At 40.4% G+C, this 138,124-nt stretch overlaps 17 protein-coding genes across 31 annotated transcripts in view; 6 read left to right on the top strand and 11 right to left on the bottom strand.

Annotated features, from left to right (window-relative positions):
- The window catches only part of LOC137788514 (neuronal acetylcholine receptor subunit beta-2-like), an 11,912-nt gene extending 66 nt beyond the window's left edge, over positions 1-11,846 (bottom strand). Inside the window, exons 1-6 of the mRNA XM_068581361.1 lie at positions 11,795-11,846; positions 4,992-5,137; positions 4,811-4,855; positions 4,419-4,528; positions 1,075-2,053; positions 1-699 (exon numbers count right to left, since the gene is read on the bottom strand). The exon at positions 1-699 is cut by the window's left edge and continues 66 nt beyond it. Coding sequence (XP_068437462.1) covers positions 559-699; positions 1,075-2,053; positions 4,419-4,528; positions 4,811-4,855; positions 4,992-5,137; positions 11,795-11,846 — 1,473 coding nt within the window. The 3' untranslated portion in view covers positions 1-558. The remainder of the gene's footprint in view (positions 700-1,074; positions 2,054-4,418; positions 4,529-4,810; positions 4,856-4,991; positions 5,138-11,794) is intronic.
- Positions 11,847-23,221: 11,375 nt separating this feature from the next.
- Positions 23,222-36,547, bottom strand: LOC137796322 (E3 ubiquitin-protein ligase RNF38-like). 2 transcript variants are annotated; one of them, XM_068594206.1, is made up of 13 exons: positions 36,429-36,547; positions 35,213-35,627; positions 30,782-30,834; positions 30,437-30,618; positions 28,860-29,361; positions 27,887-28,027; positions 27,565-27,753; positions 26,744-26,905; positions 26,546-26,649; positions 25,459-25,540; positions 25,240-25,361; positions 24,895-24,994; positions 23,222-24,345 (listed from the first exon to the last, which is right to left on the bottom strand). In XM_068594206.1, the coding sequence occupies exons 2-13, from the start codon at positions 35,496-35,498 to the stop codon at positions 24,283-24,285; spliced, it is 1,986 nt and encodes a 661-aa protein (XP_068450307.1). In that variant the 5' UTR covers positions 35,499-35,627; positions 36,429-36,547; the 3' UTR covers positions 23,222-24,282. The 2 variants fall into 2 exon arrangements, with proteins under 2 accessions (XP_068450307.1, XP_068450298.1); XM_068594197.1 differs by having other exon boundaries at positions 35,213-36,531.
- Positions 36,548-37,036: 489 nt separating this feature from the next.
- On the bottom strand, positions 37,037-42,260 carry LOC137791860 (zinc finger CCHC domain-containing protein 7-like). Of its 2 annotated transcripts, none has more exons than XM_068587056.1 (8): positions 41,333-42,260; positions 40,188-40,240; positions 39,956-40,054; positions 39,287-39,457; positions 39,040-39,075; positions 38,748-38,852; positions 38,360-38,477; positions 37,037-37,849 (listed from the first exon to the last, which is right to left on the bottom strand). In XM_068587056.1, exons 1-8 carry the CDS (start codon positions 41,742-41,744, stop codon positions 37,449-37,451), a joined length of 1,395 nt encoding a protein of 464 aa, XP_068443157.1. In that variant the 5' UTR covers positions 41,745-42,260; the 3' UTR covers positions 37,037-37,448. The 2 variants fall into 2 exon arrangements, with proteins under 2 accessions (XP_068443157.1, XP_068443166.1); XM_068587065.1 differs by having other exon boundaries at positions 39,287-39,454.
- A 982-nt stretch (positions 42,261-43,242) lies between these two features.
- Positions 43,243-45,764, top strand: LOC137794490 (paired box protein Pax-5-like). Its single transcript, XM_068591305.1, has 7 exons — positions 43,243-43,368; positions 43,481-43,646; positions 44,185-44,382; positions 44,478-44,518; positions 44,602-44,706; positions 45,514-45,657; positions 45,742-45,764. The coding sequence occupies exons 1-7, from the start codon at positions 43,326-43,328 to the stop codon at positions 45,762-45,764; spliced, it is 720 nt and encodes a 239-aa protein (XP_068447406.1). The 5' UTR covers positions 43,243-43,325.
- A 4,044-nt stretch (positions 45,765-49,808) lies between these two features.
- Positions 49,809-53,031, top strand: LOC137794485 (signal-transducing adaptor protein 1-like). Its single transcript, XM_068591291.1, has 10 exons — positions 49,809-49,910; positions 50,098-50,169; positions 50,599-50,715; positions 50,840-50,896; positions 51,309-51,499; positions 51,722-51,853; positions 52,259-52,328; positions 52,405-52,507; positions 52,584-52,772; positions 52,874-53,031. The coding sequence occupies exons 1-10, from the start codon at positions 49,809-49,811 to the stop codon at positions 53,029-53,031; spliced, it is 1,191 nt and encodes a 396-aa protein (XP_068447392.1).
- A 1,154-nt stretch (positions 53,032-54,185) lies between these two features.
- On the bottom strand, positions 54,186-61,325 carry ankrd13d (ankyrin repeat domain 13 family, member D). Its single transcript, XM_068595436.1, has 16 exons — positions 60,489-61,325; positions 60,236-60,371; positions 60,023-60,147; positions 59,709-59,754; positions 58,880-59,023; positions 58,555-58,744; positions 58,285-58,351; positions 57,951-58,032; positions 57,625-57,686; positions 57,396-57,526; positions 57,123-57,280; positions 56,707-56,820; positions 56,220-56,392; positions 56,029-56,108; positions 55,187-55,420; positions 54,186-54,694 (listed from the first exon to the last, which is right to left on the bottom strand). The coding sequence occupies exons 1-16, from the start codon at positions 60,573-60,575 to the stop codon at positions 54,631-54,633; spliced, it is 1,893 nt and encodes a 630-aa protein (XP_068451537.1). The 5' UTR covers positions 60,576-61,325; the 3' UTR covers positions 54,186-54,630.
- A 213-nt stretch (positions 61,326-61,538) lies between these two features.
- Positions 61,539-73,874, bottom strand: kdm2ab (lysine (K)-specific demethylase 2Ab). Of its 2 annotated transcripts, none has more exons than XM_068588213.1 (23): positions 73,675-73,874; positions 73,206-73,246; positions 71,639-71,777; positions 71,294-71,372; positions 71,089-71,135; positions 70,467-70,645; positions 70,065-70,171; positions 69,820-69,913; positions 69,440-69,593; positions 69,231-69,346; positions 68,772-68,898; positions 68,403-68,674; positions 68,199-68,276; positions 67,158-67,418; positions 66,685-66,813; positions 66,461-66,541; positions 66,060-66,284; positions 65,574-65,603; positions 64,356-65,419; positions 63,949-64,112; positions 63,594-63,740; positions 63,220-63,435; positions 61,539-63,111 (listed from the first exon to the last, which is right to left on the bottom strand). In XM_068588213.1, exons 2-23 carry the CDS (start codon positions 73,239-73,241, stop codon positions 62,930-62,932), a joined length of 3,927 nt encoding a protein of 1,308 aa, XP_068444314.1. In that variant the 5' UTR covers positions 73,242-73,246; positions 73,675-73,874; the 3' UTR covers positions 61,539-62,929. The 2 variants fall into 2 exon arrangements, with proteins under 2 accessions (XP_068444314.1, XP_068444322.1); XM_068588221.1 differs by lacking the exon at positions 73,675-73,874 and adding an exon at positions 73,363-73,605.
- Positions 73,875-75,355: 1,481 nt separating this feature from the next.
- stx3b (syntaxin 3b) lies at positions 75,356-91,216 on the bottom strand. Of its 5 annotated transcripts, none has more exons than XM_068588186.1 (11): positions 90,840-91,216; positions 84,136-84,210; positions 83,941-84,040; positions 83,445-83,519; positions 83,199-83,269; positions 82,544-82,652; positions 82,395-82,468; positions 81,554-81,688; positions 80,646-80,756; positions 78,816-78,935; positions 78,333-78,438 (listed from the first exon to the last, which is right to left on the bottom strand). In XM_068588186.1, the coding sequence occupies exons 1-10, from the start codon at positions 90,867-90,869 to the stop codon at positions 78,846-78,848; spliced, it is 870 nt and encodes a 289-aa protein (XP_068444287.1). In that variant the 5' UTR covers positions 90,870-91,216; the 3' UTR covers positions 78,333-78,438; positions 78,816-78,845. The 5 variants fall into 5 exon arrangements, 3 of the variants coding, with proteins under 3 accessions (XP_068444297.1, XP_068444287.1, XP_068444278.1); XM_068588177.1 differs by having other exon boundaries at positions 78,385-78,507; XR_011078107.1 differs by lacking the exons at positions 78,816-78,935; positions 80,646-80,756 and adding an exon at positions 75,356-75,959 and having other exon boundaries at positions 76,048-78,438.
- Positions 91,217-93,416: 2,200 nt separating this feature from the next.
- On the bottom strand, positions 93,417-96,445 carry ran (RAN, member RAS oncogene family). Of its 4 annotated transcripts, none has more exons than XM_068583531.1 (7): positions 96,303-96,445; positions 95,376-95,433; positions 95,162-95,246; positions 94,476-94,601; positions 94,161-94,348; positions 93,893-94,063; positions 93,417-93,792 (listed from the first exon to the last, which is right to left on the bottom strand). In XM_068583531.1, the coding sequence occupies exons 2-7, from the start codon at positions 95,418-95,420 to the stop codon at positions 93,748-93,750; spliced, it is 660 nt and encodes a 219-aa protein (XP_068439632.1). In that variant the 5' UTR covers positions 95,421-95,433; positions 96,303-96,445; the 3' UTR covers positions 93,417-93,747. The 4 variants fall into 4 exon arrangements, with proteins under 4 accessions (XP_068439632.1, XP_068439639.1, XP_068439648.1 ...); XM_068583538.1 differs by lacking the exon at positions 96,303-96,445 and adding an exon at positions 95,833-95,932; XM_068583547.1 differs by lacking the exon at positions 96,303-96,445 and adding an exon at positions 95,802-95,820.
- A 401-nt stretch (positions 96,446-96,846) lies between these two features.
- ndufs8b (NADH:ubiquinone oxidoreductase core subunit S8b) lies at positions 96,847-101,359 on the bottom strand. 2 transcript variants are annotated; one of them, XM_068586422.1, is made up of 7 exons: positions 101,281-101,359; positions 100,322-100,370; positions 100,164-100,229; positions 99,966-100,055; positions 99,167-99,339; positions 97,631-97,759; positions 96,847-97,354 (listed from the first exon to the last, which is right to left on the bottom strand). In XM_068586422.1, exons 1-7 carry the CDS (start codon positions 101,350-101,352, stop codon positions 97,223-97,225), a joined length of 711 nt encoding a protein of 236 aa, XP_068442523.1. In that variant the 5' UTR covers positions 101,353-101,359; the 3' UTR covers positions 96,847-97,222. The 2 variants fall into 2 exon arrangements, with proteins under 2 accessions (XP_068442523.1, XP_068442533.1); XM_068586432.1 differs by lacking the exon at positions 101,281-101,359 and adding an exon at positions 100,464-100,697.
- A 485-nt stretch (positions 101,360-101,844) lies between these two features.
- On the top strand, positions 101,845-107,397 carry LOC137794476 (carabin-like). Its single transcript, XM_068591261.1, has 11 exons — positions 101,845-101,909; positions 102,327-102,467; positions 103,781-103,880; positions 104,279-104,386; positions 104,750-104,856; positions 105,082-105,196; positions 105,466-105,531; positions 105,755-105,944; positions 106,649-106,806; positions 107,150-107,305; positions 107,371-107,397. The coding sequence occupies exons 2-11, from the start codon at positions 102,331-102,333 to the stop codon at positions 107,395-107,397; spliced, it is 1,164 nt and encodes a 387-aa protein (XP_068447362.1). The 5' UTR covers positions 101,845-101,909; positions 102,327-102,330.
- Positions 107,398-107,410: 13 nt separating this feature from the next.
- Positions 107,411-109,921, top strand: LOC137795956 (enolase-phosphatase E1-like). Its single transcript, XM_068593561.1, has one exon. The coding sequence runs from the start codon at positions 107,477-107,479 to the stop codon at positions 109,655-109,657; it is 2,181 nt and encodes a 726-aa protein (XP_068449662.1). The 5' UTR covers positions 107,411-107,476; the 3' UTR covers positions 109,658-109,921.
- Positions 109,829-114,838, bottom strand: rad9a (RAD9 checkpoint clamp component A). The gene is made up of 12 exons (XM_068593572.1): positions 114,573-114,838; positions 114,396-114,466; positions 114,192-114,265; positions 113,996-114,044; positions 113,259-113,373; positions 112,977-113,076; positions 112,714-112,820; positions 111,608-111,714; positions 111,312-111,376; positions 111,105-111,203; positions 110,674-110,917; positions 109,829-110,247 (listed from the first exon to the last, which is right to left on the bottom strand). The coding sequence occupies exons 1-12, from the start codon at positions 114,604-114,606 to the stop codon at positions 110,137-110,139; spliced, it is 1,176 nt and encodes a 391-aa protein (XP_068449673.1). The 5' UTR covers positions 114,607-114,838; the 3' UTR covers positions 109,829-110,136.
- Positions 114,231-118,294, top strand: LOC137794452 (uncharacterized). Its single transcript, XM_068591221.1, has 6 exons — positions 114,231-114,473; positions 115,609-115,910; positions 116,199-117,086; positions 117,177-117,325; positions 118,064-118,144; positions 118,258-118,294. Exons 3-6 carry the CDS (start codon positions 116,211-116,213, stop codon positions 118,292-118,294), a joined length of 1,143 nt encoding a protein of 380 aa, XP_068447322.1. The 5' UTR covers positions 114,231-114,473; positions 115,609-115,910; positions 116,199-116,210.
- On the top strand, positions 118,168-120,012 carry zgc:113229 (uncharacterized protein LOC550612 homolog). Its single transcript, XM_068593548.1, has 4 exons — positions 118,168-118,469; positions 118,600-118,732; positions 118,835-119,034; positions 119,766-120,012. Exons 1-4 carry the CDS (start codon positions 118,359-118,361, stop codon positions 120,009-120,011), a joined length of 690 nt encoding a protein of 229 aa, XP_068449649.1. The 5' UTR covers positions 118,168-118,358; the 3' UTR covers position 120,012.
- A 1,435-nt stretch (positions 120,013-121,447) lies between these two features.
- Positions 121,448-127,349, bottom strand: p2rx3a (purinergic receptor P2X, ligand-gated ion channel, 3a). The gene is made up of 12 exons (XM_068588451.1): positions 127,005-127,349; positions 125,937-126,072; positions 125,670-125,741; positions 125,043-125,112; positions 124,163-124,259; positions 123,993-124,070; positions 123,715-123,856; positions 123,317-123,453; positions 123,133-123,226; positions 122,506-122,571; positions 122,343-122,420; positions 121,448-122,193 (listed from the first exon to the last, which is right to left on the bottom strand). The coding sequence occupies exons 1-12, from the start codon at positions 127,136-127,138 to the stop codon at positions 122,062-122,064; spliced, it is 1,236 nt and encodes a 411-aa protein (XP_068444552.1). The 5' UTR covers positions 127,139-127,349; the 3' UTR covers positions 121,448-122,061.
- A 2,842-nt stretch (positions 127,350-130,191) lies between these two features.
- Positions 130,192-138,124, bottom strand: part of ssrp1a (structure specific recognition protein 1a) — a 12,925-nt gene continuing 4,992 nt past the window's right edge. For 3 of the 4 annotated variants that reach the window (XM_068592640.1, XM_068592648.1, XM_068592656.1), the window contains exons 5-18: positions 138,054-138,124; positions 137,841-137,941; positions 137,503-137,632; positions 137,281-137,384; positions 136,836-136,964; positions 136,533-136,754; positions 135,949-136,021; positions 134,442-134,574; positions 134,304-134,349; positions 134,073-134,208; positions 133,746-133,907; positions 133,364-133,491; positions 132,158-132,332; positions 130,192-130,744 (exon numbers count right to left, since the gene is read on the bottom strand). The exon at positions 138,054-138,124 is cut by the window's right edge and continues 123 nt beyond it. In XM_068592640.1, the coding sequence (XP_068448741.1) occupies positions 130,661-130,744; positions 132,158-132,332; positions 133,364-133,491; positions 133,746-133,907; positions 134,073-134,208; positions 134,304-134,349; positions 134,442-134,574; positions 135,949-136,021; positions 136,533-136,754; positions 136,836-136,964; positions 137,281-137,384; positions 137,503-137,632; positions 137,841-137,941; positions 138,054-138,124 (1,694 nt within the window). In that variant the 3' untranslated portion in view covers positions 130,192-130,660. The remainder of the gene's footprint in view (positions 130,745-132,157; positions 132,333-133,363; positions 133,492-133,745; positions 133,908-134,072; positions 134,209-134,303; positions 134,350-134,441; positions 134,575-135,948; positions 136,022-136,532; positions 136,755-136,835; positions 136,965-137,280; positions 137,385-137,502; positions 137,633-137,840; positions 137,942-138,053) is intronic. The other variant, XM_068592665.1, reaches the window with a different exon arrangement.

Raw genomic sequence — 138,124 nt, 5'->3', positions numbered from 1 at the left:
AATAACCTATTAAACCTATTATTGGGTCTGGTTTTCATAGTTTTTCATTGATTCTTTTGTTTGTGATGTTATTGAACACAAGTGTAAACTGGGTGAGTTTCACTATGAAATCAATCTGTAAACTCTGATAGATGTTACAAGAGACAGTTCAGGTTATCAGTGTACTGTTTGCCTTAGTTTTGTCATCCAAACATGAGTGATAACTGTGTTGCTTCAGTGTCTCCAGATCTACAGTAAAAGTATGATCTCCACCATCAGTCCACAGAATGATGGCCACACTGTGAAACTACGTTGTCCATTAATTAACAAAAATAATTAGATCCCAGTTGGTGACAGATGAGTGGAGCAGAGGATGGCAAGACACATCGAGGAAAAAGGGGACAACAGGTTGAAGTAAGGAAGGGAGCAGGTGGAGGAAGAGGGATAAAGTGCTTTATAATTTCCCAATGAGTGTTTGGTGCAAAGCGAACATGTAAGTACATATGTTAAAATCAGAGCTCTGTTTTTGGGGGTTAATCAAAGTTCATTATGACGTTTCAGCTTTTGGTTGCAGTCCATCTAATCAATAATGGGAGTGTTGTAACTCTGGAACAGCGGCTGCATGAAGAGGCCCAGCGTCCCGACCACACACACAAACACAAAGATCCACAGGAAGAGACGGTCTATCACCATGGCCACGTACTTCCAGTCTTCAATGATCTGTAGAGAGAGGTTCGACTTTTAATGTTTCACACCAACATGTAGCAAATCTAATGTCAAACCATTCAATAGTTAAACATTTAGACATTTCACACATAATCAAAAATGTCAGCCCTATGGTGGCATCAGAAGGATAGGGTATCACCAAAGGATTTATCATCTAGGTACCATGAATATATTTCCAAATGTCCATGGCAATTCATATTTGCTCAGATCAAAATTTCTATAAGTGTTGTATACAAGTACCCTCGCTGTAAGTATAGGATGTTGTGTTGTTAAGGATCTTTAAGTTTGTGGCTATCCTGCCACATGTGAAAATCTATAAATAGTGCAAAAAAATGTAGACTTGACACATGCACATGCAGATACACCTACCCCTTCATCATCATCCTCGCTCTTCATCTTCTCAGCGATGTAGCGTACTCCATCCACCGCATCCTCTGTGTCAATGTTGCACTTGAGCGTCATCCTCTTCCTGAACTCTGTGTTCTCTGACAGGTCGCTAAACTTCCAGCCGTAGCGTTTGGCCGACTCCTCGTTCATATAGAAGGAAGAAGAGGAATCTGCCATTCCTGTTCCTCCGTCCGCTCCATGCATCTTTTGGTCCGAGTATGATCGCTGCTGGTGTTTTTTGCGGAACTTCTCACGGATGTTCGAGCTACCGGGTCTCCGCATGAAGAGGTAAGAGGGGAGCCGGTACAGGAAGATACGTTTGACCCAAGGAGGCATGGTGTGCGTACTGGGGGACCGATGGTGCACGTTGAGCACGCAAACGCTGGTGACAATGGAGAAGGTGACCAGCACCATTGAAAACATCAGGTACTTTCCAATTAGAGGCACTGCTAAAGATGTGGGTGGCACAATCTTTGAAATAAGGAGTAAAAACACAGTCAGGGCCAAGAGGACAGAGATACAGAGAGTCATCTTCTCACCACAGTCTGATGGGAGGTAGAACACTAGAATAGCCAGCGACGTTATCAGGATGCAGGGAATGATCAGGTTGATGGTATAGAAGAGCGGTTTTCTCTTGATAATGAAGTCATAAGTGATATCCAGGTACCTGATGTCATTAGGGTCTTCGTTCTTGCGTCCAGGCAGTGAGACAATATCCCACTCACCGCTCGGTTTGAAGTCGTCGCGTGAGGCGAAATCACTGAGGAGGATGAGATCAATTTCAGTGTGGTCATAGGTCCAGGAGCGAAACTTGAGGGTACAGTTCTGCTGGTCGAAAGGGAAATCACGGACTTCGATTTTGCAGGCTGACTTGTAGATAGCTGGTGGGAGCCAGGCCACCTCGCCGTTATTGGAGACCACGGCATTGGAGTAGAAAGAGACTTCATATGTTCCATCAGCGCTGAAAGAAGAAAAACGGCAGGAGGTAAGCAAAAAAAGGAGAAAGACACATTCAAAGCACTTAATGACAAAGTGATTAAGGAATTATGGCAAATTGTATCTCTCAATCAAACATACATCTCTACCATCTTCACATGTCATATCACAGATACAAACACTTAAAGCAACAGGGGGGTTGAAGTTGGATCTTGTGTTCCTTTGCATTGAAAAGAGGCTGATTAACTGTGTTAAGGATGCTCCCTGGACAGGCCAACCCAGAACACACTGGAGGGATTATATATCCCATTTGGCCTTGTAACACTTTGGGTTTTCTTACCTACCCCTTTGCAAACACAGGCATGAGTCTCTTCCACACTGTCAACCTTATTTAAACTCTACGGTGCATCTCAGGTTGAAATATCCCATTTGTAGAATCCACTACAATTTTGAGCGAGCTCATTGTATTAGCGCAACTGATTTCAGCATAACAACATAATCAGTGTTGTAGCAATGTCATCAAGAGCCAAAGAGTTTACTTGAGTAAAATAATGTAGTGTGCTGACAAATGGCATGTTGAGAAAAACATTTTTTTTACACATGCAACAATTATGTTATTTGAAAGTTAAAGGATTTGTGATGATCATCTCAAGGGAGGAGTGCAACCTGCAACACATCCCAGCAACATGGCAACAACTACCCCCCATCACCTCAAATCTGCTGAGACTGACTTTTTTTTCTAAGGCTGAAGGTAATGCATTATGGAGAAGCGGCCCATCAATTATAAAGTAGGTCAGGAATCTAACCATCACACTCAGTCTCTAATGCTTTGGGCCTTGCTGTGAATATGCAGACAGATTAAAAATGCAGAGGCCCCACCTGCTTACTGCAACCTCTGGTCCACTACACTTGGCCAGAGACCTCCACCTGAAGCCATAAGGTAGTGCTGACCATCTCCTATCGTTTTGCCTATTTTATGCTCTTTATGTGGTCTTGAGCTGACCAGCAATCTGTGCCTATAAAAGTTTAATGCCTACCACTTCTTTATAAACTGTTGTACACTGCTGACCAAAACACAACGCTAGCTATGAGCGTGTGAAACTATCTCTTTCTTGACCTTGGATACAGTGGTTGAGAAAACCAACAAACCACCAGGTTCATTTAGTATATGTTCTGGTACTTTTGATCACATCACATGACCTTCAGTTATTCTGAGCACAGGAATATTTGCTGCTAAATATACTTAAAGTATCAAGGTACTCATCTCCCAGAAAAGCGGCTTGACGAATGACACAATTTTCTGTAGCAGGTCGAGATAGAGCTCATTTTAACTGCTATGATGTGTATAGATCTAGGGATCTGGCCGCTCAAAAGGGTCACAAGATAATCCTGACAAGTCAAGACCTAATTTGCGACTTGAGACACAAAACAGCACAAGGACTCTTTAATAACTACATTTTCATAATAGAAATGCATCATATTTAAATGATGTACAAGAAACTTGCAGATGGACTAGAAAGACGCAGGTGTTGACATTCATGGGTGACAGATGAGGTGAAGCTCAAAAGCCTTCGTGTTTGCCAGCTAACACCTTTCAGTGGATAAAATCAGTTGGGCTAATTTCTCCTTGAATTATCTGATTACAGCCTTAACATGTATTGATTTTCCATTGCAGCTCTTTCAATAAGCTGCAAGATGATGCAAACAAAGTGAAAACATTCTCACATCAATGCTTTGTGCATTCCTACTTAATGTGCAAAAACACACGATAAGGTACAGGGATGTTGTCTTTTTTCCAGAGTAGTTTGAATGTGCAGTAAGGTTGATTTGATTTCTAAGTACACTTTGAGTTTAAAGGCTATAGTTTGATTGCATCCATCCAGTCAATCATAATTTATATTGTGAAATGCAGCTGAAACATTTGAAATTTGTCTTGTTGCTGCAGGCCAGTTGCTGTCAATAATACATGTGTTTTTATGTAAATGTTAGATGTGATCACTTAATGTGGGCATCGGTTATAAAAGGTGTGACTAAATGTTCCGCTTCGCTGCAGATTTCATAACTTCAGTATGTCCCTGTCTTGTTTTCTACATAAATCCTATAATCTCTCAGCCCTTAAAAGATCACTCATCATCATGAGACTGTCAGGAGACGGTGTAGACAGTGTTAACAACACATTTTGGTCGCATTCATTATCCTAAAAGAAGTAAAAAGCGGGATAAAAAAAACAAGATATAAGAGGATAGCAGCAATAAGAGGATATGAGAAAACATTTTAGGAAAATTGGGCTTTTAAATTAAGTTGCTCATTGTTTTGTGTTTATTCCTCTTTTAATCACTTAGTTTTCTACAAAGACACACACCCTTTTGTGTTTCACGAAGCGGACATACTTGTTGTAGAGGACGATGTCCGGCAGCCAGATGTGTTGTGATGGGAGACGAATTTTCTTGATTCCCTCGTACTCCTCAGGCTCCCACATTAATCTGTAGTCATGCCATACCTGATGAAGAAATGCACACACGTGCACACTTAAGGAAATACATTAATTCATCTCACTCAACTCTATAGCCACCAGTCCACACTCAATACTTGGTCCAAGCCAAGTCTCCATGGACTGAGCGACTGCTGCCATAAACATACCAGTTTGGTTGGATAACAGTTTATACAGACACATTCACACACTTGTTTAGTTTACCATTTTTGCCAAGACAATGCTTTTTTTTACCAGATGGACACAAACACACAAAGAAAAGAGAACAAGAGTACGAGTAGGGACACAAACCTGACTGAGCCAGCAGTTGGTGGTCATGATCTGCTCCCTCTCATTCTGAAACAGACAGGAAGAGCGAACTCATCCAAACAGAACAGTCTCCACCATGTGTGTTCGTGAATGATCTAAAATTAGAAGGATATGTCTCAATAATAACAGCGTATGTGGATTTGGATAGTGTGTGTTCCCTCACCACGTTGATCAGCTGGGCCAGAGACACCTGGATGTAAATGGTGACCTGCTGGCTGTTGTTAACAGCTGGTCTGATCAGCTTGTTGTAGCGATCTGGTGACAACAAGCGACTCACCAGTCGTTCCTCAACGTCCGCACACAAGGCAGCTGTACACACACATACACAGGAAAAATTTAGCCGGAAAGCAACTACAGGACATGTATTACATACTAGTCCACTGTTCCTACACAGAAGGGACCAACCACATATCATGAGAGTCAACAATCGGCAGGCTGGAAATCACGACACGCAGACTGTTGGTTCTCCATCTTTTGGCTGGCCTTAGTCCACCTTCTGTCCGATGACATAGTCCCACATAAATGTTGTATAGACTTGTACGTATCTGAAGTCCACACCATTACAAACAACATGAAAATAATGAACCTGCCGGATGGCATTGTGGTTCAGAGGTATTGTAAATTTCTGACAGCTATGATCTCTGCATCAGCAGCTGTATTTGATGGTAAACTCTGAAATCCTCTGGTTGTTATGTAATCTCATTATGTCGGACACCTTGCCAAAGATGTCAAACTACAGCTCTGCACAGCTACATTACACGACTTCCCTGATGTTATCATCTCAGTGGAGTGAGTATTGAGACGAAACACTCATATCAGGATGACAGGATGTGTTGAGGGTGCCTCTCATTGAATAATGTGTGTGTGTCTTACACAATCATTTATGGTGACTAGGCACATGTAGAGGGTGATCTCAGTCGCTGACTCAGTTTTATATTACAGATGTGCGTAGGTAGAAGTCAGAGTGTCTGTTTCTAAACCTTGAACTTGATGCAACCTTGAGTTCAACTTTCCATGCTGTGATGAAACATCTGAAAGAGGTGTGTTCATCTGTTCTCTTGTTGATCCTAACGACCTCAACCCTCTTATGAGAATAAATAAAAATCATTAAAGAAATTCCCTTGATAAATGAAACAAGCGTCCTGATCATTGCTGTCTATTGCTTATTATTATTTAGTTTAAAGAGATTATAATGACAAAACCCACAACAACAGAAGTAAGCACACATCCACATATATGCCCAGAGCAGTAGTTTGTAAAGCGATGTTTAAATCGTGTGCAATGAGGTCTTCAGATGTAATGAGTGTGTAATGGGATTGAAGAGTGTGAGTGTGTGTGTGTGTGTGTGTGTGTGTGTGTGTGTGTGTGTGTGTGTGTGTGTGTGTGTGTGTGTGTGTGTGTGTGTGTGTCTGATCTGTTTGAGATCACAGACATGATGTAATGGTGTATTTAGTGACCAACACACCAACTCGTGTAAACAACAAAAACAAAAATATACAGTATATATACTGTCTATTGTATGTTAACAATGCATGCAATCTGCAGTAATATGACAATAATGAGTCAATTTAAACACACACACACACACACACACACACACACACACACACACAAACACAGAGCGCTGATTTCACTCATTTAAACCACAAAGAACAACGCCTGAATCGGCCATAGAGCTTCATAGAGCTTCATAGAGCTTCATAGAGCTTTGGTGATAGTGGGTGGTTTGAAACATGGATCTTGCAAGACTTTCATACATTGTAACTTGTGAAAAACAATCCCTTGAGTTGAGTCCCTTGTTTTGGGCTTGTTAATTAAGAAAAGCTTTTTATGTCTCCAATATCTGCATAGTTGAAATCCCGCTATTGAAAATAGAAATACCAACCTGGTTGTCTCCAGTACAAGCCAAAAGGTACTTTCTGTCATGGTTGCTTTTATTTCAAAACCTTTTCTCTAGTGTTTTGTCTTGTACCTGTTCTTTCATGTTTATTTGTCCTTTGTTTTTTTGGATTTGGTGACCACCTTGTTTGTGCTCCACGAATAAACTTTGACTGTTGGCTCTGGTTTCTCTGCTTACAGGGAAACATAAACTGGAGGGTGACAACATATAAAAGAGAGAGAGAGGTGGATTACATAACAGGTCAATTATGTGTATATGACAGCCCAAATAACTATAAAACCGCATCTTTAAAAAGTTGTTAAAGTACATGAGCTTAATCTTAATCTTGAGGAGTCAGCGAGTGTCCAGTCAGTTGTCGGAAGAGTTTGTGTTGATGTTGGAAAAGAAATGTCAGTTGTTTATTATGTAGCCTGATTAAAGTGATGTACGTTGTACATTGTAGTGATGTACGTTGAATTTGCAAAAGCAAATTCACCTTAAATCAATACAAAAACAAAAAAGTATCAGTGATCTGATTCTAAGACCTTTGGCAGTCTCAAAACCAGCACTTGTCAGCTTTTGTATGAATATCATTATTTCAGCATTTTCCTTCCACTGGTTTTCAGCTTTTCTGCCAACTGTTATATTAATATATTAATATATATATATATATATATATATATATATATATATATATATATATATCCAAGATAAAAATGTTTTCTGAAACATGTCAGACCCAACTGGAAATTAGAGGCACTGAGCTATACAGGCAGGTGCAGGAAAGAGAGATATTCTACACTTGGTCAGCTCACATTAACCTCCAGAAGGCCTCCACTTGAAGAGGAGACTGGAGAAGTGTCCGACATCTGAGCAACTATGACATGACACTAAACCTCAAGGGTGAATGTCTTAGAGAGCGCTGACACCCAGAGCCGTGTCTGTCAGGATACGACAGAGAGAAAAAATGGAGATACATGACTGGAGAAGAGAGGAATAGACACACATACAACACACAAAAACAACAGCAAGGAGCGAGGGACGAGACAATTTCCAGATTAATATAACCATCTGATCAACTGAAAAAGGATCCTGCCGTAGTATGGAGACGATTCTGTGAAATCATAGTCATTTATGCATTTGTTGAATGAAATTAAAGCCAATATATGAAACTGAAGCGTAAGTTCAGTCAGAAGAACATACTCTTGCATGCCTGAGCCCGTCATTTATTTCTCATACATCTGCCAATCACTTCTCATGCGTTCTCACTCATTATTTACCTGCTGTCATTTCTCAGGGCTGTCAATCATGACACCAACTGTTTGAATCAGCTGGTCTCCTCTGTCCAATAAGTACAACGAAACAATTACATGGTTAGTCTATCAACTTACTGCTCTCTCTCTCTCCTTAAACATGACTGTCTCTCTACCTTCAGTTCATTCATGTTGCTGTTTGCAACCCTCCACCTCCCCATCACTGACGAATCTTTGCAGATCCATCAGCTTCATCGACTCATCATTCTATCAGCCTCATCATCATCATCATCATCATCATCATCACCACCACCAGGTCTAGATTCCACTGGGGATTTATCTTGTTGCTGACGGGGCAAATGCTCCTTAATTACAATCTTCCTGGAGAGTCCAAGCGACAAAGACTCTGTCAAGACTTCATCATCACATATCATCTGTTAATAATAAACGTATATTTTCTTTATCCGAATGGTCTCCCATGATTGAAAAGCAGTAAAGATGCAAACTGCTGCGTACTGGCACACCGGTTTCTTGTATTAATCAAAAGCAACTGGTGTGAGGCACTGGGAGTTGAGACCACAGTCTCTTTAAATCCTATTAGTCGGCTCATTGTTTCATCTTTAGTTAATTAAATTATAGCCTCAATAAAAAGCTCGAGCAGCTAAACCATTAAGCAGCGACAAACACACAGCTGCTCACAAAATGTAGGTAATTGTCAGGAATCTGTTATCTACATGTTATTTAATCATTATCTGTGAAAACTAAATAAAACAAGTAAATCATGGGAAACTTACTCCCAGGCTCTCTGCTGATTGCACGCTTGAAGTTAATTTTACTCTACATGAGGAGTGCCCAGACTTAAACATCATTTGTATACTATCTCCATTTATGAACTCCAAAAAAGTAACGCAGGTGACATTCATGGCTTGCAGAAAGCTGCATTAACATCAAGTTTGAAGGACGTGGGCATTTACCAGGCAGGGAGCTCATGAACGCATGCAAAATGTAGGATTCTGTGTTTTTGACCCATATGGACTAAAAGTCAGGATATCTTGGCCTCTGCTATAACAATGTTGACCATTATTTTATCGTCCCCTCACTTTATAAACATTAAATCATACCCAACCCGTATCGGATCAGCACATAAGAGGTACTGTAGTTCATAATCAGAATGGATTAAATCCTTAACCAAACCATAAATGCCAGCAATTTTTTACTGTTATAGCTTCGGCCCTTTCTCTGGCTGCACACTTCCTTCTGCAAGAGACAGATAGGAGGGGTAGTTTTGTAAAGAGGGTGGCATTATTAGATGAAAGCCAGCACACACTTCATGTGACTAGTGGAAAGGACTGAGGCAGAGATGCAGTATGGGCTGCATGGAGTAACGTATGAGTTTGACATTAAATGCTAAAACAGTAGGTGAGGCTAAAATGAGATGTGTAAGGTCAATGTAAATAGAGACGGAGCATTAGGGAGACCACCATCACACACGTATGCACACACACATGTACACTCACACACTTTTCTCCGCCTTTCTGCGCTCTCCAAGCCTCAATTATTTATCGCCGCTAAAATAAAAATGCCATCATCTCACGAGCAGAAACTCGAACACAATCAAAGACTATTCTCCAAGTCTTTCAAAACCATATCATATCAACACAGTCTCCATCACAATATATAGACTTTATAAATTGTGACAAAAAACATTCGAACACAATGCTATATCGCTGCTGTGTTTGGCGGATGCTGACGGATGGACAGGCCGTGTTATCGGTTCAGTGTACAAAGAGAAAAGCACCCAGATTCTGCATTCTGACGGTTATTTTTTTAGGATGATTAATTATTCAATACCTTGTCATCTGGGGTGGCCTTCCTGAGGCAGAACAGTTCAGGATTCAGCTGTCTTTGGTTTTGCTCAGTGCACGGCCTGTGTCATCTTGAAAGACAACCACGTGCCACTCACAAGCATCCGTAGCCAAGTGGTCAGGTTCCAGTAGACATTTAGCATTGCTCAGAGTTTTATTGTTGTTTTTTTGTTAGTACAATAGTCTGGCGACATGTCCAGGGTGTACTCTGCCTTCAACCAATGTCATTTCCCCCCGTGACTGTGAACAGATAAGAGGTTAAAGATGATAGATAGATGGAAGTAGCTAATGGAATTTTGGTTGGTTGTTTGCCCTCAAACTTTTTATCATCGCAGACAATTTGTATTTATTCTGTGAGTAAAACAGAAACTGTTCTTTTACTACAGTTGTTTTCTTTGTTGTCCTCTCCCTCGTGTCTTTTTGTTCTGCTTTGCTCTTTTCCTTTTGACAGCGACAGGAACAGAAGAGAGACAAGGACAGCAGGAAAAGTGTCTTTTTCCTATCCTCAACTCCCTTAGATCTCACGTGTAACCGCTGATCAAATGTAGTGTAAAATCAACTGATGCATCTCTGGCTTATTTTACTATTGAAATTAGTCATGAAAAACCACAGTGGGACAAAACTTAGAGCTGCATATTTCTGCCCAGCCACATGTAAAGATTCACCTGAGGGCTTCAAAGAAGCGGAGTCAGGGTTGTCACACACGGATAGCGTGTGTTTCCCCCTCATGAACTCGTGGGCATTTTGCAAGCTTTTAATGTGCAAAACATCAAATCAGGTGTAGCCCTAACACACTTTGTTACAATTACTGCACAGAGAGTCGCACAGAGAGTGACAGGAGACAGAACGATGCTGAAATATGTCCCAACTAAGAGGCTACATGGATTTAGTTGTTTCACTGTGGCTGCAAGGATAAAGTCATCAATGCTTGTAGACAGAGCACAGGTGATGAGACAAGAGAAAATGATAGCTATTTTAAACAAAAAAGGGAATTAAAGAGGTTAAAAAAGGGGAATGGGAGAGGGTTTGAACAATAACAACTCGCTAAATGTGGCAAATGCACAAATTGTGAAAGGCTTGTTCTTGATAACTTGATCTGAGATCAAATGTACTCTCTTAATTAAGACTCACATTGAATAAACTGAAGTTTTAGTGCATTTAGAGCATTTTACATTCATAATTAAGTTGCCCAAATAAGGTGCTGTACTTCTCAGGATGCAATGGAGAGTTAAAAAGTCATAAGGGCATGCTATCTAAACACACTCAATGAATTTGAGTCGACACAATGGCTGCTGGGGTTTGCCCTGTTGAGTGCTGCAGCAGATCATTCACTGACACGTCCAGCACCACGGACAGCTCCTCAGACACTGCTTCGTTTGATAGAATCAAAAGAGAAAATATTTCTACTGCACATAATCTGAGAGAGGGACACTAAGTTAAAAGTCAAGATACTCTGTAAAGAGGGTCCATTAAAACAAATCAGAGGACATTAAAACACTGTCAAGGCAGTGAGGGCCACAGAATATTCTACTACGTGATATTATTAAGTAGATGTGTGTCCGCAATAACAGCCAAACCATCAATCTGGGAAAGGGCATGTGTGCAGCAGTGCACCCTTCTCCAGCAACCATCCCACCCATGCATACAGTATAAAGCCGTTTCATTATGACTCCATGGGGGGGTTATGTAAAACAGGAGTTAGTTAATTGAGGCGCGCTTTAAAATCACGTGTTAAACATAACTAAAAAAAAATCACAGAGAGCATTAGTCTATTTTTAAGCTATTGGAGTGGAGCTATTGTGTTTAGCTACAAAGCACATGTGTTGATAAATTAAATTCATACCATTCCTAACACTTATATATAGTAAGTGTCATGCACAGAGCCCAGAGAGAGAGTGTGACCCCGTGAGTCCCATACGCAAAGAAGCCACCCTGTCCCGTTCCGGAAGGATTTCAAAGGATTACTCACTTGCCACGGTGAGAACCAGGAGAGCCAGCGCTGCTTTCACCGGGGCTGCCATCGCTTCCTCCCCTCCAGTGCGACAAACACACAAAACTTACAGACGGAGAGCGTCTCTCGCGTGTTTTTCTTCTTTTCTACTTCCGATGTGAAATAAGTAAAGAGTGAAACAAAACAAAAAGAGAAGGCAGGCTGGACTATAGCGGTTTCATTGTGAGGGCTTTCGCTAGTGACAGCCGATAGCTGAGGCTTGGAGGCATGGAGAGTCGCACTGACTGCTGTCTAAGCCCACAGAAGGGCTGGATGCTTTCTGCCAGAGCGCACCGACTCCAGCGCTGGTCCTGGAGCTGTGATTGCGCGCAGCGGAAAACCGGCTGTGGATAACAGAGCCCCCTTTAATTCTTCTTGAGCGATGCAAATAACGTTTTCTTATGGAATATGGGTCAGGAGCTAGTGGGGATACGCCAATCCTGTTATCACCGAAGCGGCCATTCTTCAGATAAAAGATTTAAGTGCCCCGGTGCTCACATCAACCTGCCCGCCCAGTGCACTCCCCCGTCCGGCGTCAGTTTCACTTTCTGCGGTCTTGTTTGACACAGTTTGACATGACAACAAACAGGAAGTGATAAAGACTTAGAAATCCCCCTGAGGAGGGAATAAATGTAATACCCGGCAGACATTGAAACCAATCTTATCATCTCCAATCAAAGGAGAAATCCCCTCATCGAAAATGCACTTCAAGTTAATTAAAACACACTTTTAAGCTCAACAGCTTCATGAAGCCAGAACGGGGGTTTTGTAATAAACTAGTGGCTTAAACTACAAAAAAAACGTTATCTCTTTAAATTCTGCACTCTGTTACCTAATGATAAAAAAAAAGTAATCAAGTCCAGAGACTGAATTTATGCAGAAGCAGGTCTTTGCAAGTCATTTATCCGCATTAAGCACACTGTGATTCAGTTGTAGAAAGCATGAAAACGCGTAATTTGAAATAGAAACAATCCATGTGATGTTTTATTGATCCTGATGGGGCAATTGTCAACTGTGTTTGTCACCACAAGGAGGTCAAAGGTGAGGGTCATGCACAGACTACCAATAGAGCAGGGATGATGTATTTTTGTAGGCCAACCCAGAAGATAGCCTCGAACTGTTCCCTAACAAAAGCCAATGGGGTTTCTTTTCATTGGATATTGTAAGAATGCAGAAAATAAACTTTGCGACAAACAAACATTCATGATACTTTTACGTTTTGTTCAGCAAGATAATATTCACAAATGGACACCACAATTTGTACTGTAGACAAACTACACCCGGGTCAGGCAGGTTAGAGTGTTTTGCATGATGAAGTAGTCTCATTTAATCTTTTTAAAACACATGCAACTTCTAAATTCAGTGGTTATTTACTGGTGGATTTTATGGTAAGAAAGAAACAGAAAAAGAAAAAACAAACACTTTTATTAATCCCATGGGGGAAATTCTTCTCTGCATTTGACCCATCCTTGATTAAGGAGCAGTGAGCTGCCCTGAGAGGCGCCTGAAGAGCAGAAAGGGGTTAAGTGTTGTCATCAGTTTTGTCATGACATCATTCACCCATTCACACACTGATGGGAGGAGCCATCATGCAAGGTGCCACATCAGCATCATTAACCATTCATAGACCGTATAGGCGCAGCTACGGGAGCAATTTGTTCAAGAACACATCGATAAGGACTAGCGGAGTCAAGCATCGAACCACCGATCCTTTGATTGAAGGACAACCCTGCTCACCGCTGAGCCACCGTCGCCCTTTATGTCAAAAAAGAAAACGTTCAAATCTCTTGAGCTTCTATCAACCACAGACCATAGTTCAGGCACTTTAATTCCTACCTCCTTTCTGGGTTACAGGACTCCTTCCTTCAGATCAAAAGGTCACCAAAATCTGACAGCAACCCCAGTTATGAATCAAATTAGTTGTTTCAATTAATCAAAACATAAAGATAAGCGTGGTAATGACAATAATAAGAGCAAAACAATAACTGTTAATCCAATCTACCTTTCGGCAGCAAGCCAATTTCAGTTTACCGCTCATCTCCCCTTTCGCTTCATGTCAGGTGTGAAAGTCGAGGAACCGTGACACGCAATACTTTCTGCTGCGCTCTCATGATGTGAAGCAGTCTCAGCTGATGGGCCATAGGTCCTCAGAGAAAAAATGTGTGTGTGTGTGCGTGCGTGCAGACCGTGTTCCTGAACGTTGGAAAGAGAAGCAAAGCAAAGAGTATTATTTGCAGTCAAGAGAAGATGAAGGAACACAGAGCGCTACTCTCACCTAAACTTTAGCCTTACTCCTTCCCCTCTACCTGAGAGGCCTTTTGTTCATTCATTCATTAATTCATTCAAACACACACACACACACACACACACACACACACACACACACACACACACACACACACACACACACACACACTACATAAAATGAACCTCTAGTCACAGCTCCAAATGCAACCAAATTGTATTATCCCCCATCACTCCCCATTACCGACACATGCGAGCATCCGCCTCCCAAAGTCCCCGCCCGTCTCTCCTAATGAACATTTTCTCTGCATCCTAAAAGCAATGGCGAGGAGCAAAGGGAGGCCAGATTTAATCAGAGCTACTTAGAGCTCGCTGTGGGGTCTGCTGGGGCTTTGAACCAGCCAGCAAGCATGCACACACACACACACACACACACACACACACACACACACACACACATTCAAAAGATATATTCTATGAACCATGTTTTGCAAATACTATAACTAATAGCTGAAAGATTGGTAATATTACATGCATTGCAAGCCCTCAAACACAGTAACAGACACATGCATAAACATGCTTTTATTAAAGCACTTATGAGGATTTTAAATTTAACACTTGTCCTAATGTAAACATTCCTAATTTATTCAGCCTGATTAGTCTTAACTTTCATTATGCTACTAGTTTAGCATTTACGTATACTAAAAGTACAACTTTATCAATCTGAGAATGTCACATTCATGTCATATGGAAGTTATTTTTGATTGTCAGTTTAAAACTTGTAAAAAGTGTGAAGGCCTTTGAGTCAAGCAATTCATGCAGCCCAATATCACAGATTTGCCTGGAGGGTAATTGCTCAGCTTATGATACCCTCTATCTATAGGGCCAAGTTTCAAGTCTCTACAAATAGATACTAAAGCCTCCTGAAAGGAAAAAATAATATCCAGATAAAAACTTTAAATGATTACAAAATTAATAACATTCTCATTTAGTAGACGACAATCATTTAACCCACAATCCACACTTTAAAAAAATGTGTGATACATAAAAATGTTTTCATTCAGTCACGTTTGCAGACCGTTGGTTTAGTCTGTTAGTCAAACTGTGAAAGTGTTGCACATTTGCAAAATAATTCATCAATTCCTTTCCTCCAGCAACAATAATCCTATATCAACCAGAGCCAAAGCGGTCTGTCTGCATAAACAAATTAACTACATATTGTACACTGCTCTATATGTATGTGTAATATATGCTTACATACAAATACATGTTACATTATGTGTCTTCTCCTCCCCAATGCTCCTCCGAGTAAAACACACAAACACAGCAAATTCCCAACATCCGCATCTATTTCCCCAACAGATGCATCATAATATTGTATTTCATTTCAGTGGATTAAGTTTGTTTAGCTTGCTCCTCTCCAAGGAGCCGACACACCAGCATCCCTGTCATCAAGCACGGTTGAGACATTGTGCCCTGGTGAAGTGGCCTACGCCATCACTGCATTAATATTATCATAAATTTATATCACTCGGGGACATTTGTGTCCTGGACCGACAGTATGAGATTAAGCTTTCGAAATCCCAGACTGGTAGCCTGTCACAGCTGGTCATTGTCCTGCTGCTTTGAGGCAAAATCAGTATGATGGGACCTCTGGGATGTGTGATGATTCATCATATATCTTTGTGTCTTTCTAATACTTTTGTTGCTTCATTGTTGCTTGGTTTCAGTGTTTCTCGCCTTTATTTTCACTCTTGCTCCACTTTTGTTCCTTTGTTCCACTTATGTGCTTGCTCCCGTTTCCACCTTCCCTGATCTCCTCCCTGTGTTCCTCTCCCTACTAACACTTTTGAGAGTTAAGAATGTGTGTGTGTGTGTGTGTGTGTGTGTGTGTGTGTGTGTGTGTGTGTGTGTGTGTGTGTGTGTGTGTGTGTGTGTGTGTGTGTGTGTTTGTGTGAGTAAGTGAGTCTATATTCTCGTAGTTGGGTTGAAAGGCAGGTGTGGCTTTACATTTCATATTTCTAGGTGCACTTACATGAACATGAACACTTATGAATAATGAAGTGTTCCATACTGTCACTCTTCCCCTGGAAAGACTCAGTTTCAATAGCAGTGAACCAAAGCATACTATATGTGGATCCGTCTCCAATGGTGGCGTGGTTACTCACTTGTTGCTAATTGAATTAAATGGAAGATGACAGGATTCAAATGCCTAAAATACTATTTTCGTATCTTCCAAAAGGCATCCATGAAGGTTAAAAAAGTATTAATTAGCATTTTCCTTTGCAGATTTAAAACATGGTAACAATGTGCAGTGAATTTGAATGTGTACCTGGCGAGTGTCATTCATTTTTAAATGGGGAACGCTATCTGCCACTGAAGATTATAGTGTCATATTTTCTTTTTCATAAAAATAAGTGATTTAATTGACTGCACTTCACTCAACTCTGTCATCAGTTTGAATTAAGGTTACACATTGTATTTTGTATGATTCATAGGTCTATCCAAACTGATTGAACAGAAGGGGAATAAAAAACAAGTCTTGAAGCAAAGAACTGGCCTAGTTAAAACCTCCAACCTCTTGTTTCCTGAGCCGTACATTCAAACAGATCAGTACAGCTCCTGTAGGTTAAACTCAGCTTGCATCACAGCGTGAAGAACAAGATGTGAAGTAATTATCTGGGGCAGAACATGGGCCTTCAGTGTGATGCTAAACACATGAGGCTCATGGAATAGGTCGGATATAGAGCATGAAAAGGTTAATGCTGCTATTGCTGAGAGACTTATGGCACTTCACTTTGAGGGTTTTATGATACCAGAAATGTTGAAGATCCAGAGAGAGCTTATCCCCTTGTATGATCTCATATTTACCGTATAGTATCAGCTGACTGTTGCCCCTGTTGGACTTTTTTGAGTTGTGACAGAGAGCCTTGAATAAAATACTCAGACTGAACAGCATAACTGTTCAGTCTTTGGGATCCAGCAGAAAGTATACCTTGCAGCATGTTGGCAACATTTTGCAGTGAAATCAATTAATTTCAATGGAATCCATGGATTAACTAGCAGGTCTAACTAAGTCCCGCAAATTCATTCAGTTCACCAATAGCAAGCAGTGTGGACAGTTGAGTACTAAATGGAGGAAGCTGATGTAGCAACATCCACTTTTATTTAGCCCTTTTCTGTATGAGTAAAAACTGCTCTATGAGGCAGAAGTTAATAATTTAAATATCTTAGGACTTATTGTTCCGTTAGCAACAAAGCTATAAGCTTTCTATCTCAGTTGGCAAGAAGTTAGATTTTCATCTCGAGAGATTGGGGAGATTAGTTCAAGGATTTGCCGGCTCGATGCTGCTTGTCGGGCCTAACAATACCCTTGAACAGTACATTATTGACCATACAGTACTGCCTCTCGTCCCTTATTGCTTAAATATAATGCTACTATAAGAACATCAGTCACATTCAGTGCAGCACGAGCTTAGGATGTTTGCACTTCCATTTCTCATATGTCCATTTATATATATCAAAATATCGGAAAAAAAAAATATTTTTACTTTTGGAGTCAGGACAGTTTTGCAGAGTAAGGTGATTCTTATTAATCCTCCAAAATAAAAAGGTTCTTCGTCAGGATTGAGGTACAGTACTGGAAAAATCAGTAAAAACACAGATTCAATCAAGTTAAATTAACAGAGTTTGTATGGCATACTATACAGTGGCAATTCAATGTAGTTTTTTATGATATACTATACAATTAGTTTTTATAACATACTATATTATGAATTTCGTTTGACTTTTTATGACATTCATATACTATGATGTTTATTTGACTTATGATAATACTATGACTTTTTGTATGACCTTTTATGATATACTATTTTTATGATTTTTTTAATGACAAACTCTGCTATGACATTTTTATTGACATGCTATTTTTTATGGCATACTATAGTATGAATGTTTTATGAGTAGCCATCCTCATGACGTTTTGATGACATACTTTACTATGACAATTTGTATTTCATGGCATACTATAAACATTACAGGACACTATACTATTATGTTTTTCAATGGCATTCCTTACTACTTACTTTTTGATTACATTCATGTAAGAACAATTGTTATTTTATGACACAAGTCTATTATTGTTTTTATTTCATACTAAAATATGACATTTTCTATGTTTTTCTGGCATATTTTATCATAATTCTTTCTATGACTTACTATAAAATTACATTTGTATTACTTATGAGATACTTGACCTATACTATTACTTCTGTATGAACACAATGTGATTACATTTAGATTGTTTATGACTTTTGAGACATTAATTTAAACACAAAAAAAAATTAAATTTTAAATACTATACATTTTGTGAACACACTATTACAATGTTTTTTTATCGCATACTAGGATTTGTTTGACATTTTTATGAAAAACTGGAATGTCATTTCCGATGACTCACAGGTCCATTACTCTTGTATGTCATGAAAACTGCTATTTCTACAAAAGCTTCTACATAACATGTTTATTGTGTTTTTGGGGAATACTATACTTTGACATTTTATCGTAGACCATTCTATGACTTTTTATGGCATATTTTAATTATATTATAGCATAATACACTGAAACCATAATCAAAGTATTAAGATAATGTTTGTCTTCTCTCATCCAGAGCTGGTGCAGCATTCTCTGCTCGTCTCAGATCTGGTCTCGCTTGAGGCGGAGCTGCTTCTGATGAGCCTCCCTGTGGCTCTCAAACTGCTCCCCCAGCGTTTACTGGAGGATGGAGACAAAAACACCCATTCATTGAAATATAAAAAACACTATCAGTCATTTGATTTTTGCCGTTTCCAGCTCTGTGTACCTCTCCTCACCCAACACTTTGTGTTTTTTCTCAGAAACAAAAAAAAAAAGACAAACGGGCTGTAGATGTAGCTGCAGGTTTTCTGTTGTTCTGGTCATCAGAGGTATCCTTGAGATGTTGAATCAGACTGAAAGAAGTCTCAACGTCCATTACTGACCATATAATATAGTTTCATGAATACCCCAGAGGTTTTAGCTTACAGTATTCAACAACATTAATTCAAATTTAAACTAAATCCAAGCAAAAGGTGAAACATTACTATTCTGTACTTGTCCACCTGGTCTGAGTTAATCTTTTTTTCTCGTTTTGGACTGAAAATCTTATTAGAATATTTTGTAAAGCATTTACGCCAACTGACAATAATGAAAGCATTCATACTGTGAACTTTCCTAACCACAGCTCTCTGGAGAGGGAATCATACAGCAGATTAAGAAGACGACCAGAGGGTCTTGTTCAGACGGAATACACACACACGCAAGCATGCGCATGCACATGCACGGTGCCTCCAAGCAAGCCTGTCCTCACCGACTAAAGATGTCAAGTAGAAAGCCTTAGTCCTGATCCTGACCCTCCCAGTGAGCCACTAGTATAGCACTATTTCCACTCAACCACACACATACACACCTCCCTGTCCTGTCTGACTCCCTCTTTCTGTCTCGTCAATACATCCATGGTCTCGTCCCTTTTCCCTTTCCCTCTCTGTCTCTTGATCGACAGCGATGGTAGCAGGTGACAGCTCAGAACATGACGACATGGCAAGATGCCATCCAGCATGCTGAGAGGGAAATCCCTATGAAATAAATATTACACAGACGCACACACACGCACACACACGCACACGCACACACACACAAACACGCTTCACTCAGAGAGATGGTCAGGAAACAGCCTGCCCTGCTGATGCGTCCACATTTAACCATTACCGCATCCTCTGTGGAGAGTGAAAGATACACAAGAGACAAAATGGGAGAAAGAAAGACGGTGCGTGCAAGTCTGTATACGTGTGTGTGTGTGTGTGTGTGTGTGTGTGTGTGCGCGCAGGTGTGTGTAAGTGAAGCAGGCAGAGCTTGGTGCCCTCGCTTTCTTTTTATATGCAAGCAGGATGGAGAATCTATGTACCCTGTCAGCTTGGGACAGTGTGCACAACACACTCTTGCATTTGCACACTAAAAGTGTGGGATGGCATGCAGGAGAGAAGGTGGAAATCACAGCGGTGTAAAAGCCTTTTTTTTTCTTTGTTCAGATGTCCGCCTGAATAAATAAAATGACAGAAAGATGCCTAATCTTTTTTTTTTCTACAAAATATCTTCAGCGACGCCCTTTACACCCATAACATTTGTTGCATTCATTCTTCCATTTTCACATTGTATATACTTATATTTGTACTGCTAATTAATCAGTATGTGGCTTTTAAATGTATGTTTTGCTTTGTGTTTGCAAGGACCAACGCATACAAGAGCAGAAAGTCATTCAGGCTCACTCTGAGGTCACAGGGGATGTGATGGGACGTGATTTAACACTGTGATTCTTACAGTCACATCTCGTTCACATCAAACTCTCCTGCTTGAAATATAATTGAGTCCCAAATGCACACTCACATGCAAACATGTATTGTAAACAGATATAATGAGCCATATACGAGCAAAGCACAGCGACATAGCTCATTGACTCGGAAGTCGGAACTGAATACATTCCGGAAAATGGAGTTCATTTGGAACATTTACAATTCTAAAATGGTCGATTCAAATTTATGTGGAAAGACAAAATGATCCTCATCCACACTTCTAAAATATAAACAGTTTGCAGTATAAAAAAATATAAAAACTTCAGAGTATTCTTTATCTTGTTGCAAGTTGTGTTCTTCCTCCCCTCTCTTTGACCTGCAACTGACTCTTCTTCACAGTCAGTCTGGAGGACAAAGCAACCTAAAAGATGTCACCAGTCCGGTCACAGCCTGGAGGACCACCAGTCACACATGAGTGACCGGAGTGCAGCTAACTGGCCAAAGATGAAGACATTCAAGCAAACATGTTTTACCACAAGAACTCCTTTTGAGCGATGACAATAATACTGAGAAAATACTTAGTTAAGTTTATGCAAAAATGGCCTACTTGTGGCCCACGTATAACCCTGGTTATGAAATTGAAGATGGGCGAGGGGGGAAAGAAAAAGCGAGACGAGACAAATACAATTTGTTCCATTTTCAGTTAAGTAACTGGGCCGAGAGTTTTAGGCAGAACTTCACAATTCTGCAGCGGAAGCTGGTTAAAGGAGTGGGTGGTGATCACAGCAGAAGTAAAGAAGGAGAGGGGGGTGATAGAATATGCAGAAGTAAAAATACAGGAGGAGAGGAAGAACAGAGTGGTGAGGCAGAGGAGGGCAGGAGGAAGAAAGGGAGCATATGGACATAAGTCGTAGAAGACAAAAGAGAAGAAAACAAAAAGGAGAGATGATAGAGAGGAACATATGGAAATGAGGTGCATAACAGAAGAGGGGCTGAAGCAGAGAAATTGTAGGGATGAAGAACAAAAAAAGAAATTAATGGAAGCAAGCAGATGGACAGAGTGAAAGACCAGGATGGGAGGACAGTGAGTCATCAGGCCTCCGCCATGAGGTTTGTCGTTGAATTAAACATGATCTCAGAAGCAAAAAAAAATAAATCAGACTTTATTTATAGTTTGATGTAGATAGCGTGAACCTACGTTTACAACCACAACAACACAACACAGATGGTGATACAAAATAGTATCTGAGTGCAGTTTTTATTAAACATTTGAAATTCTGTCTGAAAACTTGGTTCAAGGACACTGGATGTGGCCAACATCAGTACTGAGCGTCGAGTTGGAAAGGTTGTGTACTGATGAATTGTCTCTTGTTCGTCATATTGGGATCGCCGACAACGTGCTCCCAAGTTTCAGTATTGTTCTTCTGTTTTGCGGTGGTTGCCGTATTTTTAGAGTTTTGATTGGTGTGGTATTGTATCTGCTTTTTATAAAGGGGAAGGTTTTTGATCTTTTAACTCCGTCACCAGACAATCAAAATGCATTTTAAGTGAGTTCTCCTTGTCTTTCTAACAGTTTATACTTCTTTGGCATATTGCCACTGATCAATCTATCCAATCAACCCACCCACCAAACCACATACGTGCAGTTTCATGTCAAGAGCATATTTTAGTTATTTATTGGAGTAAAAAAAAAGACCGATGACAGAATTAAAAAAAAAAATACAGGATGAGAACAAACAATAAAAAGAAACCGAAGGGAATAAAGTATACAGGTTCAGCAAGTTCAAGCTTTTGCTTTCATCTCGGTGTATTGTGTTCTCGTGGTCTCCCTCAAACACAGAGTGAATCAAGACTGCACATAAGCTCTTCCTTCTAGAACCACAAAACACTATCTTTAGACAGGTGTCTCAATAAATTATTTTGGAAACAGAATTCACTGCAAATCAGTCGGACCGAACCAACGTAAAGAACACAAAAACTGTTCCCAGGTGCTTGCGGCCTCTCACTCACACTCTTTGATAACTAGCAGTGTGAATGGTCTCCAGTGGAGAAAACAATGACATGTCTGTCGTCAAGCGGCTCCATGCAAGTTGCTTGCAGAAATGTGGCCATTTATCTGGCAAAACCAAGAGTTGGCGTCTGCCTTTGGGACTTTATCTGTAGATGCTGTATATAGTATGTACAGTAACAAAAGGCAACTGATTACAGGTGCGCGCTGCTAGGGAGACAGCTGTGTGCAGTCAAGAAAACAGACGTGAACGTCGACAATGGGGAGACGGAGGAGCGCTGCGAGGGGAGCCCGTCTGTGCACCAACTGTCTGTTAGACTCCATTTCCGCTTCAATATTGACCGACTACACTTTAAGTTCATAAGCTGTCCACTACGGTCTTTATTATAGTTCCACTGCATTGTTTTGTTATCATACCTCTAATAATATGCCATTTACAGGATGATAACATATATATTTGTCAGCAGAGTAACAGGTGTAACAGATGAGCTGAGAGTATGATGGGAACGCCGAGAGCGGGATGTGTAACTTCTTCCCATGTTGGCATTGATTCAAAGAAGTCTCTTTGTGCATGTTCTGTTTAACATGCAAAACAATCTGCAGTAAAATTGTGATAATTATACAGTCAACCTGCAAACCAAACAGTATTTATCAGGGGAACAAAAACATAACACAAGGGCACAACCTGGGCAGATGTGGGGTGGTGGTAGTTAGAAGAACAGTAACGCCGCCTAGTGGCAGCCTGAAGTCACTGCACCTCTAGACCAAAATCTGAAAAGATGGAGTCACCCAGGGCAGCAATCTGCAGTCAGTGTCATTTTTAATATTACCACCACTTCAACTCTAACAGACAAATTTTGCACGATTATACCCAACTTATTTCTCTAGCTCCTAATATGCAGCTTTAAAAAGAAAAAATATATACAAAATGCTTAAGTTTAAAAAGTTCATATCAAGCATTTTATTTGGTATACAGATATTCATAGATTTATACAGTATATATAGATATATGTATATATGTAACACATGTGCCACCGCAAATTCACAGACAAAATTATTTTTACTAAGAAAAGAAAGGGAAAGTAAAATATATAATGTGCTTAATTTCAAAGTAGTACTGTGAAGCGTTTGTAATGAAAGATGATCAAAACCGGAATGATGAGGTAACTGCCTGGCAGGAAAACAATCACTTATAATGGTTGAGTAATAATAATAATAATAATAATAATAATAATAATAACAACAATAATCATCTACTGGAACAAACGGATCAAATAGGCAACCGAGAAATATAGTGGCAGCATGGACCCTTATTGTCAAACTAGAAAAAAGGATTTAAGTCTATAACATACATACACACAGAGTATGCATACAGACAGACAGTGCATAAACGTACAAACAGGAAGTAAAGTCAGTCACTCATGAGAGAAAAAACACTCCCATGTCGTTACCCTTGTCTGATACAACAGAAACTCACGCATGCTCCAGCACATCTAAAACTCTCCCTCTCTCTTACTGACACGCACACGCACACGCACACACACGCACACACACACACACACAAATAGTGGTCAGGCAGGGTGAAATTCACTAAAAAGATGTGACAGCTTGCATTAATGTGAACAGACAATACAATAAAATAACTGCTGAAGAGGGAATCTGATCAGATCAAAAATAAGGGAGAAGGGATAAAGATAGAAAGGATAACAAACGAGCAGAAAGTGACGCACAAAAACACAGGGAAGTGCCATGTGTGTGTGTAAGCACATACATGTGTATCAATATATCAGGACCAGGTAGTGCTGAATGTGTTTGACAGACAATTAGGAGGATCTGGCTCTCTCGTGTGGTCACTCTGAGTCTCTCTGGACCTCTGAGGCGTCTGCGCGACAAATGGGACACGTCCTGTTAGCCTGAGGACAGAGAGAGGAAACAAAAATGATCCACTTAGATTTTATGTTATTGATCACACAACATGCCCCTGACTAAAACTGCACATTTGGACAGTAGCTAAACTTACAACTACACACTACACCACACACTGCCATCATGCCTCTAAAACATAAGACTGTGTTATCACCAACACAAGAACTTAGTGTTCAAGAGCCTTTTTTTTGGTTGGTAATCAAGTGTTGAAGTATTCAGCTTCTTCTTCAGACGTTCCAGGGTTAATGTGTGGTTGGACTCCAAGTTCAGGAACATGTAGACACAAGTTTGATGTTGGTTTCCATTACGCAAAAGTTATTTTGCTGAGTGAGATTCTCACCACACTTCTATAATTAAGAGGAGCCTTGTTCACATAATTAATGTGTACTTTGGACAGAGTGATTGAGTCTTTCAACAAAAGAAAATGTTTTCTCTCAGTAAGTTACTGGTGAGCTATTAGGCGACACCAATACAAAACCGTGTAATTAGCCTTAGATGAACTCATATTTATACGAGTTCCACGCGGTGGTACTTACCCTGAGCCACTTGTCGACACATTTCCCGTGGAACTCGTGGCTGCAGGGCAGGACTCGCAGCAGTTGGCGGGACTCAAAATCACTCATACACACCACACACCTGCAACACAACGGGTATGGACATGTGAAGTACGGCAACACAAGAAACCTGTTCAACACTATTTACATGAAACACTGGGCTTTAAGGCAGATGTAGGTCGATTGGTGATAAGGTTAGACCACAAGACACAGATTGTTTTCTCACAAACTCTGCAACTGAAAAATTAACCTAAAATAAATTAGGTGAAACATAAATAATTCAGCAAATCAACCGGCGATGACCTGGTGTAACAGGGCAGCACTCACAGTGTTTGTTCAGACTGATGGTTATTTGGATTGAACCGATAGGAAGGAAGCTGTTCGATGTCTCCCTTTGTCAGTCCTCGGAGTTTGGCCTCTCCAAGACGTTCAGCGAGGTTCAGAAGGGCCTGCGGGGAAGAAACATCAACAACAATGGAAGAATAAGAGTCTGCATCCAGCAAACATGCACGCAAAATCATTTTAAAATGGCAGATGAAAACTAACCTCGTAATTTTCCACTTCTCCATCGTCTACATCCAGCTCTAGACTGATTGCAGGTCCCGTGGGCTGGACTGGCAGCATTGAACTACAGAAGGAGAAAAAATTAAATTCATGAAAGACGCAATTTAAGCAACTAAATTTAATCAATAAATCATTATTGTAGTTTCAACAAAATAATGTGATCTGACCATACTTTTTCCTCAGTATAGAACTAAAAATAATTGTTAAATAATCTGTTTTAAGGGCCGGCTCTTGCCCGTTCTAAGCATAACTAATCAAAATGCCAGGTACATACATTTTTATTAGAATTTCCTTTTCTGTCTGCAGTTTTTTAAGTCGCCTAACATAATCATCGACGCCCTGCATATTTCATAAAATAAATGCTACTTTATATTTTGCCAATACAAGTAATATTTTGTAACCTTTTTTTTGCCCTTTTAACGGTCGCATCTCAGGAAATTTTTGGATGTGAAAGGTGGAGCATGAAGGCACATATGTGCATTTAATGTGGCTCTGTCCCGAAATTCATACATTTTGGGTTGAAACTGGTAACGGTTCATAATACGTTGTTCTGGTGCGCTTAATCCTCGACAATATAAAACTTACGCTTCCATGCTGCCTCACCTGAATTAAACAGATGTCAGAGCATCCTTAGTATTCTATGGTACTGTGCACGGTGAACACTCTTACAGCTCTGGCTGGAGTCCAGACGATGTCAAACCATCTGCTTCAAGTTGGCTTTATAATGTTCTCCAACTTTTCCAAGGAGAAATGAGTCTTTGGAGACCTGTTTTAGATTTTATTGGAGAGAACGATGCTGAAATCATATTCAAATATTTTGCAGCTTTGAGATAAAAGTGTTCACTAAAGGTTTAAGTCCACTTGATTATTAACATTCATCGCCATTGTAGATATAATATGGAGGATGAAGATCTACGTTTGTTTTCCTCGTCCGTTAATCTGATTGTTTAGCCGCTGTTGGGTCTTCACGTACCATTCTTTTTGAGGGTAACATTAAGTGTGCGACCTGTTGAGATAAAGTGAAACTAGAACGATGAAAATAAGGAAGTTAATGTACTTATCTACTTACAGGAAGTAAGGCAGGAGGCTGGGGTGGTAAGGCGAAGGTGGCAGTGGCTGTTGTGATCGGTACCGTCGCCCCGGGAGACGCCGAGGAATAAAGTTTGGATAGGACTGACGAGCAATTGACGACACATACATGAGAAATCATTCACATGGATTTTCTGCAAAGGAAAACGAACGCCTTTGTATTATTCTTAGTGCTCACCACTCCGAAGAATTCTTGTGGCAGGGGATCGTGGGAGAGAAAGTGAAGCTGGGTGGAGTGAGGTGTGAGGGCCGGGTGGGTGGCAGGAGGATAGTGGAGCCCAGCACCCAGAGACAGGTGTTCTCCAAGAAGCTCAACATCATTCTCTATCCTCTGTAACGGCTGGCGGCGTCGAGAAGAAAATACACACCGTTACCATCCGAGATCCGTTCATACGATCACAACAACACGAGCAATGAAAAACTATTTAAACATTAAATGACAGATAAAGTTGGGAGGTGTAGGAGGAGCATCAACCCTTAACAAATTCTACAAATGAGATGGGGATTAGGACGTTTTATTGAAAAATATGATCATACATATTCAACCTAACCTTTATACTTCTGCTTTTTCTTTTGCATTTGTAAACATTGACACACTAATTAATTTAACACTTTTGAACATTTTAGCCCAGACATTCTTTAACTGCCATACCACTGTGCAGCCATACATGTTAAAAACACCCTATTTCAGTAGACATCGTGATTCATTACTAAACACTGCACTATTTCCTGGTTCTTGTAAACACTCAAGGAGAGCGGCATAAATTGTTCAACTCAAATGTATAAAACATGCATCATTCATTTTGCTTTAATTATAAAAACACCTTCGTTTGCTGCATTTTCTTTTGATACAGCAGGCAAAATATTTAAAGCTTTGCTCAAAAGATGCTGACAGTCACACTAGCTCCTCAATTATATGCCATATTTTACAATATTCACAAAAGCTGCCTCGGCTACCAAATAAGAGGTTGAACAAAGCATAACGAAATGACAACTCACCGATCGAGCCTGCTGCGTCGGATAGGGTCCAAACTGACCCGGCTGTGACAGGTGAGGTGGATGGTGGGAAAGGTGTGCTGGGGGGTGGGAGAGGTGAGGAGGGGGAAGCAGGAAGGCTGGGTCACTGGACAGCAATGATGGGAAGGGGTAGGGCATGGGTAAGTGCTGCACAGAGCAAGTCTGAAGGACCTGGCAGAGACGAAGAAAAATGGGAGCAGTATTTCCCTGAATGAGCAAAACCGTTTTAAAAAAAATATCAAATAATAATTTCATCAGTAGAAGAAAAAATGCAACTGTAATATAAATAAACAAACAGACTCACAGGAGGAGGAACACTGCACACGGGATAGTGCTGTCCACTGAAGACTACCGAGCATGCTGGGATCTGCTGAGGAGTGGAGCGAGGCGGCAGGCCCGGTGGTGCTCCCGGAGGAGACACGGAATACGATACTGGAGCTGAAACCTAAATATGGAGATCAACGGGTAAAGGTCAACTCGACCAACACAGACTGTGATTTAAAGCTGAGCAGCTGGGGTTACTAGATTGTGTCCACACGATGCAGGTAGCAAATACAGAAAGACCTCGTGCATCAGTGCCGAAACTGTCTACTGATAATCTTTGGTGTTGAGCACAAGTGAAGCATGATTTCCCAAACACAGGATTGTTCTGAGGTAATGAAATTAACATTTCATGATAAACAGACCTATTTGGATTTGTGATGGTATACTGATACTTACGAGAGGATGTCTTGCAGTTACAGGAGTATTTTGACCAAAAGTCTCTCCATGTTGTTACTTGCATATATTTGTAGTTATGAATTTCGATGTGAACTTTTATTACAATTATTATATAAATTATTTTTAAATGACTGAAGTCAAACATCTCAATTTACTCTTTCACCTGCAAATGAATCATGTGACCGACTTAACAGTGTATCTAGTAATGCAAACGGTTCCCATCAAAATCCAATTACTAGTCTAGAGTTTCACTGTATTTCTAGAGATGGCTTAAAAGTGCACACTGTAACTCCAGCAATAAGTGATTGTCAAACAATTAGTTAAACATTGGATTTATTTTTTTTTTTTTAAAAAGGTACAAATATTTCCTGCTTGTATCTTTCTGAAAAGATCCTACTCTGATGTTAAAACAGGCACACAAGCCAGACATAGACACGCCCAGATTAACCAACTGAATCTTTCACCGACATGGTTACAGAAGAAGTAGTTTTTTTATCAAACAGACCACAGTAATAAACTCATAAATTCACCCCATCAACATTATCTCAAGACATCACCTGCTCATGGAGGTCCAGCACCATGCTGCTCTGCTGGGATGGGTGGACATGTGGGTGCTGTGGATGGGCCACAGGGTGCAGCAGCCTGGGAGACAGGTTCGGTGATTGGTGGAGGGGCCTTGGTGAGGGATTTGGGGGATGGTGACCCGGGCGGTCTTCAAGCCCGGACCCCAGCCCACGGGGAGGTTGCTGGGTGAAAGGTGGGTAGCCCTGAGGGGGAGCCGGGTGACGGTAGTTTTCATCCTGGTGGCCTGGCGACAGGCCGTGGTGGGAGTGCAGGTGGTGGTGGTGATGATGCTGCTGCTGCTGCTGCTGTTGCTGGTGGTGGTGGGCGTTGGGGTGGTGATGGTGATGGTGGTGGTGGTTGTTGTTGTTGTTGTTGCTGTTGTTGTTGTTGTTGTTGTAGTGGTGGTGGTTGTTGTTGTTGTTGTGGGCGTGGTGGTGGTGGTGGTGGTGGCGGGTCAGACGGTCTCTCCGGCCACGCTGGCGTCTAATTGGAGGGCTATGAAGGAAAAAAAGAGGGAAAACATAAGAAAAAGGCCAAAGGAATTATGTTGTTGTTTGGATCATTATAAATGCAGTACCAGTGCAGTCACCTCCTTCAAGTAACTTCACTTACTTAACTTACTCCACTAGTAGATATGCAGGGTTAATATAGCAGCAAACAGCCATTTGCTCTGTAAAGATATTGTGTGTATTAGCTACCTTTTCTCTTGAGAATCAGACCTTGTCTCAATGAAATTACCTGTATAAATAAAGGTTAAATAAAATGCAAAACCTGAGCATAGAATTAAGTCACTCTCCCTCTGTGTGTGTTGTCGTCTGAGCTTCTCCTTTCTTTATTTACATATGCTCATGCTTGTCATGCGAGCGAGCGTGCCCCACTGGCTAGCTCACAGCCGTCGCTCTGCACTGCTCTTGTACTGTTTAACCTTTAAGAGTCAATATAAATGCACCAAATCTCATATATATATATATATATATATATATATATATATATATATATATATATATATATATATATATATTTATTTATTTATTTATTTAAAAAAATACAAAGAACTTTAAGCAATGTGCAATGATAACATTGTCAAAAACATTATCGAAAATGACCGCAATCATCTTTTTTTATTCCACATATTCTTCGTACTTTTCAAAACCTGGTGCCTACATTCAAACAAATATTGTAAATTGGAATTACAATGATAACACGCAGAGAAGAATTAAATGATTATCAGAAAATAATTATTTCACCAGTTCATTACTGGCATTAACAGTAAAAAAAAATATAAATAAAAAAATCTGATCCATTCTAATGGTAATCCATTGCGTACAAAGATTTAGAAAAGATAAGACACTTTTGCGTGACGTTTCTTGAATCCTTGTTTTGGTTTGTTCAATATAACTGTGACTGAACATTTTTAAGTCTTGTGACTGTTTGTCAGACAGAATAAGCAATTTCAATGTATACGTTTGACTTTTTTTTTTTACCTTTATGGGTTTAACAATTACCAGATTGATAATGAATATGGCATTATGTATTTGTGTCACAGACACACAGACACACACAAACACACCTGCGTCGATTGCGAACAGGCGTGTGGCATCTCTCTGGCATGTAGTGGGGGTGTGGTCTGCGACTGGGAGGCAACTCCCATGGGCGAATGGGAGAGGAAGGAGTTGAAGGAGGGGCGGAGTTTAGATCCAACATGGCCTGCTGGGAAAGACGCTGCCTTTTCGGGCTTGGGCTGTCTTCCATCTGCACACAGATGTAAAGAAGGGGGGCGACCATGGGGACGAGTGGTCAGGGAGAAACATAAACAAGGACAGACAAAAGGAGAGAATGTATAAGAAACAAAAAAATGACATACAAATCCTACTCAAAGTAGAGGCAACAGGCAGAGCTCATGTTTCATACTTACTTTGTCCCGATCCTCGGTGCACACATTATCTGGATGAAAATGTAGCACTCCTCCTGCAGGCCACGGAGGAAAAAAACAGAATCAGATAAGACAGAGCTGAGAAAAACATCAACATCACAAGACACACGGACACATGCTTGCGACGCTAACTGAAATACAACACATAAAAGCTGGCTGCCTTTGATTTGACTTCCCATGGATCATCATGAAGCCTGAACAGATCTGCAACATCTTGCTTCACAAACAGAGTTACAGTCCTCATCGAGGGTCTGTTCGCCTAACAGCCGTTTGAATTCCCTGCTTAAAACAAGCAGACAAAGGAGGAAGCCATCTCTGGAAGATGTCACACTGGGCTCATCCTCTCTGGTTCTCAGACAAATCACTCCCTCTGATCCACCATGACAAGTCAGTGCAGACTCACGGATTGTGTTCAACACACCAGAGCACCCTGTGGCTTTCGCACATGTGGAGGACCGTCTGAACGACGGCTCACCTTCACCATTACTTTTATCGAAGTTACCATAGTGCACTATCAAAAGGTTATCGAATTGATTCGTCGATAGATGGAAATTGTATTACATTTATAACGCAAAGATGGCCAACAATTACCTGGCAGTTTAAGCTTCTAAAATGTGCTTCTCCAATTTTCATAACTTTGTTGATTCAATATATTTTGCTTTTGGATTGTTGGTCAGACAATGCCAGCAATTTAAAGACAAGATCTTGATAGCATTTTCATTTATTGCGTTTTATTTATCAATTCATCAATCCCTTTTTAAAAAAAGGCAATAAACTGAAACAACACTGTAGTGTAGACCCTGGATTGCATTATGGAATTAAGGATGCACAACAACAAAAATCAATTTTTGTTTGACTTAACATGATTATCAGATCTGTAATTCTGAGAAGAACAAAAAATGTTTCTTTGGTCTAACAAGATTATTATTATTATCCCTAAATCCGAGAGATTTTCACAGAAAAGAGTGCATAAGCATGGAATATACTTGCTGCTAAGCAGCCGAGTTTTAACTGTGTTATAAAGTTGTGGAAGTAATCTAAGGTTTGATTTCAGATGTATCTTTTACTACCGTGAAGCATGCCATATGTTAACTGATCCTGGAGAAACATTGCGATGTCCATCCAATCAGAAGCTTCACGTCTGATCAACTGCCTACAAACTAACATCCATGTCTCCATATTAAAGACATAATGCTTTCCCCCAATGTCTCAAATGTAAATAAAACTGAATTGAACTAAGCAGGCAAGACATATTTTCTTCCATTAAATCCAACTCAAGTAAATGAGAGCTTCTCTTTAGTTATTGAGTTATATTGTGAAATTCTGGGAATTTATTTTCACATGAGAACTTTACTGAGAATTTCTGAGATAAATATTGTTAATTCATAAGAACATTTTTTTTCTCAAATTAATGCATTATGCTTTCAAACTGAATAAAGATCCCATAAACATAATCTCAGAAGAACAAAATGCTCTTCCAGCTGTTTATCCGACAGTCCACATGTGCAATCTGGATGCAGCATGTGCACACAGTCATTTCAGCAGCTTAAGAAGGATGTCCTTGAACTCAGCTGACAAGAGTTTCCTCTAAGCAGTCCCCCAAAAACCTTTAATCACCAGAAAGAAGGGGAAGAAGACCCCCCACCCCCCTCATCTCTTTCCATTTTCTTCTATGCCTCCGTCACACAAACAGCCCCTTCTGTCTCTCAAGAGACAACGGATCTGAAAGCAACCCCCCACCCGTTTCTTGTCTTTGCGACGCCACGCCAGAGCCATGTGAAGGCTGCCGATAGTGACAGCTCAAAGACGCCCTGCTAGTGGCTGCGGAGAACAGAGGGCCAGTCAGTTGACGAACTAGCCAACAGTAGGCCAACATGCTGGCTTACATCTTTATTTATGTAACGTGCCTTTTTCTTCAGCATTCATAGGGTCCTGGGTAGAGCTGGGTATCGTTTGTATTAACGTGAAGAACGATTGAGGCGACTGTCTGTGAGCAAAAACCATTTAAAATTGTGAATCTTTTTCTAGATCTGTGCAGAATTTTTCGACTTGAGGAAGTTCTGATACTACTTGGTACTGGGTTAATTCGGCCAATACCTTAAAGACTCAATAAACACATGGGTGGCTGGGGCCCAGGACTTGAGAGTACTGGGCCTCAGCCACCCATGTGTTTTTGGAGAACGAGGTCTGTTAATGCTGATTCACCCCGAAGGCCATAGGAGAGGAGCTGCTGAGCCAGAATAGACGGGTTCTGTTGGCGAGCAGACACAACCTTGTTTCCTCCGAGCATGGCTGCTGGGGAAGAATGACACCATTTATTTTACGACAGACCATCAAGTCAGGCAGGCATGATAGTGAACTTAAGAGTATCAGCTGTGATCAAGTAGCAATGTGCTCTTGTTCTTTGACAAAGACATAAACCATTATTTAGAAGCAACATGCCAAAAATAGAGAGACACTCTCTATAACCCACATAATTATCAGAAAAACCAGGTGATGTATTATAATAGTATTAATGAAGATCTGTAAAAACTGGTTGCTATTAAGTTGTAATAGTGGCAGGTTGTGGGATGCAACACTCGCTGTTAAAGCAAAACTGGGGATAAAAAGCTTGACACTGGGGGAGAGAAAGAGGAGCAATAGAGGTGAAAAACAGAGATAAGACAGAGGGACACATTTTTATAAAAATCCCAAATAAAACCCTGACGCGTTATACATAAAGTGATGCCTCGAGGCATAAAACAGTAACATGTACAAAACGGACACGAACAGAAAATCTGTATTGTGCACTTAAACATACACACTCTTACTTATGAGCAACACACACACACAGTCTCTCAATTTTAGAAGCATGTGTTTTTGTGTGTCCCCCCCCAGAGTGGGATATTTTGTATTTTTGGCAAAACCGCAGCCATTACGACAGACACCCATCAAAAGCCCTGCTTTCATTCATTCAAAGCAGTGTTTTGCCTTTGAGAGAATCCAATCTGGTATTACAGAAGGTTTCTCCAATCACTTTTCCAAAAGGTCAGCGATAGACACCTGCTTAACACTAACATGGTTGTAAATGTTGAATAGAATGAAAAAAGGCTGTGTTGCAGTCTCACTTTAAATTTCCTCTCTCACAGTTTTATTTGTGTCTACCTCTATTTTCTCAAAAGTTTTAGGGAGTTTTTCTTTTTCTCCTAGTGAGTTTGAGTTGGATAAGGAGCCATTACTGTTCTGGGCATGAAAAGCCTATTGAATAACAGTTTAAGTTTTACCAGGCAATGTCAATAAATTATACTTCACAAAATGGATAAACTAACAAGCCAACACAACTCTATTGTTTCTTTGTGTTTGGACAGTTCTTTGAAACTATAACACCATAACAATCTGTAATGTACACCTTTAGATAAGAGATATGTTGGACTATTTTGGGACAATATACAGCTTTGCACAAGCTTAACTATAACATGTATTACGGCTTATGGATGAAAGCGATTGTTGCGAAATAGAAGGGTTTTATATGCCAGCCTGCGTCACAACAAAGAGCAATCTAAAACAAAAAGATAAAATCACTAAAGATAGAGAGATTTAATTTCAAACTATCTCTCCAAACGTGTTTTTTTTAAATTTATTAAATTGGACTCCTCTTATACATGCTGAAAGTTGTGTGACTACAAAAGTAGCGTATGTAGGCTGTCTAGACCGCTGGGCAAGTGCATTCGTTCCTGATTTGATCTGTGAAAATATACAATATTGCAGTTTGAATGTACACAATTTCCACTGACCATCGAGACTGGTTTTCAAATTTGTATAGAATATATCTCAACATGTCATTGTAATTCTAATAAAAGTGTATATGCACTACATAAATGACTCAATATAGTGTTTTTCCCTCGCATCTTGACAACAGGGGGTAAGATTATATGTCCTGCGGGCCTTCAGCATCATTATGCCAAGACTACAGGACAATTCTGCAGTGTTTAATTCCTAATGGAGGTCCAGTAGATGTTTCACTGAACCAGGAAATGACATACATTATATGTATTCAGATAACTGTTCAATAAAAAACTACCTCCACTGAGTACAACTGAAATATTGCAAGAACTTGAGAGTACATCAAGTTCATCAAATGTGCTGAAATAATGAAAGTGCAACATACAAGACAAAGTTCAGGTGGTTCACCGTCCTCACATGAGTAAATGCTACTCAAACGTCTTTTGCAGAGCCGCCACTACAACCCCTGACATAGTGTATAGCCGACTGTTCACGCAACAGCTGGCAGTGAAGGCACCAAGCCTTCCAGTTAAATGTCTCAAAGCCTGTTAAGCTGCTAGTGGTCCGCCTGCATCCCCCAGGGGGTGTATCCTGCGTGTGTAATGATGCATCTAGCCGGGCTGCAGGCCCTGTTTACTGACGCTTGCTTACCGGCCCCGGGGTGTCTGTGAGCTCCGTGCGGAGGGTGGCGCTGCGCCCCCGCGGACAGGTAGCTCCCCTGGGTGTGCTGCTGCTGACTCTCCGGGTAGCTGCGGCCACCGTGGTGCGGCGCCCAACCGGGGTTGCTCTGCTGCGCGTAGCTCACCCCTCCTCCGCTGGCGGTCATCATGCTCCCGTTGCCCACCGCGTTGCCGCTACCGTTGCTTCCAACGTTGCCGCTCATGCCGAAATGATAGAAGCCGGACCGAGACCGCGACCGAGTCCTCGGGGGGTCCATGGCAGTGGAGGGCGGTGGATGGACGTGCGCTGGAGAGAAGCGGGCAGGAGCCTCCCTGTTCGGCCGCTTCTACGCGTCTCTCCGTCCACCGAGTTACCTCTGATGACGCCCGGCTGCTGGGAGTGTTTTCTGAGGCATTTAAAGCTGTTGTTTTAGTAATGTAATGAGAGGAGACACCTGAAAACAGCGTGTTCAGGGAAGCGCAGCCGTCATATGTCGCACAAGCACCATCAGCACCATCAGCAGCCCTCGAGCGAAGCAACTTCACGGTTACGTTATCTTACCGCTTACGGACATAAATAAGTATTTAATGAAAAAAATACTGTCCTGGTAAGATAGAGAAAGATTAATCAAAACACAATTTTCTCGGAAGTTTTTGTCGTTACCAGAACATCAGCTGTGCAAGTCTCGGGCTCTCTATTGTCTTTTCACAGAGGAACACTGGCAGGCTTTGCACAGGAAAATAAAGTATGTTTAAGTCATTAGTCCTGTCGGGATGATCCCACTGCTGATGCACATATTAACGTGCAACTGAAGTTAATATCGCTCGCTCTCTGCCACCGAGTGCTTGTGAAGTTAAATACTTAAATCCCTCAATACAAGCAAGATGGCTTGCTGTCGTAGGTTAGCAAACTAAAGGAAACCAGCAGCCTTCATAGCTGGCTAATAAACTAACTTAACAGCATGTATTTGTGAATAAACTCCAACTAAATGACGACAGGTAGTCTGTTATATATAGTAAAGTTACACCCCTTCGCGTTGGCTAACTATACCTGCCCGGTCATTTGCATAATTTCGATTTTTCCCAGCTAGCCCACAGCTAACAGGAAGCGGGGTCTGGAGGGGAAAACAAGTCCAACAGTGCCGACATTACAAGCTCGCTAACGACGACGTTAGGCTGGTCGTTAAACAACGGGAGGAGCAGGTTACCTCGGACAGCACGGGAAAACGGACAGCTACCTTTCCCGTCAAGTAACGAGGGCGATATTTGTCACATTTAAATCCCCTCTCGCATTCGCTATCGAGTGTTTTCTCTGGTCAGCGGGGAGTGTGTGGAGATCAATCAATGGGAGTTTCACATCTCTGCCAAGTCACTACCAATGGATCACAGAGAAACACGTCGCTCGTCACAAGCTTGACCCGCGACGGGCTTGTTGGTAAATAGCACAAACCCACAAACAAGGAGATGGGAACAGTCTCACAACCGGTGTCAAAGTGATATTTGTTTAATCAACGACGGTCAAAGTGGATTTGTACGTAGTCGATCATTATGGGAGTGGACTACTTTAGTCTGGCCAACCGCAGGCAGCTGCTCAGGTCATTAATAATTCAGCAGCTTCATACCAGAAATACTATAAGACAACGCTTTGAAAGCCGAAAGCCACTTGCGTTATACAGCTTTTCAGGTTGAACAAAGTGTGCGGTTGCTTAAAGCCTTCTCCGATATACTATATAAACCTAACCCCCGATGATTATATGCTTATACGTATCAGTCACACAATAATCCTCTATCTTTAAGAATAAATTATACACGAGGCTATCCGGAATCCATGTTTATTGTCGTTGTCTTTACAATACAAACATACAAAGCTCGATCACGTTTCAGTTTGACCCTATTCAAATTATTTTAATGACTATAAACTGCCATTATTTTATGGGTCGGATAATAAATCACACTTTCAACTGTATAATAACATACTCAACTACTGTATGTTGGAAACTGCACCTGCATGAAACAAAAGCAGTACAAAAGCACAGTAATATAAGCTACACTGTATGATATACAGTTTTTGTATTTGACAGTAAATAAATTAAACAAGCTAAAAAAACAACAAAAAAATGTAATCATCCAGTTACATTTGATACTTCTTAAAAAAAAAAATCAATAATTTGTGTCTGTGGCGTGCTTTTTGTTTTGGGGAAAGAAGGCTTACACTACTGATGTCTACATCACCATAAATTCCCACGTTTTATCCCTCCTCTCTTCTTCGACTTCGATCTCTCAGCCTTTTTGTTCTTCCTGCTTTTGCCACCTGCCCCATCCTTCCTCTTCTGTGGAGGGGGTGTGTACTTCTTGTGACCGTAGAAGTCTGCAGGGCAAACTTCTTGAACAAAGTACCTACATTTTGTTAGTCCTCCTTGTTTGGCTTGAGCATCTCTCTTAAGCCTCTTCACCTCTTGTCTCTCTTTGCGCCTTTCTGGCCACTTCTTCCTCTTGCCAGCCTGGCCGAATGTCTCCTGCTTTGTCCTGCGTCTTCCCTGGACTGGCTGATTCTCCTCACCACTCCCGCCTGTCCCTTCAGAGAAGTGCTGCTGGTCTGACAGAGGCAGGAATCTAGAACTTAAAAACTCTGAATACACAGAGTGGATGGAGAAAATGTCCTCAATAATTAGTGAGCCTCTATAGCTAAACAATAAGTTGAAAGCAGTTGTTCTTTATAACGGCACTAACTCATAATTTGATATAAACAAAAAGGTCAATGTAGAGTGAAAGGGGCTGCCACAGCGAATTATCAACCAATTCTATAGTTCTCTGCAGCTCCACAAAGTGCCTTTCAACATGTTGTGTTGGTCTTCACAGCCCAAACCTTTACTGTTTTGATGCACCCTCGCTGCTCTTATATGTTTTTAGCCACAACAGGCAAACTACACAAACTAGCACAGTCTATTACAACAGTCTTGCAAGAAAAATTCTGCCTTCATGAAATTTATGATAATAAAGTTAAAAATGTTGGTGTTGACTCCATAATACAGGGTTTTGAGGGCTGTGATTTGTTGTGCTTTTAAACTGAATTCTGTTATTTTCTCCACATATATTGCATAACGTATTACTGTGTATACTATAATATACATTTTGTCACCTTTGGCTTTTTTCTGCTTCCAGGGGCGACATTGGAGGACATCCTCAATGGTGTCATAGTGGCAAACGTATGGCAGTAAGGGAAAAGTCCCACTGATCATCCTTCTTTGAGTGCACTCCTAATAACGACAGAGTAGATCAAATTGAAAGTGAGTGAGCAAGACGACAACTACAGTTAAGTCCAATCCGAAAGAAGATTAAGAAAAAAAGAGAGATAATATGTTGTACAGAAGTATACAGAGGAGGAAGGCAGTGAGAGACCTGAGACATTGTAGACAGACAGAGAAAGTGGGATTACATATAGGTTAAGGCAAAGTTCAAGTCAAGAAGGAGAGGCTGTAAAAGTTAAAAAGAAAGAAAAAAAAGGATTCCTTTCATTGGCCACTTACATAGCCATGATGTCCCCTCTGAGAGCAGTTGCAACAATGAGAGGGGTATTTCTTTTTTTTGAGGATGTGGACTGTCGGTGGCCTGACTGGAAGCTCTAACCGTATCTGAAAAAAAAAGGTCAAAAAGTTACATTAAGATGGTCCTTCTTAACATCTGATTATTTATATTCTCTAATTTTGATCGGTGGTGTTAATACAGCCAGAAAGGCCTTTTAAGATCTAGAATCGTTGTGCATCATACTTTCGTAAGGTGGAATAATAAAAGTGCAGTAAAGTAAAAACACCAACTCACTGTGCAATGGTATTGTCTCCACGTATCAGGGCAGGTCTGAGGAAAACCCAGAAGACAAAAGGAGAAAATTACTCTTGAGCAGGACTAATGTAAAGAGCATTGTGCAGATGAGGAACTGTCAAAGTAGAGTAACACTTCATAAAAAGGCCCAACATGCCTGAGGCTACAGAATATGTCAACACACAACTGACAAATCCTTTCAAAGTTTCCTTCAACACAGAAACCCAACATCCCAACCTCAACTCACGTCAGAGAGGTGCCCTGACACCCCGCAGCGCTGACAGTGTTGGTTCCACACCTGGGGCCTTTCGCAGGGCTTGAGGCCATGTGACAGGCCACAGCTGGGACAGGGGCGGCCCGGACAGTATTTCTGGATGTGGCCCTGTATCCCACAAAGAACACAGGTGGGACATTTCTGCTGACAGAAACAAAAAAAATTCTTGTTAACATTAATGTTTCGTCATCTACTTTTTTTTTCAATTTGACAGCATAAACTTCACAACAGCACAGCAATATATTATTTGTTTAAACTGCTGAAAATATGAAGGATGCTTTTCAAAAAAGAGAGCATAAACTATTTTTTTAAGCATTTTGCAATTATTGAATAGCTTAGTGTATAGCTGTATAGCTGCAGGAAACACAGCAAAGAACAGGGGGATATCAGCTGAACTCCAATAAGAGATCAAAGGTAAATTCAGGAAGCCCCGTCAAAGTGATTTTAGATAGAAATCTCACCAGCTTTGTAAGTATTCAAACCTGAATCAGGGTTATTAATCAATAACTGTATTAAACTCCCACAAAGGTTATTCCTTCCTCAAGACATTGATATCGGCTGTATACCTACCTACTAATGACAGTATGAAAATATGTTATGTATACGTAAAAGAAAAAGGGGTAGATGCACGCGTTCCTTTACCTTAGGGTTGTTGCAGCTTTTGGCAATGTGTCCCATCTTTTTGCAAATTTTACAGATCAGAGAAAAATAGCGTCTGGGCAGAGACCGATCAGCACCACGCTAGATAATGTGAGAGAACAAAGACATGGACATTATTTAAAATGGAGTATTGTAAGTTCACAATACTGAAAAATCACACGAGAGTCAGCCAAAAGTATTTCTGAAAATGAATAAAAAATGAATCACACGCTACCTTGTCTTTCTCAGATACAGCCCACGTATCATTCACCGATTTCACAGTCTGATCTATGAAAGCGACAAAAAACAAGTAGAAAATTAGGTTTTGTAGAGGTAAATGTATTGAACAATTAAAGTTATATTTATGTTGTTGTCAGACAGAATACGTATTGAAACATAATTCAAACAAAATAAAGAATTGTAGATTAAGTGAAACAAATGTTAATTGTTTTACTTCAGCAATAACCAAGGCACACTTTAAAGCTGAGTTCTTCCCATTTAAAAAAAATCACAAGTTAAATTAAATTACTAAATAAGAACTTGTCAAGTACTAACCAACAAAACCAACCAGCACCTTGTGTGTGAATGTGATAAATTACAATAGTTTGTAAATAAAGCTTAAACCTTACAGATAGAGTGATGTTATTTTACAACCCACACATATGACTGTGGATCAGAGGTAGAACAGGTTGCCCTTTGGCGGCTCGATCCCCGGATCATGACTCATTAGTCATGATGGGCAGGTGGCACCTTGCATCCACTGTCAAAGTGTATGAATGGGTGTGAAAGGATGAATGATGACATGTAGTGTGAAAGCACTTTGAGTGGTCGGAAGACTAGAAAAGCGCTAAACAAGTACAAGTCAAATTGCTGTTAACAAAGCCTACCCATCAATTTCAGAGGTGAAGCCATATAGTCATAACATATTTAGTCCAACCCACATGGCTGAGCCTAAATACCGGTTACAGACAGGCTGTATAATTTCATTGGTTCATGTTTGAGTTCTTGTATAGTTATTTTTCTTAATATCACATATATAACATTCAGTTTATGTAAATGTCTGTTTCATATGGCATTTTCTGGTGATGTCTGTTCCTTTGTAATGCATTTCTTGTCTGCTGGGCACTGTGAACTTTGTCTGTTGTCTGTATGACTTTGTGACAAATGAGTTTTCCCACTGGTGATTAATAGAGTTTTCTAATCTAATATTGCTTGTACGTTATTCAGTTTCAATTGTTTTTCCTTCAGATAAACATTTCAGAATCCCAAATTGTGAAATGTAACAACAATGAAACATATTTCTTGCATTAGTAGGCTTTGAAATAAGATAGTAGATGGCAACAGAAGGTTAACCCAGAGTGAGATCAACTGCAAACTAACCTTCATCTCCAGAGGCATCCTCACAGCTATCCCTGTAGCTCAGGTTGAGCTGGATGCTTGAGTCTCCCACCTGCTCCTCTCCTCCAAGGAGCATCCACTCCTCGATGGGTTGGTCACTGTCGTCGTCGTCGTCCTCCTCCTCCTCCTCCTCCTCCTCCTCCACCTCCTCCAACTCTGAACTGGAAGTAGGACTCAGGCTGCTGAGCTGCACCGCCTGTCCAGAGGTGATGTTGAATGCCAGGAGAAGCGGAGGAGAGCTTTCCCTGATGAGTCGTGAAGCCCGTTTACAGCTGCTGTGATGTTCCTGGTGACTAAACTTAATCTCTTCTTCTCCTTCTGAACTATTTAAGTCACCAACAAAGAAGACGTCGTCCTTGCTACTTTGCTCATCATCACCATTTTCATTTTCCATCGTATAATCAATAGTACAACCTCAAAACAGAAGCTGAACAGCACCACCCAGTGGCGGCTCACTGCATTACTATCAACCAGCTGTGGCTAATTCAAGTTACTACTACTTTTAAGTGGTTCGCACCGTGTAATAAAATCGTCTGGTTGTGTCTTTTTTTCTTTGAACGTGAAATTATGAGGTGTATATGTAGACAGTTAAAATATACTGACACGTGGGCTAACATCAGGCCAACCGACGGTGCTATGCTAACGTCAACTAACGTAGCGAGCTAATATAGCTTAGCTAGCTTAGCTAGTTAAATTATTAATTATTAAGTGAAATTGAGTCTATAATGGCACTTTACGAGTGCTTACCGTGTTGGGTTCATTATAATTGGGTTGCCACTGCACACAATGCACTATACAAATAGTCTCTCCATACAACTGAAAGCGCTGTGACTTCCACTGTTTATATTATGTATAAAGCGGAAGCTTGAAGAACTTTACCGGCGTTTCCCCTGCGGTCAAGTCAGCCCTTATCCACCAAGTGAGCGGCACTTAGTGGAAAATAAATGACCGTCTATTTCAGGTGTTACGGTATGGTGGTCTACGGTGGCTTAGATAGCACAAAAAGCGTTCAAACGTAATTCCCCAATATCCCAATTTTCAAACTGCTATAAAATAAATAAATAAATCCTTAAACTTGTAAAGTAAAATTACAATGCAGCCTTGTTCATGCTTACCTCTGCCATGCATATATGTAAGGCCTTGGGATTTTAGTGTACAGTTTTGGAGAAAAGTTACTTCAAAGTCAGCTTCAATAAAATAATTATCTTCATAATGTCACAATTTCCAATATTCAAACTGCTATAAAAACAGATCCTTAAATTTGTAAAGTAAACTCACATGGCGGCCTTGTTGAGGCTGACCTCTGCCATGCACATGTACATGGTCATGAGATTTTACTGTACAGTTTTGGAGAAAAGTAACATCAAAGTCAGCTTCAATGACATAATGATATTTATAATGTCACAATTTCAAATATACAAACTCCTATAAAAACAGATCCTTAAACGTGTAAAGTAAAAATACAATACAGTCTTGTTCAAGCTGACCTCCTCTATGTCCATGTGTATGGCCTTGGGATTTTACTTTACAGTTTTGGAGAAAAGTGACTTCAAAGTCAGCTTCAATGACATAATGATATTCATATTGTCACAATTTCCAATATTCAAACTGCTATAAAAACAGATCCTTAAATTTGTAAAGTAAAATTACAATGCAGTCTTGTTCAAATAATACGTCTACGTGGGCCGCGTATGATTTATGTACTGTATTTCCAAAAAAAAATCTTTGCTTTAAAGATAATGCATGTGCGCATGTGCGCCCAATCAAAGGCTCGTGCAGCTCCACCGCTCAGGTGCACAATGCTGTCCCTCCGCACCACAAACAAAAATATAGGGACAAACTGTGAATAGTGCTCTCTTAAAGCCTCTTTTTGAATGAGTAAATGTTTCGTCCTTGAAACCAGATAGGCTCAACTTTATACCAAACAACGAGAAGTTCAGATTAAGCTCGAGACTTTGTTTAGAGTCGGTCGGCGATGGACGCGCGCTTTGGACCGGTGCCACTCACCGTTACGCACAGTAAGTAACGCTGTTTAAATAAAGTTATGAGGTGCCGCCTCAGAATACGTAGAGTAACCGAAGTTACATCCGACCCCCTCACGGAATCATGTTGATCCGCTCCGGTCCTCAGGGTACGGCGGCGTGAACCAGCTCGGCGGTGTTTTCATTAACGGGCGTCCGTTGCCGCACGTGACGAGGCAGCGCATCGTGGAGCTCGCGCATCGGGGTGTGCGTCCCTGCGAGATCTCCCGCCACCTGCGCGTCAGTCACGGCTGTGTCAGCAAGCTACTGGCCAGGTAAAATTACATTACCTTTTTAAAGGTTTATTTTGCCTATTTATTAATATTTTACTCATTGCGTCATATACAGTTGATTAGATTTGTTTGAACAATATTATTGCCTATAATAATTATTATTCTAATATTTGTAAAACATTGTAAAAAAAAAACAAAAAAACAATGTAATGCACAAGATATTTTATATTGTAATTTTGATCACATTAGTAGTATTAGGTGGTACACATTAATGTGTACCACCACGTTTTTAAAAGTGAATAAGTAATTTGGAAATATATATAAATATCTTTCATTTCTAAATGCATAATATTTGGAGACATATGTTGGATCATTTAAAATAAGTGTTGTCATCGGTGAATGCATTATTCAGAAATTAAAACATCTTTGATAGTTATTGATCTTAAAACTAAGTGGTCATGTTCTTTGAATCCACAGTGTGGTGTTTCTCACTATATTCAATAGCATATTGATCAAACTTTCTCCACAGCCGAAAGTAATATGTTAACCCTGCTGACATGCATCAATATTATAAATGCAGGTACAATGACACAGGAAGCATCAGACCCGGGGTGATCGGAGGCTCTAAACCCAAAGTGGCCATTCCCCGTGTTGTGCAAATGATCCTGCAACTGAAACACACTAATCCCACCATGTTCGCCTGGGAGATCCGAGACAGGCTGCTGCTAGAGCGAGTGTGCAATCATGATGGCGTGCCCAGCATCAGCTCGATCAACAGGTACAGATGAGTTCACGCATGTGTAAGTTTGTGTGCTTGACAACACAGATCAAGGGAGAGTAGAAAGGACAGCTGAGATCCCTCTCTCTTTACAGGATCATCAGAAACAAAGTCCAGTCCGAGTCTTGTGAAGTTGGTAAGTTTTTCTGTCCTTTCTACTCTCTTTTGATCCATCTACGTGTTTCTAATGTTTCCGGACACTGACCTCTGACCCTGCAGTATCATCTGCACCATCTGTTGCCATGGGAACCGCCTATTCCTCTGAGTCCACCCGTTCCATCAGTGGAATTCTGGGAATCAGGAAATGCAGCAAACACAAAGAAGGTAAAATACCATTATTCTTATCTATGTATTTCTGTGTGTTTGAAAGTTTTTATATATATATATGTATGTGTATATTTGTTTCTATTGTTTTGGTAGGAATGATACAAGATGGATAATGGATGATAGTATAACTGCAACTTTACCACTTCTATTAGTTTCACAATTGGAAACCTGACAACTACAAATCTAAATGTTTTTGTGTTGTTTGTTTTTTTCAGAGAGTTAGTTTTAAACGGGTTTCAGAGCTATAATCCCCATTGTCCACAATTTGGTCAGCCTGCATTTTTCTGTCTGTCAGCAATTCCCCATTTTTGTCATTAAGTGCATGTTCTTCAACAATGAAATAAATCATGCAAGACCATCTCTAAAACAAGTGGTTTTGAATGTTCATCTTCACACTAGATTAGACATGTTGTGTAGATGGATGGATTTGCAGAGCAGACACAACAGAGCACACAGCAGGCCAATGAGTAAAGCCGGTGGTCCTGTGTTCACATCACTCTGGCTGTGACAACCTCCACAGCAAGAGATCCACCTCATGGCCCCGGGCTTCTGTCCTCTCTGCTCTCTGCTTCTCCTTTTCTCCTCCTCACCTCAGCCTCTCATTACAGGCCTTCCACCTCCACTCCTCAATCACTAAAGCCATTAGAGTATGAGATTGTGTGGATTGATGTGCATCCTTACAGCTAGAAACACGCGTGTGCATGCCAACTACTGTCAACTACTAATTAGAACAAGTCGATTGCAGGAGAGGGATGGAGGTAGGGAAAGAAATGAAAGTGATCTTGAAGCTGTTTTGTTTTCTAGGAGGGGACATCTCCTGCTGCGTCTACCACAACCGGCCATGTTCCTATAATGAAGCCTGGAGAAGGTCCAACCCCTGCCTGACCTCTATTTCCAGTCTGACCCTTTACCCTGGTCTGCCAACTTATCATAATCCAGACTTCTTAGGTCAGTCTGCATCAAAGCGTGATCACTTATGTATGATAAGAGTTGAACCTTCATGTGTTTTTTCTCATCTGTTCTCTTGTTTAGGGCGTCCGTGTCATTACAACTAAACAGGGCTGCAAAACACCTCCTGATTATTAAAACCTGCCTGACATCAATTTAGAAAACACAATTACAAACATGTTGAAATAAAACTGAGATGATATACTTAAGATGTTATGTTTTATTTACATAATTTGGAGTCAAATAACAATATGCATGCTGTGTTTCAAACTTAACAGAGCTTGATCAGGCCAACATATTATCCCCCATCCCGGCTGCCACCCATGTGGCCATTTTCTCCTCAGCCAGTGGTTGAGGGGGAGCATCATTAGGGGTCCCGTGATGAAGAACAATGACTGTTTTCTCTCCTTCGTGTGTGTCTCCCTGTGGCCTCGCCTCCAGCATGAGGGATTAAAAGAGATGGGAGATGCCAGAGGGACCCGCGGGGTCAAAGAACACCACTGAGAAATTTATCTGTGGCCAGGAACGGGCATCAGTCTATAACAGGCACATAGAGAGCAGTGACACATGTTTTGTGTACATCTACATATTTGTATGTGAGGGTTTTGTTACAGATGTTCAAACTTCTGCAGTTTACCAAAATATGTGTGCATTTGCAATTTAAAGGAGTAAGCAAAACATGATTCCACATCTTTTGACAGTGTAAAAATGTCAGGCATCACACAAAAGTGAAGTCAAATCAACCAAATCTATTTATTTTACTCATTACAGTCTGTAGAACATCCTAAAAATAACAGAGCTGTCATTACAGCAACACCATTAGTAGAAGCTTTTATCAGCAGGGGGCGGTAGTTGACTGATTTGCTTGGTTGTGAGCAACCATATCAACAAGTTTGACACTTTTAAGCTGCAGCTTGTTAAGACAAGATAAGAAACAACTTCTTACAAACTGAACTGAATGTTCACCCTCCAGCAGCATCCTAGTAATGAGTTGTTTTTAGACATTACTTGTGCAGCCAATTCTCCAGCAAGCATTTTGAGGCAAGCCACAGTTGCGAGAACAGTGACACAAATGCACAGGCAACCTGTTCAACAGGTCACAGCTGCCTTTTTCCTCTATATCCGTAATCATATAGAATGTCCTATACTGTAGCTTTCGATACTTAAATACAGTGCATGTATTATTCTAAAATATGGATTATACTAACACTTTCCCTGACTCTGCTTTCACATTCTGTCACTAAGGTTGACAGACAGTGCCACCCACACACCCACACACACACACACACACACACACACACACACACACACACAACATTATGAAAAAAATACAGAATAACCATAAGCTCAGCAAAAATACAAGGATTCTTCAGTAAAGAATAAATTACAGTTAAGTAGTATTAAAAAAGAATCAAGTACAAAAATACAATAGTATTCATTTTGCATTATAAAGAGTTTCTACAGATGAATAAATGATTAACCTAATGCTTCAATGTTATTTTTACAGCTGCTCCAGAAAGTATTTGATGTGAACCAAAATAATTCTTCCTTGTTGGCTGACAATATAGACTTTGAAGGCCACAATACAAATGGTGAGGAATGCAGCATAATTTTTTTTACTGAGTAAATATTTATTGTGTTGATGAGTCCTCCACAAAGGTGCTAATGAAGATATATATATATATATATATATATATATATATATATATATACATATATATATATATATATATATATATATATATATATATATATATATACACACACACACACACACACACACACACACACACACACACATATACCTAAATACTATCCATGTTGCAACTCATAGCGATGAGTTTGTACCAGTTTGGAGGCATAGCTCTGCCCTAGCCTCCATCAGGTTTGTTTCACTGACACACCCTGTTGGCACACAGACACACACACACACAAACAAACACACAGGGTAACTTGCAGTCCTCCAGTCCCCACTGGATAGTCCACAGCAGAAACAATGTGCAGCCGCTGTCTCAACGACCTGGGGAGCTCGGATGATGGTTATGATGATGATAATTGTCCACAGTGTCAGTCACTCAGCAGCTGTGGTGAGTTCAAAGACCATGGCTCTCTGGCTCATAGCAGAATGTCTACCTGCTCATTGTCCTGTATGAGCAGGCAGCAGTAGGCGATTTATTTTCATAGGTATGATGATGTAGTATGTCCTCTTAATGCTGCTGCTATTATATCTATTTATCCATCAACTATTGCTGACGCTGTTGCAACTAATAGACTATAGACTCCAACTGAGGGAACAGACATGAATATTGATGATACTAATAATGGTGACAGACTTTTCTAAGTAAAAACTAAAACAGATCTCAGAAAATCTTTAATTTTTAATGCTCTGGTTGGTTTCTAAAAGATATATTTGGTTGTAAAATCAGCAGCTAGTTTGGCATCTTTAAAGTTATACAAAATGTATATTAATAGGATTTCATTTATATTGTTTTTTGGGGTCATAATTAGGATGCCATATAGAAGCTATCTGTTTTACAAAATTATGTTGCTGTTACCTTTATTACACTTTGTTGTATGTTTACAGTAAAACAAAATACAATACAATACAAATGAACATTTCTTGTGGTATAAATACAATGTTAGGTTGAAGCACAAAGGAACAGGTGAAGAGAGAAATGGCTGTGGATGACGTGTGTGCTATGTTTCTCCTGGCACTCTGTAAGTGACAACCTGTTTATCATGAATGCACTGAATGAAAGAAGTTCACAGATTAAATCCCTAACTGCTTTTCTTAAGGTCTTGCAGAGTAATAATATAAAAGAGCAATACTGGTCCAGCACAACACAAATGATTTTTTTTTTTTTTTTTTTGCATCAAAGTGGCCTTTTATCACATTTAGGAAGAGTATATGTCGCCAGTGTTCTCTCTCGATCCCAGTGATTTCTTTTGTCTCTTTCTTTTTAAAGTGGAAACAGTTGGCAAAGAAGACATTGATGCACAAGACCATGTAAGGCCATATTAACTTAAACTCGCCATATTAACTTAAACTCTCATTCACAACAAGACCAGACAAAAAGAGTCTCTCTTTCTCTTTCTCTCAGGATGCTGATATCGTTCTTCCGTCCAAAGCGTTGTGGTTGTTTGGAAGTCTGCTTTTCTGGACAGTTTGGTCGCTGCTGCATCTCCTCCAGATGTTCCTCTGGTTGATCAAACTCTTGCTGTGGTTCATCTCTATTTCTGCATCCCCTCTGTGTTGCTGTGCATCGTTTCTTCTGACCTGCGTTATGCTGCTGCCACATTATACAGTTAATGCTATGTTTTTTGCAACCACCAGTCCATTGTACGTTTATGGCATGTTTATCTGTTTTTTCATTTTATTGCTTATTTACGCCTGGTGAAAGTCAAATATACAACTATATATAAATTACAATATGTACCCACATATCTTTCTTTCCTTTTGGAGAACATTTCTTTGTTATCATGAATTTCATCATTTATCCAGCAACTGATGTCTAAACCCAAGCCGGTCCAGTGTGTGTGTGTTACAGCTAACGCAGTGTGTATCTGAGTATTTCTTTTCATTTAATGATATACACTGAAGCCAATTTAAAAAGTCTAAACTGTGAATGAATGTTGAACAAATCTCCCAGAAGAAATCCCTCAGAATGCAATGTCACCACGCCAATATTGAGCTTGCTCACAGCATGTTATAAAATGGAAATAATTAATCATTGACACCGAGTTTCAACCTGTAATCTGTGCGTGAGTGCACATACAGATATGCTTCCTTGCCTCCGAGACTGTGGTGTAAAGCCCCGGTTGAAAGTCCAAAAGTGATTTTTATTTGGGAACTCTTATTCCAACTACTTCCTTCTTCATAAATCACTGCAGTGTTTCCTCGTTCTCATTTAAAACTGCACAAGGACTGAAGGTAAAGGGCTGGAGGAGCTTATCAGTGCAGGTTTATAGAGCAATAATCATCTCAGATATAAAAGTCAACACTGCATTAAGAGCTTCACGAGGAATCAACAAGAAACACAACTTTCTCAGGACCCAACTACAATGTTTACTCAACGCTAATTAAAATAGAAGAGAAGTGAGCCAAAGCTGAAACAAGCCAAGCCAGTTGAGGCACTTGATTTGGCTGGACCATGTCTCTGCCAGCCAGAGTTGTTCACAAGAGGAGAGCCACCATCACAGCTCTGCCTCTCTACTACTCTGGACACCTGCTGAAGAAACTCACCAAAGACAAGGTGAGGATAAAGATGGAAAAGTCATGCAGACACACGTGTATTAAAAAAATAATAGAAGAACTGCACGGGTAACAAATAGTAATCTTTGTGATATTTCAATATGAGTTTTTATGACTGTTAAATTCTGTTAAATTTGGGAATGTTATGTCAAAAACAGAACTCTAAAATGGCAGTTTGTCATTTTTAGGATTACATAAAGTACTATGGAGAGCTTCGTGGAGCCACACTCTTTCTGTACAACGATAACTCACAAGATACGGTAAGCAAACTGTTTACTTTGCCCTTTTTCTTAAGCTTTGCAAGTAACGATACAGGCTCATTACAACGTATTCCTTACATTAGTAATTCTTAATATTCTCATTTTGAATTATGCCTTTAATTTCATTGTGTTTATTAAGGTGGTCCAAGTACAAATCCATGTATTTGCAAATATACCTAACAATGAACCGTTTATGATTCTGATACTAACAGCAGCATTGGGATTTACAGAATAACAAATAAATAAATCGTAAATTAGTGTTAAACCTTTTAAACAACGACACTGTTAAAGAGCTATAAGAAAGTAGGTGATAAAAAAGGTGCAGAAACAATATAAGCCACTACTATTTTAGATAAATAAATACACGTTTCATTGATCGAGCATGTTTTCTGATAGAAAGTGATCATTCTTGTTTGTTAACTCTGTCAGTACACAGAGAAGCTGGACCTGGAGCAGCTGAAGTCATTGAAGTTAGAGTCTCCATATCAAAAAAAGGACCCAACTATCTTCATTCTCACCATGCACACAGAGGTGGTGCAGCTAAAGGTGAGCTTGATCACTCTGTTTCAAGATGATCAGTCTAGGATGTATACATCTACAACAACATGTCATGTAGTGTATATTTTATGGAATGTGGCACACCCACATGTGTGCTGCTTGTGCGATGCAGATGGAAAACTCTGACACAGGAGAAGAGTGGAGGGGTTACATCCTGACTGTGGTCAAAGTAAGCGCACAACTTTTATACTGTCTTTATGCACTCATTTGAAAATAATTATTTTCTGTGTGTAACTTTGTGCCTATTTCATACACAAAGCCAAGCTCAACAAACAGAAAACAAGTATTTTCTGTTTTCTATTGCATATTTAACAGAGAAACGTTATCGGTACATATTTTAGAGTGGGTGGATCCAGGTGTTGTCTGTTTTATATTCAATTTAATAAATGCTGCCCCTGAACTAAAAGTGGATCGTGTCAACACAGAGTTTATATATTTGATTTCTCAGAGGGAGTCAAGAATTTACAACCACATACGAGGATTTGTTTTCTAACTTTTTACAAATCTGAAATTGAAGATTAGTAGATTATATAAGTAATAACAATAAGTAAAATAAGATGACAAGCGACATTTCCCCACAGAAAGAGATTCCCAGTAAGCTACAGCTGCTGCCCGGCCAGATGTTGCAGCTGCAGGACGCTCTGGATCAGGAGAGGAGAAGAAGCACCCCAAAGGAAGGGCCACCCCTCCCACCCCGACCACCCTTCCTCCTCTCAACCTCTCTGGCAACGCCTGAAGACGAGCTTGATCAATGTACCCCTGACCTGCCTGCGTAAGTGAAGCAAGTCGCTGTCCAGAAACCAATACAGGGACAGTCGACAGATGTTCAACACATAGAGGGGGATTTTTTTACTTCACTGACAGTTAATCTCTTCCCGTTATACTAAATTCATTGACATGTTTTTGTCCCCTGCCCTTTGAAACTACAACCTGCAGCTTTATCACCTGCACTGGTAATGAGGAAGTGCTTCTTGTTTTTCTTTGGTTCCCACAGCTGTTTCTTAAGTGTGAGTCGGCAGGAGGCTGAGCGAATGTTGGAGGCAAACCCCGAGTGCGGAAGCATTATCCTCCGGCCTTCCACTTTGGCCAACAATTACGCCCTAACCGTCCGACAACTGATGCCCAGGTCTGTCTGAAATGTACCACAATGCAGGAATATATTTATTTAGGTTATTACACTTTAAGTTAAATATCAGGTTCTTTCCTCAGACAAATGCATGTACAAGAGCAGCGTCCACGAGCAAAGAATTAACTAGTATTTAAAATGATACGTTGTTTTGTGAGACGTTTAAATAAACAATTACAAATCTTCTTAACCCAAATATAACAAGTGTTACTGTCATATTAGGAAAGTTCCTCACTAGCATATGGATAATTTGAATGCCAGTGTAATGTAATTTATGAGATGCTGCAGCTGATGCGACAGCTGGTGGATAAACATGTAAAGGTGGATGTTGTTTAAATTCAAATAACATATAAATAATTTGTCATCAGCAGTAGGCAAATAACCCCCCTCTGGTTTGTGTTTCAGTGGGCCAGTCATAAAGAACTTCAGAGTGACCACCACAAACTCTGGGTTTGTCATCGAACTGGACACACCAGTAAGCCCCTCAGCGCTATACACCTAAATTCCTTTTCTTTCTCTTTGCTTGTTTTCATGCGTCTTCTTCCCTGTAGGCGATGGTCTCCTCCTTGAATGACGTACTTAAATATATCCTTGAAAAGACAGAGTACCGTCTTCATCCCTATGTGGCATCCCAGCCTTACGACACTTGCATCGGTGAGAAGAACGCTGCCGTTACAGTCTCAGCGGCAAGTGCACAACTCCTAACAGTGTGTATGTGTGTCTTCAATAGATGTGTCACCTGCTCCAAAGCATGTCAACATGACCCTACCTACACCTAAAACAGTACCCAAGGCACAAGTGGCACCTATGCTGCGTTCACAGACCAAAGAAGAGCCTCTGCCGCCTCAAACAAAATCAGTGGAGAGTGAATATGTGTTCCCTGACGATCAGCATCCTGATGTTCCCAATCTAAAGCTTGGTAAGTATGAGAGAATATAAGAGCTATGAAAAGTGTGAATAAGAGTCATGCGAGTGAAATCAGTCTGAATGAGTAAATGTGTATGTTTTTCTCCCAATTAGTTCAGTTGGATGGAGAACTTCATGAAGTGTTAAAGCCACGGATGGAAAACGTGTACACTGAACATGACACAGTGGAAGAAGTCACCACAGAGAAGAATGAAACCACTGAAAAATCCCACTCAGGAACAGCACAGTGGACCACAGAGAGTGAAATTTAAATTCAAATGACATTAAAAAGTCTAATCTCTTAAAGCAGATGTCTCAAACTAGGTAGGTGCAATCAGTAGAGTGCAGATCAAACGAGGAATGCATTGACTAGTGCTGTATTGTGTGAGTAAATGAACCCCACAACCTCCGACTAATGAGCTGCAACACATTCACAAAAAAACGGCCATGTATGCAGACAATCAGCTCAAAGCCGCCATATAAGACACTGCATCTTGCCAAAATCAAGATTAAACTTTTATCGGGGTCAGACGGGGGTCGGAGATGCACTCAGTTGTGTCATCACCAACGTTCCCTACCGGCCAGAAGTCGGTTACCAGTGGTGAGTGAGGAGTCAGCAGGCAGTAAACGGCAGTATAAAACAGGCAATAACATGTGATTCGCGCATGCAGCCATGCCTGGGCACCCACAATAATATGCAGTTTGCTTCAGCAGAACGCAAGAATAACTGTGGACTCCTTGCTGAGGAGGACAATAATAATAATAATTTGAATTGATCCATCTTCTGTTCATGTTTTGGTTTGACATGCTATGCATGGCATTAGCACTAAACACAAAGTACAGATGAGGATTAGGTTGACTTATATTTAGTCATAATAAAATGAATAATGAATGTGTATGCCTTCCACCCTGACATTCTGAATCTGAACCCCGAGCCGTTAGTTTTACACCACTTTCATTTGAATATACACAATTTTACAAAACAAAATAACAGCATATTGAGGCATATTATTATTTTCTTGATGAAATATTAACAAATCACTGTGACTGTTAAGTGTAGTAAAGTTGCTTTTGTGTATAAATGACAAGATATACAGCTCAATACAGACAACTATATGACCCAGATTTGAATAGAGTAGAATATGATTTAACGTGGGCTAACGATTATTTACATATTCACCATTAATGACACAAAGTGCATCAAATACATGGGATATGGATGTGTTTTTGTTTCGGTAATCATGTTTTGGTTTTTTGTTCTCTTGTCTGTGGTTTAAAAGTGTGAAATAGAAAGCCTGTCAATTCCGTTGAATTCATACATTGTCCTTTTTGATATGAAAGAATGACGCACCTGTAAACTACACATCATCTTATGTCTGCTTCTTCCTTCAAAATCATTGAATAAAAAAATATACATGATCCAGAATGATCGTTATTCTTTATTTTTCACACAGTAAGCCAACATAAATGTTTCAAATGGTATAATCATAATTTTTTCAGAAGTTATTCCATTAAGATTGTATCTTCTTATTTTTATAATTATCATGGAACAGGTTATAGGATTAGCAAGTTTAAAGATCATTCGTCACTCAATAAAGACAGCAAAACTGTGAAAAATAGTCAATAAAAAAAAGAAAAACAAAGACTCTCTATATTGTCTCCTGTCACTGTCGTGAGTTTAGAGTACCTCTTCTTAGTTACCCTTCCCACTTCTTATATTCTGGTCCTTTACAATCTGTTGTAGCAGCCTTCGTGTGAGAAAAACAAATAAAATATCTGTAATAACTTAACATTTCAGGATTTAAAAAACTAAAAACACAATAAATTAAGAAGATTGTTCCCAATGAAGACACGCCTCCATTGTTGTGACATTACTTTTCAGTGAGTGACAGCTGCAGGATCCTCACCAGCTCATCCTCTTCCTCCTTCTGCTTCCTGTAACAAGGAAGGAACACACACACTTTTCTGATCTTATTCTTTATATTTGTTAGTTCATGTGACATTTTTTTTGTAAAAAAAAAAAAGATTTAAAATTAAACATCCCTAATCCAAGGACTACTGCATGGCCTCGTCTGAACCATGTATTTATTGCACCATCTTGGTACAATAACTGGTAGTACTCCCTATATGGGCACCCTTTGTTGAAATTAGAGGGAGACAAATAAAAATGTCTTTATTCTAGTTTTCCATTTCTAAAGCCAGGCAGCAGGTGATGCCGGTGTGTGGGCGTTCTGGGTGCTCTGACTTCCTCCCACAGTCCAAAGATATGCAGTTCAGTTTGTGAATGGCTGTCTGTCAACATCTGTATTAGCCCTGGGCTAGACTGGCGAGCTGTCCTGTTGAAGGGATGGGGGGTTTATTTTGTCTTCGGTAAGCTAAAGCGCGTCAGATTGTTCCCAACCATCTCTGTGTATTCCCCCGCCTCACCTGTCCGTCTCCTCCTGCTCCAGGCACGACATCTCCATGGCGATACGCAGCTGCTCGTCGAAGCTTGACGCCACACCGAAGTGTCCCGACAACCGCGGATTGGACACTGAGCTGTAGGAGAGCGGGGAGTTGGCGGTGGGGTCAGGCAGGGAGACCGCAGCAGGCTGGTTAGGGGCGGCAGTGTCCTCTCCTTCTCTGCTGGCCAGTGAGATGGTGAGAGACTCCTGGATTGCCCTGAGAGAAGAAATAAATTAAGATTGAGCCTGAAGTCTTATTAAACAAAGAGCGATATCTTAACAGGGAAGTTTCAGTGCTGGGCTCAATTACAGGATGTCTGGGAGTTGCTGCTCCCAAGAGAAGGTGGAAAGAAAAAGCTAATCACTGAACTCTATTTAGAGACGTTTAATTAAATTACTTCACAAGCCAGAGGTTTCCCTGAATAAGAAGGAATATGAACAGACATGAGTAAAACTACATGATGGTTCTACAAATGTCCTAATATAGAACAAACCCAAACCAACTTCTGTAAAGGGTGAACTGAATTGAGTTGATAAAGTAGGCTGCCTGGATGTCAGCTGCAAGCTCTGCTAAATTTAGTTGACTTTTCATCCTTATTTTTGATAATCATAGTTTATAAAGTATAACATCTAGGGCAGAAAAACAATCCAAGAAATATCACAAAAAAAATATTGACATAATAAATTCATGGATTCAATATTACTGAATGTTTAGAAAATGACTAATATACTCTGTTACCAGGAGAGTTCACTGAGAGCATTCTCACCAGTTTGAGGAGCATGGACCAGATTGTGAAGGAAACAAGAGTCTGAAGATCAACTCACCTCTCAAGCTGTGAGTCTTCCTCGAACAACGGAGACGGGGGCACCGGGCGAGTGTTGGTGAGGGCCTCCCAGATGGTCACCTAAAATCCACACAGGTGTTAAACCACTGGCTTCATATGTAAAAATAAAAGAATCAATTCTCACAACTGATGCGTAACTCTGAGATTAATTAGGAGTTTTTTGACTCTGACTTGGTCACTTTCTGTGCCGGCATCCAGCAGGCTCTGCTGGATGGCGAACTGTAGTAGGTTGTCATCCTCGTCCCTCATTGGCTCGCTGCGGCCCGGACCGAGGGTGGTGTAGTCAGCGGGGGGCTCAAACACAGAGGGGTCCACCTCACAGTGGAAGGGAGGTGCAGCTTGACCTGGGTAAAAACGAGTCACAAAATGACTCTACGTGCAAGCAAAAGGTATATCGTTTGCCTATGATCTATACTAGAAACAACCCGTCTTACATTTTGAAAAGGTGCAATTTCAATAATAAAAAGAATGAATGACATACTATAATATAATTACATTATACCGCCTTATAATTGATAATTTGCAAGGTAATTCTTACTCTCCTGTAAAAAAAAAAGAGATCTGACTTTCAGAACAAGCTCATAATTTTATTTTCAATTGTATGTTGTTGAAATATATTAGGCATTAATGAATTAAAGCACAATTAGCTTATATTTACCAGCTTCTTCGGAGCCCTCCGGTGTGTGAACTGTCACAGAGCTGACCGGCTCGTCGCAGCCACACAGGTTACTGAAAGTCACTCTGGCGTTCAACACGTGAAAAAGGGGAATCTCTGAGAGAGTGAGAGAGATATAAATGGCTGATTATTCCAGTAAAACCAGTGGGCAATGGGAATGAAAACACACCGCAATAATCCAGAATGGCGAGTTGGGTGATGACAAAAAAAAAGCCTGAACCACGCATAGAAATGACTTCAAAATAAAGCTTTTAGTGTCACTATATTGAGCGACAGCTGAAGTCCAGAAAAGCGGTAGAGAATCGACGTGTCGGCTTGTCCCAAGGTTTAATAAAATCATGACACCCATCTAGCTCCACACAGGCCGTGACCCACACTGTGTGACCTCTCATACCCACCTATCTTGACAGGGAAACCTGGCGGCAGGCGCAGGGTGATGAAGTCACGCAGCTTGGCAAAGTGGGCGTTGGAGATGGCCATGAGGTCGATGATGGGCGTCACCTGCTCGGCCAGGGACAGAGGGTGACTCTCACTCAACCACAGTGTCGCTTTAAACCTGGAGAGGAGACAGAGCTTTCTGAGCAATCTAGTCAACAATAAAAGCGCTGCTACTGCTGCTTCTGCTGCTTCTTTTGGTGATGAACTTTAATGTTTCCACGACTGCATCATACCTCTGGACTTTGCTGGTAAGCTCACCGGGACGTCCGATGTCCCGGCTGTTCAGGTTGAACTCTGGGTTGAAGTACTCGTCAGCTGTGATGGCTGTGGGGTTGTGAGGACTGGCACACTGGGACACATTATTCTAACAGAAACCCAGAGAGAGTTGTAAGTGACGGTGTTCATCAAAGAAAGCAGCAGGTGGTGTACATGTGGATGCACAGGTAATGTGGAAACTCTTACCCCGTTGGGAGCTGTATGTTGTTCAGCAATCCCCAGGAAGGACTGCAGAGGAGTCTTTGAGCCTGAGTGAGAATATTATGGGGAGATGATCATCAATCTGCTCTATTTTTTGCTCCACAAAAGGCAACGGATAAACCTGGAGCAAAAGTAGCACCATAATACATGTACGACTAAACAATGTTTACAACTTAATCTTTTAAATTTAGTCTCAGGTTTCTCTGCGCTTATCTTCTGGCCCAATGACACTCATTTTGACACAATTGTCTTTCCCCATTCCTACACTAAAACAAGGACTTACTGTGTGGGTGTAGTTTGTGTGTAATCACCTTTGCTCCTTGACTTATCCTGGTCCGATAGATGCTCTGTCCTTGACCGAGTCACCAGCTCCACATTAGTAGCACTGTAAACCTGGTCGCACAAAAAGAAAATCCAGACATAATGTCTTGTGTAAATCTAACATTTTATTAAAAAAAATGTTTTTTAATATTATACATTTTAGAAAATAATACTGAAATTGTTGATATGATCTGAATATATTTACTCTGAGTATGCGTTACTCTGCATATATTTGTGTCCCCAAACTGTACTAAACTCACTTCCAAATGGTCTGAACTATGCGTTTCAGCCAAAGTACAGTAGGTTGGCTCAACGATCACTTACCTTCGCTTCGTACCCGCTGACCACTTCACTTTTCTCAGAACGCCAGCCCCAGATTCCCGACTTGTTTCTAAACAAGGAAAGAGATATAGTAAGGGCTCACGGCACAGAGGATATCAGCATTGGTTTAGTGTTGATTGTAAAAACAAAAAGAATGCATGTGTACTGATAAAACAATGTCACTGCAGATAACTGCATGACATTAACAAATCAAGCGGGACCTTGATGAAATGCTTTTAGTTTGTGGATCTTTACGCTGCATGCGCTTATTACCGTTCAAAGGCAATGTTGCGTGTGTTGAGGTGCGTAGAGACGATGGGCGATGTGAGTCTCTGGGCTGTGTTCTCCTGCGATGGCTGCATGGCTGCTAGGAGGGAGGGCGCGTCCCGGGGAGACAACACCAGTGGCTCAGTGTACACTACCTGCTTCTCATGGTCCACCTCCATCACCACAGCACCTTCATCTAAAGAGGAGCGCACAAAAGACACATTTAGCCAGGGTAGGCTAAGTCAATTTTTTATGACAAAATCCTCCCTCCATCAACCTCGGCTGTTCACTCATTTGCAAGTATGTAATGCTGTTAAAGGAGCACACACACCTCCGCCCTTGAAAATATAGCTGCGTCGTCCTTTTAGCCAGGTCATGTGTTCGAAGCCCAGAAGGGTGGTGTCCACACGGAGGCACGAGCCACTCTTCCACACCCTGTAGACGTCACTGGGACACACCTTTGACACCAAGGGCACTGAGACGGGGACAGACAAAGAGGAAAAGCAGTTTAGAAACAAGAGGCAAAAAGAACGAGGAAACCAAACGGGGAACGAGCAAAGTAGAGTTAAGAAAAGCAGATTTACATAGTAAGTTGCAATGTTTTCTGAAAAGTCAATGATTACATACTTCATAAAAAAGGTCAACAAACAAATGAAATTTCATAAATTCGAAGTTGTGCTGTGTGTATTCTCACTAACATCTCATATGTTTGTGTATGTATAAGTTTACCATGACAAATGAAAAATAGTCGGAGGTGAACATTAAGTTTGGCCATTTAGTTCTCTACGAGTAATGAATGAGTTGAACTAAGGTTTACATATAAATCAGACAATGCATAAGCAGTTTAGTCACATACATTAATGATATTAAAGTATTAAGAAGCAAAATAGAATTAACTGTTTGTATGATCATCTTCTGCAGATTAAATACAAGAGACCATGTTACATTATTGAGTCCTGTTAAATACGTTACAGAAAACACTTTCGAAAGGCGATCAATCATTTGTAGCAGGTTACAGTTTGAAAGGAACCTGCCCAGTCTGGAGTTCAGGCCAAGGTTTCATTTCAAACTGACTGAGCGACAGCTACTGCCAAGGGAGCTGTCCAACCACTGTGGTGCTGAATCTGACCTCTGTGAAAACCCATTAAAGAAACACTCACCCCAACTGGTGAACTCCCACTTCATCTCCACATAGAAGTCTTGCGCCTGGAGAAGTCCAAGAAAATGTTTTTTGTACATGTCATCTGACATGTGTGTTACCTGTGTGCAGTCAAGCTTGAAACTTGTTGGGAACAAACAGTGATTGTAATTTTTTTTTAAAAGGGATGCACCATAACAGCATTCTGCATGAACTATTAAAGTAATTGTAGTAGTTAATTAATTGATTAATTAATTAAGGCGTGGCTGATGTGTTGCCTTGTGCAACAGGTTGAGTCCTGGAGGCTTGTATTCATTTTCTGTGATGCAAACATACCTGTCTTAGTTTGCTGAGCAGCTCTGGGATGCCCGCCAATCTCTCAGTGGCTCGTTTATAGTCTCTGTATTGAAGCACCAACTGCACCAGCTCGGGGTCCCCGGTGCTCACCGCCTCCTGCAAGACTGAAACATACATTCACAATGAAATGCCTGCAAGTGCTTCTCAGCATTGAGGGCATTACAACCGGGAGCCCCACAGCAGAGCACTTACTGGTCCAGCCCTGTGCGTTATTGTGCGTCGGGTCTGCAGAGTGGCGGAGCAGCACCCGGGTCGACTCCAGGTGGCCCAGACACACAGCCAGCTCCAGCGGGGTGCGCCCTCTCGGATCGAGGCGCTCCACATCCTGCTGCAGAAGCAAACGCACAAGGGGAGCATCGGCGCAATGCAGTGCGACCTGACATATGCAAGCTGTGAAACACATCCAAACGCCAGTTGCAAAAATAAAATAACCTCGTTGACTCACCACGTCCTCCTTCTGCAGCTCGAGCTCCAGCTCCAGGTACTGGTTGTTCCACACCAGAACATGCAGAGGAAACGCTTCTTGGGCCATGTCTGTCGTCCGCTTGACGGTTTCACGGCAGCAAAGCTATGTTTGCAGGATGACTTCTGCAGCCAGCAGATTGCAGTTACACCAGAGCGGACTGAGCAACGAGTTCAGCTGATAGGCACAACTGTTTAGCTGGCGAGCTAGCTTCTCTAGTTAACTGCAGAAAAATGGTTAAACGTTGAATGTGTTTCCCTGGAAAACTCCTGTCGCTAAACAAATGTACCCAATAAGCTCAGATGGAACAGCAAAAAAGTATAATAATGTATATTCCTGTTTAAATTAGTGGGCTGAGTTAGCTCGAGCTAACTCAGCCCACTAATTTGATCTAGTGAACTAACAGCTAGCTAAGCTAACGTTAGCTAACTGGCTAATAACAACAGTGTTTCCTGCCCCTCTTGGCTCCGGTTTTCCATCATTCACGAAGTCAAAAACAACTATTCCAAATGGCCAGAAATGCACCTCCAAAGTCCGTTCATTGTCCCTAACAATGGATTACGTCCTAAAATTAAAAAAATAAATAAAACGGGGTGAAATCGCCAGCTGATAAAGTTAGCTGTAGCCACCCCGCTGTGACTGCAGCCGCCCCCGTTTGTATCGCAGGGTTTGTTGCGGTATAAATAATAGCGAGATCGGCCTTTATTCCAGTTTCACATCCAGGTCACTCGAGCTGAGCGCATCCGAGATGTTGGGAGGTGACAGATAACCCTGCCCGGCTCATGATCCTCACACCGGACCACATCTGCCAAAGTCGGTCGTGCCACTGCTCTGAACGCAGCTCCGCTCCAACGAGCGCAAGTGCAGCTGCTGGAGTGTCATTTATTGATTTAGGCGTTATTTCCATGTTACGGTGGAGCTGATATTTGATCAGATCATACATTGCAATTGACATGTACTTTATGCATCTCGCTCACGTTCAGTGACAATACGACAGTTAACCTTTGTTTATCTTTTTTTTTTATTGAAAAATAACACAAATAACATAAAGTGAAAAATGCTTTTGAAAATAATTACAATGCTACAAGACTCCTGTTTTGATAATCGAAAAGAGGAAAACACATTTACACAAAAGTATATATTTATATACTTATATTCATTTGAAGGTATATGGCCAGGAGGGCAGTCTGGAAGGAGACCTTTGATACAGAACTACTACACTTTAAGGGAACAAAGAAATGAACAACCCTGACCCCCAAACTAAATTGAACATCTCTACATTGAATTGTACAAGGTCATGGAATTCAGTGAAAAATAGATACTCACATTTTTCATCCATGAAAAGAAGAAAGTGTATCAAAGAGGGGTGGGTAAAATTTCATCTAGAATATTAACATTTTGGCTCTAAATGTTGTCTCTGTACAAAAACAAAGCAATACGAGTTTGGAAATAATAGCACCTGAAGTCTAACGGTTGTTTGAAAATGCACCATTTACCTGACACATGACCCTTGGCTTACACAGAACAATCCATACAACCTGCCCTTTGTTGCTTTGTCGATTGCCTTCTCACACTGTCTTTCTACCCTTTTATACAACTACATCTATTCAATGTCCATGTACACTTATCAGATATACCACTTGACTACTGTTGCATCCAAAATGCCTTATTAAGCTGAACATACAAATGGTAAACATTCCATACCCTCACTTTTTAAGCGATGATGTCAAAGATTTGTAGATTTGACCTTTTAGTCGTCTTCAAAAAAATAAATCTCAGCGCATAGTTGTTGTGCATAAAGCAGACGTCGACCTTTAGACGTGTGCTCTTTTGAATCTGACAAAATATAACCATCTATTTAGAGCACCCTCAAGTAGCCGATATTAAAGGAGTTAAAATTATAAATCACAAGATAAATAAGACTTTATGAAAATCAGCCAAACAAAACAATGCAGTTACACCCCAAAGATGAAACTCAAAAGTGTAGCTCAAGGCAGGAATTTGTGATGAGTCAAGATCGGTGTCATTTCAAAGAGTTGAGCACTTTGTTATCCAAAGGAAGTGCAGTCTAATACAGATAATTGATTGCCCATGTTCTCCAACTCCTGGCAAAAAAAAAAAAAGACACTCTGCTTTTCCCAATCCACATTATTTCCCAAATGAACTGAAAAGAAAAATGAGTCATTTTACGGTACAGAGAAATGTACATTATGTTAAAAAAAATATATATATTGTTTTAGCTGTGACACCCCTTTCACCAACACCAGCTAAGTGAGTAAGCACTCCCAGTTTAGACCCCACTCTTTCTTTAACGTAACACAGTTGAACGTGAACTTCCCTTGCTGCCTGTGTCCTTTGTGTGACACAGGTTCACTGTTGCCTTTGCACCTCAAATCCCCTCCGCTGTCAGAAGAGGCAGATGCTTAGGAAATCCTCTGGATCAGTTTTTCATCTGACAGACAGTAGAGTGTGTTGACTGACAGCTCGGAGATGAAGGCCTCACAAGACCTACGGGAGACCCCTTTACAGCCTCGCAGGTCGAGCAGTGAGATGCAAGAGAGGCGGCGGAGATACTTAAGACTAGCGTCCGTCAATTTACTGCAACCTAGAAACAAAAAAAGAGACAAAAACAAACAGACACATAAATACTTGTGAAATTAAACTAACGCAACATGTGTGCATGTTAAAAGTGCGATCCCCATCAGTCTCTCACCTCCCAGGTTGAGTTCTGTGAGCGTGTTCCGTGTGGACGAGCCCACTGCAGTCAGCAGGTTGATGGAGTTGTCGGTGAGGCTGTTGCAGTGGGAGAGGTCCAGTTTTGTTAAATGGGGCATGTGGCGAATCACCAGGCGCAGAGTGGAGTCGCTGATGTCCAGGCCTGCTAGTCGCAAACACTGCATGGTCCGAAAATGACTGCGATTGTCACAACCTAGAACAGAGGCGTTATTTGGGAGGAAGACAAGAAAGAAAAAGCTGAGTATTTGCAAGAGTTTGATGAGGAAACGAGCAAAATGGGAGTATAATGATAAGAAAGTCAGGACTTATAAAGTAGGGAAACATAAGATCCTGAGGCTGCTCTTTCCTCACCTGGAGGGGTGACTAGATCCCTGATCTGAGAGTCTTTGACGCCATCGGCATACCGCAGGTCCAGAGAACGAAGGAGAGGGCAACCAGAGGAGCAGAGAGCTGAAATAGTTAACCAGGAACAACCTGACACCATCAGATCCTTGAGCCCTGCAAAATCAAATAAGAGATTTAAATTTAGTTTTAATGTATGTAGGTAGAGCATGAAACTGATTGGTGGATACATGCCTTATTCAGAATTAATTTGCAAACCCTGGGATTTATAAAACTCCAAATATTGGCCATGCACATATATTGACCAAATTATATTTAAAAACAAATTAAGTGAAGGCGAGAGAGTGAAAGTGTGTTTATGTACCTGGCAGACGGCCAACAAGCCAGTTGAGCTGTTTTTTAGAGATGTTGGTCCATGACAGATCCAGCGTGACAGGCTGTCTCTTTATGATGCCCGTTAAAGCCTGAGGAGTAACGGTGCGTTTGATGCTCAGGTCAATCCGAGCCCAAAGCCTCTTGTCTAAACACCTGCAAACAAGCACATACTGATGAAGGACACATTAATTTATAGCTATCCATTTGCAGAGCGATATGGCCTACTGACCCCACGTCACTATTTAGTTTGCAATAGAAAATATATACAAATTTGGGATGGAGTTTGATTGTGTTTTATAAAATTAAAATCCCCTCATCAATTCGAAATCCTTTTGAATCCCTTTCCCCTTTCAACTTCTGCAAGAAACCAAAGACTATTAAAATTTAAGCTCTTACCATTTGTACCAGTTCTTGCAGACAGCCATGCAGACGCAGAGATCGGCTCGACTTAAGTAAAAGAAGACAGATACCCACACCTCCCTCTCACAGCCTGGCCCGCTGTCACTGTTCTCCCTGTCTGCCTCACTTCCTCCTTCTTGCAGGGCGGACAGAGGGATGCGGAGATAGGGAAGCTCTGAGGTTGAAGAGGAGGAGGCGCCATTGCTCAATTTAGCAGGTCTGCTGAGCCTCGTCTTTTTAGAGTCCTCCAGCCTCTCTGGGTGGGAGGTGCGAGAGTCTGTGTGTCCACTACGAGTGTAAGAAGGTGTGTGCCTACTGGAGTGTTGGTCGGGACAGGGGACACGGTTTCTAATGGGGGGTCTGACGAGGACTCTAGTCTGGTTGTGTATTGTGGAAGTGGCAGTTTGAGAGGCGATGGCTTCCAACTTGGGGACAATGGCTGAAGGGTCGTGTTTGGCTCTGGCTGGCCTTTGGAGTGTAACTTTAAGATACGAGCAATCTTTGCTCCTCGTTTCACCGTCCTGGTCCGTCTCCTTCTCCTCATCGTCCTCTGCACCGTTTTGGTTGGCCACCTCGCTCGCTTCCTCTTCTCTCTCTTTGGCTGCCCGTCCTCGCCTCGACTGCGGCTGGTTTTCTTTATCCAATCCCCTCCCAATGTTCTGCCTTCTCTCCTCATCCTCGTCATCATTGCTGCTGCTGCTGCTGCTGCTGGTGCTGCTGGTGCTGCTGCTGCTGTTGGTACTGCTGCTGCTGCTGCTGTCCTCGCTTTCCTCCTCTTCATGGCTTCTACCACCCCTGATTCCTCTTCCTGCTCCTCCTCCCCGCAGCCTTACCCCTCTCCCCCTCCCTCTGCGGGACTCTCCCTTGGGCTCAAGTACCAGACCGAGGGATGACTGTTGCTGCAAAGAACCCGTCCCTCCAGAAGAGCTGTGGTAAGAGGAGCCACTCGCCCAGGTGGAGCCCCGGCCTCTGCCCTGAGATAGTCTGCTGGTTGGAGAACGCAGCCGGGACAGCACCCTGGAGCGCAGCAGCCTGGGAGAACGCTCGAGAGACGACTGTTTCTGTTGGGTGGGAAAGGACAAAAAGGATAGCTTGTTGTTAAAAGGCCTCTTTAGCAAATCAAGTTGTTTGGAGGAAATTACCTCCTGGAATAATACCACATATGCATAATAGTATATAAATGCAACACGGAACATTACAGAACTAAGTGCTTACCGTTAGGATTTTGCTGCGCTCTAGTTTTATCTGAAATAAATAGAGAAGGGGTGAGAGAATGAGATGCATGTCAAATAAAAAATACAAGCGTTTGCACAGAGCTAGTTTCAGGGTGACTCCAACTTTCATCATGGAAACACTTTGAAAAGGTCTTTTTAAATAATAAAAGATCTTCACTGACATAAATAGATCAAAATCAATGTCAAAACGGAACAAATTAGTGCTCTCTGTGAATATTTCCTACTCTCAGGCCAGCTGAATTTTCAGGGCATCAAACTCTTTCAGGCTTCTAAAACTAAAATGAAACTTTAGGAACTAGACTACCGCTAATCAAAGAAATTTTAACATTTATTTGGAAATGCAGACATGCTGAATTATGCACATGATTCAAATAAACACCTTCATGTAGCAGAAAAAAATGTCACTACTTGCTTTTGATTATGCATACATCAGAAAGTTCAACAAACACATCTAAATTCACTTTACCCTCTTCTTAAGTCTGAGCTCCAGTGCATTTGCTCTTTTGCGATTCTGTTGATGCTGCAGTAGAAGTTTCTGAGACGGTGGTGGTGCTGTGGATCGTGATGGGGATCTGCTAGGTCTCCCTCGTCTCACTCCTTCACCTACACCAATACCCTCCCGGTAGGCGAGTTTGGACGGTGGCAAGGAGGTTGAGCCCTCCGACTCCTCACTTTCTTCATCGCTAGAAGACTGGTTTGGGAAGGTCGGAAGAGATGAGGTTGAAGCAAAAGAGAGGGTTGTCATTTTAAATGAGTGTGAACTTCAACCATACGGCAAATGGTGGAAGTTATTCAAGTGTTTTTAGAGATTGCATGAACTGAGAACAAAGAGAGACAGAGGGCAAGTGATAGTGAGAGGATATGTACCTCCAAGTCTTTGCCTTGGTAACATTTGGGACATTCCCAGCAGCTGGGCAAATCTTTATTGATCTTTCCTTCACCGGGTTCCTGAAATAGCAAACAGTTAAAAGTTTGAAACAACTATCAAATCAAGACCTACACATGCTGTTTTGTAAGCCACAAAACAAACCATGCAATAACGAGTAAATGTATTCAGCGTATAGCTTTCACTATATCTGAAGTAGATTTACCTTAATGCATTGATGATGGACAATCTGAGAGCAGACCGAGCACTCCATGAGTGAGTAAGTGCTCGGATTTGATTCATCCAATTCCCCTTCTCCACATATGGCACATCGCGCTGTGTTTGGTAAGGCAGGCTGGAAGACAAAAAGAATGTTATTTACACTAGAGGTAATGCACACCAATGTAAATAACTATTCATGAAAATCAATATACTATATATACAGACCTAGAAGCCACTGTGAAGTATTGCACATTTTTAAGCCATAGTTTTTACAATCTTTGTATATCCAAGCAGAGGGCGAAACAAAAGAATAGAATTGTTACACTTCTTGATTGATCTCTGACAATCTCCATTTCAAAATAAAGAGTTGTGGAGCTCTAAAATAATCTCACTTTCACTAGTGTACACTGTGCTTATAAGGACAGATGGGCAGCATTATTCCACACATACAAAGACAAAGAAAAGTATGAAACGCACCGCTAGACACCGTCTCATGAGGCAGCCCTTCTTCATTCGTCCAGGGCCACCAAACTTCCTCATGTCGTGGCAGAACTGGCAGGTACCGCACTCTTTCCGGCAGCAGGCACCACAGCGCTTACACCTCACCCGCCTACGCCTCAGGGCAGAGATGGACGAGCGTTTGGTGGGCCTCTGACCCAGAGGCTTGTGGAGGGTAGGGCCCAAGCGAGGACGATAAATGACAGGTGGAGGGGGAGGAGGGGGCTGGTACCATGATGGCTGTATAAGAGACATCAGCAGGAGAGTTAAAGAAAAGCCTGGTTAGAGCGGTGAACAGTATGAGGACGTGTTGGATAAGCCTGAATCAAGTACTTAATCATTTAAAATGAATGTATATCAATAATGTAATGTGAAAAATAAACCATATTGATAAAGTAATCAAATAGTAGATAGTTAAAAACACATTTTATCTCAATTACACCGACAGCGTATTTTAACAATAATTTGACAGAAAGTAAAGAGGATTAAAAATAACTAAATCACTAATACTAAATACATCATATCTAATAACAAAGCAACAGGGTTGCAAACTCATCAGGGGTGAAAAAGGTGACAAATATGTATGAGGAGGTGTAATGAAACGTAAATTACATTTACTTCTGTATTTGTTTTATTTTTATCTAATGTTGCATTTAAAGGCTGCTTGAAAGCAGCAGAGATATAAAGAGGGATAAGTCTAAGGTTTGTATTTCCCTTATTCTAGTGATCGGCACATCTGGATGATGCTGTCGATCATGTGTTAGCAGGTTGAATAAAGCCTACAGCGGTGGAGCCGAAGCAACGCTTCAGATCTGATCAAATCAATCAGATTCAGCTAAACATGACATGTAATATAATTTCTTTAAGATCTGCATGAATCACATAGGTGACTCATTTTTCAAGAAAAAAAAAACTTCAAATTTTGCCAAAAATGTACAAGTTTGCATTCCTGGATATGGATGTCGTTAAGAATATATCCAAGCTTGCTGGACGTGTATAAAAAAGGTGTTCTCGACTCACCCTTTCAGGCCACTTGACAATGGGCTTTCCAGTGTAGGAGAACTTGGGGTCATCATTTGAATGCTCTTTCAGAAGAGTCTAGACAAGAGGAGAAGAGAAAAGAAGTACGGAGATAAAAATAACATGTATATAGACTTTAATCATGGCACAGAAACCTAAAAGCAGTAGTTCATCGAGATGAAGTGCACAAGGAATTCAGCTCACCCTCATGTCTTCAAGCAGGGCTGCAGCATTCATGATGCCTTCAGGTACACACTTCTTCTGGTCTGGCAGCTCCTCTAGCTTTCCTAAGAGGTTCCGCAGTCCCTCCAGCTCAAAGGGACTCAGTTTCTGTTGAGATGGGGCAACTTCAGCTGTTTGTTCTTCTTTGACTTCTTCCTCCTTGATTACGATCTCCATGATTTCTTTGTCCCTTTCAACTCCATTAGAGGTACCATTCTTGGTGTGATCAGTTTCATGGTCAGCCTGTGTTAGTCCTGAAAAAAAAGTGACGGATTAACTTATAGGTTTGTGGAAAGAAGAGACAAATACAATTGAGGAAGGCAATGTTCTCATGTGTTTATTCGTCCTTACCTATGCCAAGGGAGTATTTCTGGAACTCAGGAGTGAGATGGGAGACGTTGGTCTGACAGTAGAGGTATCTCTCCAGGACGTACCAGCACATCTCAAAGTAGAATGGGTAGCGGAACTTTGCTGGCACCTAGAGGACAGAAAGAGGAAAAATAGATTGGTTCATATTTGTTGTATCTTTTTGTCAAATACCAGAGAGAAAGCAGCTGAAGCATTTGTCATAACTTTGTTGTGGTTTGGACTTCTGCTTAAAAAGAGTCGGGGACAATATGACGTGGCTGCAGTCCAAAAACACCTGATTCTCTTCCCCTAGTCCAGCTGATTGTCTGAGCAATGACAGCGTTAAAAATTCTGTGTTTTTCTATTCCGGGTTTTTCCACAGAATAAGACTCTGCATAATAACAAAATCTGAAGCAATCAACGATGTGCATCAGGAGGGCAGTTAAATAACAACATGTTTACCCTTGTGCGATCCTCAATGCTGTAGATGTTGAGCTGCATGGGGATGTTAAAGCTGTGGAGAAAGTTTCCGCCAAACACCAACGTGTCCTCCGGAGTGTACACAGCATGGATCCACCCTGCAACATACAAAACACAGAAGGCTGAAGATATGTAGAGGTCAATGTGGGTTTCAAAGGGGTGTGCGTCACAGCCTTATTACAGGAACATACCTGATGGGATTATGAAGGTGTTGCCTTGCTTGAGCTCGATCCTCTGACAGTCATAACACTTATCCCCCAAGAAGATGTCCCCTTGTTTTCCTGATAAAACCCAGTTCTCATACATCTCCAGGTTTGGTGGTGTGGGTGGAATTAGCCAGAACACCTGTAAGGATCACAGGTGAAAGGTCATGTTGATGGTCTGAGGTTAACAAATACTTAAAAGATGCATCCATGACACTAATGTCTATTTGCGGGATGTTAAGGGAAAGTTGAAAAGCAAGATGCAGTGTAGTTGTATTCCAATATTATGAGTAAAAATAATCTCTCATTAAAACTAAAAGCGTCCACTCTCGGTAGCCAAAACTGGGATTCTTGCGTGGCAGACTGACCTTTCCTCCTCGTAGGATGTGGTACCAAACTGAAGTGCCTCCAAAGTCAATGTGGAAATCTGTAAAGCAGCCCTGCACACTCATGAGACAGTACCTTTTGAGATGTGAAGGAAGGACATAAAACACACAGCATATTTTAGATTTTAAAAAGGATAACTTTGAATAGAATTCGATTAAGAATATCCCTGATGTAGATTTGATCAGTTTTGCCTCTTCTCTATAGAATAGGGCTCTCGTTTACTCACTTCTGTACTTTGGGATAATGCATGTCTATGATGGCATTGGTAGAGTCTCTCTGCCTCTCCTTGAGATGGCGGGGCCACATGTTGTCAACCCAGTCAATAAGGTCCACCTGGACAATTAGGATAAGAAAATACATGTATTCAAAATGTCTGCACCAAACCCAGTTTTTGATAACTGACACCACTTTTTGTAAGTAGACAAATAGTTACTTCTCTGTGTCCAAGCCAGAACTCAATATCCAACAAAGTCTTATTCGGATAGCTTATTTGGTCTTTTTTAAATTGCCTAAAGTGGAATTTTCTCAGTACTCCATTTTTTGTGACTTACATGTTTGCGAGAATTAGACTTATGAAATGACATTATCAATGTGCATATCTGACAAGTAATATTGTGTGCATTCTCACCGAAGCCGGACGTTTGACCAGATTCTCCAGCCTGGTGTGGCTAAACTCCAGACTGATGACGTTGTAAAGTTTTTCTCTCTCGGATGGTGGCGTTTCATAGTAGCGTCGCCACTGAGCCATCGACATCTCAATTCCCTTCTGGGTGTTTACGTCCATCACATCTACAATGCGTCGACTACCTATTAGAGAAATAGAGAATTTAAGGTGGTTCAACTACTGTGCTGTGCCCATTATAATTAAATTGTCCTAAAATATATTCAATATTCATTGGCATTTAGTGTAATAACCATTCATTGTAATTAAAATGTTCAGCAACTATTGGCCGACAGATACTGGTTTTAGGGGGTCGATATAGATATGGATATTATTATTATTGTTGTTATCATCATCATTATTATTATACATGAACAAACACATTTTTTATGAAAGAAATACTTAGATACAGACTGAGCGGGTCACTTTACAGTTGAAAGACCTGTTTTATCAGTTCCTTTAAGTTATCTCTTGTTACTTATAAATCACCAAACTCATTTGGAATAAGGTGATATTGTTCTTTAAGATGAGCATTTTTGTGTTCAGAATAAAGCCATTTACATGTAAAGGTGATAAAATGGGAACTTACCAACAAACAACTTGACATCACTCACACTAAAATCGGGGTCTGGCATTCTGCAAGACAGAGGATAGTCCATGTAAATGTTTGAATTTCTTTATAATCTCCAACAACAAAAAAGCAGGGTTATTAGCATTTTGTTTGAAACTAAGCTATAACTCTCCATAAAATAGTGTACATGTTTACATAAAAAGAGTATAAGAATGCGACTGACTGTATGCCAAGGCCGTCAGCGCAGTCGAAGATAATGGGGTCCCTGAGTCCTTCCCTCTGAATGTACTCAAATGTGAAATCTAGAAAGACGACAGTCAAACAACACATACTTGCATTAGGAAGATAACACGACATCATGAAAACAACACTTATATAAAGACACTATGAACTTGCACAGACAATTTTATTCAATCAACACAGTTTTAAAAAACTGCAGCATCAAACCATACAATGTGTAGAACAAACAGTTAGCCTTAGTTGCCTTTTCAGGGCATCAGATATGTTCAGGTAAAGTTTAATTTAAATTGTATTCCAAAAATCTTCTAGAGTTCTTGAAACCTCTCACCTTTACCCTCCATATGTTTGACCAAGTCAGACGTAAACCTGACACACTGCAACTTCTCGTCCAGGTCAAACATTCGTTTGCCTTCAATTTCATCGTCTGAGATTCCATCGTCCTGGTAGCGCCGTCGCGTCCCTGTACGCTGAGGACAAAAAGATGATTTCTTTTACCAGCTACGTCAAGTATAACACAATATGTTTTTTAGTAAGCAACAGAAAGAGGACAGCATGAGAGGGTTGAGACAGTTGGCAGTGAGAATTATGGGATGTCTTTATGGTATAAAAGATATTTTAGTGCAATGACAAAACTATCTGACAGAAATACTAATTAAACCATAAAGCAGCAGAACTACTATCACATCAATATTTATTCACCAAACTACCCGTGGTATAAAAAACTACACAACCAAAAGCAAGCACATTCAAAACTAATTGAGAAGCAAAATACCAAGAAACGTTTGCAACATTGCTTCGTGTATTTTTCAAATGTTCTTGCTGGAATCTAATCGCTAAGATATATGGGGACACCCAAGGGTGTTGTCCCTAATACCTGCGCTAAAAAAGGACTAAATTGTGAGTAAAATTCACTCTTTTACCCATCACAATAAATCAATCAAAGCAGAGCAGTCTGTCAGATATCAAATACCAAAGTTCACATGAGAACCAAACAATACAGCATTACAAAAAGCAGGGGTTAATCTGCCCCCCTTCCTCCCATTCACCCCATGCAGCACTGCTTGGCTAGACAGATGGATAAAGCACAACAACCCCGCTCTGAGATCTCCCCACCCCCATATAATAAATGTGGCATTAACTACACTCTGATACTCCTCACTTTCATAACTAAGTACTGCACATGAGCTATTACTTTACAACTGAAATAAATGTAAAACTATAAAAGAAACACATATGGTTGTTTTCATATAGTGTAATAAAATGACAAAGGGAATAAATTAATTAAAATTAAAGACTTTATTGGCTGCATTTATTAAGCATTGGTGTCTTCCACAAATAAGCTTAGACAAGCATTCCAAAAGTAAATCAACAAGCATTTATTTAATATATATATATATATATATATATATATATATATATATATATATATATATATATATATATATGTATAGAGAGAGAGAAATGCATATTTAAATCGCACCAACCACTAATATTAATCATAAATACTCGAGTACACACTGGTAATAAATGACCTTACAACTAGGGGATACGACTGTTAGGAGGTGAAGCAAGGTCACAGCACAAATGCTGTCAGGTTGAACAGTGAACTTGACCGTCTCTTGAACCCAGAGTCTCCATAGACAGGTTCATTGCCGGTGTTATTGACACAAAACAGAAAGCCTCACTGCCGTGACACAATGTGCCACACAAAAAAAGTGGGCCATTCCAACCAACTATTCTATGAGCACATTGAGACTGCTACGTGTATTAAAGGGTTTAAACATCCCACACACACACTTTGGAGGAGAAACACTAAACACATCACAAAACATTGTAACGGTGAAACACAACACAACTGTTCCGGGATGCAGTAGTGTCCAGTTGGCGTTACTCACCAGGCGTTTGCTGTACCGCGTATGAGGGTCCTCCATAATCTCTAGAAGACAAACAAAGTAACGGCAGCGACGTTAATCTACACCGATCAAACAGTAGTCCGGTGTTAAAACGTCCCGGTAGTGTATTTCTTTACATTCTGTCGGGACACAAACACACCTCTCTCAGAGTAGAGCCTAGCTAGAAAGCCTCGCTAACGTTAGCAAACATTGTCGCTGGAGGTTCGAGACGCGACACAAAACACTTCACCGTTAACGTCGAACTTGTCTCGCCGAGTGAAGACAAGGACCGAAAGACGCGACGACCTTTAACAATTAATTCACCCGGATCAACGGGTCCATTTAGAGGCTGTAGTTGTCGGCTAACGTGAATTAGCTCGGATGGCGAACCCTTTCTTAAGTCGTCGGCTAACGTTGACGCTCGCGAGCTAAGCTAGCTGACGTTCGCCTTCGGACGTTTCTTTATCGTTACCTCTGCGTCTTCTCGGCTCCTTAGTCCCGGGAGTGGTGAAAGTAATATGTCCCGGCTAGGGCGTTTGAGGGCTCTTGGTAAAGTTTCTCCCCATGTTATGTGCCAACAGCTGTGTATATTTTTGTGTTTATTATTGTACGATAAAGTTAGAAGGATCCGACGCTCCGAGCCGCCATTTTCAGCTGGTGAGAAAACACACACACAACACACGAACTGAGGAGAAAAAAATAAAAGAGGCACGTGATCCCGCCCCCTATTTACCTCGACGTTGCAAATAATTAGCATGCAAGACTCCCATTGGACAAAGTACGTGCCTTTTAAACATAATTAGAATATGTTAACATGCAAGTGTGCTCGGTTTGACTTCCTCGGTTTGACGGTGAAGGAAGAAGAATTAGTCCCCGTATGTTCACTGTAAACGTGCTTCCCTGCAAGGTATAGTGTTGTTTTTTTTGCCTGCAATCTAAACCGTCTAATCACTTTGGCCACTATACGATTTCATCGGGTGAAATATAAATACATTTAAATACTTTTTGATGTATATTTTTTTATTCCGTCTGTATATTTAATTACTATTGCTAGTGTATTCTTTACTGTTTGTATTACTGCTTTATTCTTTATTTATATTACTTGATTTTGTATTTACTATGTGCACTGCTGCTATAATCCTGCAATTTCCCCACTGCGGGACTAATAAAGGATTATATTATCTTGTCCTTTCTAAATTGCAGCACAATTTAGAAATTGTGAATTAAATCGTATACTTTATGTGTGAATACTTGAATTAATAAAACGGCCTATTATGCCAAACTGCCTGTGTTTATTGGATCGTCATTTAGCATAAGCAGTATTTTATTGTTGAAATAACGTAGTAAAAAATGTAACTACCTTAAAACTACTACCTTAATATTGTATGTGTAGAGTAAATTACTTTACAAAGTTACTTTGTTTTCATATACATTCATAAATATGTTGTATGTTACACTTCTCAATTTGTATATGAAAATATCACGTACACATTACACATATTTTGGGATATATTGATATGTAATTTGCGTTATGCTGGAGGTTTTGCATAATAAAAGTTTTTTTTTCAAATGTTTATAAAAAATGCACCTAAGATTTTGCGTGTGTCTTCTATCTATGGAGACTCGTCTCTGTTGAAGTTCTGAAATAATCTTTAGTTCTTCTGTCTTGAATGGTATATTTTGGTTGTTTTTTTTATCTTACAAGTATTTAACCTATGGCCCTGTACTGATCTTATGCTAAATGTCCCTCCTCGAGATCAATATCCGTAGTTTAATGTAATTGTATCCCAGTCCTGGTTATCCTGCAAACACGAAGCAGGAAAACGAGCGCACCCTTGTATAGACCCCGCCCCCACGGGGTGTGAATGGGCCGGGCTTGCCTCCAGTTAGGAAGAAGAGCGAGATGGGGGCTGAAATGAGGTCAGGGAAGCCGCTCATACACATATGTTATGCCATGCATCGCCATACATTTTACCGTAGCTTCACACATAAAGTATACGATTTAAATATAAAATGTGTTAGGTTGGAGGAAGCCAGCCCCCATTCATACATACTGAGTCATTTAAAAACACAAGAAGCAAAACACACACCTACATCACACGCACGGAAATCATTTATTACATAATAGGCTTTACACGGTTGACACGCAGCCAATGAGCGAGCAGCCGTTGTTAGAGAAAAGATAATCAGTGCGAGCATTTCAGTGGCACAGACGCATACAGACAGATCACACAACAAAAGCTCACATAATGTATTCAAATTATGACAACACAAAAGTCAGAAAATACTACTTAATTGGATTTTTTTTACGAGAGCACACGCATGTGTATGAGCATTAATAGACTTTGAGCCAACAACAGATGCAGAAAAAAAACATCTTCATGATACTCTTTTTTTTTAAATTAATCCTTAGAAATAGTTTCCTCACAATAAACAAATATGATTATCCTCTCCAAACACCACCAGGAGGCAGTAGACCCGACCAGCATGATCCAAAAATGATTTTTAAGTCTCATGTTGATCCATCTGGCAATGAAAGGCAGACTGAGAAACATCTACCCATTTCTAACACGTTTATAAACACTTCATACAGCAAGATGATTAATAAAAGGGTAAGTTCACAGGGTTGGTTTGGTTCAATTCCTTTTTTTAAATACTTTTATTAGCTTTTAAATTAGATTTAAATAATGGTCAGGGTAAACACAGGAAAGCGCCTCAGGACATTTTCTTTTTCTTGACACACTTTCCAAAGAAACACTACACAAACACACAAAAATGACCTTATTCAACATTTAGTTTGAAAGAACTGAATGCATAGTGTTAAAGGCAGTTGCAGCTGTTTTACCTGTGTAAAACCTTTCATGCGAAGAAGCTGTAGAGATAGGAGAATCCAACGATTCCAATGATGGCACAACACAATGTAATCATCATCTTTTTCTGTTGATTTAATACAAATAAAAAAGATGGTCAGACAGCATCTAACACCATACAATTTTTCACACTAATGGACATTGATTTGAGGAAATGATTGATCAGAAGGAGAACAAAGGGTCACAGAGATCAGGGTGTGCAAGTGTGTGTGTGTGTGTGTGTGTGTGTGTGTGTAAGGAGAGAGAAAAGGCAAAACAAAACTTACCTCCTCTTTGAAACTTGCACACCAGGCTTTAAAAACTGTACGTTGCAACATTGGTTCGCTGACAACAGCTACAACCATCCCATAAACACACTTCGGTCACTCACAAAAGGGACAGGCACGAGGTCACAAGTAGACAGTCAACAAAGTAATTAAAAAACATAAAATCTTTAATTTTCAATCAAATCTGTGGCGTCTTCATTTATACAGTGTACAACTGCTTCAGTTTTGTGGTGTGTAAAGAAAAAAAAAGCTTGAATGGAAGCAATAGGATTAAACAGTCGATGGAGGTATATGTGCAGTCAAAAGACGAAGCTGGAAAGGTCTCACTTTCAAGAGCTGCCCTTCTCAACCAGAAGTAAAAGAAACCGTTCAGGCTCTGGTTGAACAGAAACAAAGACTTCCCTCAGTGATGGCTGAACTCACAATACACTAGACATTTTAAAGAGGATGTCTTTGTGCTACAGAACTCCTACAATGTGGTAAATACCTGTTAAGACCCATCTCTAAATGATGGGACATAATGTCTCTGATACAGTCTTTGTATGTACAGCTGGCATCACCTTTAATTACTTTAACTGCCAAATTAAAGACTCTGGGTGACAACAAGCCCCCTGGGGTTCAAGAGCCTCTCAGATTGACGCATTCCCTCAAAGAAGAAAAAAAGACCTACTAAAATGACGGTGACCGATTTATTAGGCACACTAAAACTAATTTTGTCCAATATAACAGCCCTGTAATAAATCCTTTCTTTGGTTTGGTTTATTTTCATAGATTTATAGAACACAAGGGGCTGCTGTATTAATGCATTAGTTTCCGTTAGGTAAAAATTTACAGTAGAAATATTATGAGATTTAAAGATATGCCAGGAAATGTATATTGCACTAAAAAAGACCCGGAGGATCTTACTGTAAGTTAGAGTGTCCTTTTACACTCCATCTGTCTGTGTGACTTACTTGGCAACGTCATCAAAAAGTATGATAAATATATCACTATTACCTACTAATTAAACTATTCTGGCGCTGATCTTGAAATAGCTTGTGTTACTACCAATCTCTCTTTTGGCATGAACACATTATATTTTTACAGCATTTTAACAATAGAGTCAATCAGGTCTTTCAGTGTAGAAGGTCAATCTGCCTAACATTGTTTCAAGTTAGCAAAGATACAAAACAAATATTCAGGCATTTCGAGCCCTAAAGCAATAAAGACATGCTAATGCACCGAGCTTGCTTGTCTATTTGGTCTTCATGCTAATCTAAGAAAATGTATTGCCATGAGGACTTCATTCATATTTAAAATAAGAACCAAGAGCTCTCCAAACTGAAGAATCATAAGTGAGCACACCAGTCCTCTTCAAGTTAAAAGAACTGAGAGCTATTCATGGCTGCATATTAACCACACACAAAATAACAATTATATTATTCACATAATCGTCTGAGCTTAGTTTAAAAGACATAGTTTGAAATGTAAAAATGCTAAAACTCCCATAAACAAACAACCTAGAGTACATTGACTATACAGTAGCTAGCTTTTCAATCACAGAATGTGTCAAGGCTCATAAAAGGCAATATATATATATATATATGATGAGGGAGGTTATGTGCTTCTGCAAGACTGCACAAGGGTCCCACTCACTGGACATTAAAATCTATTTCAATCAACACTTTCTTTGGCATTGAAAGTTAGACAATGCAATGTTAAGGGACACTGGAGTGGCGTTATGATCAGTTATTGTTTCTCAATTCTCTCTTCCCCTCCACACATTGTCAGCTCCAGTCTCATTTCCTCCTTTGCAGCAGAGCATTCTCAAACTGTTCAAGCCACCTGCAGGACTCAAACGAACCCTAACAGACCAGGAAGGACGAGTCTGATTGAATAAAAAGGTTTTATAAAACCTCAGTCTCGGCAGTCTTCTTTCTCATTCAGAGATAAAATGTAACACTTGTTCTTCAACAAAAAAGTTGTACATCAGCAAGTCAAACATTTTATCCATATGAAGCCATCAGTATCAGTTTTTTCTTTGGCGGCGCAGATGATGGAGGATAGGATGGAGTGGATGATTAATAACTGATGATAAAAACAGCAGTCCTGTGATGGTGTCTGGGGGAGGATGACAATGAGGAAGATGAGAACATCCACAGCACAGACAACAATCATTAGGATCATCTTCTACAGAGAGGGAGATAGAGAGAGAGACAATGAGGCAATGATATTGTAACTCACTTCTAGCTCTGCTTTGTTTGTTCAGCAGTAACTAGAGGCGAGCGCTGCAGAATAACACACACCCAAGAACTTCAAATACACACAAACACACCTCAAGTTAACCCTGTGGATAGAAATAAATAAAACACACTCTCACACACACCCACACACAAAGTGCACCAGTGGAAAAGAGCGTGCGAACCCTTTTCCAAAGCACATTTCATACCCACACCCATTGTGGCACTACAGAGCATATTTGCTCCAGAGTTACTCACCCTTAGCGCTCCTCTTATTCAAATAGCTCATCAGCTTTGCTTCAATCCCACAGACAACCCGATTATGAGAGCTAGTAAGGCTAGCAAGACCACCACAACCACCACTAGTATCACCATTTTCTGTTGGGAACAACCATGTACATACAGTTCCATCAGGACAATTCTCAGTGGGAAACAACAAGAAGTACATTATTCATTTGTGCAACAACTATAAAATCGTGGAAGTTGTATAATATTTGTGCTAGTTTTGTATGAGTGAATATGCTAAATATGCTAAAGTCTGATAAACCAGTTTTGTCTAGGTGTAACAATGTTGACTTTATGTTAACTTATCAGTAAAAAAGTTATTTTCACAGACATGCGTAAACAGCTTGAGGCTAACAAGCAATATCCTCAAACACAGGCCAAACCAAAGAATAATGTTGCCCCCAAGAGCCATCCGTAAAGAAAGACAACGTTATGGAGAAAACTGAAAAGATAGAACCGTGAGATAGAAAGAAGAGCGTAGAGGCTGTTGGGGTGTGTGTGGGGTGTGTGTGGGGTGTGTGTGTGTGTGTGTGTGTGTGTGTGTGTGTGTGTGTGTGTGTGTGTGTGTGTGTGTGTGTAAGCAGGTGGGAAAGGGTGGGTTATTCTGGATTTTAATGCTGGAGGCTCAGGACCAGGGCAGGTAGGAGGGTACTGGGTCATCACAGGTAAGGATCACGGTAAGGATCGGGGTCTTGATGGTGGGGATTGTCTTCATTCCGGCAGGTTTCCCAAAAGCATTTTTGTGTTCAAATTTTATAAACTAGCTGGGCTTCGAATAGGACAGCCAGCTTGAATGATGAGTTTGAAGGCATTTCAGATGCTATAAAACTGGACAGCAGAAGAAAGTTTTACAACTCTTAAACACAATTTATCATAAAAATAATAATGTTATCTTTCAATGGGGTGACCACAAGGTAAACTGTAGAAATAAAGCATTTATGTTACAAAGTAATTCACCAGGAACATGCGTTTAATTAGCCGACATTGATCTTCACGAATTGAAGTTATTTTTTATGCTGTATAGTTCTCTGTTGGAATCACTGTTGACACTGATGATCTGCGATAGCGCAGTCTAAGTTATAAACGTGAACTGCTGCTCTGTAGTTAAGGAGGGGCATCTTTGACGTCCCTGGTGCATGTTCACATTGGCTCAAGGTCAACGGAATAACATGGATTGAATTACATAATCATATTTGAATGTAAGGTCAGAGTTACAACTCAAATCCGACTCAATAATTGTCCAGTGTTACTAAATCTAGTCCATTTCATTTTTCCTATCTCTCTTCTCTTTGTACTGCCATGAATTTGAAGAGCATTGATCGTAGGGTAATTACTGTTCTATTGTAGACAATTAAAAATATATATTTTTTTATCTGCTTTTGGGAAACCAGACCACTCCGCCTGACTGTGGTCACTCACACGGCGAGCCTCTTGCTGAAACTTTGCAGCTTTCTTAGTGTCCGCTACAGCCCGCTCCACAAAGCCCACTGACTGGTCCATGTTGCTCTCAATCCTCTCAATCATTCCGCCCTGACATGGGGCACGGTGACAGAGGTGACGGGCAGCAACGAAAAAAGATAAATAAAAACAACGATAGAGAGAGAGTGGTAGAGAGAAAGAAAGAACAAAAAGCAAAGCAGATATAATGCAACAGCAGTGTGAGATTAGCGATGTGTCTGCAGGGCGAGGGAGTGCGATCTGTATGCACACAGTGTTGTTTAAATGTGTCAAACTGTGACAAGATAATAGGCAGAAAAACAACAGGAAGAGGTCACCAGCAGATGGGAGGCTACATTACTTTACCTTGCGCGCTTTGGTCTGATGCCTTACAGCTTTTTTGGTCTGTTCCTTAGCCACTGTGATATGGTCCACTGACTTAGAAACATTCTGCTCTATGTTGTCAACTATGTCACCCTGAAAAACACAGAACAATCAATAAAATACAGAGCAACATGCCACAAGCAGAAGAGCAGTTAGGAACATTGGTTTGGATACAAAGTAGTACACGTGGTTTCAGGAAACAAACTGACCAATATTTTGACATTTTTACTTGTTTATTGTCTACTGTTGATAAAGTGACAGCTTCATTAAGGAATCCATGAGGAGCTGTGTTTTAAATGTCAAAGAGGAGCATTATGTTCATGATGCAATTGACCTCTTCAAACTAAAAGCTTGAACTAACAATGGCTAAGAAAACAAAGAGTATTGGGAAATCACACAACATGGACAGCAGCAGCGTGGCCCTTACCTCAAACAAGCTTTTCCCTCAGAAAGCATGGTTCAAGCAGTAAGAAATATGTGGTTAGACTTATGTACGCATAAACAGTGACTGACCAATCGGTAATATGCGTTTTTATGAATTGTAGTGCGACGTCTGCACTCATGTCTATGAAAATGCTTTACTGGGACATCTTACTAAATGCATTCGGGTTGGTTCCATCAATGTTGAGGGATGAGATGGTGGTGGCAGTGAGAATAAGAGGTGTAGTGAGGTGTAAGAAAGGCATGGAGCTGGAAAAGAGGAAACAAATGCAGGTTGAAAGTTGTGAAGAGAGTTAAGCAAGAGAAAAAGAGTTGAATGCGGTCAGGATCAAACACAAAGGCATGGAGAAAAAGTAAAGAATGAATGAATAAATGGATGAAAATGAGAAGTTCCTGAGGTAATTGGCGGGTGTACAAAATGGTGGGCGGATGGATGTGGAGGAGCGTACCTGGCTCTCCACAAGCATGGCGATGTCTACAAACATATCGTGCAGCTCCTTGATGCTACTTTCCAGACGGACAATGTCTTTGTGTCTGGCTTCAATCTCACTCAGAGCTTGTTTCGAGATCCCAGCATCCACAATCTGTGGAGAGGAGAGGTTTATTACCACACAAAAGTCTAAATGACAGTTGGTCTCCGGGTCACATCTAAAAATCTAAAAAAAGGACAGGCGGCATCTCGCAGTGTGGCTGCAATCCCTCTGCTCACTCCTCCCTTTCCAAGACGCCGGTAACGTGAACAGACAAGTGCAAAACCGTGGAAACAAACAGATCCTCTAAAACCCTTCACACTTTAGTATTCCATCTTCATTTCTTCTGATCATTGTGGCTGCGGTTTAGTTGGGTTAAAAGGCATGTGCATCCCGGTGCCAGACATTCTTCCCAAACTACACCGGACACAAGCATTCTATGGGCCAAGTATGCATGGAGAGGCTTCCTCACCACTTGAAATGCTTTGTGCACGTGTGGTAGTCTGATCCCTTGAGACACACTGGTGGTACTCATTTTCTCCGCAGTTTTTTTAAGCAGCTCACAAAAAGCTTAGTCATTGCTGTTAGGGGTTCGCAGCACTTAAGAAAGCGCAAGAGAGCAAACTGACTTTGAGTCCAACGGGACAGATCACAAGCACAGCTAATCTTTAACCAGATGATACGAGGCACTTGTCGTTTTACAGAGCGGTTTCTCAGTTCAACCACATTGTGAACAGTGTCGAGGCCCAGTGGATGTTAAGGAACTCCTATAAATAGCGGAGATGAATGCATGCACACACACGCACACACGTACACTTACCCCTGCAGTAAAAACAGCAGCATTGCCACTCTCCAACATCTCTTCCAGTTCATCATCTGTTGTTGCTTTTCCAGCTGCAGATAAAAGAAAAAAAGATTATGACAAAGAAGATTATAAGAACATCACATGGTTTTATGGCCGTAACTCACTGATCTCTAGTTGTCTCTGAATACGTCCTTTACTCCTCTCCCTGAAGTCCACTTGAGCTTCATTATACTTTGTCATTACCTCCACAAACTTCCTGGACAGGACTGCATGCTGGGAGACAACAAGGGGAACAAGGTTTTACCACAGAAGTGATCTTGATGGAGGTACTGTGACCATTTCTGTCAAATCAGGCATAAACCTCAGAGCCGAGACACATCTCTGACAAATGTACAAAGACAAAATGTAATTATTTTATATATATATATATATATATATATATATATATAAATATATATATATATAAATATATATATATTTATATATATATATATATATATAAATATATATATAAATATATATATAAATATATATATATAAATATATAAATATATATATATATAAATATATATATATATATATATAAATAATTATAAGAACAATATTAATAAATTATACTTAGAATAATAATAATGACGAATACAATGTTTAAAATGTGCTGTTGTAGCTTTGAAAGCTCTGTTTTCAGATTTCTTTGTTAATAATGAATACATGTAGGCCAATTGCTGTTCTTCTCTTCCGCTTTTCTTTCATGCCCATAAGCCTGTCAAGGTTGAATTTGCGAAGAAATAGAGGAAACTTCAGCTGGACATCATTTACCTGTGATTTACGTATCCGCATGTCAGCCGACACCCTCTCCTGCTCCTCTGACTCCAGATTCCTCTCGATGGCTGGGAAGCAATCCAAACTACTGATTTATGACTAAGCTTTAAAATCAACTTCACATCACATCCTTGTTTAATTCTTCCACAACAGTTCACATTAAAGTAATTCAACATCCATTTTATAGACTGACAAGCTGTATGCGCCCGTGCGTGGGTGCGTGCGTGTGTCAGGCAGACTCACTCTTGAGTTTGTTTCTTGCATTGTTAGCCATCTTCTTTATGTCGTTGGTGATTGCCTCCAAGTCGTCCTGTGTTTCTAGATAGAAAGAAAGAGACGTGTCCATAAACAGCTAAGAGTGTGACGATGGGTGAGAGACTTATCACAAGTACTAATAAACTGATAATGCTCCCACATGAAGTTGACATTTAAATTATGCTTGGAAGGGATCTTCAGTTTGTCAAAATGCGGTCTCTTGATTTTCGAAATGTTCAGACCAGTGAAGCAAAAATAATCATAATATTTTGTAAAGGTTGTTTTCACCGGGTAGAACAATAGGTAGCTTAGTTCCTCTTCACAAAATGCCATTCATTTTGGGACACAAACAATTGGCTCTTTTTAAATAGGGTTAGGCTGAGGTAAGAATATATCCTGGCCGTAAGCGAGACGGCTGGGGTGAATACATGTGCAGAGGAGAGAGAAAAAAGGAACAAGTACAGGAAGAAAGCTAGTTTCTTACTCTGATCTGATGTGGGAGCAGACAGGATGACAGAGAAAAGCTTTTTGACTTCAGCCACATTCTCATCAATTTTATCAATACTGTTCCTGATGTCCTCAATCTGAAACAAACACAGGCACACGCATGTTTTTATGAATACGAGAGAAATCAGTGAAATCAGCCTCCACACACGAATGAACTGAGAGTAACACTGACCTGACAGAAGAATTCGTCCATGAAGGCCATGTTGTCCACAGCAATCTCCACCTCTTCGTCATCTTGATCGCACGTCTAACAAAATAAAAGTAAAGTAAGAAAAGTCGGTTTAAATCCAGAGTTAGGTCTTTTTTAATCTTGGTTTAATGCCTTTCTAGGTTGCATGTATGCACTTGTTGTTAACCGGAGCTCTACAAACAAACGCGCTTCATGCTGATGCCAATACAAACAATGAGTTTCAGTAGAAATACAAAAACAATAATTTTTCCAATACCTTGGTTTAAGGGATGTAAACATGCTTTTAACATATATTTAACAAAATAATCCCAATTTCTCAAAAGCATCAGGGCTATTTTCTGGAGTTGTCGTGTCAGTTAACTTAAGGCACAGCAGAGACTCGAGGTCCTCGACATGAAACAGTCCAGCACATAACTACTTGAAAAACCCAGAGTCTGCCTTTTTTACATGGGCAAGTTATATAATACTTATGTTAACTCTTTCTACTATTATCCCCATTAAAAATGTTTTAAAATGTTACGAACAAGGTTTTTTCTGCAATGAACTTAATGTCTGCTAAATATAAACGTAAGGAAATATAGTTCAACATGTTGGGGAATTGCTCATCTTAGTTTAGCACAAAGACTTTGGTTTTTGTACAAATTAAACAAATGTGTTAAGGCATTAATTATTAGGCCGGTGGACTTTGTTACCTATGCACAAAGCCCAGCAAGCTGTTACCTCATGTCCAGTCTTCATGGTAAACTAATCTAACCGGATGCTGGATATGGCTTCATATTTACAGCACAGGCATAAGAGTGAAAGTGGCCTTCTCTAATTTTGTATCAACACTGTAAGAATTTTGTCCAAATAAGATACAGGAAGAAATTAGCAAAACTATGATTAAAACAGGAAATATAAGTATCAATTCACAAGAATAAGTCAAACAGTATGTAAATAAAACTAATAATCTGACCAAGCATTCATTGCCAGCTCTTAATACTTGACAGTTATCCATACTCATAAGTATTGTGATTTGATGCCGAGCCCCAAATCTTACATAACCTGTTAAAAAAAAAATCAACATTGTTTTAATCATCTCTCAATTAAGTCAGACTTTTTATAGACTAATCCCCAAGATACTGACAATTATTTTTGACTATTTTCATTTCCCATAATACGGAGTCATTGTCCAGAAGTATTTCTTCTCATGGTAGAAAGTTGCTGAACCGCATTTAGACCATGAACAAACTGTCACTAATGAAATTGCTTCCTGGTTGGCAGCTCAGCTCAACACATCTGTCAGAAATATTGCTCTGATCCTAATCAGCCTTCACCCAAACACTTCTATCAGAAAGTTCCCCTCGATATAAATACGTCACACGGTACAGTCGGTAAACACAGTCAGTCGCTGCTGGTGAATATTTACACGGCGGAGGATTAGGGCCGGGCTCCAGGAACTGTAACAAACCACAGCAAAGGCTCAGTGTAAACAGACATCATAGGGCCATGCTGTGACGTTAGACGACTGAAACAATGAGTGGAAAGAGACAGTGAGCTCACTTTATTTCCCTCCCTTTTAATTACTTCTGCAATTTATAAAATAATGTGCTTCCTCTGAGCAACTACGGAGCGTTGCTGGCCGACGAAACAGATATTCTGATTCGTAATGGGCGGCACAGTCTCAAGTGTGCACACTTGACTTTCCTGGAAAAAGTCAGACTGGATCAAAGTCAAAGCATGGAAAATGCCTTGTCGACTTCACTGCTCTGTCATATCACCTCAATCTCTAAACAAGCAATCTGAATACATATTACACTTCAGCCACACTTCCCTAGAACAACTATGTAATTATTCTTTAACTTACTAAAGAACACCTTTTACCATTTATTCTCATTGGGTTGGTCAAATAAAACAAGTAATTTTATCACATCACCTTAGGGCTGTAGAACTTATACATAATAGGCATTTTATTTATTTTTCTATTTTCAGACATTTTATAAACAACATTATTAATCAAGAAAATAATACAGCAGACTAATCATTGATAAAAATAAGAGGCCGTTGCAGTACTAGTGAACTTAGACTTAAAGCAATAGCAAGTCGTTCTTTCTGTTTTTAACCTTCTCCCCCTTCATCGAAAATTTGAATTGCAAATGTAGCCATTTGGTTCAGGCTGCTGTAACTAACAACAGTTGTGAAGTAACATTGAGTTAGTTCCCTGGACACAGACACACTGCTTGTTTTCATAGCTTTGTGAGTTATTCAGCGAACATACAGCTGCAGCTCTCTGACCTCAACATCATGCTCCCTCACACAGCATTTCTGCAACAGCGAGATAAGAACAAGCACAACTTCCTTCCAGTGTGTCTCATTCAGCAGAAAAAAGGGCAGAAGGAACGTCCGTGTGCAACAAACACTTAAAAAAACTAAACAGCCAAAGGCCACACACACACACACACACACACACACACACACACACACACACACACACACACACACACACACACACACACACACACACACACACACACACACACACACACACACACACACACACACACACACACAACAGTTTGATGCAGCCAGAAACAGTCAGACTGAGTGACTTTATCCACGTCATGAAGAAAACCTTTTACAACGTTCCTCATTAAACTCACTTGATCATTATATGACACCTGAATCCTGGAAACACCTGTAAGAAGACCGACTGAGAGTTGCTTCATCGCTTTGGATCAAAATGTGACTCATCATCAAATGTGACTCATGTGACTCAAACATACACTAACCTTTTTTTGTTTTTGACCACTAAACGAGGGTTAAAGTCATTAAATGCACAGTGCAACCCTTAAAGTTTAGTTGTGGTTTTGAAAAAATAGTGCGAGATGATCTAATGTTTAAGACATGTGTATTGTGGATATACGTTCACTTTACCCAGTAAAGTGTTGAATGTTAATGGGGAATAAAATGTGTGTGTGTATATATATATATATATATATATATATATATATATATATATATATATATATATATATATATATATATATATATATATATATATATATATATATATATATATATATATATATATATATATATATTGTTAAACTAGTAGATCCAAGGCCAGGTCTGTGCTACTGTGTAAAAAATGATGACTGTGTGAGTGAACCAAGAAGTAACAAATTAGATGTTCTCTCTTTTATCCAAAAATGCTTTAATCTCATGCCTCGTGCAGTCATGAAGACAGTGTAATCCCCAAAAACAAATTATAAAAACAGAACAGAGACTGCACTTCGGTGCGTGAGTGATTGATACGTTAGCTTGGATGCAGGCTTTTCCCTTTTATTCAAATTACTTAATTACACTTGTTCTGCATACAAAGCGCCATATGTCATGTTGCATAACGCATGACTAGACAGAGGTTTTAAACAGAGGAAGACAAAGTAATCCTCTGCCTTTTGAACATAAAATTGACGAGCTTTCTGAGCACACAGTTTCATTTGAGCCAACATCATAAGACTTTGTTGTACTGGTCGAGCTATCAAAGTCAGATGTGCAACAATGTAAAAAGGATCAAACCCATGGAAATGACAAACTGAGCTCATCCTGTCAGCCTCAACACACCACTACGGCACAAAACTACAAACACACAATCCAGCAAGTCATACTCCAATCATCAACATGTTGACGGCCCAACACCCTCCCTCACTATCTCTCCTGTGACTTCATCATCTTACAGAGACTGGGAGGTGATTTACGGTCAGACTTTGTCTCTCAGGATCATAAATGACGAGAGTGTCCAAAGCCTAAACTGAGCTGAAACGGTGGTCATATAAAATAAGAAGAATGTGAACACTTGTAGAGCTGCAATTCTTTGTGAATGAATCAATTAATCGATCAATCGAAGAAGAATCTTAATAATTATTGAATAACTTTAGTCATGTTTTTAAACAAAAAAAGACCAAACATCCAAGAGTTTGAGTAAGTGCTTTTTTAAAAGGGAATTGCTTAGTTGTTTAGTTTTAATTATTCAAGCTAATTCCGAATTTTTAAAAGAAGTTGGTCGGTTTATTGTGCTGGTTAGTATTTCCACCAGGAGTCATGCAATTGCCTGCATGTGCACGCGTGTGAGAGAATAAGTGTGCAGCTCTGTGTCTGTCCATGGTTAATGTAGCATTCTGCTGAAGCAAATGGCATAATACTTTTTTTACATTTACATTTCATTTCGCTGACGCTTTTATGCAAAGTAACGTACAATAAGTGCATTCAACAATGAGAATACAAACAACCAGAATCAAGAAGATACAATTTCTTCAAGAAAGCCTGACGCGCTATATAAGTAAGTGCCATTTAAGTGCTACTAAAGTACTACTTTGTTATTATTATTTTTGTATTCACGATATACTGTAGTCGGGAGAGATATGTTTTTAGTTTGCAGCAGAAGATGTACAGGCTTTTATGCTGTCCAAATATCATTTGGGAGCTCATTCCACCAGTTATGTCCAAAGACCATCTTATGGTCACAATAACATATACTTTCTCAAAACACCCTTTTTTAAACCTGTTTTATTCTGCCATATACAGCCTGCCAACTGACAATACAGCTTAGTGCAACACTGAAGAAGTGCACCTTATAATTGTCCATTGTTTTTGGGACATTTTATAGACCAACCCATGAAGAGTAAATTCATGAATAATAAAGTTAGTTGAAGGCCATTTCACTACATTTTCCCAGGGGATGATGGAAAAGTAGCCACTAACCAAAAACAGCAGGACAGGGACCTGGGGTCAGATTTACAGCAACATGGTGACAGAAGGCAAAACCCTCCATCAGGACGTGTGTTAATGCAGCGCTGAACTCTGGCAAGGGATTTAAAAACTCCATGTGCCACAAAAGAAGCCATGTTAGCGTTACCCAATTCATTGTGCTGATCAGTGAGCAGGCCGGGAAACAAGGCAACTACTCTGCACACAGAACTGAGGGTAAGGTTTTTACTGAAAAAACATTAGAAAATACCATGAAGGAAAAGAGTATGAAATACAGAAACTGGCTGTCAAGTTAATGTCAGTGTACAATTAAACTACATAGCTAAACATGGCTCCATCAACTTTTTTTGTTATTGCAAAAAAATGTTGTATTCAAAATCACATGCGACTATAGCCCCGTGAAACCACAACTCAGCGTTTCTTGTTGCTCCTCTTTTCCAAGTCCATCAGGTGACTGACACACACACACACACACACACACACACACACACACACACACACACACACACACACACACACACACACACACACACACACACACACACACACACACACACCTGCCAACAAGTTACACATTAGATTCATGGAGGGAAATAAAAGGTACTGGGCAAGAAATGTCGATAAAGAAGAATGACAATGAAAGATGGAGGTAAAGATTGGGTGAAAAAGACTAGATTGAGGCCACCAGGACTAGAGAACCTAGTTTTATCGTTGTTTTACAGGTGTTGGCATATACAGTCTTATACTGACTGGCCCACTTCACTTAAGATCTGTAGTCCCTTTGGCTAAAAATAAGCCAGCTGTGTGAGATTAAAAAGGGGATGGGGTCAAATACAGCAAATATTTGGCAAGCAGTTTTAGGTAGCTGTGGCAACATAACCCGACTTGGGTTACAATTGGATCAAGACCTCCTATCAAGTGTATTCTCTGTCACTAACTCCATTTTGATTAGGAAAATATAAATACTAGGGATGTTCACTGCTGTGTAAGATTCATTTGTGATGGCTGAAAACAAAAAGGTAAAGAGTATTCTGGTTCAATGCATCCCAACTACAGATCATTTTTACAGGGACGTTTCAAGCAGTAATTACAAGTCGGGCTGCAAGTGATGATTTCAGTATTGATTAATGTATATATTGTTGACTGCGATCATTGATTAACCACTGACAACTGACTGAAAATAAAGTCCATTAAAAATGTCCACATCCAAGGTGACATCCAAAGACGTTCAATTAACATTCATACAAAACAGACACCTAAAACACATTTGTAACCAGCGTATTTTGACAATGTTGCATGATAAATCACTTCAACGATCATAGTCGATGAACAAAATTAATAATTGACTTTATACGGCATCTTCCATGACATTTAAAACACAATGACTAATCTGTTGTTGGACCATTGCTGAGGCAAGTATCATGGAGCTACAGACCTATATCTACATTTAGGATTCAAGAGCAATAATTTAAGAATGCCCCACACACATAAATGGCATCCGCTGATTCATTCCAACTAATAGCCTTCCAATTATCCTTTTAATTATACTTCATACAATACATGTTTGATAAGGAATTGTCACATCGCAAAACATGGCTGCTGCATGTCAAAAAAAAAAGGAAAATAATGTCAGTATGACTGAATCCTTTTGACCTTTCATCCCCGTTTCAACCTGCAGTGTTACCATCTCCATCAGGAGTTATGTCATCGGTACAACACTAGTTCAAATCATTAGTATGTTATGTGTACGCTATTTTAAGTTAAATTTACTATTTAAATACCAAAAAAGGAAAAGGATTTCACTAATCTTCACGTCATTTATTCCTATAAGAAATGTTTTGCAGATGGCCATTGAAGTGTACAAAGAGACAATACTGGAAGAAAAGGAGGAGAATAAAAGACACTAGAAGGAAAATTGACATTTCCTGGACTTTCCTTACCGCTTTAAGTTGCTCCAATCGGTCCTTCATGTTTCACTCGGTTATTTTAACACCAAGATGCCAAAGAAATGACCACAATATTGTGTAGAAAATGCTCAAAAACTTGTCCCAATCTGAGAATTCCTCAACCAGCTGGCAAGCTAGTTGTCCGACAGAAACCCACCGCCAGCAAGAAGAACAATTAAACTCCCCAAAAGTCTTGATAGAGGTGTATGAGTAAACGACTTTTTCAGAAAAGCGGAGTCTTTCCGTCGTTTTTCCATACAATATGGCTGCTGGGTTTAAAACCAGTGTTTTTTCCTTTGCTAAATCCTCGCCCAGGGGATTAAAACAACAGTTGTGTAGAGCCCTATAATCTGCCTCTCCGCTGACCAACAGTAATCATTCTAAAACGCACTTTTCTGGCTCACGCATGCGCAGACAAATCCATATCCTCTGAGATGAAGCCACGCCCTGAGCCACCTGCACAAGTGATGCATTCAGGTGTTGTAGGAATGATGAACACTTGAACGTCTCCATTGCTTAAAATTAGATTGAACTTTGACCTGCCGAGGAAAAACGGATAAAAAGCCAATATAATTGGACCTGATGTCAAATAATCTACTGTCCCTGATTGGATCTTTAAAAAAATGTTGGGGTGCAAATTAGTTCAATGCTCTCTCTTGATACCTTTGTAATAACAGTTTTCTTTCTTTTTTTAAGGACGATAATAGTAAAACAAAAAAGTGCAAACTTTTAACAAATTAATCAATATTGAAAGTCTTAATAGTTGTTGTTTTTTGTTTTACCCAGTTAATTAAGGTGATACACTGTTGAACAACCAAATAATGAGAGCAGGTTGAAAACAATCACTTGTGGAGCTTTTGATCCTATGTTACTATCTTTCTCAATAAAAAGACCATGGTGGTCAGCTAATGAAAGAAGTTCAATTTAAGTTCATTTAGAAGAAGGCATATTTTGATTCTGTCTGTAGCAGTTTCATATTCCACCTCAAGACCCCAATTTGTATTAATAAAAAGCTAAGGCATTTATGATAAGATAGACATTAGAATGTCCATCTTTATAATGTTGTTTAAATGCAGAGCCCAAGATTATCATACTAGCAATTTGTATGGCAATAGTTGAGTTTATAACAAAGTGCAGTCAAAGTAACTAATATATTTTTGTCTGTAATATAAACAACTACATTGTTTTAAACTCAGACAACCTGTCTTTATAAAGTTAGACATACTCATGACGGTAATAGGTCCGCTAGGAGAGAAATGTAAATGCATGTTAGTAGAAAATTTAGGAGGCAAACTAAGTTGATGTAAAATCAAAAATATGGTTTGATCTGGGCCTGAAGGTGAAGGCCCCTGGGTATCTCTTTAAATATATGGAGGGACCATCTTGCTCTACAACCAGTGATTGAGTGGAGACAGTGGATGTGAGAACTGGCTGTTGGTGTTTCTACCAGTTAACATAAGTAATGGGTTATTTAGTTACTGCAATCTCGAAGATGTATGAATGAATATGTAGCATATAAACCCTGTTGTCACAACCGGGTGGAGGACATACGTCACAATGAACGTAAGTGAATTACGTAATCCTGTTGAGATCGTCCACATTGCTCTGAATGAAAGAACATGCCTGACACCTGGTGGCCACTAGTGTGTAAAGATGATTACAAAAACAGTCTTCGATGATTCAAAAGACCTGTGTATATTTAATGTTGATCATATGTTGATGTATTAAAGCCCAACCATTGTCTATCCAGCTAATTAAGGTGATACACTTAAGAAAATAATGAAACCAGATTGAAAACAATCACTTCTGGAGCTTTTGATCTTATCTCATTTTCCTTCTCACTAAAAGAATCATGGTGGGCTGATAATGAAAGTTCAATTTAACTTAATTTAGATTTATAAATGATTAGCAATTGAAAGACTGACAACATAATTTGATTGCTTCTGTATCAATTGCATATTCCACCCCAAGACCCAAATTTGTATGAATTTTGAAAAGCCCCACACCTCTTCAATCTCCATTAAAGTAGTGGCAGACTATAAATGGCAGCTGAGCTTCATGGTATGTCCCCATGCCCATCCAGTACCACTAAACTTGAATAAAACACTGACACCAAGTTAATGTTAGCTGCCTGGTTATTCAAAAAGTGTAATGGATATCAAATACTTACATACTTTGTTTTTTAGATTACATGTCTAGTCTTCCCATTATAAACCCCAACCCACACATATTGTGCTATAATTTGGGTTAGAGTTCGACATAACAGCTGCATCATTTCAAAGAAATAATTATCCTGAAAGTACATTTTTTCCCTACTAAGCAGACCTTAAACCTTCACATTTTTTGTCTCATCTTCATTTACTCAAAACCAGTTACATAGACAGATATTACACATCAAAAGTATTAAACTAGCCCTAGTGGTTGCAGAGAACTATCCTTTTTAGTTTGGATATGCAATTGAGGAAAGGGCCTCAGGTGGGTTTATAAAAAGGTTAAAAAGGTCTTCTTGGAAACACTTTTGACATTAAGTGTCCGTTACTCTGTTCAGGGAAATGAAAACCAACACACATGTTATATTGAGAATGTTTTTATTCAAAGTTTACTCCCCTTAGTGCTTCCAATACACTTTACAACAGCATTATGCGAGCTGGGCAAGTGCAGTGGAGGGTGCTCGATGACGAAGAGTAGCACACTGCCATGCCTACAACAACACTAGGGTGGGTGTGTCTTACACAGTGAAATTAGAACTACAACTTTTTCCACCAGATTTTCCTTAGTTTTAAAACAAACAAAAAAAATTCAAAAATAAAAAAATCTGAAAAGGGATTTTACAGTAAGGGGCAAAACTCTAACAACTTCCTGTCCACAATTAGGGTGAGAGGGGGAACATTTAGGTAACAGGTTAAAGGTCATCTTCTTCATCTGGGAGCGCTGTTTGTGATGCAACCTGGACCGGAGGTGACAAGAGACAATGTCAGATTTCAAATGTCCATTGTTGCAGAGTTGTTGTTTTTTTAAAGACATTGCACATGTATGGTCATACTCACATGAAGCTCTTCCTCATACTTTGCAGCAAGGTTGGGGTCCATTTGGACTTCTGGGGGAGCAAGGGCAGGCATTGCCACAAACTCCAGGTTGGGGTCTCCGATTAACTTCCTTGCTAGCCACAGGAAGGGCTTCTCAAAGTTGTAGTTACTCTTGGCAGAAATGTCATAGTACTGGGACAGAGAAGTTTGAGAGTTGGAAATTAGAGACTGTTTTCTATAATCCACACATGACATGTAGACACATTTAGCATTATGTGAGCACTCTTACCTGCAGGTTCTTCTTGCGATGAAACACTATGGCCTTGGCTTTGACTTTCCTGTCTTTGATGTCCACCTTGTTGCCACAAAGGACAATGGGAATGTTCTCGCAGACACGGACCAGGTCACGATGCCAGTTGGGCACATTCTTATAGGTAACTCGAGAGGTGACGTCGAACATGATGATAGCGCACTGAGCTGTGAAGATAGAAGAGAGGTTTTCCCACTATTCAATGGCAGGGTTTTCAATTTAAATCAATAGTGTTCCTGCACATTGAGCAAGGTTTAATAACCATAACAGTCTATTCAGGATTGTGACAAGCACCTTGAATGTAGTATCCGTCTCGCAGGCCTCCAAACTTCTCCTGACCAGCCGTGTCCCACACATTGTACTTGATGGCTCCTCTGTTGGTGTGGAACATCAGTGGGTGCACCTCTACTCCCAGAGTAGCTATAATTACCAGCACAAAAAAATGATGGATGAGAGCAAGTAAGGTGAAAACTATGTTGAAAATTAATTCTTTTGAGGGAAGTTAAGGAAAATTAGTGTCTTGCTGGACAAATGAGTGGGATTAACTGAAAGTGGAATTGCCACTATTATAATAAAAAAAACAATCTTGTGCAATGTACAGCAATTGCACAAGATTGCCTTGATAGGTTAGATTTCCTTTGCTAAATAAAGTGTTGCATAATATGAATTATTAGAATATTAATTAGCTTTATTGGGTCAGACTATGCAGTTACAGTTAAGGAATTTTAGGAAAACATACATACATATCCATCTCATTACATCAGTTCATAAATGTCTGTGACAAATTGTGTTTAGATCTCTTGGATCTGCATTTCCCTTGTCATTGTGACCAACTATATTGGTGACACCATTTTTAAACTTCTTCAAACTTAGTTTGGTATTTCTGTACTGACATTTCTGGTTACTTAGAGGCCTGAACCTGGGCCCTGTCTGTCTTCAATGTGCTGTTGTCATTCACTTATTACCACAGAAGGACTCACCAACATATTTCTTCTCAAACTCTCCTGTAATGTGCCTCTTCACAAAGGTCGTTTTCCCCGTGCCTCCATCTCCCACCAAAACAAGCTGTCAAAAAACAGATACCGGTTAGATGAGATTGGTTTTATATACGGAATGTTAGCACTGCTAGCTAGCTGAACACCACATGTGTCGTTATCCGCGTCCTAACACACTCGTTACATAGATCACTCTTACCTTAAACACCGCCACCGGTGCGCACTGTGCCATAGAGTCCGCCATAGTTGCGATTTATCTGAAAAAACAAAACAAGGCGGGATGTTTAGCACGTTCTCAGTCCTCCTCCAGCTGCTGGTCACGTTGTAACAGTCGTTTAACCGTCGTCTTGTAACGGTGGGCTAGCAGTGTTAGCAATTAACGCTACCGTATTTTGTGTTACATTTGGGGGGGAATAGCAGAGGGACTTAAGACCACGGTTTTATGTAATCGATTATCCTTAATCAGTTTACTTTACAGCCAAACAGTTAACGCTAAACTCAAGTTTAGATTACCTACAGATGCCAAATTCTAGCACTTTCCATCTACGCTAACGTCTCGACGCGCTAACGTGCAAATGTTGTGTTCAATTTGCACCGTTAAAAGGACAAATAGGAAACGGCTTACTGTATTAGATTGATAAAAACGATTAACTTACAGGACCAGTTGTATAAACGCGGGGAAGTTGTTAACAAAGCTACCGTTACTGTTTTGAGTTAGAGTGCGCCATCCGCCGCGCGAGCGCACTTTTTCCTCGTTCGACTGGAACAATCGACCTGGATCACCAGCTAATGTGTTCCATGTTGCGATTGAGGGACAACTCAAACAAAAACGTACCAAGTCAAACTGACGTGTCACGTTTCATATACGTTTAGTTTAACAGCAGTAAATGCACTTAAATAGATACATTAATAACTGGTCTCAAGAACAAAGCAGTCAAATGACGGAAAGCTAACCTGTTAGCTAGCAACGCATGGAAGCCATTCTTTTCGCAGAGCTAACGGCTACGTTAGCACAAGAAAACCAACGGCCTAACGTAATCATTGATGCCTCACAGTGCTGCACTCAAAACGCCACAAACAGCTCCAACACTACCTCCAAGTTCTCCCATTGATTTAAAACACTTACCCGATCAACGAACTTTGATAAATGGGGTGGCCTGTTCCGAGGGGGAAATGTAGAGACTCAGCAAACCGGTGTCACTACTAAGAGAGGAAAGGGGTAAATGGCTGCGTTCGCGGGAGATTCAGCGTGGCGTATGAGTCAGTTTCCGCCCATATCATGTGATCACCGCAGCGATAAAAACCTATGGGAAACAAGCATTTTCCAGACCATGATTCAGCTAATCTTAACAAGAGAGTTATATCTATGCTCAGGTGTGACTATTATACTCTGTACAGAGATATTAAACTGTCCATACATATCTTACATTTTTACCAGTACATTTCAATTACATTCTTATTTTCGAGACAGATCAATTATTTATTTGGGCTATCAGAAAAGTAACAAATGCTCATCACAACTTCACAGAGTTAAATTTTCTAAAACATTGTTTCATCATATAAGATATTTACTGTGATATAAAAAAGCAGCAAATCCCCACATTATTGTTTGAATTGAATATTCAATTAATTGACGTCAGCAACAGCTTAAATAAATGGTAACAGACGAATTAAGGGTTTAAACATTATTTATTTGGGTATTTTTTACATAAATATACTCTTTCAAAAAAGTCTCTCTATCACATGAGGAAAAAAAGCTTTTAAAGTGCATCAGAAAATAGTCCATCATTGGCTGCATGCGTTACGTAGTACGATCAACATCATAGAGCACAATATCATCCATCTTTACAACAAAATAAATATGGTTTGTGCATTTTTATATTTTTTCTCAATTCTGACAACAGAATCAGAGGCTCCAAGGCTAGACTGCTTATTTGTAACTCACTGGAATATCTTTAAAACTACAAATAATCTAGGTAATACATAAGAGGACCATAAGATATATAGTTTTCATGAATGAAACATTTATGCAGGCAGTGTACATATCTATCTGTACAGGTAGTCTGCCTGTATGTTGGCTGCTATCTCAGCCTCCCATTGGTCTCCATTGTTGAGCAGCTTCTCTTTGTTGTACAGCAGCTCCTCATGGGTCTCAGTGGAGAACTCAAAGTTTGGACCCTGAGGGAGGGATTTGGGAACAAAATACATAGGTCTATAGACAGACAGATGATTGTAGTTTTATGGTTTGGTTATGGGTTGAGTGCTAAATGCCCCATTTGAGGATGGGAAATAAATAAATAATAATAAATGTGAAACTGAAACTAATCTTATTTGCCAAAAAGATCCACTAGCACGTTAATCGTTTTTTTTTTTCAAGTGACAGAAATACAGTTTTAATAAGCCGACAGCTTCATATAATCTCATTTTCAGTGTACAAGGTAAGCATATTATTACCTCAACAATGGCATCAACAGGACAGGCTTCCTGGCAGAAGCCACAGTAGATACATTTGGTCATATCAATGTCATAGCGTGTAGTTCTCCTGCTGCCATCAGCTCGAGTCTCAGCTTCAATGGTGATGGCCTGACTTTCACAAAGGGAGCAAAGAAACGAGACAAATGAGGCCCAGCTGGAACTACAGTCCTGCTTTGCCTCCTCTGATTGGAGTGTTTTTGTGGCTGCTGCTACAAACCTGGATGGGCTCACTGACACTGTGACATCTTACATCAGTTTTTGTGAGGACATATGTGTGCCGACTAAAACCTTCTGCATGTATAACAACAATAAAACCCGGTTCACTGCAAGACTCAGGCACCTTCGTCAGGCTAAAGAGGAGGTCTCCAGAGGTGGGGACAGGATTCTGTACAACCAAGCCAGAAACACACTGAACGAAGGAGATCAAGGTAGCTAAGAAGAGCTAAACTGAAAAGATGGGGAAAAGGTTTTCAGCCAACGACCTCTTGTCAGTTTGGAGAGGTCTGGAAGTACTCACAAACTACAGGAGAACCCCCCCCCCCCCACACACACACACACACACACACACACACCACCCCCACTCTCCTCACCCCACTGAGGACAATCGACTGGCTGACGACCTGAATATCTTCTGCAGGTTCGATAAGCCCCCTTCCAACCCGCCCAACTGCCCCATCATCAAACAACAACCCACACTCTCTGCCTCCTTCTCACCTCTCCCAAACCACCCCCCATTGCCACTGAGGATCCGCAAAGAAAATGTGAGTTGGCTGTTTCAAAGACAAAAGATCAGGAAGGCTCAGGACGCTCTCCTAGACGATGTGTCCCCCTCCTGCCTGAAAGTCTGTGCTGACCAACTGGCCACTATCTTCACGCAAAGTGAAGTCCCCTCCTGCTTCAAACACTCCATGATCATCCAGGTCCCCAAAAAATCCTCCATCACAGGATTAAACGACCACAAGCCCAACGCCCTGCTGTCTGTGGTAATGAAATCCTTTGAAAGACTGATATTGACCCATCTGAAGGACATTACAGGGCCCCTGCCGGACCCCCTGCAGTTTGCCTACCGTGCAAACAGGTCGGACTGCACCATGTGCTGCAACACCTTGACTATAAATCTGTGACTATATTGCTCAAAATAAAATCCATGTTTACATTAGAAAAAGTGCAAGGAAAAGACACTGGAAAGCAGAATAAACAGAATGCAAATATGCGTAAGGCTGTTTTTTGGTTGTTGTGTTTTTCCAGATTTTCACAAAGAGGTTAAACAATTTGTTTAAATCTAAACTTGCTGCCTCCAAGAATACCACATTTATAGAGTTTGCTGCTGCCTAAAATTACATTTCAGGACACTTTATAGTACATTTCATGGTCTTCTTACAGTGAGTAAAGACAAAAATGAAGAGAGAAAGGACCAAACAGCAACTGATGATAATAAATGGGCCCCTAAAAAATTCACTACAGTGGTACTACTAATATCCTAATAGCTGGAACTAAAAGTGTGTTAGCATTCACCTGAGCAGGGCAGACGGCCTCACACAGCTTACAGGCAATGCAGCGCTCCTCTCCATTAGGGTAGCGGCGGAGCGCATGCTCTCCTCTGAAGCGGGGTGACAGAGGGCCCTTCTCAAACGGGTAGTTGATGGTGGCCGGTTCACGGAACAGATAACTCATAGTCATCGCCAGACCTGCAGGTCGGTGTTCAAAGAATTATGACTCAGTTTATTATTTTCCTTATTGTCAATGAATTACATAATAGGACCATTAATACATTCTGACTTCCCGTCTTCAGCAAACAGCATCCAAGCTCATTTGTTCATATTGTTTCACTTCTAGAAAGGGAGAGAGTACGTTCCTTAAATAGTTGGGCACTGCCATTTTTGGCGAACGGTACTCAAACTGGAGGAAAAAGTGTATCTGTTGAGGATTTGTAAATCTTATGCGGACTTTTAGGACGTTTTTTCAAATTGTCCAGATATGCATTGTATTTGCTTGTAGGTAATGTCGGTATCAGCCTCTAATTATTATACATTTGGAACACTACTGAGCATTTACAGAAACAGAAATGTGGTGTGTGTGGAATTGACTCACGTTACAAAGGCTGTGTTTCTTGTGAAGGAGCAACATTTCACCTAATTTATGTGTATTTCTTTGTTTTGGCGCACGCCAAGCTTAGTTTTGACTACAAAGATGATATTTAGTAGGATACATCTTTTGTTGGTGCACCACAACAAAAATATAGAAAAACACTATAGGTCTTTGACGCTATGCACAGTATATAGACGTTCCACATATTAATCAAAGTATATGCAACCTCTGAAGAGTTCGGTCCAGAGAAGGGTTGTGGCAGCCCGGTCAGTGATGGACCTCAGATCTGTCTGCAGCTCCTGAGCATTTACATACTCTAGTCGGAGAACAAAAGGAGAGGGAAGTGTATGGTTAGATCATTTTAAACAACAGTCACATGTAGTCACTTCACTGAGAAGGGCCCATGTTTTGGAGCAGTGCTTACTGTAGGCCTCTCTCTGCACGCTGAGACTGAATGGGCGAATGGCACCAAGACCACATCCTGATGTGCCTTGAAATACAAACACATGTGATAGGATGATGCCTCATTTTGTGCATATAGTTATTATTGTTTAAATGACTCCTGCTCCAGTAGCAGCCTACCTGGCTTTGAATAACAGTGGAGGAGACGCAGACTCAGTGCAGTAGACATCTGAGCAGAGGAAACAGTGTTTACTGTGTGTACACTGTAATAGTTAAAACGCATAGGAGGAACTCAACATGTACAAAAGTAGTTACAGGGAACCTTTATTGATGCAACTCATGTGAAGAGCTCCACACCGAAAACCACGGGAGGGACTCGAGGGAGTGCGGGAGGAAGGCTGCCAGCTAACTACGCACACGCATCCTCTAATCGTGCGGCCCAAATCCTTGCTTTACGTCACCGGTGTGCTACATTCACGGCATGCCCGAAGAATGGGAAAAACGGGGACACGACCAGTTCTTAGGGTTTGGGGGCATTTAAGGATTATTCCAAGATCGTTACACCTGTTGTTAGTCAGCAGCCACCCGATATAGACGGGAAATAACATAAAATGGAAACGTTTTATTGTGTCGAATAGGCGTTTGAGGAAGTGAAGTGAAATATAAACAAACTGTAGGATTTATAGCCTATTCAATGAACTGACTTGACTGAATATGCTTGTATAACACTGGCAACGACAAAGTTGTTCCCGACATATTGCAATCGGTTTGCAGGCATGTGGACAATCTTTTTTTCGAAAATATCAATCCAGCAAACCGTGTATACAATAACATCAACTCCTCCTTAGAAATAAAATGTCAAAATGTAGCTTTAATCAGCCTGGCGTTAAACGACGACGCAGTTTTCTTAAACACGTTTATTTGGTTATTCACTTTAATGTGTTCATAAGGTAAAGTTACATGTTCGTAATACTAAACGGGACCCTGGATTTGATAAAATACTGTATAACCACGTCGCTCCCCATTTACATAATATGCTTAAATAAAAACATGATTAATTCGCAGAATACGACTAACTCAATCGATTTAACATGGATATATTAGCGAACTCTAAAATAATTATCGTTTACTCGACTTACCTCTGTCACAAGTATGCGATGACCAGCAGCAAACAGCAGTCCCTGAACTGCGCAATTTTGTTTATGTTGCATTCAGGTGATGCTCGTTTATTTTTTATTCTCCGTTCGGATATTACAATGTATGATATTCGCCACATCATCTAAATTGCATTCAAACACGTATAATTGCAATATTTCAAACAGCAAGAAAATGCAGCATAACATGGTTCTGAAAAGAGGATGCGCTTTAAATAACGTAATTATCGAAAACTATTACACATGTATGACTCCCTCTGATGTCATGTTTGATTAATCATGTTTCTACGGAGTATCACTTCTATCTCAGTAAAACTGTATTCTATAAATAGATAAATAGTCGATTTAAGAGCTACAATACGCAATGGGAAGTTGTTTCAAGGGGCTTTATGCAATAGTCGTCACAGAGAGAGAGAGAGGGACAGAGAGAGAGAGAGAGAGAGAGAGAGAGAGAGAGAGAGAGAGAGAGAGAGAGAGAGAGAGAGAGAGAGGGAGAGAGAGAGAGAGAGAGAGAGAGAGAGAGAGAGAGAGGAAGTTTGTCTTCCTCATCACTGGAGGATTTCACACTTTACCTCTTCAACAACGAGTGATTAATCATGACGGAAATGTAAAAGGTAATTTTGTTTAAATTGATAATTAAGAAGACTTACAACTGTCCTCTTGTTGTAGTTATGTTTGTGGGTGGGGAGAAGAAAGTTGATTTTTACACTAAAGCAAAAAAGAAAAGAAAAAGAGAGACAGATTTCATAAGCCTGGCTTGTATTGAAGAGGGTTGGTGAAGCATGTTCTTTTAGGATGTTAGGTAACGTTTGAAACAAAAAGATCGTAGCACAACATTTTTATTCAGGGATGAAATTTTCTTACGATCACTGACAATAACAACCTAAATGTACTTCAATCAGAACAGTGCTTTAAGGTATTCCTTGATATCTACATAAAGGAGGCATTGTAAAGTCACATCAGCTTTACATAGGCATGATGACAGCGTACAGTCACATGCTGAATAATGAGAGCCTCCTCTCCTCTGTCAGTAAGATGTTAAGTTCAACGAGTCAAGCCCAGAAGAACCTCAGTGAAGAGGACAGCTCTGGATCAGATGCAGAGTCAGAGGTCGGTCAGGAACCTGAGACGGACCGCTTCGGCTTCATTCTGACAAATGGATCCACCGCTGGGTGAGCAGTTACACACGTGTGCTTGTGTATTACTATACTGTTAATAAGCTCGGTACTGTTGTCGCTCTCTGTTTTAATTATGTTTTAAAAAATATATATTTAAAAACTTTAAGCTTAAAAACTAATTGTTCTCCTAAATGCTGAACAATGATCCCATTCATACAATGCAGGTTATTTGAGTTCAAAGTACATCTCACAAACCAAGTAATTTTCTTTCAAATAAAGTTCATGTAATTCTACAACGGTCATTTATTTGAAGATTCAATGAGACAGAACATGACCTGCATGCAAGACACAGAGCTAAGTTGGAAAATAACAAACTGCTCCGATTAATAAAAAAGTCAAGACAGTAAGAAAGCTGCAGCTTCTCAACCATTTATTTGAGGCTAAACGTACGGCAGGGCCTAACAAGAGCAAAATGTTTCTGCTAAAGAGTGAAAGAAGCCTGAAAGTAAACCTGACTGTGAGTTTAAATGAGAAGACAGCCGCATGAAATGTCAGTAAACCAGTGCATAAAACCAACAGTTAAAGGGACAGTTCACCCCCAAATAAAAAACACATGTTTCCCTCTAGCCGGAAGTGCTTATTTTGCAGTTTCATGTATGAACTATGGTTAAAAGAAAACTGTTCTGACATAAAACTGCTCACACGGTCTGTGGATTAACCGGGTCATGATTTCTGGAAATAGACATTGCTGTTGATTTATTCAAATTTATTTGTTGCCGAGTCCTAAACTGCAGTTGTTGGACCTCAACCCAAGAGAAAGTTTTGGCAAACACTTCATAAAGAAAGCCAAAACCTACTGTAACATTACTAGGATGTGGATTTTATCATTCTGTGGAAAGGTGTCAAATCCCTGCCAGATAGAGTGCATACTAGAATTAAGTGTGAAAAATACTGATTGCGTGTTTGCTTTCAAATACCAGCGAACTCTTCCAGAATGAATTGACTTCATATTTACATCACATTTAATCAATGGTGAAACAAACATTTCTGTAATGACCAGATGAAGCACCACCTGAACCAACTGCTATCTGCCTTACCCATTGAAAACATCCTGACCTGTTGCCATAGAGACATCACATTGCTACCGTGTGGTTTTCCTGTTTCCTGTCTGGTTTTTCGGAGCGCCGTCTTTCTGTAATGACAACACACAAAAGTGCATGCATCGACTCTGCACACGGACCTTGAGGTCTCCAGTTCAATGAGCCTTAATGCCGTACAGGCAATACATGTGACACACGAAAAGGCTCTCATTCTTGTATTGAATATTTAATGTTTAAAATTCTTACCTGTCTGCTGTTCTGTGTCAGGAGCCTGGGCCCACCACCTGAGTTGGTCAGGCAGAGGGAGACCAAGTGGATACAGATCATGAGCCAATGGGATCGCATCTTGTTGAAGAAGACCAGTAAGGTGTGTTGCGTCTTAGACACATAAAGTCAATAAATTTAATGGCAATCAACTCTTAAAAAATGAAAGGGCCTTTTCAGTAAGAGCCATTTTGTTACTGCAGGGAAAAAAAAACAGTCAACAATAAAATGAATGATGGCTGAATTCCATTTAGCTGCTTCAGTTTCAGGGACCTGTTATTGTTCATGCTGGCTCACATCATCCTATTGAATAGAACTTATCGAATAGAACAGAGCCATTGTTCATGTTACAACACACCTGTGCTCTTCCTGTTACGAGTCAAAATGTCTGCGTTGATAAAGGCCTGTCTGCATTCACACAAACAACAATGAAATGAAATGTCCTCATCTGTTTCTGACTGCACCGACCTGATTCTGTGTCTGCTATTAACGTCCCTTCAGGTCAAAGTGCAGAGTCAGAAAGGCATCCCAGCCTCACTCAGAGCGAAGTGCTGGCCTCTGCTGTGTGGAGCAACTGACAAGATGAAACAAAATGAAAACCTTTACCAGGCAAGAAAACTAAACACTCTCACTGTGGCTAATGCTTTCAAAACAGCAGTAACTATGTATGGTAGAATTCAACAATTGTTGGCATCTAAAATATATAAGATGCAATTTTGATAATCAATTGTGTATGTAATTTATCAAACAATAATCTATTTTTTCAGCTTCTTGAATGTGCGGAATTCCTTCTATTCTTAATTTTTTATCACTGTAAATCTAATATATCCGTACTGACAAAACAAGCAATTTTAGCAGCATAACACATTGGGCTCTGTCAACTTCTCCCAGAACACTTGTTTAAGTTGCTGTTAACAGATAGTTGAGTGTTTGTAACTGGTTGACTTAAACTATCTTTTGCCACTGTGTTAGTCTCTGGACTCACAGTCCGCTCTGCAGAGCTGGGTGGATGTGATCGAGAGAGACCTGGACCGACAGTTCCCTTTCCATGAAATGTTCCTTTCCAAGGACGGACATGGGTACGACACATTTCTACTTTGATTTGTTTCTGTTGACTTGCTGATAGCTACAGTTTGACAGTTTCCTCAGCTGGTGTCACTTTGCCAACTTTGTGTCTTTCTGTTGAAAAATAAAAGTAATTACTAGTGGCCTTCATTATTACTTCATAGATTTCCTCTCTCTTTTCAAAGATGATTCATACCTGATATTATACACAGAATCTTGTGCTTGTGTTTTGTGTGTAGGCAGCGAGGTTTGTTCCGGGTGTTGAAAGCCTTCACTCAGCACCAACCGGAGGAGGGTTACTGCCAGGCACAGGGGCCCGTGGCTGCAGTGCTGCTGATGAACATGCCTGCTGAGGTAGCAATCAATAACACCGTAAACCATTCTGTCCAATAAACAAGCTGCAAACGCATCTCAAAAACATTTCATGAACCTCAACTTCAGTGTAGAAGCAATTTCAGTCATTGAATCAGGACCAAATCTTGTTTCATCTATCTGTTAGAATACTGTCCCACAAACATATCATCATAAAAAACAAAATACTGTACAGATGCAGTTTACCAAGAGGCCATCGTGGCATCTGATGTTGACTTGTAATTGTATTTGCCTTTATGTAACCTTGGCAGGAGGCCTTCTGGTGTCTGGTGCAGATTAGTGAGCAGTACCTGCCGGGATACTACAGCCCTCTGTTGGTGAGGAACTGCACACATACATGTAAAAATTACCTGACTGCACTTATTTATATTATAGACAGAGAATTTACCTGTCAATTGAATTTGAAAGCAGATTTTTGTTCCGCAATTTAGTCCTCTAGAAAATTATATTTCCCAGTAATGGGTACCCGATTACTGTCGTAATCTTTAAAAGAAACCTAAAAAGATCTCCAGAACTGTCTAAGCATGTGTACGTCTGCAGGAGGGAGTCCTGTTTGATGCAGCCATGCTGAACTGGGTTTTGAAAAGGACGTGTCCCGCTGCCCACAAACACCTGCAGCACCACGGAGTGGAGCCCCTCATGTTCGCCACTGACTGGCTGATGTGTCTCTTCACACGTCACCTGCCCTTCAACACACTGCTGCGAGTCTGGGACCTCTTTTTCTGCTATGGTACGTCCTCCATATAGGCTGCTGCGGGTAATAACAACTCAATTATCTTGTGAAAGGGAGGCAAAATAAATGTAATTTCTTAAATATTTTTTGCATATCATATTATGTTGTATTTCATCTGATTAGAGTATTTATTCTGTCAGCTTAAGCCTCTATCTTGCCCCATCTCCTATGGTTGTTGTATTAGAGTTTTATTCAGCCCATTCTGCATTTTAACTCACTCACATCACCAACACAGGGGCAAGGATAATTGGTCTCTTCCTCCCAACCTCTGATCTATAGAATAAGGCCATCACATTCATTGCAACCTCAATAGAACAGGACATCCCACACCCACTCAATCTCCACCTCACCCTTCTGGGCTACCAGTGCAGGAACAGAGCACTGGGATGAAGAAGGGTTCGCATTAGGAAAAGCCTGATCCTGCAGCCATAGCCACCCAAAGCAACAGGCCTTGCTGAACAGACCTGAGTGTGTACTGTCATTGCATGTTACTACTGTTGTAAGTAACATTATTTGACGCGTACGTGCGACAATACATTTCCCCCTGAGGACAATAACGTCTAGTTATGTAGGTGAAGAACCTGTCATATACAGAGGGATTTTGTAGAATAATGACTTCCTCAGAAACCAGCATATGTAATTATTGTGGCACGGTCCTATTTCTTTGTTCCTGACCACTTCTACTCCTCTCTTCTTCTCAGGGGTGCGGGTGCTGCTCCAGGTGGCGTCTGTGCTGGTGCGGCGGGTGCTGGGCCGAGCCGAGCAGAGGAAACAGTGTCAGGGCCAGATGGAGACACTGGAGAGGCTGAGGGCCGTTATGGAGCAGGTCCAAGAGGAAGACGACACTTTCATAGCTGAGGTTAGAATGAAACACGTGGGTGGTGTTGAGGAAAGTCAGTTACCAGTTAAACTAAGAGCTTTTCTTACTAACGTCACTACTAGTTGGTTTTAAACATAGTACACACAAAACAAACCCAACTCAAGGTTCACGTTCTTGCATTTCCTGAAGCTTTTAAACAGCACCACATAGAAATTCAATGGAAAACCTGAGTAAATCAGTGGAGAAACATAACAAACCAAACTAAACAAGTTGGCACTGATCTTTCTGACCACTCTCACTGTGCTGAAATCACAAAATTATTTAATATTCTGTAAATAACAGTAAAACCAAAGTGACACCAGTGTCTTTCTTCCTGTCTCAGGTGTGCTCGGTGCAGCTGTCAGCCAGTGATCTGAAAAAGCAGACGGAGAAGGAGTTAGAAAAGTGGAGAAAAGACAGACCCTCATCAACATTTGACCCCAGAGGTCGCTGCTATGGCTATCGCATGGCGTGGGCGAGGGCACGACAGAACGAGGAAGTGCGGGGCAGGAAAGAGAGAGAAAAAGGAAACCTGTCCGTCCCTCTTGCTCGCTCGGCCTCCAGTCTCTCGCTGTCTCCATCCCTCCTTAACAAGAGGTGGAGAAAAGGGGGAAAGGTGAATTCACGCGAATGGGAAGGTGGCGGAGGCAAAGTTGTGAGGCATCTCTCAATGGGAGCAAAAGAGGACTGGAGGGGCTGGACTGAGTTCAATTTTAAGAAGGTGCAGCGCGTTCAGGAGGAGGAAGACGTGATTTTAGAGGATCACCAAAAAGAGAGTGAGCAAAAACTGACACAAGAAATTGAACAAAGCAAACTTATAGAAAAAACAAAGATGATGGAAATCCCAAACATGCCAACAGAGCATGTGGAAGAAAAAGTCATCGTAGAACAGATTGAACAAGTGGAAACAAGGATCACTGAAAAAGAGGAAAGCCAACTCAACAAGACAGACGAGAGCAGAGTGCTTTCAGACCAGAAGGAAGAAACAAATGAGGAGACACAACAAACCAAAGATCGGACTGTTGAACACAAACAGGGAGAAGAGCTGGACTCTAACAGTCAGACACAAGCCTCAGAACAGCAGAGTCACAAAATCAAGCAGCTAGAAATTCACGGGAAGGATTTAAATAAAGAGACAGAAAACCAAGTGGCAGAAAGCAAACATACAAATTCTGTGGTGGAAAATCTGACCGAGGTAAAGGAAGATGCTGATGCAGCTAGAAACACAAAGGTGGAGACGCAGGAAAGTGTATACCCAAGTAAGGAACAGATGAGTCAGGCAGTCATGAAACCAGAGGAGAGCACAGAAACTGAACATGTGCAACAGACGCAGGTGGACTCAGTCACAACTGAAACAAGCCCAGGCTCAGAGACGGACAGGAAAGTCAAAGCTCCGAGTATTAAAGATCCTACAATAGGGACAGAGAAACAACAGCAAGAAGTGATCACAGAGACAGACAATAGCTCGAGGGTGGATGCATTTGAAGAAAAATACCACTGCAGTGAGTCAATAGCAGAAACCGAAACAAAAGAAGAGTCCCACACCCAAACAGTGACAGAAACTAATCAACTGGCACAAACTCAAGAAAAGCTTGAGGAAAATACAGCCACACAGGAATCAGAGAGTGAAATAGTACAAATGGATCCAGAACAACACATAGACTTAAAGACAGAAGCAGAAACATTAATTCTGTGTTCACCTCAATGCATTCAACCAGAAGGAGCTGACTTAGAAGCTGACACAGAGACTGAAGCAGAAATACCAGTTGCAAACGACACAGTGCTGGAGTCAAGCAAAGAGTGTGACACAGCATCACAGGAGGAAGACAAAAGAAGTTCAGATGAACAGTCTGAGGCACAAGTTGATCAAACACAAGCAGAGGAAACACCAACAGAAACAGAGTCTACTAATTTGACAGCACCTTCAGAGGAGGAGGACGTAACACAGGCAGAAGCAAGAACTCAAGCCGGGCCGGATGGGAAGACTGATTCAGTAGAAACTGAAGTACCTGCACCTGGACAACTACCCAGCCAGGTCACTATCAGTGCCGGGGGGGAGGAAGAAAGCACAGAAACTGTTCAAGGAAACGCTGTAGGAGAGGACGATGTCTCTAGTGATAGAATCCCAGAAGTTCAAGACAAAGATTCTCGCCTTGTGACAGCGGATGAGCCGGTGAACAGCGGCCTGACACAAGCCCCCGGGCAGCGCAGCAGCAGGTCTTCTGGGGATTTCTGCATCCGCAAATCATCCAACTCCTGTGGGTCTAGGTTAGCACGACGGCTCTCTGAAGATCTCTTCATCATGTCAGTGAAAACTAGCCCATCACAATCTACTCCTAATCAATCAGCGGTTCAACCCAGTCAGCTTCAGTCCAATCCAGTAAACCCGACCCAAAGTCCTTCTGACAGGACTTCAGAAGTTGCCTCATCCCCGGCTGCAGAAATGACCCCAGCGGTTCAGCCGAAACGTTTCGGTCTCTTCCGCAGACTGAGAGGAGAGCAGGTCAAAAAAGCACCCAAAATGCAAATCCCCAAAATCTTGATTCAAGATTACAGTGATGGCGCAGGGACGGGGAAGCCGATTGAGGAAGAGGGGGAAGAGAGACTGAGCTCCAGGGAAAGGAGGAGGAGGCGAAGGGATCGAGAGAGAAAAGAGAAAGAGGAGGAGAGATTGAAAAAGAAGAGAGAGAAAGAGCTGGGGAAGCAGAAAGAACGAGAGAGGAGGAAACCACAGACGAGGGGGCAGAGTTTCCAGGTGCAAAGAGAGAAAGGTAGCAGTGATGTGACTCAACCTGCAAAGACTGGATCACAGAGGCTCAGATATCATACTTATGCTGAATCTTACTTTTGACAAAAAAAAAAAGTGTTTTCTGATCTGGAGGAATAAGGAGGAGTTTTACTGAGAGCTTCAGACCTCCACATCCTGTCTCATTGGTCTTTCTGTCGCGCGGAAGTCCCTCATCAAAAATCTTTGGCACACTTAGACCGTTTGACATGTAAATAAATCATGAATAATGTTACATAATTTGAAAAATATGTTTCTTTTATTTAGAGGAGTTATTTGTTGCACCTAACCCAACAGACTTTGAACAAAAATAAACAGGAAGTGCTTCATGTCCAGTTTCACATAATCTCAAATTTATAAGTCCACCATGAACATTATAGTCCAATAAAACATTGGAACATCCTGTTCTTTACTGTCTTTGCATATCTTTCTCCATGTAAAAAGAAAACAATCCTTGTACAACAGTTGTACAGACTGGGAAAGATGGGAAATGAGGGGCTGGAGATGGCATGTGTGTAAATGAAACAGTCCACCGTCCTTCTGCTTCATTGCACGTCATCCTCACTGTCACTGGCCAACACTTCCTGATTTATCACTGGTTGAGTGGTCATCTGAGAGGACGGGGGAAGCACCGATCCAAAGAACAAGGAACAGAACTGTGAGAGGAAAAATAAAGACGAAGGGTCATAAGCATCTCCAACTGGAATAAGCTCGTAAACATGCACACCTTGTTTTAGATTAGTTGTATACTTTCAGTCTGGGAGGAAAAAAAGAGAGATGTTCAAGTCTTGGAGTCTGCAGTATGCTTAAATTATCGTTGTGCATGGAAACTCACGGCGGTCTAATCTAAGCGGTGCGTCTTGGTAACTGGACTAATAATGCATTTAGCAATGTATGGTTTTGATAGTAAGTCAGGTTGGGATCAATAAATCAATAACTATCTAAATATGATGCCAAATGCAGATGAACAGCTGTTAATTTGGAAATTATTTGGTCTCCATTTGATATAAATTCATTGACCAGCTTTTTCCATTTGGAGCATTTTAATAAGTTGATGCATGAATAAGAACACTAAACCATACCTTCTTATTAGGTGGTCTGCCTGAATCGGCTGTTTCATCTTCTTCCTCCTCGTCCTCCTCACTGTGTAGCCTTGTCTTGTGATTGGCTGCAGCACTCTGTACTGAACATATAGAATCAGCTAATGGGGGTACGGGCAGACCTGTGGCCGAGGGACCCGGCGCAATACTGGTATCCATGGCGATGAGGTAAGCATCTATGTCGTCATCCAAGAAGTCATCAGGAGGCGGCGGTGGCGTGCAGGCTCTTAAGGAGATGAGACAGGAAGAGAAATATGACATGAACACAGACCACATTTTCTACAGCTGGACGGATGTGTTGGCAAGAACATTTGTATTCAAAATAAAGCAGTATTACTTTTGCATATCAATGTTTGCACCTCAATGTTTGCACCCCACATCATTTTATGCATTCAGTTTTGTGAGAGCTTTACCGTCTAGTGTTGTTTTTACGCTGGTTACAGTCATCAGAAAGCGTGGCCAGCACAAAATTCCCCTCAAGTACACTGTCCGTTACTGAAAGCACTACAGGGCTGACACACACACACACACACACACACACACACACACACACACATTGATTGTCAATACATCAAAGTTACACAAGTGATTAACTAACATATGTATGTGAACATGTTTACCTGCCCGGTTCATCAAAATACATAGAAATAGGGAGGCCAGTAGACTCTGCAAACACTAACAAACCCTGGAGGAGAAATGACAAAAACTCAATGAGAAAAACTTCCTTGATAAGTTCATCAATTCAAGAAGTCTTTTTTTGTTTTGTTTGTATGATCAACCACAACATATTTTTAACTGACTGCCCTCAGGGTAATTTCTCTCAAAGGACTCTCCCTCTCGTAAATTTTACAGTCTTTGCCTTCCAGACTAATCCTTCTCTTCTTTTGCGCCCTCACCCTTTTGCCCTCTGTCTCACCCGTAACTCCTTCAGACAAAAAGTGACGCTGTTGTGAGCTTGGACAGCAAAATGGTCAAACTCGTCTGAAGCCAGACACAGCTCTGTCAGCATGGCCTTAGACTGGTCTGAGAAGGAAACGAGAGCAAGAGAAGCAGATAGAAAAGTAAGAGTGAATGGAGGAAAAAAAACAGAAACAGATTTTTAAGTATAATTGTTTTTCTTATATGTCATTAATGCCAGCAAAGTTGAGTAGACTACTGATATTGGCCAACGACAGCCACGACTATGGTGCAATTCTGCTGTTCTACCACACAAGGGCACCACTGGCTTCAAATACGTCCTATTTCTGCACTATATCTCCATGTCATTTACAATAATTAATATAATTTACATAATAGAGGTTTTTTTGGTAATACAAAGCTGTGTTTAAACCCAATGACGCTTTGCAGCTGTGGAATTAGTAATTAACTAATTAAATACACAATATGTATATTTGGTTCCACTTTATAATGCCTGCATGCTATTTAGCATTTATAAAGTATGAGTAAACAATTAATTCATAATTTATAAAGCATGGTTTCAACATGAACATTCCTTAGTAACTCATTAGTATGCAATTATTAAACACAATGATGACTGTTTTATTCTTGAATAATAAGCTTGACTATTATGCGTTTCATGATTAGGTTTTCATACTGATATATTCCCCATTTGTAATATATATTACATACCAATTATTAAGGACTTATAGATGATGCATTATTCATATGATTGTGATGGACGGTGATTCATGTCATAGGCACATGCCGTGAGTATGTTTCATAGTTTATTGGCACATAAATATTATTGATTATGAGTATCCAGCCAGCTAAAAAGCTCATCACTAACTAGCAGTCCTGAGACAGCACCCGCCAAGTTGTAAGTAGACCAATCAAGCAAACTATGAAACATACTCACTCCTTGTGCCACATCATCACTGTGGGATACACGTTTACGCTAGGACATGATCTTCTTTATTCTCAATTACTTGAATATCCAATGTATTTGTATAAATAAACAGTGCGTTATGACTTTTTAAAACACAGTTCACAACTTAACTTTGTAACTTCTGAAAAAATAGTCACCTGCTTCATCCTCCACATGGTTCCTGACCCACATCCGTTCATCGCTCACTGACACTGTCACTTCTTCAAGAGACGGAGGAAAGTGAACAACTGTGTCCACCAGCAGCCTGAGATCAAGAGAAGATGTGAGTGAGTAACGACAAAAACAAGTTAACAGCTTAATAAATGTCCTTTCTCAAACACCACCAACCACGAGAGGTACAAGTCAGAAAGAGAAAGAAAGATCAGAACTCTATTATTTTTGTAAGAAATATTTCACAGACCTGGGATGGGATCTAAATACATTTGTATAGCTGTCTTTATCAAACACGGCCTGTAAGCTTTCACTGTCCTGGAAAGACAGGTTATGTGTCTTCATGAGGCCTGCAGAGAAAAATACCAACACCAACACTTTGAGTACACAAGCGCATAGAATGCAATGCACAGAATGGATGGCGAGCTTAAATGACTCAAATATGTGTCTGGATAAATAAGATGTAATTCTTTTGAAATCATCCACAAAAAAGCATTGTGAATGCTCTGAGCAGGAAGTGAAGCACAGATACCATGTTTGCAGTGAAGGGTGAAAGTGAGGTGGTTTTTCTGCTCGTCCAGCTCAATGTGACACTTTTCCACCGTCTTCTCCAGAGTCGCTACAGACCTGAATACGGCCTGCACACTCTGACTCACACATAGAGGAACATAAGGGGGAAAAACAAGATAAAATAACACTAAAATATTCTTGTAATATCCAAATTAAGCTAATACTCTACAATGAAGCTGCCATGTCACATTTAAGGAAATCTTTGGACATGTATTGCATCTCTAAAACTATACATTTACACAACATTCATTGCGCGTGACAATATAACGGCTTGGTGACTCATGCCCTGACGACTGTTAAAAAAAAGGGGGAAACCATTACTGTTTGGCGAAATTTGAACTCAGAAAATAAGGTTGTACCACAGTAACGACATAACAGGAAAGATAGCCTTTCGAAAGTAAAAATTGATTCAATAATTCGGTTCTGCTCTGAATCATTTAAACAGGAACGAAAACATCACCAAAGACAAAGACTATACACAGTCAATTTCAGGATCACTTTGTCTTATATTCAATGTCTTTATGCTAATATCAAAGTTAATGTATATAAAGTAGTTATTGAGCTCTTCGGATTTTTTGGGTGTGTGGCAAACAAAAGAAAGTTGAGAATCACTGGCATGTACATGTTTTGAATGTGACACATACACGGGATAAAGAATGTAATTAAAGATACATAGTTCATCTCTTCCTCTCACCACACCTTTATTGCAATCTTGCAGCGGAAGGTTTGCCCACTGGGGATGGTGTACCTGCAAAAGAAATGGGAGAAGTTGGCTTAAAGCTCCTCTTATAAATGACACAATAGATATGATGATTAGTGACTCAATCTCTCTCTGACACTCACACACCCACAGACACATCGCAGTGCCGTTTTTACACAAGCACACTGTCTGCACCTGCTGAAGAAGAGTGGCGCGAACAGGAAGCAAGCATATGCCGACCGAGAGGAGTTCACAGACCGCAGAGCCAGCTACAAGAGAGAAGAAAATGCAAATCAGCAGCATCCATTGACGCAAAATTTAGCACCAACAGGAAGTAACAAGAATATAAGCATGGCTGGAGGAAGTGTTTGTGTCTATGACAGTATCATAGCAGCTCACCCCATCTTCCTGAGGCTCCACATAGAGCTCATCCCCGATCCTGGACAGAGAATGGATGGCTTTGGCCAGCACTGGACGGTACATACACATATATACAATACCATTAATAGCTAACTATTGTTGTTTATTGCATTTCTAGTTGAAGACAGGTTTGAGAAGGCAGGAAATGTGTACTACCTTTCACGTTTCCTCCCGTCACGATGCAGTCCATCTCAATAACTAAAGTTAGATAGCGTACTACTTTTTTAAGCTAGCAAAGTGAGCTAGCAGTTAGCCGAACTACTAGCTAAACACCACCAAGTACTGATTCAGTGGGTTTTAATAGTTTGCGCATCGAGCAAGAATCCTTCTAGTACCGAAAACATATTCCGTTTAGGTATTGCTCATCAGTTCAACTGAGCAGCCTTTTTGCACCTAGCTGTGCGTTGTTTACGCCGCCATTACCCGCGTCCTCACTGAGGACCAATTAGAGAGGCTGAAAGTAAAAGAGGCGTGGTGGTTTGAATATGCGCATGCGCACTATGTTTCTAACTTGACAGCTGCATGTTTTCGATTCAATTCATATTTACTGTAACCTACTTTTACCTACATGTATTTGATCTGACCGCCTTAAAATTACTGTGCCAATTTTAAATACTAAATATATGATAATAAAACAAATATAGGCTACTTTAGTAAGCAATCGACGTAAATCTTCCACCATCACATTGTTTATACAACTATATTTATCAAATTATCCACTTTATTTTTTTATATTTTACTTTATATGTTTACTTTACACACACACACACACACACACACACACACACACACACACACACACACACACACACACACACACACACACACACACACACACACACACGGTATATATTGTATATCGTTTATTTGACAGTTTACTGATTGAATCGCAAATTCTTTAACATCTTTTTTTGTACTCTCCAATCTCCACTAGTGTCATTTGCGATTCTACTGCGATCTGTTTTAAATAATTATTTTAATCGGAAGACATAAAAAACTGCTCCTCACTAAAAATAATTACAACTCAAGATCACGGTGGGAAGAAAGAGGGTGTGTGCACATGTGTGAGGGAGCCAGGGAGATAAATGGAGAGAGAGAGAGAGAGAGAGAGAGAGAGAGAGAGAGAGAGAGAGAGAGAGTGTCAATGCAGAATTATCTCACCTCACTGGTCTTTCTGGTTGGTCTGCTTTAGAGTGGGAGGAACGCTGCCACGCATCGGCTCTCCACCCATCACCTGCTGATCTAAATGGCTGTTGCTGAAGAGGTGTAACTAAAACAACATTTGTGTATTGAAACCACAGACATTTGGTGAAAGAGAAAACACATGAGAGGACTAAAGTCAGGAAGAGTTTTGTCTGACTAAGCGTAGTGACAGAACAACACAAGAAGAGAAAGACTGCTGGTGAAACGTCTGTGGACTATGGAGGATTGGAGCCAGTATGAAAGCGAAACATCCACGAGAAGAATTACTAATCTAGCTGAGGAATTTAAACCGTAAGAGATGGACCTGTCTTGATTTTTATGTTGAGAAACTTAGACGAAGATAATGAAAAAAGATTGGAATATGAAAACAAAGGGAACCCACCATCACAGGTATCTTAAGGGCTTGATTGACTCTGTGTGATTCACACAGATCATTTCTTCTGTCTTGGACTCCAGTCTCTTTTTAAAGCGACATATTACATAAGACTGTGTGGAAACCATACCTGTTTAGCAGAATATATTGTTGTGTTTACACTCATTGTTGAAATGCTTTTCTGTAAATCCTGCTTTGATACACAGCAGTTCTGTTAGATGTCTCAGTCACGTGAAACAAAAGACAATCAGGCCTTGCTGCAGTCCATGCTGCAGAGACTGAAGCTCCAGCCGGGAAAAGAGGCCCAGGAATACCCAACACATGTACCTACCGCAGCTGCTTCTGCATGGGGGCGAGATGGAGAAAGAGGAGCCTCCAACCTCCAGAAAGTAAACAGCAGTGCTGTAAATGGCTGTGAGTTTGGTACCAACGGTACCCTCGCAAAAGAGTTTGTGATCTCTCCTGCGGAAAGTAATTTAATGCTCAGAATTCCGGAAATACAACCACCGGATCGTGGCTGTAAAGTCGACAGTTTTATTTCCTCCCACTCCCTTAAAGACAACATTGATGCTGACACGGGTGAGGAAAGCTTGGTGGGACAGGCCTCTCAGCCTGCTATCACCCCAACAGGAACAGGGCAGCTGTTTCCTGCCGAATCGCTTAAGGATGCTGATATCACTTCCTTTGAGAGGACTGATAGGGCGAAGGGGAGTTCTGGCGGTTCTGCAATGACCAGGCACATCTCGAGCAATAATGATGATGTGACAAGCACGGGACAGAATCAGAACCAGGATCAGAGTTTTATGCCTAAAGTCTTCATGTGGTCCTTAAATCCCAAAGATGCAAATCTTGCCACACAAATTCAAGAGAATGAACCATTGCATGTGGGAAACGGAGGACTTGGAGCGTTGGCAAATAATAAGGACATTGTTGTGACAAACAGTGACTCTATGAGAAAACAACTATTGTCTGAGAGTAAAACAAGGAGATGGACTCAGAAGATCAAGGAGAGATGGAGGGGCAGCCCAGGACGTTTTGTCAATAAAGGAAAAAAAGGAGGAACAGTAGACCAGAAGAGTAAGCAAAGACCTGAGGTGAGTAGTGGATTTTGATTTTACTTAGTTTCTTAGTCAATATTAAGAACATGAACTAAAAAGTGAAACTGCAATTTATTTATTTAGCAGATTTCACCTCAAAACCTGATGACAGCAGAAAATGTCATCAACACATCAAATATGGTGGAAGAAAGGACCCTTCCTTCCCTCGACAGCAGGGACCCCAGTAATACTCCTCCTGCAAACACAGAAGACAGCCCTAACGAAGGAAATATGAGGTAATCTGCAAACTTAATTGGCCTTAAAAATGTAAAAGGAGATACTCAAACCACTACTGAAATTAGCAGACATAGGCTAAATATTCTCACAATCAGGTTTTTGTTGGTTCATCTCTCAGCCTTTGCGACAGGAGTAAGATATGTTAGGTATTTTTGGAACAATTCCAAGCATAGCTGTAATATTAGTTTGGGCTGATTTATGTTATGTGACAAACACACCCCTGTCACTGACAGTGTCTGTCATCAGCCATCTTCAGTCACACTTAAAAAGTCTCATAACTGCACATCATAACATAAATGCCTTAAAAGAAACTGCATCATGAAACAGCTACATGCTATATATATATATATATATATATATATATATATATATATATATATATATATATATATATATATATATATATATATATATATATGAACCATACAAACTATGCTCAGGGGCACTGTTGTTTATAGCAAATGTTACTCAAACATAAACTCTGTATTTGTTTGGGACAATTCTTTGTGGGGATCGTTTTCCTGCACATAACGCACAAAATAAAAATAAAATAAGAAAAAACAAGCTAAACATATACAGATTGTATCCAACAACAACATTTAATTGATTGATACTTGATTGGTATTTACAGGTGTGTGGGATTGATTCAAAAATGTATACAATTGACTTGAACATTCATCTTGATTTTGAGGGTTATGTGCTGCACTAACTTTTCAGCATCTCTTCTCTTGTTCCAGACCAACCAGCAGCAACTTTGAGTTTGGCCTGGGCTCCTTTAGCTTGCTGGAGGAGATCGTCACAGGTCAAGAGTGGGCAAGGTTTCTAAACCCCAACCAATCAGCTTCCTGGGCCAATCAGAGACCTTTAGAACTCAAAATCCCACCAAATCCTAATAATAGTAATCAATCATCTGTGATTTTGAATCAACAAGGAGGTGTGTACAACCAGTGGGACTTCAAGGGAACTGAAACATCCCCAGATTTAGATTTCAGCAGGGCACAAATATCGCCTGAAGCTTTCCAACCTGTGAGCATGGACGTTTCGGAAGGAAAACAAACTGCAGTAAGAGGCTTTCACAGCGAGGCCGATCAATCAGAACCAATGGAGCATGGACAAACCCGCAGACCTTCTTTGTTTGTAGAGGTTAGATTTAAATGATAATTTTATTAAAAATGTGTTCCTCCATAATTATAACCAAAATTAAAACACCCATAAGCACACCTAAAGTTGAATGAATTGTATTTTTGTTCATTTTGTTCATTGTTTTTTGCAGCCTAAAGTTATTTTGGAAAACCTAGCGCTAAAGAGCAGCGCCCACCTCAACAGGAAGAGACAGCATCACTCAGCTCATAGAGACGAGGCGCTTCACATGGAGGGAATAAGTGATGGAAAAGAGGCTGATAGAGGTCAGACAAACTTAATTCTCTGTCTAATGAAATGCTTCAGGCAAGAGGGTTTACAGAGGTTCTGTCGGTTGGAGCTCAATTCGCTTGTCTCTCGTCTCACAGAGGGGTTCATATCTTCACTGAGCCAAACAAGCAACCATGTGATGGAGACAGGAGAGTCATATCGCCTCATGCCTTTATACATCTTAAACTCTCCCACATCTCTCTCGCCATCTACTCCTCTTGTTCCTGCTCCCCGGGGTGTCCTCAAGCACAGCATCTCCCAGGATTCACATTCCTCAATGGAAACTGTGACAAAAAGAGTAAGTTGACATAAAGTGAATTTGTAATGCACTGCCTCCTGGTGGTGTCACATGTAAAGAGACAGTTTGGGAAGTGCAGTGTGTTGAACACTGATACTTTCTTTATAGAAGTAAGGTATGTTGTTTTCTTATACTCTATCTGCAAAAACAAAGTATATATAAATATATATATATACATATATATATATACATATATATATATATATATATATATATATATATATATATATATATATATATATATATGTATATATATATGTATATATATATATATATATACATATATATATACATATATATATATGTATAGTATATATATAGTAGTGTATGTAATTTGTTGGAACTGGATGAAGTTCAGGAACTGCAGATCTCAAAGGTTTTGTTTGAAAATTAGATTATTTTTAAAGTATACTATAAGGAAAAATAAGAATGTCATTGATATAAAATCTTAAATTACTAATTACTTAATTAGTTTAAAGGCACAAATTAATTATTCATTTTTTGATTAAGAAATTTCACATGTTGAATTTACATTTTGGCAGTTTATGCTCAGCTGAATAAAATTGAAAAGACTTAGGTACCGAAATATCATGTAATCAATATTTCATAGACCAAATATATCACATTAGAATAATAAAAGTCAACATGACATTTTATCAACTACTTCTCTCTTTGCCACTTTCTGTTCAACTTTCCTTTTCTCTCCTGCCGTTCATCTCACTCTGGATCAGAGGCGGCTCGAGGACAACCGGCGTGTTCATTTTTCAGAGGATGTGGTTGCCATAGCGCCTCCAGAGCCAGACTCGTATGCTACAGACTCTGATGAGGATTCGGAGGAAGAGAAGGACTCTGTGGCAGAGCAGGAGTGTGAGGAGGAACAGGCGGCTGAGGAGGTGGCGGCACCAGCACGCCGGCCTGCTCTCCCAGCCTGGATACAGGCGCTGAAGAGGAGGAACACAGGGAGGAAGCACAGATAGAGACCGCTCCACTGCAACTGTTTTTGGTTCTTTCTGGATACTTAAAGCACATTTGTGTCTTATTGCTCCTCATCCATCTCCAGACCACCACCGCTCAAAAGGATAATGGATCAGTTGTTGAGGGTATTTCAAACCTCTCCAACAAGAGCCAGAATTGTTTCCCCTCAATGTTTGTTTTGTCCTTACTCTCCTCTCTGTCTGTGTATTTAGGGTGGATAATATATTATATAATGTCAATGTGGTTAATATAAGTATACCAGCTTTTATCAGAAATGCTGTGCTCCTCCTCCCCCTCCTTCCATGTCACACTGGCCAGCCACAGACTGTCTCTCGGTAATGGCTCCCTATCCAGCCATCCTGGGAAATTAACCCCAGAGGAGCAAAGGGACTTTGAGCTAGAGCAGTGCTGCAGACTATTGGTTTCTGATTGTCTGCTGCTCTCTGTTCAGCTCTTGAAGTGCTGAAACCTTATTTTGAAGACATTTGCTTGCAGTCATCACTTATAGGATGGTACACATTGACAATGTTATTAGCCTGTTATGTTTTTACATACTAGGACTGTAGCGAGAGTGATGCTTGCATTTGATACAAGACAAACATTGTAATAATGTTTATTTGCTTTCTCTCTGTGAGCGAGATGAGTCGGTATGATGTCTATATGAGATTGAAAGCCAGATCTCTTCTGGCTGCTCGTCTGGTACATAAATCCTGTAAAGCCTTACTAGCATACCTGCTTCCCCCTGCCCTCAGTCTAAGCTACCTTCATAACTACTGTGTATTTGTCTACATTGTCCCCTCAGCATGAAACACTTATTTAAAAAGAAAACATCCTCCAGCTACATCATTATCCCAGTTACATTTATATTTTCTTCTTGGCCTCCTACTGCTGTTAAAGTAGTCTAAAAATGATTTGTTCATTCTGCGCACAGACAAGCTGCAGCTTTGTTTTAAGGATTGACCAGAGGCAACATTCATAGAGTATTTTAAAGTGCTGTGTGTCATATCCTGTCATTTCCATTACATGTGTTGTATTGATTTATGTGATTAATTTAGTACATTAAAGTTTGTGGTTAACTGCTGTCAATTCCTCTGCGGCCTCCTCTCACAGCTATCTCCTCTCAAAAATCACTGTCAGAGCCACTAAGAGGCTCTTTAGCTGGTCTATTAGTGTCCTGGTCACAGTTTATAGTGGAGCAAGAGGAGGGGAGGGGGGACAAAGAGAGCAAGAAATATGAAAATCCTGTAAACCAGATAAATAATTAGAGGAACAGAGAATCATATTGCCATTTTGGATTGAGAAAAAAAGAAGACAAATGTCAGTACAGTAACATCTATTGCATGTCATCGCTATGAAGTGTACTAATAATGGCCCATTTGTAAACCTCAAACCACACACACATTTATCCCTCTGCAAATTCCTCTCATAAGACACACACCACATTATTTACCATGTCTTACAACATTTGGAGACTTTAGTACTTTTATTTGTACGGGACAGAGACGAAGGATGATGAGGAGGTGAACATCACAAAAAAAATGAATTATTCAAAATGTTATGCAAATAGTTTCTTCTCAGCATTTAAAAAAATGTTTATATTGTACATGTTTTGTTGATTTTGGTTTGTTCGAGCAAAGCTAACGAGAAGGGAATTTATTCAGCTTTAATATGTTTGGCTTACAAACTTGAAGTTGCAGTTTATTGTAGCTGTATAATGTCTTGTAAAATAAAACTGCTGACAATAAAATAACATGTTTACTACTGTATGTTTCCCTCCAAATTGAATAGCTGTACTATTAACTAGGCCATTCTGTGAGTTTCATCTTAAAGCTTGTCAGGGGAATTTTGAATGGGTGCCAGAAGGCTCCAGGAAGTTCTTGTTATCAGGTAAAAGCCATTCTTCTTTTCTTCTGACTCACACTTCTTGTTGCTAAATTGCAAAGATCGCAGCATCATGACAACCGGGAAAGGCAGAACACATATATTGTAATCAGGCAGTATGGGAAAGAGAAAGTGAAAGGAAAGTCCATTTCTTCAGATTGTAGTTGTCAGTCAGATAGGTTGGTCACAGGTAGTAGCGAGGGAGATGGCTCCAGAGTCGTAGGCGCTCTTGATACCTGGTTTGAGTGACAGCTGGCTGTCTGGGCTTTGACTAAGGGACGCTTCTATCTGAGCCATCGACACCTGGTTAGACAAAACAATGAAGAATGCCTGTGATGAAGCTCCGGCAGAAAATGTCACCTGGACTCAAAGCTTTGGTAAAGCTCACTCTGCCGTCAGTGTCTATATTGATAGTGAAAGAACATGCAACTGTATTATAAAAACATTGTTACCTCTTCAAACTTCTTGGCTTTGTATTGGTCTGCCCCTTTCAAGAAGTTCAGTAGAATAAGATCACAGAGAACCGTACCCTGCCGACACAGATACAAAAAAGTGTGTAATCAAAGCTAACAGCAACAAAAAAAATCAATCTTTAGCCTGATTAGATTTTCCTACCAGTCCAACGGAGGTGAATGCAGCTACCAAATGGATCAGTGTTTGGACAGTGTTAAACTTTCCGGCCTAGAAGAGATGGTGTCAGTTTAAGTAAAGTCAATGTACAAACAGCCGCCAACAGGATTACTCTCTACAGAATATACTGTATAACTGACTATAATACATTTAAATTACATGAATTTTCACGTTTCAAAACGGTGTTCTGCACAACTTGCTTGTTGAAAAATTATGATGATTTTGAATTACTTTACAGTCATGAATGGAAATTTTTAAGAAATAGTTTGACAATTAAGAAATAGTACAGTTATTATTTGTTGAGAACGAGCAACTGGTTAGCTTAGATAAGCTTAAACAGGTCGTCAGTTAGCCTCTAAAGCTCACAAATAACACGTTACATTTGTATTTATTCCTAACAAAACCAAACTCTTTAAAATACAGTGTCATGAATCCCACTGCTCTTTATGTCAGGAGCCACCCTGCGAAGCTGGTTTAGGCTGAGACGATTGCCATTAATTAACCGTGAGTGTTTAAAGTCAGGATAGCCCACTGATCAGGGCATAGGACCTGAACAATCAGGTTACCAGTACCTTGGCGACCGCGGACTCATTACAATGTCACACAACTCACATTGCCAGTGACCATAACATCAAAGCGGATGGCATAGGCTTTGTGAAGTGTCCGAAATTCAGTCCCATTCTCTGTCATAAAATATTTGGCAAATCTGCATTGGAATAGAAGGAAAAAAAAGTTACCAGATAATTTAAAAGGAATAAAGAGATTTGACATGGAGAGGAGAAATCCGCCTCACAACCTGAAGTTGTAGCCACTGGAGATGGCATTCTTGGCAAATGGTGCGTCCAGTCGTGTGAATGAGTACTTGGGTAGACAATACTCAATGCCATGGTCCAAGTTACACTTCCACTCAATATTGATTCCTATTTCTCCACCCTGAAACAGAAGGGTGAGAAAAAGACAGATGCACATCGACATATGTACATACTCGTAATAGAGTAACCTTTAATGTATAGCGTGAGGTCACACCAGAAAGAAGTATGAGAATGAGCTGCCTACTCCTATGCATGTCGACAAAACTTTGTGTGCAGTTTCCAGCACAGTTACAACATTTTAGTCTTGGGGATGAAGAGTTAAGGAAATGTTGAGAAGAAATAGGAGGAAGGAGGAAATAGGAGGAAGGAGGACGGGTGAGACCTTGCGCGCCAGGTCAGACAACGTCTGGTTAGTGTAGCTCAGCACGTCCTTCACACGAAAGATGGGGCAATAGGGGTTCGTCTTCGGATGGTAAGTACACTTCTTGATATCATCAGATGTCATTGTGGAGAGAAAGTTCCCTCTGAGAGAAAAAATATGTCATGTTTATGATGAGAAACAATCGTAAAGGAGCATGTATGTGGGATTATTACATTTTTTTCTTCACAGTTGTTTCAGCTCCTTAAATTTTATAATGTGTGTGGCAGGTTGTGACCGACCTGGTGACCTTGAACAGAGGAAAGCGAACACTGTTTTTGATGAAGATGGTGAAGTTTTCCACATCCATCATGGGTTTTCTGGAAGGATGTTGACAGAGAAGGACATGTCAGGATGAAAATCAAGTCTTTCAATGAGGATGTGTTGTCTGGTGTGTGTGTGTGAATCTTACATCTCAACTCGGTCATCCTCGGCTGGACACCATCCAGAAATTTCGCAAAAACCCTCTGTGTCATTGCCGGAGGTAAGGCAAACACCTGTTATTACCCCTGGTGGGAGAGACCGACAGAGCAGGAATGTCAGTTAAAAGAAGATGATCTAGTTTATAGCTTAATACAGAGGCAGCCATATAAGTTATTGCAGTCTTTTGCAGAGTGTGTGAATTTGGAAAGATACGTTCATCCTCGGTTTTCTGCTTTTACATCACTTTTTCCACTTGACTGACCTTCACCACCACTGCTTGGCCAAACTAACTCGTGTCGGTCATCAGAATAAACAATGATCCATACGACTTAGCAGACAATCTTAGGTTTGAAAATATGGCCAAAGATTTATCTAGTGTAAATTGGCAAAGTAGACCCAACATTAACTAAACAAAACCTGAAGTTCATGTAAACACCAGACTTTATGCTTAATGTAAAGGATTTTTAAATTACAACAATTCTCTCTGGGATTGGCTCATTCTTATATAAACAAAATCCCACACCAGCAGAATAATTTTAAACATACTATTATACCAGGACAATCTCTACATATTGTAACTTTAAAGGAGGTCTCTCAGCTGGAGCAACATCTTGAGAGGTTCTAAATGTATTCTGGGATTTATTGCATGTTTAACTGATTGAACGCTCTATTTCATGTTTTGAAGAACATAATATTGACTGTACTTGAAAATAGTTTGCCTCTCTGTTAGCGGCTGCAGAGTTCTCGTTCAAAACTAGCTCAACTCCAGAAATGATTGTGCCCATTATTTACTTCCAAAAACATGCGGAAATAGGTTTAAAAAGCGAAGATACTCTTTAAGATCCTTGTTATTGAACGTTTAGGCTCACCGTTGGAAAGGACGGTGCCAAAATGCTGCCTGCAGTCTTCAGCTTTGCTACAGTTAAATCTGCTCCCCACCTGAAACATACATAAAAGATAACTTAAAGCGTGATATCGTTCATACACTCAACCCTTATACCCCTTTAGATTCCTTTCACTTCTTCAGTAATTCTGGATGTTGAGGTATTTTTGGACAAAATTATTCAACATTTTAATAAAACAAATGTCATGATGATGAAACGCAAGTAAGCTATAAGATGTGTGACCATGTATTTGCTGCACTGCCTTCCTTGAATTTATATATATTATATATATATATATATATATATATATATATATATATATATATATATATATATATATATATATATAGAGAGAGAGAGAGAGAGAGAGAGAGAGAGAGAGAGAGAGAGAGAGAGAGAGAGAGAGAGAGAGAGAGAGAGCAATAAAATAAACACGTATAATGGTTCAAACATTATTTGGACCAATAAACATTAGGGTAAATACTTATGAAGGCCTTCATGGAGAAGGTTTTAAGAAGTGATTTAAAAGATGTTTGCGAGCCTTACATCGCCATGCGAGGCTCTGCTAGTGCATTTTAAAATGCAGTGAAACTGAATTAAATGTGTCCTCACCTCTGCACATGTTCCTCGAGATTGGTTTTTTGTGAGGATAACTTTGGTCATGATGCAGAAGATACCTGCGCCCTGAAACACAGCAGGTCATTAATATATTCTGTATTTCCTTTACAAAACTGATATCAACAGTGCATCAGTCGGATTCTTCATGTGCACTTCAAACCACCACCAAATCTTTCAGTCCACCTCCGTCTGATAGGGAACCTCAGACAAAGTTGAAAATTAATCAAATGTCAGGCTTATGTTTGTGTGTGCGCCACACACCTGTTGGGGGAAGACATAGTCGGCCACATCCATCAGTTCGCCGTTAAGGTCACCGAAGCCTTTGACTTTGGTCATCACAGAGGACTCGATGCCGGTGTCCTGATTCTGATAAGATTTCTCGTGGATGAAGACCCAGCTGCAGGACACGCGGGATCAACAGCAGAACAAGAGTTAAGTGAAAGAAGTAGAGAACATCAAGTCTCATTTCTGGACACAATTAACAGTCTTTTTGTATCAAGTTCAGCCTTACAATTGTTTTTTTTTTTTTTTTAACAAAAATGGGTTTTTGATTTTAACTCTGTATCCAAAATGCATTGAATCTTTTTTTGTTGTTGTTTTACACAAACTTCATGTCTTTGTTTGGATATACAAATTAAAAACATGTATTTATTTTTGCAGCAGATAGATAATGTATTCCATCCAGATGGTAGAACAAAACATCTTTAGGGAGTGGAAATACTTTGGGAACAGGAGAAAGTGTTATCAAACCACCTTACGGATCACTTTTTTTTCTTATCTTTTTTCTTTATTGCATGCTGAACTGAATTTACTGAAAATACATGTGAGGCACAAACTGGGCTGAAGGTAAATCTGGTCACCCAGTACTACACAGATGAAGATTTAAAAAAAGTATTAGTTAATAAATTAATTTGAAAAAGTTTGATGGCAAAAATAATTTTACATTTGGGGGATTCCAGTGACTTGGTCTCAGATGCAAAAAGATTTTAATCGCTCCATCGCCAGTTACAATTTTGTCTGGGGACCTTTGTCGCATATCCCTCAGTATGTCCTGTCCCTACTTAAGAAGATGGTGTTGTATCACAGAGTTTGTACAGTATCTTACTACATTTACTCCGGTTTTGAAAGGGAACGTACAGTGTGAATGAAGGACTTCTACTTGTAATGGAATATTTTTACATTGTGGTATTGCTACAAAAATTGTAGTTAGGGTGAGTCTATACCAAAAGAAATCCCAGAGCTTGTAATTTCACAAAAAACTTAGCTGGGGAAAAAAAAATAACACAATTAACCACTAAACATGCACAAAACGAAAAACACATCACTGACCCGACAAAATATGTAATGATGAGCAGCTGTACAACCCGGTTGATGATGCCCACAGTCCAGCTCTTCACCACCACAGACTTGGTGGTTTCATAAGTGAAGAAGTCAGTGACGTATCCCCTCACGACGGAGCCCATGGCGGCTTGTCAGTGCAAGTCAATGAGCGACGGATGAAGAGACGGGTCCTCCTGAGTCTGAGTTCAACACCTGTCCAGCCTCAACAGGTGTCTTCAGAAAGGTGAGGTGGTAAAACTGTAGCTCCCTCCTGATTCTACTGAGAGAAACACTTTCTGGTCCTGTCCTTCACTCACTTGGTGTGGCCTGTGTTCGTCTGCTTCATTGCATATTTGATGGTTAGACCTCACTGTCTCTTTCCTCTTTGTGTCACTGGTTTATAACACAAACTGGACCTCCCCTTCCTTTACTCAAATTAGCAAGAGGAAAATTGGAAAGTGTTCTACTGTCCCTCCCACTTTCTTTGCCACAATTCCCCATCTCCCATGCCTCTTTCACTCACAATAACCCAGAGATGTACGCTCACACAATTATTCAGAGCCACTAATCAATATCCCATACATCCACTTTCATTGGCTCCAGACACTTTTCTGTCAGCCTTTTTAGTTTAGTTTTTTTCTCACATTTCTTTAGCGCTTTTATCCAAAGTACACTACAGTCACTTAATTCATGGTTCAGTGTTAGTGCGACTGAGAGGGAATCGAAACCCCGACACCTAAACACTTCACTCACAGAACCATAAATTACAAATTTAAATTATAACAGCAGAAAGCTGTGAAATGAAAACAAGGGCAGCCTTACGCAATGCATTACCTGTTTATTTGGTTGGTGTATTTAACAACAAAGCTCTATAAGGAATTAATATAAATGGGACAGTTTGTGAAAAGGTTCATTTTTATATAAGTATATTAGTTTTACTAAAATAGGTTTTCCAACAACTTCTTTTGTTGGATCATAGTCATTTTCAGACATCTGTCTTAGCTTTCAATGTATTCCTTCACAAAGTAAAAAGGCCATTTTTCATTGGACAGTTTTGGCGTAATATATACATATATATATATATATATATACATATCCAATTCTTGTATTGGTATCAGGCAAAGAATTGTGGATGAGGAAATGTTTCTGTAGACTGCTTCTTCCTATTTATTCTTTCTCAATAAAAAGTACCATGTTTTAAGAATATAGAAAGATAAAACATTTTTCTACTTTTAACTCTGGACAGAATCCATCAGTCCATCTGAGATGCATTCTTAAAAAGTCCCAGTAAAAACCTGTGAAAATGTCATAACTTTAAATGTAACCACTACAACGTTCAATATCTCTCCATTAAACATCACTTTTTCAGTCATATACATCAACAGTATATAAGAAGAAGAAGAAAATGAATCAGATTCTATACTTGCAGTCTCCTATGGGAGGCTTGATGCACGGTAATAAGTTATAAACTGTGTTATTGACAACTGTGCAATTATTGGGACATATGATACGACCACTTTTCAATACACTCACGAGCACCAGCAGCATTATTGGCTCTTACATCAGGGAGATAATGTAATGATGCAATGACAGTGTCTGTGTCTGTGTGTGTGTGTGTGTGTGTGTGTGTGTGTGTGTGTGTGTGTGTGTGTGTGTGTGTGTGTGCGTGTGTGTGCGTAAAGACTTTGTCATTTCTTAAGTGGGTCCATTATGTTTGTGGTCAATTACTGTTAACGTAATCGAAGACAGGATAAACACACATGCACAAGCTTTCAGGCTGCATGCAACTGTAACACTGAGCCTCAAGATTAGAGTCGCTGCATTCCTGTAATGGCCATTGATACTGTGAAACACATAAACGTACAAATATGAGACACCATTTGTGAGATTGTAAATGTGGACACACATAGGGTGTGAGTGTCGGATTGACTTTCTTTGTGAAAGAAGACACCATCGTGAAAGTGATTATCATTGCTCAACAGGAAGGGATCTATGTAAACGCATTCACACTGGATACGTTTTTGGCTGCTACATGCAGGGCATGCCAGTACACAAACATCCCAAGATCACATAAACAAAGGTACTGACAGTCGGTCCACCACTTTGGTCCAAACTGATAATATCTCGATTACCGCTAAACTTTGCAGACATTCATGTTCCCCAGTGGAAATGAATCTTACATTTTTTGGCGACCCTCTGATTTTTTCTGTAGCGCCACAAAGCCAAAGCTTTTCTATGAAATGTCTTCACATTTACTCAAAGCATTGGAAAAACATTTTAGTATATTCATAGCTCCCAGACAATTAAGCCTAACGTCTTTGATCACCTGACACTTCTTTTAAGGTTAGGGTTGCACATCAGCATGTTAGCATGCTGGCTTTAGCATTAGGTGAAAGCACAGCTGTACCCAGCCTCACAGATCCACTTGCATGTTAGACTTGATTTCCTTCTTCGAAAAGATGGTGCTGTTGGAACTAGGGATGGTGTGATGTTTCCCACATTGAGAACACAGGGAACTCTTTGAGCATAAAGCAAATTAATCTGTGGAAACGGACAAGGGGACATTCAAAGGACATCAGTCTCTGTTACTCCAGCAGGAAGGGTATCTCATCATCAAAATCAACACTGTTCTCTCGGAAGTGTACAGCTCTTAAAAACCACCATGTTGGAGCCTAATATAGCAGCCCTTTTACAAACCGCTGTGTACTTAGGCCTCGGCCTCTCATTTGAAATGTCTCTCTGACATTCATCAGCGTTGCCATGTAACTTCCTGTGATAACACACTCCAAAACCACCCTGCCTGGTTAAATGGGATAGGACCCTTATGGGAATTGCTTGAGTAAGACTGCATAAAGAGCCAATATTTCCCTGATGTGCAGTGCCATGTTTACAGAGGATAAGGAGACGCTTTTGTGGTGAAAAACAACAGCAAAACGTAAATTCATCCTTGTGCGATGAGTTTGGAAGATCAGAGAGAAGATTTTAAACCTGCATGCTGCTGGAATTCACAAGTGTTTTTAAATGGTTTGACAAGAAAAATGAGGTTTGAACTTAAATCTAGCCAAAATAAGTAAATCATGTGGGTGAACTCTGGGTTTGTTGAGCCCTGAAGTGAAACTGGATGAGAAAAAAAAAGAAAAAAAAAAGTGAAGCAGCCGGATACTAAAAGGTAGTGTGCAACAAAAACAGAAAAGTGTGCCTTTATTAAAAAAGAATCATTTATTAATTCAAGCCTGAAAAGATAACATGGCAAAATACAAACAAACACTCAACTGCGGTTTTGAATGCTCTACACAGGAAGAACAAAACCGCAGCACATCTGCTCCGCGCTGTGTTATCAACATTGAATCAACTAATAACTCCTATACTCCTCAGTACTACCAAACTACAGCCATCCCTGCTGGGGAGATGGAGAGAAATTCTGGGTAGTGGTACACCAGTATACCACAATTTCACAAAGCTGTCAATGAAAACCAGTTAGAATATCAAATATTACACAAGCTTTTGGAGTCACAAGGCGTGTTTGTACTCTTAAAGCAAAAAATGTAGTAGAAAAAAAATACAACTCAAGTCTGTTGATTTGTCTGTCAGTCCATTTGTGTGAGATCAATATGGAGCATATCAATGCCTGGTCCTTGGTTTGTTTTGGAAGGATGAATGTTTGTTTAGTCAGACTCTTCCTCTGAGCTGGCAGGTGTGGACTCAGCCTCTTCCTCCTCTTCCTCCGATTTCTCCGATTTCTCCGATTTCTGGTTAAAGAATATACAAAAAACAAGAGTTAAGTATACATGTGTAATAAGGAAAAAATACAAAATGTTTTTATTCCAACAGATGAAATCAAAATACCAAACGTTCACTTTTTGGTCTTGCTTCTCCATTTTCAATGTTATGAAAAATATTTCCCTGATCTCAGAATTGCTCGACAACAGGAAGGCGTACGTTTTACACGGCTGCACCAGGGCTCCGTTCCTCGTACATGGCTCAACTAAGTCGATCAAATGTCCAATTAGCCAGCTTAAATGAACCCAATCTCGGTTTCTCAAAAGCCATCAAGACGACATGGGAGCGAGTAAAAACTAAACACAAAAACATTATTCAGAATGGTGAGTCATACAATGTGCCATGGAAATGTATTGAACAGCTGTTCAGTGTCCTATCCTTCATATTTTAGCAAACAAAAAAAGAGGGCTGATGTAGTCGAGACGGAGGTAGGAACTAAGACTCCAGATTTTACTCCTGCGGAGGAGCTGGCACTCCAGCACAATTATTCTTGCCCACAATGGAGGGCATAGCTTAGGGCAGCTCCTCTGGAGAGGTGGGCTGTACTGGGAGGAGGCTTGGGAATGTAATGCACACATCCAGAAGTTTCTTAAGCACCAAATGAACTTTACGAACACAACACGGCATGCAGCGACTCCCCCGATGTTCTCTGCATCGCTGACACTGTACAAAAATGTACCACTCAAAAAAAAAAAGTGCATGGCTGTGATCCACTCGGTGATCCACCCGGTGATCCACTCTGTTAGATGCTCTCGATGCTCGGCTGTGCCGTGTGGCGTGTAATGTACGGCTCCAGAAGGTCTCGTAAATAAATGATTCCTTGTCGGAAGAATCAATAGCGCTCGTACAGGAAGTCATGATGTTAGAGGATTTTGGCAGTCTCGAAGATCTCTCTCCCTATAAAACTAATCAAACTAATATCGCTCCATCAATGGGATCTCTGAGAAATGGCGCTGCCATTTTTTTCAGGGGAGTGGCAAGCTTATCTAGCTAACTTAAGTTGCCGGCTCGAGCTGGACTATCAGTTTAACACAGATATACATCGGTATCTGTGTCTCAGATATGCCAGCTAGCTTTTTTTTATTAAATTAAAAGTCCTCTCTCCTCCTCCCATTAGTTGATTCGGACGGCCAGATTCACTCCAAATAGTCAAAACAAATACAATCTCTGCATTGATCTGCAATGCAAACTTCCAAGTGTTTGAAAACAATATTTATACCATAATGATGGATACCAAAAGTATCTATCATTAATTAAATGTATATGACATAACCAGAGATTGACTCACGACAGCCTGAATGTCTGAATGTTATGGTGAACCGAGAGTACCGCACAGAAGATGGACGCAGCCCGGCTGGTCATTACGTCCGTTATTAATTTACCTTCTTCCTCTTGGACTTGCTCTTGCGGTCAGTGTCCGACGAACTGTCCTCGCTCGTCTCTATGAACTCTCGACTCTTGAAGCTGTCGTTGCCTCCTCCCCGCTCCTTGTCCTTGTCTCCTCCCGCAGACTTCCTCTTCTTCTCCTCCTTCTTACCTCCAGATTTTTTACTCTCCCTAACGGGTGAAGGGTGGTGAGAAATGAGTTCCATATATATTACACCAGAGGTCACCAACCTTTTCAAAACCTAGCGCTACTTTATGGGTACAAAAAATACAAAGGGTTATTAACGATACAAACTTCCTGAACAACAAAGTTGCACAGTTCACCGTTTAATAAGAGTAATATATGTGAAGTGACTGTCTGATCAAATACAAATATAAATTATTCCTCACAATAGTTATTACAATGAAGTTGTATTTCAAAACAATGTAGTTGTAGTTATTCCAAAACAATGAAGGTAGGGCAAAAAACATGTTTGTTTGTTCAGTGCAAAAAATAAGTTACTTGTTTACTTCTTTACTTACTGCTAAATAGCTTATTGTGGAAAACAATAAGCTCCTTTTTTGCAAAATAAAAAAGAATCAGTGCAGATGTGCGAGGCATCCTGTTGTATCAGTATTAGTGGCTGCAGGAGCCGCTTTCCATTTCAAATCTTTTGAAAACAGGGTTGTATATTTGATACGGTCCGTCCCAATTCTTGCTCAATGTTGAGAGACGCAACAGCAGAAAAGACGACCCCACGAACATCTCATAAAGATCGGCTTTTGGCAAAGTGCCAAGAATCAGCGAGTTGCGCATGCGCAAACGTAACCAATTGAAGGCGTACGGTAAACATTTAAAATCAGCATTTCCTCTTGCGGGTGCCCAATAAATAAATACCGCCCCAGTTTGAGGAATACTGACTTGAAGGGAAAATGGTGTTCATGTATTTTAATGACAACCACAAAGTGTGCAGGCTTTGTCACTGCAGGTTTGACATACGCACAACATTGACTTCAGAAATGATCAGAGTTCATATGTACAGAAAACATTTTTTTTTTTGACAAAGCTAAAAATGTATTCTATTTTTAGAACATGCATTGCAGGCGGACTCACTTGGTCCCTGCAGGCGACCAGGTGCCCGCGGGCATCATGTTGGCTGCCTCTGTATTAGACTGATTGTTTCAAGGGAAAAAAACATGAGTTTCTGTGTTGTAAGCCTTACTTTTTGGAACTGGATGTTGCTCCTCCACTCCCGCCACCATCAGCACCGCCTTCGCCGACGCTCTCTGTGTACTCTTTCTTTGCTTTGTCATACTGCCTCCTCGCCTCTGCTGCCTTGGTGTCCCACTCCTGAGGGAAATAGAGAAGCGGGAAAAGTAAAGAGGATTGAAGAACGTAACACTGGATTTGTTGAGACTCTTTTCTCCGCAGCACAAGTGCTATGGCACAGATTTGCAGATCTGGCTTTAGTTCTTTGAGATATCGTACTAGAAAACAGTTCTATATCATTCACAAACATTCATTATCATTCATTATCCAGTGTTGCAAGAGCAATGGAGTAAACGCAATCCAAATCATCTCTCCTCCTCATTCTCCTGCCTCACCTCCTTCTCGTCTTTGCCCAGTTGTCTCCACATCTCTCCGGCCTTCTTGGAAATCTCTGTGATGGAGATGCCGGGATTCTCAGACTTGATGCGCTCGCGGCTGGCATTAAGCCACAGCATGTAGGCGCTCATCGGCCTCTTGGGTCCTTCTCTCGGCTTCTTCTACTCAGATTAAAGAAAGGAAGGGATTTTAAATTATTCAATAACTCAAACTGTGCACTAGTTTGCAACACGAGAACTGGGAAAAATAAATTGCTGCTATTTTTGATTTTTTAATCAAACAACTAAATACTCCTCACGTGTTCTCTGGCCACACGGCTCTTTTACCTGTTTACGTGGTTTCCTTTCTTTTTTCTCCTTGACCACTTTGGGTTTCTTGACCTTCTTCTCCTTCAAGCCCTCGTCAGCGCCGCTACCGTCCCCGTCGTCACTGCTGTCGCTCGCTGACGCATTGCTGTCGTACCTGACGTAGGTGAAGAAACAGAACAGGAAAGTCAGCTGTTTGAAGAATAAAAGAATAAAAAGGGGTGGACAGACACAAAACAATAAGTCACTTACTCTTCTGCAATGTCATCATCTTCTTCTCCGGGGTTAAATGACTCATCTAAAGAGTGAAACAAGACCGGAATTCAAACCTGCTGCTCGTCCGAACACAACATGTATTGCTTACTTCCGGCATGCAGAACTGTTGCTCACCGCTTTCGCCGTCTGATTCGTCGGTGTCGTTGCCCTCCTCTCTGATCTTGCCCTCAGCTTTCATCCTCTCCAGGTAGGCGTCATGCTGGTCCTCGTCCGAGTCACTGTACTCGTCAATTTTACCCTTCATGCCCTAAAAAGTAAACTGCATTGTCAGAAACAAGACACAAACCCAACAGTAACCACAATACAGCATTAGGCATTGGAGAGTTTCAGAGCTGGAATTAAAATACTTTCATAGTTGATTATTTGGTCATTATTGATCATTTAGTCAATGAGATTTAGAAAGGTACTGAAAAATGCTAATCGCAATTGTTTTGTACAATTAACAGGACAAAAACAATATTCAATTTACAGAAATCCAAAAACACAGACTTGAAAAGTGGCAATTATTTGGGATTTTTACTTAATATTGGACTTAAACAATTATAAATTACCAATATTGTAGTGTAGTTACCTTTTGATTGACTAAATGATTCATTGACAGATCGATAATATGAAACACCATGCTTCATGAATTTCAAGCCTCAAAAACATTTCAAAGACCATTATTATATTCTGAACCTACAGAATATCTCTTACTGTTCTCCGTGTTGCTCGCTCATGGGACTGTTCCAAGTCAGATTCAGTAAACTCTCTTAACTGTGCAACCTTGTAGGAAATTACAAATAGCTATCTGATGAATGACATCTGATGTTAATGAGCAGGTGAGATTTTTACTTAGAAAAATGTAGTCTGTGAATTTCCCGTTCTTCTGTATTTGTGCCAAGTTTCTTTAACAAAAGATGTCACTCAAAGGAAGAACCCCCCCACAGACAGCATTGTGTTGTAACCGTATCTTCGACCAAACTGGTTTCTTCTCCTCCCACGTGGTCTTTCCCATCTCAATGCATCAAGGAGCCTCTTATTAAAACACCAACAGGACACGGGGAGCAGGCCCATTTGTTTTCATTAACCTTCTCGACTGACCCCGTCACCATGGCAACAGATGGCCCAGAGAAACAGCGTTGTCAGCCGGACCAGAAACTTGTATATGTGCTGACAGCATTAATGCAATCAGCACTGCCTATGTTAAGCAGTGGTCATGCCGACAGCTGTGTCGAGTGTTAAAGCACACCAAAACCCCCCGGGCCACACATTAGTCAGCACGATGCAAACAACTCTGCACGCACGCACACACACACGCACGCACGCACACGCACTTCACCCCCATGATTAGTCATAAATCACTTAATCGTATTGGTAATCTTCAACCAAAAGCAAGATTTTAGGAAACGATCCTCAGTAACATACACACGCCATGCAAGCAGAAATCACACCGATAAAAATCAAGTGTCTAGTTCACACATGACGCCCATGACCATACCCACCTTCTTCTACAGGGATACAAGGACAGACACACAGGAGAAGGGCAACAAGCATCAATATTTGGGATGGAAGTCCAACAAAAGTCATGTAATGTCTCTGTTCACAAATTGAGAGAAGTTGAAATGACAAATGAGTTTACCTCTTTAAACCCTCTGTTCTTGATGTTGAGCTTCTTGGCGTTAACAAAGTCAAACAGTTTTCCGTACTCTTCTCTGAAGGGAAAGAGAAAGTTTTTAATTTACGAAATGGATTGAAACTGGATGATATGATGTAAAATCTACATTTCAATATGTTGTCTTTTCTCAATAACAATGGATTCAACTTTAAAGTTTCCACAGACACATTTTTAAATAAAGCTATTACCATTTTGTTTAACATGGCTTTCCCCATTAAAAAACTAAATATTTTGAGGAAATATTGGACAGATTCAGCCAGACGCATTTGTCTTTGAGGGGGAGACTGCATCCTGTTTTAGCAGACGTATCAAAATGGTGGTAGTTTTCTGTGTCATTTTTTATTTTTTCCACAAGGCTTGATAGCTTGTAACAGGCGGTGGCTAAAACAGCGTTAGTGAAAAATACAATAATATCTAGAGGGATTTTAGCACTAGAGTCAGGTTTACATCCAGAATCAGCACACATTTTTTTGCTGCCAAAACGTTCACGCCGCTCATACAAACTCTCGCTCTCTGTATGGGAAAGGACTGAGAGAAGGAGTTCTCACCTCTCAATGCTGCTGAAGGTGAATTGATTTCCCTGCTTGGTCTCGATCTCAAAATCAAAGGATCGCGTTGTGGTGGTGCCTCGGGCGAAGTTGACGCAAGAGATCTCCTCGAAGCGCAGATGCACAGGGGGCTTGTGAACATAAATGAAGCCCCTCTCCAGAGGGTACAGGAGGCCTGAGGACGCCTTGTAGGAGCAGGTAATGCACTGAGCCCCAGAGTGACTATGGGAGAGTTAGGCATGTTTAACTGGATTTACTTATACATAGAAGAAATTGTGTTCCGAATGCATCCAGTGTGCTTACCCCTGGAAGTTTCCGGGCACAGTGATCTTGCGGTTGACCAGGGCCTTCATCACCCTGCTGACCATCTCATACAGAGACCCAGACATGTTTTTACTGAGTTTGCCCTCAAAACGGCGCTCCACGTCCTCCCTTTGAAGACAGAGGAAAGGACAGATTTACTATTGCGGAATGAAAATACTTAACACAGCTTTGTAGTGATTGTAAGCAACAATGCACATAAGTAGTAGCTGTTGCTACTGTAAATGTATTTAAACTGCTCCTCCAAACCTTTGCTTCCCCCTAGTGGATACATCAAAAAGGGAGCTCATCTTATTATTGAGCTGTTAGCATAAGAGAGTGTTAACAGGTCTTTAATACAAACTTCCCAACACGTCTATGGCTCATATTCCACATGGTGACACGTTGCTTTTTGTTCCGAAAAATGGCGTCATTTACTGTCACTTACTCGCTCATGTTGAGGGTGAGGCTGAGGTCCTCTTCTTTGGAGAAAAGCAGGATGAGAAAGTGATAACGCGTCTGACCTTGCTTGATGGGAGGATCCAGACTTATCTAACAACAAAACAATGACAAACGGGGAGAAAGAGTTTGCGAAAGATCGAGAGTACCAGCAACATAAAAATGCTGGTTTGGAGTGTCTGATAAAAAAAAGGGACAAACGTCCACTTACCACAAAGAACATCTGCCTCTGATCCTTGTGCGGCAGCAGGAATAGACGGAGGACGGTGGTGTAGGGAATCTTGTAGTCAAAGGTCTTACCATGGAGGTGAAGGAAAGTCGGGTAAATACGGATGTCGTACCTGAGTGTGGAAAAAGAGAAATGAGATTGAACTCTTGTTATAGTCTTAACTATGGTGAATGGCGTAAACAAAATCACTGTATGACCAACCGGGTCATGTTTGAACATCTAACCAGAGTGGCTTCCCAAGCCAACACTACCAATGGTTTTGTTTTTAAGATTTGGTTTTCAATTGATGGGATAAAATAAACATTGTGTTGATTATCTACCTTCCTCTGGGTGTAAGACACTGCAGCTCTTTGAAGATACACACAGCGTCTCCTGTGGCCTGGATCACATCAGCCTTCGACAACACATTATCTGCAAACGCCTGCAGGAAAACACGCACTATTATCAAAGTAGATTTACTTTTTTTTTTTTTTTTGGCACTTCACAGGGAGAGAGCTAGCAGTATAGAAAGGAAGAAGCCCATCGTTCCTCACCTCCACAGGGTCTTGTCTTTCATCGGCCTGGCTGGGAGGGACGTAGAAGCGGACCTCCATGAGTGAAACGT

The sequence above is a fragment of the Clinocottus analis genome, unplaced genomic scaffold (assembly GCF_023055335.1).
Source record: "Clinocottus analis isolate CAN_PGR_092001 unplaced genomic scaffold, fCliAna1.0.p SCAF_10, whole genome shotgun sequence".
NCBI classification, from domain to species: domain Eukaryota; kingdom Metazoa; phylum Chordata; class Actinopteri; order Perciformes; family Cottidae; genus Clinocottus; species Clinocottus analis.
This window is presented reverse-complemented; position numbering and strand designations above follow the sequence as displayed.

Excerpts from the sequence above, each read along its gene's own strand:
- LOC137794452 (XM_068591221.1), top strand. The coding sequence starts at position 116,211 with ATGTCTCAGTCACGTGAAACAAAAGACAATCAGGCCTTGCTGCAGTCC. Across the intron at positions 117,087-117,176 it reads AGAGTAAGCAAAGACCTGAG|ATTTCACCTCAAAACCTGAT; the intron begins GTGAGTAGTGGA and ends TTTATTTAGCAG. Across the intron at positions 118,145-118,257 it reads ACAGGTCAAGAGTGGGCAAG|GAGGTGTGTACAACCAGTGG; the intron begins GTTTCTAAACCC and ends TGAATCAACAAG.
- zgc:113229 (XM_068593548.1), top strand. The coding sequence starts at position 118,359 with ATGGACGTTTCGGAAGGAAAACAAACTGCAGTAAGAGGCTTTCACAGC. Across the intron at positions 118,733-118,834 it reads TGGAAAAGAGGCTGATAGAG|AGGGGTTCATATCTTCACTG; the intron begins GTCAGACAAACT and ends CTCGTCTCACAG. Across the intron at positions 119,035-119,765 it reads TGGAAACTGTGACAAAAAGA|AGGCGGCTCGAGGACAACCG; the intron begins GTAAGTTGACAT and ends ACTCTGGATCAG.
- stx3b (XM_068588186.1), bottom strand. The coding sequence starts at position 90,869 with ATGAAGGACCGATTGGAGCAACTTAAAGCG. Across the intron at positions 83,270-83,444 it reads TGCAAGAAACAAACTCAAGA|CCATCGAGAGGAATCTGGAG; the intron begins GTGAGTCTGCCT and ends ATTGCTTCCCAG. Across the intron at positions 81,689-82,394 it reads CTGCTGTTTTTACTGCAGGG|ATTGTGGATGCTGGGATCTC; the intron begins GTAAGTGTACGT and ends TCCTCTCCACAG.
- LOC137794476 (XM_068591261.1), top strand. The coding sequence starts at position 102,331 with ATGTTAAGTTCAACGAGTCAAGCCCAGAAGAACCTCAGTGAAGAGGAC. Across the intron at positions 105,197-105,465 it reads TGATGAACATGCCTGCTGAG|GAGGCCTTCTGGTGTCTGGT; the intron begins GTAGCAATCAAT and ends TAACCTTGGCAG. Across the intron at positions 105,945-106,648 it reads GGACCTCTTTTTCTGCTATG|GGGTGCGGGTGCTGCTCCAG; the intron begins GTACGTCCTCCA and ends TCTTCTTCTCAG.
- LOC137794485 (XM_068591291.1), top strand. The coding sequence starts at position 49,809 with ATGTCTCTGCCAGCCAGAGTTGTTCACAAGAGGAGAGCCACCATCACA. Across the intron at positions 49,911-50,097 it reads AGAAACTCACCAAAGACAAG|GATTACATAAAGTACTATGG; the intron begins GTGAGGATAAAG and ends TGTCATTTTTAG. Across the intron at positions 51,500-51,721 it reads TGTACCCCTGACCTGCCTGC|CTGTTTCTTAAGTGTGAGTC; the intron begins GTAAGTGAAGCA and ends TGGTTCCCACAG.
- ndufs8b (XM_068586422.1), bottom strand. The coding sequence starts at position 101,352 with ATGCAACATAAACAAAATTGCGCAGTTCAGGGACTGCTGTTTGCTGCT. Across the intron at positions 99,340-99,965 it reads CTGGACCGAACTCTTCAGAG|GTCTGGCGATGACTATGAGT; the intron begins GTTGCATATACT and ends ACCGACCTGCAG. Across the intron at positions 97,355-97,630 it reads CTGTTGATGCCATTGTTGAG|GGTCCAAACTTTGAGTTCTC; the intron begins GTAATAATATGC and ends TCCCTCCCTCAG.
- kdm2ab (XM_068588213.1), bottom strand. The coding sequence starts at position 73,241 with ATGGAGGACCCTCATACGCGGTACAGCAAACGCCTG. Across the intron at positions 71,778-73,205 it reads CGCGGTACAGCAAACGCCTG|CGTACAGGGACGCGACGGCG; the intron begins GTGAGTAACGCC and ends TTTTGTCCTCAG. Across the intron at positions 70,172-70,466 it reads TGGTCAAACGTCCGGCTTCG|GTGGACCTTATTGACTGGGT; the intron begins GTGAGAATGCAC and ends CTAATTGTCCAG.
- LOC137794490 (XM_068591305.1), top strand. The coding sequence starts at position 43,326 with ATGGACGCGCGCTTTGGACCGGTGCCACTCACCGTTACGCACA. Across the intron at positions 43,647-44,184 it reads GTCAGCAAGCTACTGGCCAG|GTACAATGACACAGGAAGCA; the intron begins GTAAAATTACAT and ends TTATAAATGCAG. Across the intron at positions 44,383-44,477 it reads AGCATCAGCTCGATCAACAG|GATCATCAGAAACAAAGTCC; the intron begins GTACAGATGAGT and ends CTCTCTTTACAG.
- LOC137791860 (XM_068587056.1), bottom strand. The coding sequence starts at position 41,744 with ATGGAAAATGAAAATGGTGATGATGAGCAAAGTAGCAAGGACGACGTC. Across the intron at positions 40,241-41,332 it reads GGATGCCTCTGGAGATGAAG|ATCAGACTGTGAAATCGGTG; the intron begins GTTAGTTTGCAG and ends TCGCTTTCATAG. Across the intron at positions 39,076-39,286 it reads TGTCAGGGCACCTCTCTGAC|ACCTGCCCTGATACGTGGAG; the intron begins GTGAGTTGAGGT and ends GGTTTTCCTCAG.
- rad9a (XM_068593572.1), bottom strand. The coding sequence starts at position 114,606 with ATGGACTGCATCGTGACGGGAGGAAACGTGAAAG. Across the intron at positions 113,374-113,995 it reads GCTGCAAGATTGCAATAAAG|AGTGTGCAGGCCGTATTCAG; the intron begins GTGTGGTGAGAG and ends TGTGTGAGTCAG. Across the intron at positions 110,248-110,673 it reads GCAGACCACCTAATAAGAAG|TTCTGTTCCTTGTTCTTTGG; the intron begins GTATGGTTTAGT and ends TTCCTCTCACAG.
- ankrd13d (XM_068595436.1), bottom strand. The coding sequence starts at position 60,575 with ATGGCCCAAGAAGCGTTTCCTCTGCATGTTCTGGTGTGGAACAACCAG. Across the intron at positions 60,372-60,488 it reads AGCTGCAGAAGGAGGACGTG|CAGGATGTGGAGCGCCTCGA; the intron begins GTGAGTCAACGA and ends TTGCTTCTGCAG. Across the intron at positions 57,281-57,395 it reads CTTACCAGCAAAGTCCAGAG|GTTTAAAGCGACACTGTGGT; the intron begins GTATGATGCAGT and ends TCTCCTCTCCAG.
- ran (XM_068583531.1), bottom strand. The coding sequence starts at position 95,420 with ATGGCGGACTCTATGGCACAGTGCGCACCGGTGGCGGTGTTTAAG. Across the intron at positions 94,602-95,161 it reads GTTTGAGAAGAAATATGTTG|CTACTCTGGGAGTAGAGGTG; the intron begins GTGAGTCCTTCT and ends TGGTAATTATAG. Across the intron at positions 94,064-94,160 it reads ATCGCAAGAAGAACCTGCAG|TACTATGACATTTCTGCCAA; the intron begins GTAAGAGTGCTC and ends TCTCTGTCCCAG.
- p2rx3a (XM_068588451.1), bottom strand. The coding sequence starts at position 127,138 with ATGGGCTCCGTCGTGAGGGGATACGTCACTGACTTCTTCACTTATGAA. Across the intron at positions 125,113-125,669 it reads CTCGAGGAACATGTGCAGAG|GTGGGGAGCAGATTTAACTG; the intron begins GTGAGGACACAT and ends TGTATGTTTCAG. Across the intron at positions 124,260-125,042 it reads TGGCACCGTCCTTTCCAACG|GGGTAATAACAGGTGTTTGC; the intron begins GTGAGCCTAAAC and ends CTCTCCCACCAG.
- LOC137796322 (XM_068594206.1), bottom strand. The coding sequence starts at position 35,498 with ATGGACCCCCCGAGGACTCGGTCGCGGTCTCGGTCCGGCTTCTATCAT. Across the intron at positions 26,906-27,564 it reads CGACGCAGCAGGCTCGATCG|CCGTTACAGAGGATAGAGAA; the intron begins GTGAGTTGTCAT and ends CGACGCCGCCAG. Across the intron at positions 24,346-24,894 it reads GTGTCGACAAGTGGCTCAGG|GCTAACAGGACGTGTCCCAT; the intron begins GTAAGTACCACC and ends CTCTGTCCTCAG.
- LOC137795956 (XM_068593561.1), top strand. The coding sequence starts at position 107,477 with ATGGGAGCAAAAGAGGACTGGAGGGGCTGGACTGAGTTCAATTTTAAG.